Source organism: Ostrea edulis, chromosome 9, assembly GCF_947568905.1.
Source record: "Ostrea edulis chromosome 9, xbOstEdul1.1, whole genome shotgun sequence".
Classification (NCBI taxonomy): domain Eukaryota; kingdom Metazoa; phylum Mollusca; class Bivalvia; order Ostreida; family Ostreidae; genus Ostrea; species Ostrea edulis.
In genome coordinates this window covers 46117746-46222745 of record NC_079172.1, presented here as the reverse complement: position 1 = coordinate 46222745, position 105000 = coordinate 46117746, and the positions used below count along the sequence as shown (strand labels likewise).

General features: G+C 35.5%; 2 protein-coding genes across 4 annotated transcripts in view; both read left to right on the top strand.

Moving 5' to 3' along the window:
* Nucleotides 1-3494: 3494 nt before the first annotated feature.
* On the top strand, nt 3495-65630 carry LOC125658293 (neuropeptides capa receptor-like). 3 transcript variants are annotated; one of them, XM_048889514.2, is made up of 2 exons: nt 3495-3562; nt 64156-65630. In XM_048889514.2, the coding sequence occupies exon 2, from the start codon at nt 64235-64237 to the stop codon at nt 65390-65392; it is 1158 nt and encodes a 385-aa protein (XP_048745471.1). In that variant the 5' UTR covers nt 3495-3562; nt 64156-64234; the 3' UTR covers nt 65393-65630. The 3 variants fall into 3 exon arrangements, with proteins under 3 accessions (XP_048745471.1, XP_048745470.1, XP_048745472.1); XM_048889513.2 differs by lacking the exon at nt 3495-3562 and adding an exon at nt 46632-46866; XM_048889515.2 differs by lacking the exon at nt 3495-3562 and adding an exon at nt 47200-47218.
* A 31875-nt stretch (nt 65631-97505) lies between these two features.
* The window catches only part of LOC125660115 (choline-phosphate cytidylyltransferase B-like), a 41780-nt gene continuing 34285 nt past the window's right edge, over nt 97506-105000 (top strand). The window contains exons 1-2 of the mRNA XM_056150760.1: nt 97506-97604; nt 97715-97782. Coding sequence (XP_056006735.1) covers nt 97734-97782 — 49 coding nt within the window. The 5' untranslated portion in view covers nt 97506-97604; nt 97715-97733. The remainder of the gene's footprint in view (nt 97605-97714; nt 97783-105000) is intronic.

Here is a 105000-nt window from a genome sequence, read left to right as displayed (position 1 = left end):
TTAACTATAAAACCACATCTTATGATTATGAAACCACATCATATAACTATCAAACCACAACATATAATTATAAAACCACAACATATAATTATGAAAACAGCATATAATTATGAAAACCCATCATGTAAAACTTATACGGTACCAATTTTGATGCACCAGATGCGCATTTCGACAAATAATGTCTTTTCAGTGATGCTCAACCGAAATGTTTGAAATCCGAAATAACTATGAAGTTTTAGAGCTAAATATAGCCAAAAACAGAGTGCAAAAAAGTGGAGCCAAATTCGTCCAAGGATAAGAGCTATGCATGAGGGAGATAATCCTTAATTTTGAAATGAATTTCTAAATTTTATAACAGCAATTAAATATACATCCGTATTTTCAAGCTAGTAACGAAGTGCTTAGCTACTGGGCTGTAGAGACTCTCGGGGACTAACAGTCCACCAGCAGAGGCCTCGACCCAGGGGTCATCATGTAAAACTTATACGGTACCAATTTTGATGCACCAGATGCGCATTTCATTAAATAACTGAACACAACACAGCTATGTCGTTCCATATGGACACCTGAAATACGCCTTTTATTATTCCCTCTGTCACACCAATATAGAATTCCAACATTATCTCTTCTGACAGATTTTAAAAAACTGGTTGCAGAGTTTTTAAATGTTTTAAGTATATTAACTGAGAAGTTGTAATGTAGATTTTCAAGCTACATGTACCTGAGTAAACTCGGAGTGACCCATTGTCGTCGTGCGTTAAGAATTGAACATTTCAAAGTCCTTGGGAATAGTGATACTACATGTAGAACTATGGTGACCGATAAGGCCTGTGGGCCTCTTGTTGTTTCATGTCTCAGAAGAAAACATAAGAGAATAAGGCGGAGGAAATGCCTATTGCCCCTGTCCAATACCTCATTAATGTAACATATAAAGCAGCTCTATTGAAAAAGGGATTCGGGCCTCAGGGAGAGAGTCTTTAGTAACCTATTGTAATCCGTGCTCGTCCCTTTCTGATAGCTTTATTATGAGGACGTAACCTGAACAAAGACTGTCATATTTACTTTATCATTCGGCCTTCCGGAAACTCTTGTAAGATACGAATATTGTGACAAATTTGTATAATGCTAGTACGTGAATTGTGAGTTATAATGTCCTTAAAAACCTTATATGGATACTTGTAGGAAAATGACTTTGAAATATAATGATTTTCGCTTAAATTGCCGACTTTGATATATGTGTACCTCTCTATAAATCTTAATACTGAGCAGATTGAACCATAAGCTGTTCTTTGTCTTAAAAGGAGAAAATGTAAAACATTTACACTTTCTTACGCGTTCTAAATTGGACAATTTTCCTGACTTATTTCTCCATACTGTTTGCAAATCCGAATTTTGCACTTCCGTCATTGATTGCTAGGAAACAATTGATTGGCGCTTGCCTTGTATACACAGTATAGCGATACGTAGGAGACACACAATCTTAATTTCACTGATTGTAGCTTTTCTTTGTGTTGCTGAACGTTGAAAAACTAAGATTTTCCTTTTAAAAGATTGGTTTCTTTAGCGTCATGATAATGAATGTTAATTTTATAGTGAAAATGAAATATGAAATTCTATACGTCTTTGTCTAAGTCTGCAATCTTCACGCTAATGCGGTTATTTCACGATAAAGTACAGGCTGTGAAGCCCCATATGAATTCATGATTCTTCTACTAGGCAAAGTGTAAAGAAAATAAAACATTTCACCATTTAATGGACCGTTAAAGCATCTCATATGGAGTATGATTTCACCATCGAAAAAATGATACAAGCTCTATATCATTTTAAATGAATCTTTTTCTGGGGTGAGTGGTGGGTTTTTTTTCCGGAATAATAAAACAAATATTTTGTTTGCAAATAAGAAATTTTTGATTTATTGATATATAATGGAAGTTACATACTCATTAGAATACCCAGACAGACGTTCTAAGGGATACTGCAGCATAGTACAACAGATAGTTGCGTCACATATGACCATAGTAAATTACGTCTTTTTTCCGGTGTTTAATTCTACCTAGTTACACATCAACTGTACAACACTCTAGTCAACAATCTTGTTATCATCTTCTGTAATTGATGTACATACGTTGTCTCCTATTTCTGTTTTCTTTGTTGATTTCTAATTATGATATGTTTTTTCATATCTATTTGTGTAATTTTCTAACAATTTGATTTCTTTATTGTTCATGTACTCTCCCATGGGAGGAAATAAAGAATGGAATGAATGAAAGAAACGTTGCAATTAAAAAAAAAAAAGTACCATACTTATTTCATCTAATATTCTGAAAGTCGAAGTCTTCTTGGCATGTTTTAGAAATTCATATATATGAATTTTCTGTGCATCTTTTTATTAGATATTCATTTCATGCATCAAATCACAGTGAAATTGGACCCGGAAAATTTCTTATTTGCAAACAAAACACCTTTATTAATCTGAGGGAAAATCCTATCATATAAAATAATTGAAAGTTTGTATCACTCTTTTGAAGGTGAAATCATACTCCAGATACTTTAACGAGCCATTAAATAAAATTGTGATTTAAAAGATAACAAGAGTACCGCCAACAGCACGATACGCCCGTGGAAAGCTAATATGGGGTGTTTTTCTTACAATGTACACCATGATTTGTAGAACTTGGCTTTAGATAGTATCAGCAATCATCAGGGTGTGACATACTTTCTTTGCATCGTTAAAAACAGACAAATGATTATACTCTCAAATAATTATACTTTTCACTTGGCATAAGGTGTATGTGTACCAAGTCTGATGGTTCTAGCCCCAACGGTTCGGTCTTGTATCCTATTACTATGACCTTTGACCTTGAGAAACAATAGACATCCTCCATTTGGCATCTTCTTTTCAAATATACCAAGTTGCAATATCCTGGAACTTATGGTTTGGTCTATATCCTGTCTACATGTTTTCTATTAAGTGATATTACGACCTTGACCTTGAAAAACAATACCTTCCGCTTATCATGGTGCATGATCATATGTACCAAGCTGCAAAGTCCTGGAACGTACGGTTCGTTCTGTACCCTGCCCACAAGGAGCGGACAGTAAAAATGGTACTACTCAGTAGGTCTATGGGACTTCATCGACAACTTCGAATTCCATGTAGGGTATATAAATGGGGGGGGGGGGGGGGGGATACAACTGGATTCATAATATCGAAGTTCTAAAAAAGATTGATTTGAAATCAAATAATGCCAGTTTGTGGGTTTGAATTCCCTAGCTTTTTTTTCATTTTCGCACGGCAATACCATTTAAAATCACCTAATTAATAATGATGATTCAGCACAGAGAAACAATGTTACCTTGCATGGCATCGGAAACACCAAGTTTGTATTCATTAAACCAATGCTTTAATTAGAGGAAAGGTGATCAAACATTTAGCTGAATATGCGCACTGCAGCGAACATCCACTCAAATCGAAACACAGATCGATTCACTGTTATAGGAGAAAGTTGCGGTGTTAGTAGCCGAGAAATTCCCATCTTATCGTGATCATTCAAGTAAAAAGGTAAGAAATTTCAGTTTTTTGTTTTCATTTTTCTTATTGTTAATTGTTCAGAGTGGAACATCATAGTTTGCTCATTTTGGGTTAAACGAAGATATCGATTTTGAATGTTGTTGGGTTTTTTTCAACAAAAAAAAGAAAGAAAAAAAAAAAAGCAAGACAAAATGCAATTACGACTTGACCAAATATACTTCCAAAAGCGTTTTCTCACATCACTTAATGATATTATGAATATTACATAATACCCACGATATTGGACTTGTAAGAGGGAATGTGCCACTAATTACCTTACTTTGAATATTCAATATCTTAATTAACGATCCGCGAATAATGGTAAGTTTTGCTACGTTTCTGTAGAGATGTGAAAAATTCATGATCAGTGGTGTCTGTAATTAGGCAAGAACTCATTTCGTTTAGTTCTGGAGTAATTCTCCGAAAACGTTACTACTGCAAATCCTACAACTTTGCAGGAACGTCGATGATTTAATATGAAACTGTACATGGGATTTTTAAATTAATTTATTTTAAGTGGTTGATTTTTATATTTTCATATCTTATATGGCGTCGTCCGTCTGTCCGTCCGGACCTTGTGGGCAGGATACAAACCGAATCGTAAGCTCCAAGTTATTGCAAGTTGGTACATTTGATCACCATAATGAGAACAAGATGCTTTTATTTTTCAAGGTTAAAGGTCACAGTATCACTTAATAGGAAAACCTTGTAGGCAGTATACAAACTGAACTGTTGGGGCTAGGACCGTCAAAGTTTGTACACATACACTTTATGCCAAGTGGAGGATGCCTATTGTTTCCAAAGGTCAAGGTCATAGTAGCAAGATACAGACCGATTTGTTTGGGCAAGGACCATCAAACTTGGTACACATACATCTTATGCCAGTGAAAATATTACATAGAGAGTACATGATTTGTCTTGTTTTTACGATGCAAAGAAAGTATGTCACACCCTGATGGTTGCTGATACTAATTGAAGGCAAGTTCTACAAATCATGGTGTAAGAAAAACACCCTATATTAGCTTTTCACGGGCGTATTATGTACCGTTGGCGGTACTCTTGTTCGTACAGTTTGAAGGTAGCGTTATTCCTGAACTACAATTAGCAATCCCAAAACGAACAGGTACAATTTTACATATATACGGTGTCCGTGCAGATAGGAAGTATTATTATGTTATTGTGTGAGGGAGGGATGGGGTCTTAATTCTTTAAATAGCTGGATTGTTCACGTACAATTGTACAATCTGATACACCGTATCTGTTTTTAAACAGCTAAAAATTTATCTGAATTGCATGTATTTCTTAAGCTGACTCCACTCTGAGAGAGATACTTGTAGAGAGAGAGAGAGAGAGTAATAAGTATGTTGTAAAGTTTGTATGTTTTATGGTACTAGTCAGTATGTCTGTGGGACTAAATCGAAAATTTCAATAGCAATAATTGTTTTTAAATATCACTAAGTCTTGTATTTCCCTATACTCTTAATTTTGAAAATTTGATTTTAAAAAGCTCCTATACCTTATGACGGGGAACAGTTTGCCTACCCCGTGAAACATTTTATGACTATGGTAATTACAAGCAGCCCCAAGGGCTACATGGCCCAGCTGTTCTTCATCAGATTTAAAAAAAGAAAAAAAAAAAAAAGAAAGATTTTTAACCCTCTTTATTCCAAAGAAAAAAATGGACCCTCTATTATGACCCCACCTAAATCAAACGGGATCATGAATTACCCAACTTGAATCCACACATCATAGGATTGCCCTCATTCGATGTATCGTGGAAAAAATTATTATGCATTCTAAATTGCAAAATATATATCTTGGGGCCCAAATTCTGATACAAATATTTAAATTTATAAGCTCCCAGATTTTAGCCCTACCGTAACCTCATGGTTCATTTTTTTCTTTCCGTATTGTAGCCTAAGTCTACCCTCAGGGCATGGTTTAAAGAAACTCAAATCTATACAACCCGGAGATGTTTACATATTCATAGCCTATCATTGGGTCAAATGCTGTCTGACGTGTTTCATGCCGATTGTTGGGCCGTTCTTGGCACACTGATTTTGACAACGGATAACTCCGTTTACCTGATCAAGATATAGGGCTCACGGCGGGTGTGACCGGTCGACAGGGGATGCTTATTCCTCATAGGCACCTGATCCCACCTCTGGTGTGTTCAGGGGTCCGTGTGTGCCCAACTATCTATTTTGTATTGTTTATAGGAGTTATGAGATTGATCACTGTTCGATATCTTCACCTTTCATGACTATATCTGACACTACTGGTCTTGAGAATAAGATTTATAAAAAAAAATGTATGTAAAACTTGGATCCCCTACTGACCACCCCCTCCCTTCATTCCATATTTTGATTTTGAATAAACTTGAATCTGAAATACATGTACTCGAGGATGTTTGCATACTAATATCATTAATCATGGAGAAGGTTTTGAAAGTTTCCCCCCATGTATTCCCATTTATTGAAAACTCACAACCCCCTTTACTTGTGATCTCACCCAACCCTTTGGGGTATTGATTTCATAAAAATGGAGTCTGCTCTACTGAAGATGTCTGCCTATAGCTTAGCTGTTCATTATAAGATTTTTTGTATTATAAACATAATCTTATGTAAAACTTTTATCCCATATTGTGACCTCAACCTATCCATTGAACTAACTTGAATCAGCACTGCCTGAGTATGCTTGCATAGGAATGTGACTTATCAAGGCTCTGTTGTTCTTGAGAAGATTTTAACAGGTTTTTTCTCCTAAATATCCCTATGGAATACTGATCTGATATTATGGATTCATCCTACTCCCCATTCGGCAGATTCCATTATCCTACAACGAACCCCTGGAATCGACCGAGATGATCCGAGTGCCTACTCCCGTGCATGGGTCGTGATTTGAACAATTTTAAATCTACATTCTGTAAGGAAGCTTAAGCTTTCACACAAGTTTTGTCTTTTATGACCCGGAGAAAAAAATTTCAATGAATTTTAACAAATTGCTAATTATCTCCCTTTGTAAGAGATGGATCTTGAATGAATAAACTTGAAAGCATGATTTGTGCTGAGTTTGGATCACCGAAAAGAGTTTCGGACAGACAAACAGACGACATACAACCGGCGGAAAAGCTCACTTGAGCGGACTGACAAACAGACGACATACAACCGGCGGAAAAGCTCACTTGAGCTTTCAGCTCAGGTGGGTTAAAAGTATTGAAAATGAATTTTTATGTTCTTGATGTTCATGGTTAGAGTGTAAGAGTTCTAGAAAAACATATCAATGAAGTGTTATGCCCCGCCACAATTAAAAGACACAGGTGCATAATGTGTTGCATCATTCTGTTGTATCTATCAGGCGTCTTCTATTTTGTTATATGCTTTCGACATTGAGCTAAACTTTAGTGTATAGTTTTATAACGATATGATTTCACACTGAATGGCCCAGTTTAGAGGATATATAGAGTTTGGACTTTAAAAATTGTCCTAGACTTCATGTACCTCTTTTTATTAGTATGCTTTCAGGTTACCATTGTTGGTTTACTGGTTATGCGCCATTTCTGACCAGAATATACCTGTCGTCATTGTTGGATTTGAAAACTGTAAGAACTTCCGGAATCACAAGACCATTTGTAACCAAATATCCTTAAGTTGAGGGGATTCAAGTCTTTTCAAAGGGGAGATAAGAGCTGCACATGTTTTAGAAACATTAAGTTGCATGTTCTCGTACACACAAAAATGTTGAACTAGAAAAAATAAAATTAATATGAAAGCTTCCTTAAGTATTACGAACTAAATTTGTTTAACATGAAAATGTATTTGAAAGTTTTTCTCTAGAACCACAAGGACACACTATGGCAAATTGATATGCAAAAAACCCCTCAGTTTTGAATAGCAAACATATGTATGAAGAAACAATCTTTTATGATCGCTTTCTCAAGAACCACAAGGGTAAGACATTTCAAATTAATATGAATGCATCATCCTCTTGTAGTGAAGATTCACGTTTGTTCACAGCAGGTCCCCTACATATATAATATTTAGGACAGCAATAGGAATCTAAAGTTTAAAATTGGAATATAATGCGGAAATATATATAAGAAAACGTATTCAAAAGAACGAGGGTACTAGTATATGGAGATTCACAAGCACATTCATGTTTTAATTTCTATGTTGATTTACATCTGATCGAGAATGTTTTACTCACATTGAGATGTCACCAGCTGTAAGTGAAGTGTCACAAATGCATAGCGCTCAATGCTGTAGCAGTGAGGGTTCTGTAAAAATTGTGCCAAAGTCAAGCCACTCGTGACCTTTGCCTCCAATGCAGGTGTTGATAGAGCGAAACTTATCCCATAGGGAGACACCCTCTGAACGACTGAGAGGAGTGAGATTTCCCCCGGTGAAAGTACTCTTCAGTCAAACAGCCCTCTGGGGAGTTCAAATAATAGTCAGGCTTTCGGTGAGAGAGTGTAGAATGATACTTACCCCCATGGCGAGACTTCCCCCCGAAAGTCTGCCTCTAAAGTAAAACCCCTTTCCCCGCTGTAAGTTCTGCTCTGAATAAAGACAGCCCTCTGCGATGATCATTTCAGTTCCATACTTGTTGTAGGTATAATTTATATCATAGAAGGGCATTGCAATATCCAATATATTTTTACCCTGTATCATGTACTTTATTTTGTACACACACATATACCAGTAGTTTTAATCACAGGCTATGTGATATGAAATGTAATATATTGTAGTAATCACATTTCTGTGTGGTATGTTGTTTGTGTATTATATTATGATATGCAAAAAATTTACATATTATTGTACCATCATGGTTCGCTATAATCATTGTAACATTGAAGGTATCACACCGGTAATTATTTTCACTATATATTACTATAGAGGGGAAAAATCATTAAAAAAATTGATGCCGAATAACGCAGTCGGACACGTTCTATGTTACCTATCTCGTCTGCCAACACCAGAAAAACAACACCCTACGCGGCATTTTTGAAAATAAATTACCTGCAAACAAGACTACCCTCAAATCCACGTGTTTTTTTTGTTACATGTGTGTAAACAGCCGGAGTGCACCTCAGGAAGTAGCCTCAGCTACCAACAGCAAATAGTTCCTTTGTATACACTTGGTTATTTCTACAAATTACACAAAATTTCCTAATCAGGGGTACAAAAATTAAGAGAAAAGAAGAAGAGGAAATGAGAAAAATCGCGCAAGGAAAAAAAAATATGGAACTACAATTGACTAAGTTCATTTTGAATGGACAATTACCGGTGTGATACCTGAAGTGTTTGTGGCTTTTATTAGGATTATCGTATACTGGTAAGTAGAAATACTCTGGCGACCAAAAACTTAAACGCTCTCGTTTTATGCACACGGTGTATTTGATCTCCACCAGATGCTGGTTGTTAATGAATTTTAAAAATGTCGAGAAACTATGTAATGCTTTCTTTTTCTCACACTGACCCCACAGTAATGAATATGACGCACTTTAATACATTTTACATTATGCGTTTTCAGACTCGATAAATCATTATATTCTTGGAAACCATCTAAATACTAGTAATCCTTTTTTTTTTTTTTTTTTTTTTTTTTTTTTTCCTTTTCAATATCTTTTATTTCTAGCTAACATACATTTGATATTTGGGGGTAATGTCTCCGCAGAGACCCCCGAATAATCCTCACCTAGGGTGCCAGGGGCTCCATGGATTGGATATATGTATATATATGTGTTAACTATACATGTATGCATATTTAAGAAACATATCTACATGATATCAAACAGTATAGTTGATAATATTGTTTTTCTTTTACAATTAAAAGATTTACATGCTAGATAGCAATATTTTTCAACTAAAAAAAAGCAAAGTATATTTAGATGTCAAAATTATATCAGTATGCAAAATCTAATCTACTTAATACATATAAAGCAATGATTGATCCATATTGTTGCAGGGGAGACACAATCACAAACAGTTCACCACTCCCCTAACAACAAGTACTGAGGAACAGGTCACCCTCAAGTACTGTTAGAATGCTATTGTTGGAAACTGAATATCAGATACATAGTACATACAGATTATTGCAATACATGTGTTATAATATAAAGCATTAAAGTAACAAAGAAAGTCTCTCAAATAATTTGTGATCTAGGAAATCGTACTTTGATTTTCTTAATGTTAAGTATGTTCTATAACAGTCTAATTTAACCTGTATCAAGAGATTATTCACACTTTCAGTTTTGTTTTCAAGTCTTAACATCATTTTACTTTTGTAAATTCTGAAAGCAATATATGAAATCACAAAGTTAAATGTATGCACTTTAGGATTATCTTCATGAAAAAAGCCGAGAACAATATGTTTCCATATCTGTCTTACATTTTGACATTCAAAAATTAAATGTGCATTGTTTTCAATGACATCAGCACAAAATGTACAGTTTCTATGAACATCTTTTTTCCATTTGCTAAGTAGATAATTGTTGCATAAAAGATTGTGCAAAAGTTTGTAGTTAAATTCAGCAACATTTTTATCAACAACTTTACATACATTATTTCTATAAATATTAGTCCAGTCTGACTTTTCCAACATAAAAGTCTTTTCCCACATACTTTCCATATATGATCTTTGAAACTTGTCATCAACAAAAATGTCGTAAAAGAATTTACACGTTTTCTTTTTCTATATGATATTCTGTCTTATGACTTATTTTATTAAAAACATTTCTTAGTATTTTATATTCACACAACCAGTTATGTTTGTTTGTAAGATTTGAAAAATCAGTAATATCCTTGAATCCAATTTCATTAAACAGATCATCTACTTTTAAAACACCACTTTTCATCCAATTTGTAAAACAAAGTGTCTCATTTTTATAAGTAAATCTTTTATTTTTCCAAATATTTTGGGAAAATTGTAATGTTGTCGAATTGCCCTTAGCTTCATTGAAATATGTAATAATTTCTCTATAAAAATAGGGTATGTATTTATGTTAACATTCCACTTTCACTCAAAAATGAGTCGTTTGTCTTTAATAGATAGTAAATATCATATTGATTCCTTTGACAGAAACTCTGGAAAAAGTCTTTTAATTTATGGTTACACGATATTATTTTTGGGATCCATGATGCTTTAAGCGCTTTGAATTTGGATTTTAAGTCAACTATGTGTATTCCTCCTTTTAGTTTATCTCCTATCAGGGTGTTTCTTTTAATCCTGTCTTTCTTATTCCAAATGAAATTAAATATTATTTTATTTATTTCTTTGATAAATTCATCACCAGGAATTGGTAATAAAGTTGCTGCATATACTAATTTTGATATTGCCAAAGAGTTTATTATGCAGCATTTTCCAAATATTGTAAGTTTTCTGGTTCTCCATGAATCTAATAATTTTTCTATATCTCTTTGATACCGTATCCAGTTTTTTTCAAAACACTCTTCTTTACTATGACCAATGTGGATACCTAATGCTTTAATTGAATTTTCATTTACTTTCAGATTAAGAATTTCTTTTTTTGTTCCTTTAAGCTTTCCTAATAATAAACATTCTGTTTTATCTTTATTTAGTTTTAATCCTGAATGTTTACAAAAAATATCAATTGTGTTTAACGCTATTTGTAATGATTTTTCATTCTTAATAGGAATCGTACAGTCGTCAGCATGCTGAACTATTTTTATTTCTTGTTTCATTTCTTTGATCTTAAACCATTTATATCTTTATTTGATCTAATATTACAGGCAAGGACTTCTGCTACAAAAATAAAAAGCAGGGCAGACAATGGACAACCTTGTCTGATTCCTCTATTCATTTTACACGTTTTAGAAATCCATCCATTATTTTTCACTCTAAAAATAGGGTCTTTGTACATTATTTTTATCCATTGCATAAAACTTGCACCAAAATTAAACTTCTCCAGTGTTTTAAACAAAAAATTCCACTCCACCGAGTCAAAAGCTTTCTCAAAATCACAGAATAACAAAATTTGTGGGTCATTTGAGTTTTCACAATATTCATATATATCAAGGATAGTCCTTGCACTAAATCCAATAAATCTGCCTTTAATATAAGCAGTTTGGTCTTCATTGATTAGATTATCAACTACTTTTTGTAGCCTTCTAGCTAACACGAATGCTAAAATTTTGTAATCTGAATTTGTTAAGCTAATCGGTCGATAATTTTTTATCTTATCTCTTTCTCCCTTTTTATGCAGTAATGATAAAAGTGAGAGCCTTTGTGTAAAGGGCATATTACCAGTTTCAAAAGTGTATTCAAGAGTTGCATAAAAAATGTCTTTAATTTCATTCCAAAAGGTTTTATAGAATTCATTAGGAATTCCATCCATTCCGGGTGATTTATTATCTTTAAGATTCATTACCGCTTCTTTACATTCTTGAAGAGTAAACATTTCATCGCAAAATAATCTTCCATTTTCATCTAATTTTTGTTCAATATTTACTTCATTTAAATAATTTTGTATTTCATTATCATCAATGTGCTTTGATTCATATAGTTTGTCATAAAATGAACATATTTCATTTAAAATATCATTATCATTATAAACACTTTTTGTTTGTTCTGTTACTTTTCTAATCACATTGTCTGATTGATGGTAATTTTCTAATCTGAGAAAATAGGACGTATTTCTTTCTCCCTCTTCTATCCATTTTACTCTAGATCTTATCTGTGCCCCCCTTGATTTTTTGTCATACAGATGAGTTAGTTGATTTTCAAGGGTCCTTTTTTCTTTCATATTAATTTCATTTGCAGGTTTATCTTCTATATCCTGTATTTGTTTTTCTAGATCCATGACAGACTTTTTGTAACTTTTTGACAGTGATTTTGAATATGAAATACGAATTTCTTGTTTAAGTTGTTCCCAAAGATCATGTACATTTATAGTATTCAAATTTGCTATTTTAACATTATATTTATGAATTAAATCATTAATAATCATTTTATATTTCTTATCGTTCAAAAGACTCGTATTAAGTTTCCAATAACCTTTACCTCTTTCATTTTCATTTACAGTAACAGAGAGTTTAATAGCTTTGTGATCACTTAACCTGATTCCATCAGAATGAGTTCCTGGCACTTGTTGTACACGTATTTTGTGAACTTTAGCTAACATGATTTGACTTAAAAAGATATAATCAATACGACTTATGGGTTTGTTGCTTGAATTACACCACGTAAATCCAGGTTTTAACCCCTGAATTTTTTTCCAAGTATCATTAAGATTGAATTTATTTAAAATTTCTATCAAAATGTTTGTGCTTTTATCTGCAGCCGTAGTTTTATTTTTCCTATCCGTTTTATCAAACACACAATTAAAATCGCCTCCTAGAATTATATTTTCTTCATGTAAGGCATATTTTGAAATATAAGCTTTTAGCTTTTTGAAAAAAGACACTCTTTCCGTTTCTGAATTTGGACTATAAATATTGACAATTGTGTATGCATTATTTTGAAAATTTATATTAAGTAGTAAAATTCTACCATCTTGAGTTTTGTGTACATTTTCTACATCAATATCTACATTGTTAAATAAAACTGAAACACCCCGTGCATGGGGTGAATTCGAAAAAGCATGAAAACATTTGCCGAACCAACGGCTGTTATACTTCGATTGATTCTTCTCAACAAAATGCGTTTCTTGAAAAAAAGCTATATGAACATTAGTGTCTCTTAGCCAATCGAAATTTTTTTGTCTTTTTTCATAGCTATTCATCCCTCTAGCATTGAGGGAAATAATGGATAAATCATTCATTACGCTAAAGTTCTAATCTGATTCTCCAGAATTGAGGATTTCATTTTGTGACCGATTTCTACGACTGTGTCGCATTTTGCTGGCATCGGGTGCATTTTTTGTTTTCTTGACCTTTTTGGAAAGCTTGGTAATGATATCACCTAGCGTGTTTTCACCAGGCCAATCAGATTTGTCAGTGTGCGTCGTACCAGTTTTGTTAAGCCCCGATCCCCAGAAATCGTCGTAGGTGGATTCCACGAACAAGGCTTTTGGGGGTGCACTTTTCAAAGCATCGTAAAATTCTTGAACTTGAGCTAGCTTAGCTTCCACGATTTCCTTCATGATGTTGTATTGAGAATCAATGAAATGTTGAGAAGCCAAAATGTTGTTACCGATTTGTTTGGCATCTAAGGCAGTGGGTGCAGCTTGGATAGCCGTCGCGCGTGGAATGTCACCTGAACGCACTGCCTTTACGTACTGATATGCATGCTCCGATGATTTGTGTTCAACACCGAATACTTTGATATCGTTAAGGTGAAAATTTGAAAGGATGTCATCTTTTCCACTAAATGGAATAATATTAGGATCCGCCTCTGTATAGAGCTCACACTTTTCATCTCCTGGATTATGCCCTGGTTTTTTACAGGCTTTGCAACACTGAACGCTATCACACTGATTTGTAAAGTGTTCATTGCTCCAACATTTTGTACATCTAGGAGAACGCTTGAGAGAGGGTTGGCCCTTATGAAATAACAAACACTGAATCCCGGCGCACACGCAGGATCGGGGTAGAAACTCCCCCTCTTTAAAGGGTTTAACATACACGAATCTATTTCCATTCAAGATCTCTGTCATTCTGAGGGTACTGGGATTTCTAATTTTTTCGTATTTTATTTCACTGCATAGAGAAACTTTGAACTGATCAAGCATGTTTCTTACGGCAGAGTCGTCGACGGACAAAGGAACGCCTTTGATTGTAATTTTAAGTACCTGCTCATTTGGATTGCCGGTACCTGTTGAAAACGGATTGTTTGCATATACCTGTACGTTCCTACTTCTAAGATCAAATCCTTCGGTGACCAGTTTAGATCTACTGCTCAAAGAATCCACATAGATCCGCCACAGGTCTCTGTCTAATTGAATGCATTTTACATCATCGATCTTTTTTGACAATTGTACTGTAATCTCAAAGTCAGAGATTTTATTATTTCTATCATTTTGTATTTCACTATTCTTCAAGAACACTGGTTTCAACATCTGAGCTGGCACTGCCATCGCCATAGTTTGTAATAACACAAATGTGAGTATCTACTCACTTGAGTCACTAGGTAGAAATCTGCTTCAAAAAGTTTTCTGCTACTAGAAAAATTGCAAAAAGTATAGTTACCTTTTACCTTTAGGAACACTCTAAGTCAAAATAATCCAGGTAAATATCTGATTTTGACAAAGAAAATGATCAAAAACACGGACAGGTAAATTTTCCGTCCATTCACTGCCCGTATCACGTGATCTCCCTAATACTAGTAATTCTTAATCTTACCTAATCGCTGTGTGTAGGACGTAGAAGCCTCATTTTAAAGCCAGATTTCCTACGCGGAACCTCATTTTCGAGGGAACTATCACTCAACGCAGGGCTTAACTTTGGGGGATAGATCTCACCGAAGAGGTCGATTTTGGTAGAGGGGAAAGACTGGTTCTAAAATGAGTTTTCCTCATGGGAACAAATTCACCCTAGAACTAAATTCTTAGGGGTCTAGATCTCACTCTCTAGTTAAATTATGCCGGGCAGGAGCTTGACTCGGAGGGGTGTGTGTGTTCTAGATCTCACTCTCTAGTTAGATTTTGTCCGTGTCCGCCAGTTACAATGTATATCCCTTTGAATGACCCGAAATTATTGTCTCATACGACTACATTTAGGAGTTATTCGTGCATGTATATATGAATTGGCAGGTTATATATTTTTATAATGTATGTGAAATTAAGTTCAAATGCGCATTCTCTGTACCTTGTTTAAGAGAAAAGTTAAACTTCGCTGAAACCATAGCTCCTAGGGCCAAAATTGACAATTTTATACAGCGTATAGTCAATGATCTGAATACAATAGAATTGCGAAGTCTTGTATAAGAATGCACAAAATAAATATTTTAAAGGAATTAGTACTGGTTAAAGTTTTTATTTTTTTATTTTGATGTTAAACATTATAACTCATTTATTGTTGACAGCCAAACTTTTGACCTGGATGCAAGAATGAAAGCAATATTGTAGCCTCTACTCTGTATTATGTAAACAAAGACTCGATTCTTTTTATGTTTACAAACAACCCAATGAAATTTTAATTTAGTACTTTAAAGCATCCTAATTTTACACAGTCACAAATGTAACTCTTAGACGGACATTAGCTGTCATTTTGTCACCCAAAATTGAATTGAAATCAATGAAAATTACTCTATATTACATATTTTTGTAATAACGCCCAGTATTTAATTATTTCAAACATTTATTAACTTCAAAGCAGGGATGTGAATCTGTAATTTTGATAATTAAATAATTATTGCCTTGCAAGACAATTATAATTCTTCCTTATATATTTCTTTACACTAAATGTGGTTATCTACTATAGTTCAGGCTGAACCAGACTACATGTAGGAGACACTATGTTAAAGCAATCCGCGGTAGATTTAGATTATTAGTTTTAATCATTCCTCATGTAATCCCAGCTAGATATATACTACTCAAATTATCAACGAACAAACAAAAGCATGTGATTAATGTATTCATAAAAATCAATTAATAAACACTGCTGTCATTTAGGGGGGATGATTAAATGTTAGTCTTTGCATGGGGGTGGTGTCGAATACTTTATCTGAGACATCGGAAGTATCTACATGTATTTAGCAATTAATTATTGGTAGATCGGGTGATAAACAAGAGGCCTGGGGCCTAAAATGTCACCTGGACATCCAATGCAAAGTATTAAGTCTTTCAAGTTGGTAAAAATGTCAATCTTGCTTAGTTGTGCAATTTATTATTTATGAGCAGTATTCCATTACCACCCAGGTACATGTACGGTGTTTATCTCAACTGATCGATACGTAAGAACATAGTGTGCATTTGAACAATTTTTTTAATAAAGACAGGCTGCTGACAAATAAGTTGATGTTACAAGGGTTTCAACAGTCTCGTTTTTAGTCAACATTTCGCAAATTCTGTGGTTGAACAAGGTACGACTGTGTGCATAAATAGGCCTAACAACTTCTTTGTTTTAAACATGTCGTCAATTAAGCCTGGTCTATGTTTTAAGAAAGCTGAATATATGCCAAGCATACTACATCAACTAAATCAGAGTTATTATGATAGTGGCATTATTACGTCATGAATAAGACCCCCCCCCCCAACTTTTTAAAAAGGGATTGATAACTGTAAAATTTCATCCAGATTATTGCTTAGGAAAAGATTTGCCCATCTGTCGAGCAAAATGAAATTAATATACATGTATATTGCGTATTATTAGAAAATGAAAAAATGTATTTGAATATGAATTTGCTCGACGCATGGACTGTATGTTATCAGAAAGGAAAACCACCGGAATTTAAGAATTTTATCGTGGATTTTTGCAATTTTATGCCCACTTCATGCTCGTATGTCGTATAACTTGAAGCAATTTCAGAACAAATTAAACGTAGTTGGGTTTGCCTATACATTTCTTATTTGAATGCCACATTTTGGGACTCCTACTGAAATCATCAATTTTCTGGGCCAGATGATTGTAGAAACTGTACCATCTTTAAACTGATCTTATTTGCAAAAATAACCCATCCTTATGTTGGAATGTTGTCTGTTATGGAGAGGGCTTATATAGGCAATACCTATTGTCCAATCCAATTATGTTTTCTACTTGTACATAATGAAATATTATCTAAATTAATCTGACGTTTCATACATGTGCCATTGTTAGATTGTTTTTACATACCGATTTCAACTACTGATTACTCCGTTTACCTGATCAAGATAAAGGGTTCATGGCGGGTATGGCCGATCACTGGGAAATGCTTACTCCTCCCGAGCACCTGACCCCACCACTGGTGTTTCCAAAAGTCTGTGTTTCCCTTACTGTGTATTATTTGTACTAGATTATTCACTGTTTGTTATCGTCACCTTTCTTTCTTTTTTTCTTTCTTTTTTTTTTTATAAAAGTGATAGCATGAATTAATGACACACAGACATCAAACATTGTCAGAATCACCTGTAAGGTTGTTGAAAAATGGAGAGAAAAGGTTGCTATCTTTTCACCCATAATGGTGAGGGTTTGAGACAATCTGTGGCGTTGTACATGTAGGTTCAAGTATTTATATTACTATTGCAAAGATGGTCAACTACACATTCAAGATACAATATTTCCATTTTAGGCCCAAACGTTTACTCAGTATATCATGGAATCTAAGATTTTGGCAGACAACTTTCTGGTCTTTCTGAATATGCAGAATATGAGTTTTAACATAAGTAAAGGGGATTTTTAAACATTAAGAAATTAATATTGTATGACAAATTTGGCCCCACCCTGTAGTCTGATCCCCTGTCCCAGAAGCCAAGAAATTAAATTTTGGCAGATGGGTCACTAATCTTCCTAAATATTTAATGTAAACAGAAGAAAATTATTAAACATCGGCATCAAGTTTTGGTCCGCCCTAGAGAATGAACCCCTGCCTTGGGGAAGGGGGATAGATTAATAATTTAGATAGAGTGCTTCCTGTTCTGCATAACTATGCATACAGTTTTCCTTTCAAATGTGCGACACTAGAGAAAATTTTGGAGAATTAGTCCAAATTTGTCGTGCTTCTTTGCCGCCCCCCCCCCCCCCCCCCTGCAAAACTCACTAAGTTACAATTGAATTCCTCTTATCCATTAGTAACGATTTTGCTAATCCTAAGCAACTTACCATTTCTTTAAAATTCCCAAATATCCAACCAATTAACTATACTTAGGATATCCGTAAACAGCTTATTAAGTCTAATCATATATGGGGAAAATGATGAATATGAATGTTGCAGACGATTCGTTAAATAGACAAAAAAGTTATACTTGATGACAGTAAAGCGTGCTTTCCAAGAAATACTCTTCTATGCAATTACTAAGATAAGACGCCGTTTTCTGATATGAAATACAAGGTATATGACCCCCGTGTGTTACTTGGAAGACAGTGAAGAAAACTAACAAAGGATCCACATAATGGCATATCATGTTCGCAAACCTAGGATATTCCGCATCATTATTACTCTATTGCAATCAAGCACCAAGAAAATTGCCTGTATTAAACTGAAAGCAAATACCTTGTTTTCCCGAGAGGCTAAAGTCTCTACAAAATCCAATAATTTTCCTTATAAAAATGGATTGTTTGTGATAATTTCTGTTATTATAGACTGAATGATATACATGTACATGGCGGCATTTGATTTGATGTGATTCACCGTCCTACTTCGGAATTTTCAAAATCTTATTGAAAATGCAAGACGGTATTATGAACTGCAACGCCTCATGCCGCAGGTGAAGTGCAGTGTGTTTTGCCTTTGATAACTCAAATTGTAATGATGATTATTTCCTCATGAATGTGTTGCAGATGTAAACAATGCGCGAATGAATTTTGATAAATATAGTACGTCTATCTAAACGACTGGTAATTCAACAGAAATGAAATTCGACTCTCAATATAACCTTCAATTTGAAAATACAGTAAGGTTGTGAACTGCAACGCTTCACGCCATTGTACTTTTCACGAAGCATGCCGGCACGAAGTGTTGCAGTTCATTCCTCCATGTAGATTCAGCTGGCGCTTCATGAAAAGTATGCCGACGCGGAGCGTCGCAGTTCATACCCTCAAAACACGCTTCATGAAAAGTATGCTGACGTGCAGCGTTACAGTACATACCCCCATATATTTTCAAAAATAAAATTTAATTCATGATGAGCCTTTGCGCGATTCTTAAATTCCGTGTTTTCTTGACGATGAAGCAATGCGAAAAAAATGAAGTTCACAGGAAGTCTATCTGTAAATTTTATCGCATGGATACATGTATTTACCATACTCTAATGATTACATGGTGGCTGATTGAATCATGGACCCACGTATCGTATACATTATCCTAGCTACCAAGCGATTGCCACAGCATGATAATCATACAAGTACTCTACTTCAGAATGGCCATTTTAGTTTTCTATGAATGATACACCAACTCAATTGATTTTTGTGTTAATTGTACGCAATAACATTTAATAGAAATCCATCACAAAAACTGATGATTCAACGTCATTTCAGTAATTATAAATATTCAGATATCGAGAAGAATACCAAAGAAATTTAATGCCTTGCAATCTACCTCATTAACAGCATAGTGCAAACAGAAACCAAGTCCATTTCAGTAATAACGAGAAGATTTACAGTAAATTAAGCATCATTATAGAAATAAATCTCTTTTGAGCCCAGTATCAATTTCCTGGGATGAAACATCGTTAATACTTGTTCATTTCCTAAAGCAGAAGAACTCTAATAAGCATGAAAGAGATGTATAACTAACTACTGCAAAACAAGTTAACTGACCCTCATTGATATGACACTTACGCACGTCCATCTGTCTGTCATACCCAAGCTAGAAATCTGGAACTGTGAAAAGAAAGGATTGTGATATTCAACTAATGTGATAGCGAGCGAAGTTCGCAAAACGACGCAACGAGCTCGCTCCAATGATTACACATTTGAGTCACGTGATTTACTCTTCATCAGCTGAAAATTATGAGGACCTGGAAAATTGTCGCCGTCACTGCCGATTACCATTCGGCAAACTTCGGCAGATTCCGGTACCCTACATCTAACCTCGGATGACATGAATTGATATGTAGCTACGCCTAACATTCGTAATGTAGTCGTCTATTTACTCTCCCGAAAAACTACCGCTTTAATTTAAGAAAGTAGTGATCAAAATGGCTTATTTTAAAAATTTATCGAGTTTGCCTTAGAAAACTGCCCCCTATTTCAACATAATTCTCAAAGAGAAACAGCTACAAACATTGAGAGTGTTATATATGTGAAACTGTTTTTCGCGGGAGTTGTCAGTAGTTCCTGTTGATCAGTGACGTTAAACATGTTGTTATACATCACAGTATACGTACTATGGCGGAAAGCAGCATACATCCGAGGTTAAATGGAATCGACCGAGGTGATCCGAGTGTGCCGAATACTTCATTAACATAATAGAATGAAATAAAATTGCTTGGAAAGTACCACAAAATAGTTCTTAAATTCCAGATAATTTCTCTCATACTTTCGTACGTTTTGTTGTTGATGAATGCTTGGTTTGAAAGAGAGAAAAAATCATAGCTAATATCATTATGACGTCATGATGCAGTAAATATTCCTAGTGTTAAAATGAATATGTGGATTACATGTTTAAAGTCTTGGTGCAAGATGTTAAGGGTCTTCGTTCGTCCCAACAGTCACACCGTAAAAACATATTAATTCTGTTAGCGTCATTCCATATAAACTTGTTACTATGATTAATGAATCTTTCACAGACAACACACTATTAATGGAAACCATACATTGAATTCCCGCTTTCAAGGCTAGTTGTATTCGGCGCGCCCGCACATCAATCGTGGTTAGTCTTTTCTAGTAGAATATTTGCTGTGGTAATACTAGTAAATACTCAAATGAGTTTGATCTGTTTCAGATTCAGATTCTTTATTTCTTTAAGGTATACAACTCATCGGTTATAAATACAAAGTATTTACAAATATATATAAATAAGACAGTAGAGGGTAAGTAGACATACATATACAATTTTAAGGATATAAAATCGATGCATTTCAACATACATATATCAATATACGTAAATAATATGTCGTTGCAGGTACATCATTCATAAATTACATTGTAGCCTGTTGTGCGAATTTTCCAAAATTATTGAGTTCTTTTGTATTATTTACGCTAAGAAGCTTTACTAATTTGAAGACACTGGATTCCTTGTAATAAAATGTTTGGTATATTAAATTCTTAAACCGTTATAAAAAGGACATTTTAAAATAAAGTGAAATTTGTCTTCTAACTCATTTAGATTACTATGTTTATGTTGAAATTCTATAACATGTACCTCTTGAAATATTTATATGCCTGCCCTTCTCAATGTTCAAAGAGTGTGAAGACGTTTTGTTATAGATTTATGACTTTATCGTTTGTTTTTGCGGAATATAGTTGTCTCGAATACCGGACCATCAAAAACCCTTATGAATTCCTTAGCAAGTTGCTTTTGCAAAACCAACAAAGTAATGAATACCTAGGTCACCTTGTATCTTTTAGCTATTACATTTAATAAACATGACATATTTTACCCTAAACTATTTATCTCTATCTGAGAAATCCCAATTTTAGGTTCGAGAATCCACACAGTGGTTTCCACTTGGACATTATTGCTTCAAATGCCAATTAAATCGAAACCGTGCATTGGATTCTGATACTTGAAATGGAAGGGTTGCATAAAAATTTCAGATAAACTGACCTGCCACTGCACTATATGAGAGTGCATTTAAATTATATTATGGCATGTTAAACGTTGCAATATTTGATCTTTTGCATCTGTTCTGTTTAATTATAGCTCCCCTTCCCAGAAGGGAGGGGGGGGGGGGGGGGGTATTGTTTTAGTATGAATTCTTCTTTCGCCTCTCATACAAAGTTTGTCCTGACCATATTTTTTTTAATTTTTAACATAGGCCTTTGATATTTGGTATGTGGGTATACCATGGTAAGACATGTGTCACGTGTCATTTATGATGACCTTTGACCTAGATCTTTTCTGTAAAGGTCAAATAATAGAATTGTTGGGCTCGGCCTTTGATATTTGGTATGTTGGTATATCATGATAAGACAGCGTGTCACGTGTCAATTTTGAGGATCTTTGACCTTGACCTTTTATGTAAAGGTCAAATGGAATTTTTGGGCTAGGCTTGCTGCGAAGCGAGCACTCTGACTACAAGGCAATCATGGACGATGTATATATTAAGGTGTTATTTAGATGCTCGTAATAAACTTTTTTGTGTATTCTTTCATTACAACGAATCCGAATTTTGAATCTGACGTAACCATTCTACATGGAAATTCAAAGCTAAATCCGTTTTCTACAAACGAATGGTTTCGCATGGCTGAAAAGTTGTTGTGACTATGTGACATAGCAGGGATTCCAATATGTTTGCTTATACCACAAATGTATATCTAAAAATGATTGAAATTGTACAATGCATAGCCATATTTTGATGTCATAATACCGACCAATGAAAGACCATAAAACGTTAGTTTGCACACTACAAAATCCTGTGTACAAGTGTGCTGAGTCTCGAAGACTACGAAAACGCCCCCAATTTCGTGCAAATAATATGGTATGGAAGTATGCACTCGATGGATTAATACGGATATCTCAAGACCTGCCGGGGTAGAACGATCTCTTTTATCTTATCGCTTGGACAGAAACAGCTGTGCCTTGTGCAGATCACCGAATATTAGTTGTTTGGTATAACCCATCCTTCTATTCTTTCTGTGGTTATTCCATTCAGGTCTGATGCTCTGCAAGTCATTTATAACCAAAGCAATATGAAGCCTCTCGACCTAAATTGTATTGCCAGACGCTCCGCTACGGAGATTCTAGACTTCGTTCGAAACTGGTACATGTCATTGAATAACGTTTACTGTGTAAAATGATATATTGAAATACCGAAGTCCTGACAAAAGATAATTGATCACTGATGTGCAGCATCAGATTCTTCTGAAGAGAGCACCGGTAATGGGTGATCACATGGCTGTCAGCTAAAGCAAGCAATTTTCATACGTTCTTTAATTAAGACTACGATTTGCATAACCTAATTGTGGTAAAATATAATTTGTGTATGCAGTTGCATAATCCATTTGTGGTAAAACAAAATTTGTTTAGTGAGTAATAAGGACATGGAACTTTGATTTTTTAACGTCTGTTTTGGCTTATTGTATTGGTACAAGTTTTCTCGTCAGTCCATCCATACGTCCGTCAGCCTGTTAACTTTTTCTCGTCTGTTCATCCATACGTCCGTCAGCCTGTTAACCTTTCCTTGTCTGTCCATCCATACGTCCGTCATTCTGTTAATTTTTTCGTGTCCGCGTAATAGCTTTAGCACTGGCAGGTCTAGAACTATCAAACTTGGGTCAGTTGATGTACGGCCGGGGTGGGTGTGGGTGGGGGTAATTCACTCTTTAAATTCAAAATTAAGTTACTTTACCGTAACTATCTGGAGATTCTATAGACTATTCCATTCTCAGTTGCTGTGTTGAAATTCATAATCATGTTTTTTTTATAGATAGTGTATTTTTGTTTATGTTGTTTTACGCCCAATGCGCGAATTCTTCACTTATGTAAAGACATCACTACAGGTATAGGGTAGTTTTAGATGAAGTTCCACAATTATCTCTCCATCGCACTTACGTTCGTAGCAATGAGGGTTCATTATCGTACCAACACCCTGCCTGACATCGGTCCATTTAATCCGAAAGACGGGTGACACACTTTTAATGCTGACGCTCAGTGAAAGAACGGTCACTACCTATATCAAACGCCTAAGACTGACGTGGTGCCAGAATCGAAAATCCCGATTACAAAACTCAACCAGTACGCCACATACTGCTATCACTTCCAGTGTACTTTGCATTTATAGATGTAAATAATATCGCTTGTTACATGCATCATAATGATGTTTTCCTGATGGAGACATGTAATATATCTTTACATTTCGAAAGGATGAATTGTTTATTAAGTGAATTAGGAACATAGTTAAGATGTATGATCCCCCTGGTTGCCGTCTATCCTGTCAGATTGATAAATAACAGCTGATCTCAATATAACTCAGTAAAACACTGAGGTAATGCTGGTCATTAATTGTCAATCGCATTACTTTGAATATAAAAGCTGAGAATGATAAAGATTTGAGTCTTTATGGCAGTAGAAATGAAGGTTAGAGTCGAGTCCCGCGCTCAATATCCAAAGGAAATGTCCCGACCTAATAGTGATTGTAAAACGTGAATTTCAATGACTTCATTTCAAATCAATGACAAAATTTTCAGGAAAGGGATAATGTCAAAACATTTAAAATGGTATGGTTGGCTGGTTGTATATTGTTTAAGGTAGTACATGTACTCTACATCGTCATAATGGCTGACTTCCTATAAAAACATGGATGACAAAATCGATATCAGCAATATTTGACTTTTCCTTTTGAGTACCTAGCCGAGTAGCTCAGTAGGTTAGAATATCGACTGCTGAACTTGTAGGTCGTAGGTTTGAGTCCAGCAGGGGTTTTAAATTTTTTTCAGATTACCTTCTACTAAAATTGTATTTTTTGACAAAATAAAGTAAATTAGAAAATTTTCAACTTCAAAATATTGTTATACATATCCTCCACTTTTCATCTACATCAAATTTCTCTGGTGTAGCATACCTCCTTAACGCTTTCACTCATGTGGAAACTGGCACTTATGGACTTTGCGGAGGGAGGGATCTTTATCGTGCCACACATGCTGCGACACGGGGCCTCGGTTTTTGCGGTCTCATCCGAAGGACCGCCCCATTTAGTCGGCTATTACGAAAAGCAAGGGGGTACTTAGGACCTATTTTAACCCGGATCCCTACGGGATTACAACGGTGTGTATACACATAGTATGCATGTTGTTTTAAATCTTTCAATCATATAGGGCACGGTGGCGAATCACATGATTCTGGCATGACACGATGAAGAAAGTCACACAAGCGGAAATTTAAACGAATAAGTAACGCTTTTATCAATAACGAATTGTCACATAACATGGTAGTTCTACCTGTACATGCGATAGAAGCAGAGAACATTGCCTCAATATTTTGTATCTCATCAAAGACTTTCTGGCTGCCAAAAAAACGATTACTTTTTAGGTTTACGAGGCACAGAGATATTTTAAAATGGTGTAGTGACGTTTAGTTTTATAAGACTTGGGGAAATTTAGACAACTGGGTTAAGATTTTCTCCTACGTATCTATATAGGTCAAAAGGCGGTATCTAGCAAACATACATGTACTATATGGTAAAACGTTCATATCACTGTACTTTTTCCAGCCATATTTAATTTTCTTACCTACACTATCTGGTACATTGTTCATCGAAAAATAAAACGCTTATGACGCACTTCCGTTTGTTAAAAATCCCACTAGACAATTACTCCTCTCAAAACTTGAAGGCTTCTTCGAGGATTCCAAGTGCAGCGCGAGTTAATTTTCCTCGGAAACAGGGGGGTTGTCCCCCCTGAATTCAGGAGGTGTACGGCACGTTGCGGCCCTCGCAGAGCGTAATTGTAATTTTACTGTCTGATTGTAATTAAGTGCGAGTTAAGGATTTAAAAAAATAAATAAAGTAGGCCTATCTAATTACTGACAAATGATATGACTCTACAATGATTTTAGTCATTGCTAAAGTATTTAGGTGTCCCTTGTGTGATTTTTTCCCAGGCAAGATAGAGCCATGATATTTGATTGTATTACTATAGTAGTTCTCGACATCTCCACTCCTATAAACGTGAGATCGTTAACTTGGACACGATTGGTAACGCGGGTGCGGTCATGCAGAACGACAGTTTGATAGCGGGTAAATTTTGGTGTTATTTTTGTGTCGAGGCTTTATCTAGTTTAAAATTTTACAATATATTAGTATAGTAGTGGCAATTTATGAACCTGACACTGTAATTAGAAGAAGTCATTCTCACAAACTTTGGTGTATATGTAATCTATTTAATCGACATGCTTCCAAATTCCGAACTTTCTTGTCATTAAATCAATTATTTTCTTAATGGTTCAAATAATTGCAAACATATTCTAATTGTACGAATCAAGGTAAATTAAACTTTACATACACCACCAAAACGTGCATTTATTAGCGTCTAGAAATAAACTGACAAAGTAGAAGCGATCGCCAACGCAACAAATTGCTTACAAAGCGATCGGAGAGTGCAAAAACTGCGATCGGATAATGCAAAATCCGCGATCGGAAAACTAAATACTCGTATAAGCGATTGGGTATATAGTCGACATAATATTGATTGTTTAATTAGATAGACATTTCAAGTGACCAAATCAAATATAAGGTGTGGAGGGGGGTTTGTTTCATGTTGTATTTGTTTAATTTTCATAATTTACTACCACCCGTAATTCAAAAATTACAACATGACATCGGGATACCCCAGAGTTAACTTGTACATCTGCGTCCTGTTTCAGGCCGATGTCATCATAACATAGAGATGCAAGCTTGTATGGAAGCGACTTGTAGTTACTAAATTGTTTTAATTGAAAATCGTACTAAAATACATAGATGTAATAACAAGAAACATATTGATTCACGCATCATAGAACGACCACAAATAATTTGTTATATTTCACTGACTGTATGAAATGTTAATTTTGCTGGAGTGCAAGTAACAATAATGTAGATTTCCCTCATATATTGCCATGTATAAAAATAATTCCTTATTGTGGCCATGATTTGAGGAAATTGGAATCTACACTACCTGATGATGCTTGCATATCATTATGACTAATAATGGCCCTGTTGGTCGTGAGAAGACGATTTCCCCCCTATATAATAATGTAAAACTTTGATCCCCTATTAAGACCCCATCCTACACCCCGTGTCCATGATTTGAACAGACCTGAATCTGCTGTACCAGTGGATGTTCTTCGTTTGGTACCGTACTTTTTCTGAAGTATCCTTTAGAAGACATACTCTGTATTTGAGTTTTCTAACAGATGCTCCAATGTACAATGATTTATCACAGATGTAGTACTTAGCACCCGCGGGCACGTAGCATCGTTTTTCAAAACAAAAGGGAGAGGGGCAGAAGTTGGAAGAAGTTGTTTTGTCCAAAATTCTTGACAAGTAAATAAAAATTGTCCAATCTATAAAATCCTAAATCGTAAGGGAAGGGGGAAGGGGAAATGTTGAGACTCTACGAAAGTACAACTAAGGTTAAGGGCTAACACCTTTCCTTTCATAAGTTCAGTTCATAACTTATAATAGCTGATTCATTCTCCTCATTCACCATTACTATAAAAAAATAGTGGGGTGCCAGTCACCCAATATATCTTTATTTTTATTTCCATATAAAAATAACATCGATCATTGTCAAAAAAGTGCCCCCTCCCTCGATTTTACTTGCCTGAACTATACTCCCTCAAAGCCTGATTAAAGACAAACGTAAACGGAGGTCTAGTGAACTAATAGTTATACTGTGATGAGTGAAAAAAGGCTCAAGATGATACATTTATTACACGACACAGCAGAATATCAACCCTGAACAAAATTATAACAATGACGAACAACGACCTCGTGTTTACAGGGATGTATTGACTTGTTATAATCTCACACGGCATGCGGACAAAACATTCATTAATGACATGGAGCACTACTGTAATCTTTATGTTGAAATTTGTTTTTTCACATGACCATGTAATTCAATTTTTTGATAAACATGTATAATTTTTGTGTGCATCAGGTTACTCAAATGTACACAAAATAATCACCAAGCACGTACCGGTAACAATTGTGTGTGTGTGGTGGTGGTGGTGTGGGGGGGGGGGGGGGGGACTTTCCCCGATAGTGTACTTTTCCCGTTATTACATACAAAGTTGGTAGTTGGTTATTTTTACGAGATTGATTTACAGGCCGACCCCCTTTATTTGGAGATTTGGCATTTGTTATACTCAATTGGCGTCCCATACAGAAAAGAATGACATATATCATTATATGTCTCTGACTGAAATAAACTAAATTTCAAACATAATACAGTCTTAGGTGTTTTACAGGGATACTAGTCAATGAAAATATCCGAGAACGAATCGACGTTCATACCGATACCTAATTGGCTTCCATACTTTCTCATCGAGGCAGGTGTGTTTATTATCACGAGACTATCACGTGATATTATGAATTTAGAACCAACAAAAATGATTGTAATAATCACAAAAGTGCAAGGATATCGGCTATATGCAGGCCTACCCTTTTTAGATTGAAAAACAAAGCTTACTTTACATTAACTGAATGGTCTGGGGGGCAATTTCTCCGATAAAAGGAAGGAAGTTAAAAATGCATCTAATGCAGCATATTTTTTAATTTTCGAGAGTATGCCAGAAATTATCTGATGCGGAAAGGAGTTTCTTTTTACGTCAGAAGTTGCTCCGAACACTTTTCCGATATATCAATGTATCAGGATTATAAATATATCAATCTCAAATAAGTATATCGTTGCACTTTTACACCTACTGCAGCTGGTCGCAATAATTATGTAAATTAGATTTTCTTAAAACACAGTGATAATCGGGATCAGGAGAACTCAGAAGATATACAATGTAGGGGCGATTTCAGAGTTACTATATAGTATGTATATCACCTTCGCGCAAACAATATATGAAAGATGAAAAGTGATTTGATATGAAAAAGAAATATTACATGATCATTATTTGACACGCAATTGACAAGAAATTTTTCCCCGTATAGGGCCTACAGCTTATCACTTGATAAAGGTAGTAAATAACGACAGATATTATGACATTTCTCCCGCGATACAACTATAAGAACCCAATCGGCAATCCTCGGATGATTTCTTTACGCTTAGGCTACACTTCATAGGTAATCGTAACTACTCGGTTATTTCCGTAACCACAAATAAACCTCGTATGTGGATCAATGCTATCATAGTCGGTTGCTATGTGCAAACAAATGCAACTATGACATCACAGTCATACGTTATAATACGAAACGTGCACTGTCAAATGAATTTAAGATATCGTACACATATCAATTTCCACTTATATGATTATGTATTAAAGTGAATGAGACGTTAATGATACCAAAATTAAATCTGTACATTGCTAGTCTAGGTCACCTTCACATTTGCCAATGCAGAATCGGGGTAGGTTGGAGCCATGATTGGGAATCAAAGTAAAGTAAACGTCTTCTCCGGTTGCCCCCCCCCCCTTTTTTTTTGAAAAACGATGAGCACGTGCCTGATTTAAGATATATTTATATCATCACATGCTTTCATCGTGATTTTATTTCCAGGTGTCTGTTGATGTCTCCTGATATTAATTATATCATAACTTGAACAGAAATGAATATGTCCAATTAATACTTCCTTCCCTAGCTTCAAAAATGTAGCCCTCTCCGATATTTTTTCATTCTGACAATTTGTGGAGAGGGCTACAATTCCAGAAGATCTTCGTAATGGTACAAAATATATTCATGGATAACTTGTAATAAACTCCGTTTATTTTGCGCCCCCCCCCCCCAACTTCCGGTGTAATGACGACAACTGCAAAAATGTAGGCCATTATACAGTCGAGTGTTATTAATTAGTTCGCAAAATGGTTGCCTTAGTACTTGCAATTGCACTATAGATTATTATATGTAATAAATAAATGTTTTACTTACTAACCACGACACATTCGTATAAAATTATAAATAGTCGCGTTCCGTAGAATAGTTCCCAAAATGGTTGATTTAGTATTTTCTATTCCAGTACAGCTTAGATTAAAACTTTATTTATTCATCAACCACAACACATTCAAATAAAACATCGGTATGGAAACTTGAAGATCATCATATTGCAAAAATGAAAACAAAAATGAATAATGCCCCTGTGATAAACAGTTATCGTGCGTCTCACGGCAAAGAGATGACGAAGCAAAGAGAAATCACCGTACAGATGCCAAACGCAGGTTAATCAAGTTTCCAAAACAAAACAAAAATACAGCACGTAACTACAAATACGTAGAAGAACCATTAAGAAGTTTCTGAAACGTGTGCGAGAAGAGGAAATTTAAAAAACTTAGATGGAACCTAGAAGAGAATAGAAAGCAGACCATGAAAGATGCAACAGACTGAACCGCGCAACAGACTGAACCGTGCAACAGACTGAACCCACGCAACAGACTAAACCCATACAGCAGACTGAACCGCACAACCGACTGAACCGCGCAACCGACTGAACCACGCAACAGACTGAGCCATGCAACAGACAGAACCGTGCAACAGACTGAGCCATGCAACAGACAGAACCGTGCAACATACTGAACCGCGCAACAAATTAAACCCATACAGCAGACTGAACCGCGCAACAGACTGAACCGTGCAACAGACTGAACCCGTGCAGCAGACTGAACCGTGAATAAGACGATTGAATGAATACTGATATAAACGTGTGTTGTTTCAAAGAAAACAACTGTATTTACAGTCTCTCAAATAAATCGCGAGAAGACAAAGACTACAGCAGACAGAGACCAATCAATGATCATCCATCATATTTAGTGTTTAAAAAATTGTTCTGGGAAATGATAATAAGGTACATGTATGTGTATGGAGGAAAGCAGACGAGAGATTGCGACTCGAGTGGCTTGGTTTGCGTGGTGACACGGGGACGACATGTAGAGTCTCCATTATGTTCTGGGGCTGCATTTCTTTTCATGGAGTGTGACCCTGGAAGCATGTCCATGGAAATTTGAACAGTGAAAAGTATATTGACGTTGTAGACGAGTGTGGTTGTTTGTCATTTTGCAAATCGTCGTTGGATTTTTCAAGAGTGTAATGTTCCGTGTCATGTCTTCTCCGTCAGCTCCAACAAATGGAAATGAAACAGTGATATAGAAACATTTCCCTGGTCCCCCACAGAACGCAAACCTTAATATGAAATGTGGTGAAAGCTTGAATGCAAAAGCGATCCTGACGACCTGAAACAAGTTATTCAAGACACTTGAAGTAGCCTCTCTTTGGTATACCATCAAAGCTTACAAGGACACACGGACTCAGACTATGTTGCGTTCTAGGGGATATATTACAAAGTGTTAACAAATTTTTATTGATAAAAAAGAAAACAATTATCATTATGTTGTTTTTTATTTTACAAATTTATTGACGTGAAGTCGGCCATTTTGCGAACTCATAAATGACATTCGACTGAACATGTAGGAAAACACACCAGGGGAATTGCTACTTTATAAACGGGATCACTTTATTTCAGATAGGTTATAACAAAAATATTTAACTTCAGTTTTTCTGCAATACGTAAATGGTACGAAGACCACAATTATACTGTCAATTCATCATTGTGGGTCTTCGTGATTAATTTCTGAAGATAAACGAGTGTCAAGGAGGCAAAAGAGAGTATGAAAACACCAAGGTAAAATACTGTAAAATGAAACAAAATGAAGGAAATTGAAATACGAACAGAAATATCAGATGGATTTAATGTCGACTTTGAGACCCTACATGAAAGCAGTGCACATTACAGAAACAAATACAGTATAGCCAACCAAGACACGAGTCCGTCTTGAAACTTATTAATCACAATAAAAAATTTCCACGGGAAAATTAAATTTATATAAGGGGGAAAACGAAAAGAAAAAAAAACAAGCATTCTGAGAGTGTTGCATGGCAATACATACTCACCTACCGGTTGCAAAAATTACTGTACCATAACAATATTCAAAGTTCGTTATGTATGTTATGGTTAAAGGGAAAATAGGGGAACCAGGATAGGAATGGTTGGAAATCAACTACTATTCGAGTATAGAGACTAGACCAGGAAAAAAGACAAATTCATAATTAGGTTTAGGTCTTTAACCAAGTCAATAAACTGTGACATGTAGGTGATCATGAATAATTCAGCTATATTGTTGTATTACTATGCTAGAAGTTTTAATGAATGTAGTACTCTTATCTATAGAGATAAGAAACTTGGATGTAAACTAACAATTCATGCTATTTTTCTAAGTCCAAGGACCATAACGTAATGAAAAATCAATGGACCGAGACGAAATTCGAACTTGATATGTAATTTGTTAGGTCAAAGCAATGTACCAAATATCAAATGAATATCTGCGAGCGCAACCAAAAAAAGTCCGGAAAACTAATAATTCATGCTATTTTTCTAAGCTCAAGGGTCATAACTTAATGAAAAATCAACGGACCGAGACGAAATTCGAACCTTGTTATGCCAAAACCAAATATAAAATAAATGTCTGCAAGAACAGAGAGAAAAAATCGCTAAAACGCATCAAAGATGCGTATGACCGAGTTGCAGTTTGGAAAATTATGCACGCTTGCATTCACGAAGTAAAAACATGCCAGTATTTTATATAGTTAATAAGTATAGAGCTTTGAATGGCCGCAATAGCTATTTAGTGTGATAATGACCTTGACCTTTGGATTTCAAAAGCAACATAAATCTTGAATGTCATCAGGATTTGAAGTCTGATCAACATGCACCAGCAAGTACATGTATAAAAGTTTGAGGCAAGCTCAAATCTACAGTATATACATGTAGTGAAAAAGAGACCTTGACCTTTGGACCTCAAAATGAATAGGAACCTTCCTCTTTTGGATGTGATCAAAATATGGAAATCTGGCACCTAGTAGTATGAAAGTTAGAGACCGGACAAGCTCAAATCTATGGCATTTAGTGACAGAGTGACCATGACCTTAAAAAAAATAAGAACCTTCCTCTTTTGGATTTGATCATGTTATGTAAGTTTCACAAAGATGCCCCTAGTAGTATGAAAGTTAGAGACCGGACAAGCTCAAATATATGACATTTAGTGACAAAGTGACCTTTGGACCTCAAAATAAATAGGAACATTCCTCTTTTAGATGTGATCATGTTATGTAAGTCTCACAAAGATGCACCAAAAAGTATGAAAGTTAGAGACCGGACAAGCTAATTGTGGGCGTCGACTGGACGCCCATCCTTCGCCAATTTAAAAGCCAAGATTTGCTACGCAACTCGGCTAAAAATGCGGAAAACTGGACTGACGGACGGAGCACAAATCTATATCAAACCGAAACCGCGCATGTAAGACCCTAACTGGTACTTCAAATATTCGGAAGGGAGTGATAAAATTTCAGATAAATTGGCCAGTATTTGCATTATATACGCGAATGGATTTAATTTATACATTGACGTACAGTATAAATTAGATCATTGTTAAACCACAGGCCTTCGGGCATGGATTATGCCCCCCCCCCCCTTATTGTTTTATTTTATCTGGGATCAACACATTTATTTTCTTTTTATGCTTAAGTTTTGTAAAAATACATTAAAGATTATCGAAATCTCTGTTACGTATTAGTTAAAATCTCGTTATCAGTGATATTTCTTCTTATAATCGCTGATTTCAAACGTGATTCATTGCATTTTTAGATGATATTTAATGTATATTTACCATGCGTAAGTTAAATAAGAGTGTAGAAGGTTAGGGGGGGGGGGGTTGCATGATCCAGCATGCCTCAAGTGCCTGTGTACAATGTATATCAAAACTACCCCTATTGTGACCTTACTATGTGCGACTTCTGGTGAAATATCGAGCCCGCAACGTACGGTTAAAAATAAGCGATAAATTGTGACGCGCTGGTGCGCCGAATACAACTAGTCCAATTTAGATTTTGTGTCAACACACAAACACCTAGGTATCACTTTTTCACATGGTCAGCTTACATTGATTCGCTGTTAGTCATTGCTTATGAAAAAAAAAATTAACTACTTAAAAAATTCCAGTTCAAGGTCAGTTCGAAAACTTTAGCTATCTTACATACTACTTTCATTAGATATGCCTCTGAAGTATGGGGTGGGTGTTCAGATCAAGATTCTGAAAAACTACAGTTAGCAGCAGTAAGATTAGTTACTGGACTTGCATCATTGGCATCACGGAAATCTCTATATTTCGAAACTGGGTTGGAACCACTTATTGTTAAAAGACTGCCAAAATTAAGATTAACTATGTACAAAATTTATCACAAGATGGTACCCGAGAATCTGAAAGAAATTTTATCAAATATTCGTTCACATGAATCAAATTACGTTACCAGACAATCGCAAAATTATGGCATTCCTAAATGCAGATTAAACATCTATAAATAGTCTTTTGTAGCGAGAGGGGTACGTGAATGGAATTCCTTACCCCTAGGAATAAAGCAATCTACGACACTAAGCTCGTTTTAAAATTGTTTACGCCTCCAAAAATCGCACCTTCCATCCTTTTTCTTTTCTTTCGGAGAGCGCTATTAGAACGTAATCCACACGAGACTATGACACAACTGTATTTAATATAGATTTATTTAGATGCAACACCATTGACAGTCCTTTGTGTACTTGTGGTAAAGTAGAAGGTGCTTACCATTTCTTTTTCTTATGTGAAAAATTCACCGCTCCATGAAATGACCTATTTAATGATATTTTTAGAATGGATAATTTGCATATAGTAGACACGTATGTTTTATTATGGGGAGATAACGCAATCAGTACCACAGAAAAATGAAAAATTTCAAGTTCAGTTATTTATAAAGAGATCTGGTCGTTTTTGAGTTGATGTAATTTTTCATAGCGATTACTTTGTACGTACTACATGCATATATTAATCAATTGTACATACACATCAACAGATATAATTTATTATATAATTGCTTTATGAAAGCAAATCATCTTTTGACCTTTGATACCTTTGAGTTTCATTTCTTGAACATTTTATTATGTGATCAATTGTCATATAGGAGAAGGCGTTCTAAATTTTAAGAACTTGTGCTCAATCCTTTTGTTATAACATCTAGCCCATACAAATCCCAACTTTGTAGTTAAATACAAATCATAGCATCTAAATAGTTTTTGTTGGTTAACATTAAAAAACCAGAAACCTCTCCAAGGGCATCGCCCGGGGAGAAGGTTTTCCGTGAATGAACGCCAAGAATCGATTCTAGGACCTTTCGGTTGCAAAGTGAGCACCCCTACCGTGACCGATATCGCACCTATTTAATAATAAATCTTTCATTTATGTAGTTCCGGTATAGATTAGTTGTAAATTAGACTGTTAACGAGCCTAGCTAGTTCTTTGATGACATCTTATATTCTTCATTTATTGTGTGTAAATTGTCAGTCTGTGAATAGCCTTGACAATGAATGTCGATATTTGGTGTGGAGAGATTAATAGTCCTGATATGACCAAATTCAGAAACTTTATTGCGGGAAGACTGCATTTTAATTGTTTCGTCTGGTAGCAGGAGTTGAAACAGCGACAAAAGACGGGAAACCTCAAGTGCTATATAACATAGTTACTTTATATTCTCAAAGGACCCCAAATCATTGATCGCGTCCGGGGATCGGTCTGGTAATAATGTAAGAATTGAAGAAGCCAGACATTGCCGGGAAAAGCTATGGAAGCCTCACTTTGACAGTATTCCTCCGACATCGCTTTTCTCTGTAAAACTGTCCTGGTACATGTATTACAAGTAGAAACGCATATCTTAAAAGTTAACCCCAGCATCTCACTGGCTACATCAAGCTTATTGGGGATTAATGGGTTGTTTAATGTTTCGTTTCTTGGAATGTTTATTTGGCCTATGAACAAATGAACAAATTGCTAAGGAACACTGAGGTGGACTTCTTGAGCATGATCACGCATCTTCAGAGAATGTGTGTAAATCATATACACTTAGGAACATGTAGTCTATAATATATCGCTAGATTCAAAGTCTTTGTTTGATTGCATGTTCTGTAACGTCCAATTCTGGAATTGATCACTCCTGTAGGGGTGCCACCAGCTTGAGTCCCAAGTGTTTGTATATTTTACATCCCGTCGAGAATTTTTCACTCATACTGAGACCAGCTGTACGTGAAGTACCACATTTAGACCTATATGCTAACCACTTACGGCCGCAGCAGTTGGGTGCATATGTTACCAAAATGCGGAACGTAAAACGGAGCGGAAACGAGAAATAATGTGTGCAATAATGTCACGAGGTCAGTATTTTAAGCTTATTATGAACAAGGTAAGCAAAAATTACAAAAAGAAGTCATCCTCAGAATCCACCATTTCATATACTTCATACTACTGCATGTGTATTGTAAAACCAATTTAAGTATTTTAAAAAGGTCCTCAGTGCCCCTTGCTTGTCGTAGTAGGCGACTAAATGGGGCGGTCTTTCGGATGAGACCGTATAAACCGAGATCCCGTGTCACAGCAGGTGTGGCACGATAAAGATCCCTCCCTGCTCAAAGGCCGTAAGCGCAGAGCACAAGCCTAAATTTTGCAGCCTTTCACCGGAACGACATTAAACAATATACAATCAACCAAAACCATTATAACTTATCATGAAAGATATTAAGCAAGCGCCTGTGTGTATCACCCTCTATCCCCGGGTTTGTCATTTTCTGACACCCCCTCCCCCAATCGTGACAGTAAGTTGTTTCACAAATAAAAATTAATACACCTACTGAAAAAGACTTATAAAGAATTATAATGTAACCTCTATAACATTCTGTTACTTTATTCTGGCTGCTACCTTAAGACAAGAATAAGATATTTTATAGCCTATCTAATGTATCGCAGGTTTTTACTCACCACCCCCCCCCCCCCAACTTGCTTTTAATTGAACTAGATATTTTTAAAGATATTTGAATTTGATTATAGTTCTACACATTTGGTCATTCTCTACCCAGAGTTCCGTGCGCTCATGTATGTGTAACACGCCCTCTGGTGAGAGAATGTACACTTGGTGTGATATGCATTTATGTATCACATCAAATTTTAAAGCAAACGAGTCCAATATCTACATTAGAGGTCAATGTATGTGACGTGAAAGATCGGAATTGTACCAATATCCTGCGGATACTGGAGACTGAAGACTGAAACTAAAGACTGAAACAAATCCAATGAAAACTAGGTGAAGTAAAATGAATTGACAGATTTATTTCATCACGTATATAAAATACCTATTAAAAAGGCTAATAAAATTTGTTGGAATGGAATTAAAAGGTCGTCTCATTATTAATCTAAATAATAAGGTGTAACTATGGTAGATACATGTAATGAGTAATGACCTTTATGTAACGTGTTAATTGTGGATCCAATTTGCAATTGGACTGTGGCCTGATTTATTTGTAAAACCCAACTTATTTGATTGCTGACAGCTCTATTTCGATATTTCATTATGTTGTAGGTGGTCAGATTGCATAATCATACCTATGTGATACATATGTTCTTGTATTTTTGTTTTCGACTTATTCTGACTCCCACTAGCTTATTCTGTTGTATAACTTCGTCATTTTCCAAATAAATGACATTTTTTAAAATTCACATCACTGTCCTGTTTCACTGCCTTTATCAAGTAACAAGCAAAGGCTACTTGGCAAGTCATATGAACTAAGGAATATAAAGATACAAGTATTTAGTTTAGAAATAAACTGCCAGAAGTCCTCGCCAATTTAGGATTGGAGTGCTCGATCACTAAGTCTCCATTAGTAAAAAAAAAAAAAATCAAACACAAAATGTCTAAGTTGTTGACTTAACAAGATCATGAATTATATTTGTTTTATACATATCTCGTTGGCTCGTTGTTGCAGCTGTATTTTGGACGAGTTTGGCATTGACTCCACTTTCGGTAGTCGTACTTGTACTTTAACTGCCCTTTCAAAGGATGAGGTTCTTCAGAACCATGCTTCAGTTTTGGGTACCGGTACGTTTGTTATCACAGTCGTTGGGTCGAATGAATATTACAGTTACAGTATCTATATTGGATTCCTAAACTACATAAAATAACTCTTACAAATAAAGATACATCGCTGGATCCAGTAAGTGCTCTACCAAGCCTCTATTTTTGCTCCTCACAAAAATATTAACAGCTGTGAAGGAGAAACTTCAAACTTACTGTGCGACTACATATGCCAGAAGTGGTGTAAATCAAATGTGGGTTCTAAAATAAATTCTAAAGAACTTTTAGCTAACTTTTCTCAGATCAACATCAAAACCTATAACTTTTCAACACTTTATACGACCATTCCTCACGATAAATTAAAGACTAGACTTTTTGAAATCATAGACAGTTGCTTTTTCAACAAAAATGGAAAACGGAAATATTCATATCTAGTGATCAGTCATCCTAAAAATTATTTTGTTAAACACCACTTTTATTCCACGCACAAGTACTCTGAAGTTGAAATGAAAAATATGCTACAGTCCTCATTGACAATATCTTCGTAGTCTTTGGTGATCAGGTCTTCCAACAATCTGTCGGAATTCCCATGGGCACACGAATTGTGCTCCTTTGTTAGCTGACCTGTTTTTAAATTCATATGAAGCAGAATTTATTCAGAAATTTCTACTTGAGAAGAAAACATCACTTCCTGTGGCCTTCAATTCGACATATAGATATATCGACGTTTTATCTATTAACAATAATAACTTTCATTCATATGTCGATTCGATATATCTCTGCGAGCTTGAAATATAAGACACCACATAGTCGTCCACTTCTGCTTCATACTTAGATGTTTTATTGAAAGTAGATATTAACGGCTAACTAACAACTCAATTTTATGACAGACGAGATGATTTCAGCTTCTCCATTGTCAACTTCCCACATGTATGTAGCAGTATTTCATTATCACCGTCATATGGAGTTTATATATCTCAACTGATTCGATACCCAAGAGCTTGTTCTGCATATGGTCAGTTTTTAAAACGAGGCAATCTACTTTCAAACAAGTTGATGGTGTGGGGGTTTCGGCGGTCTCGTTTGGGATCGGCATTTCGCAGATTCTGTGGTCGTTGTGGCGGGCTGGTTTGCCAATACAACCTATCATTGGGTCAAATGCTGTCTGACGTGTTTCATACCAATTGTTAGACCATTCATGGCACACTGATTTTGACTGAAGATTACTCCGTTTGCCTGATCGAGATATAGGGCTCACGTCGGGTGTGACCGGTCGACAGGGGATGCTTAGTCCTTCTAGGCACCTGATCCCACCTCTGATGTGTCCAGGGGTCCGTGTATGCCCAACAGTCTATTTTGTATTGCTTATGGGATTTGTGAGATAGATCACTGTTCGTTATCTTCACCTTTAAAGATTTTTGACACGAGAAGGGTGGAACATATAAACCCTGTGTGTTATTTCCGTTCTATACCCATAGGTGTCACCTCTGCCAATGCCGAATGGCGCAAAATTCTTTTACCGCTTGTAAACTAATTCCTAAAATTTTGATTTTTATCAAAATGAAGCATATTTCCCCTATTTTTTAGGTTTATGTTACTTATATTATTCATTATTTTGTTCCGTTTTCCGTTCCGCATTTTAGCAACACCGTTTGGTAGGATTATGATCCTTCCGCCACAAAATATAGTCCCTGCAAAACCCTTTCAAAATTTGAATTGACACATTTTTTTTTTTCAATTGGATGGGGTTCAGTAATAGATGTGTAATATGTTTGCACAAATGGGATCAATATTGAACCAGTAAATACTTAGTTGCAGCATCCTGTGCAGTTGTGCTCAAAAGCTCAGGAGCTAACTTCGTTAAAGCTGTATAATTACTTTAAAGCAGATTGAATAGTTTATAAAGTCATTAACTTTCCCTTAATTACATGCTTGAAAACATCTGCATGTAAAAGACAACAGTGAGTAGAATATTTAAAAAGTAAACATATAGTGGGGAAACATATTATACATTGTCTGTTGGGGTTGTTGTGAAAATATACTCTGGACAATGACAACATCCCTCGAAATGAAAAAAGCCATAACTTCCGTGATTGTTAACAAATCTCAATCAAAATAACAGATGCACAACTTCATTATTCATATAAGATATACAGAAATTTTAATTAAATCTGTTCATCTGAAAGATATACTCTGGACAAATCATGTCTTCGGACAGACGTATATGGTGATACCAGTATAACACCCTAAACATCGTTTGCGGGATGTATAATAATTATTTGAACGTTAGAATTGAAGTTCATTTATCTACGGAGCAATCAAGGTTGTATATACTTGAATTATTAAAGATGCTTTAAAGACGATATTAGGCATTTAATTTCTTTAATATCTATAAAATCATGTGCAATGTGATACGTTTTTGAATATTGCGAACCAAGTTGTAGTGTACCTTTCCGCCAAACGGTGAGGGGGGGGGGGTTGAAATCCCCATTGGGGCAAAAAATGACCATTTTTGTAGAAAAAGATCTTCAACCAAATGGGGGAGGAGGGGTTGTCACCCCAGTAACCCTTCTAGATCCGCCACTGTTAAATTTCAGTTCTGTATTTGCTTTTGTATATATGGTGTTTTGTGAATGTCATAAAAGTTAATCGTTAACCTTGTAAGCATGGCATGTACATTTCAAAAGATGGTTTTCTAATTGTGAAGTACATGAATCAAACTCTCGAACATTGTGTATTTCAAAAGAAACAAATTTCATTTTTGAGCGGCTTCACGCCGGCATAACACATGAAGCGCTAATGCATTAATTAGCATATCGTGAAATTTATACCAACGTGAAGCGTTGCAGTTCCTACCCACATATATTTCCAAAAATGAAATTTATATCTTATATGTTCTATTTTCAATTTGTCGAAATTCCCAGCCGTTTAGATAGACGTCTTTTTTGGCGATGAAAGCTACTTATTGGTAATGAAATATCTAAAATGTTAAGTGGCAGGGGACAGTTTCTTTGGTTCTGAAACATGTGGATAGTGGGTATACATCAAAGTCAGATTATGACAGACTAATGAAAAATCATATTTCCCTTTTATGTCAATACTTGTACTTCATATTGGTGTAGTTAATAAATCATTACCCTAAATTACATGTAATCTGTACATAATGGTGCTGGTGCACAAAACATGCTCTGAGCAGGTGCCCCTTTTTTGCTTTGATTTTCTTTCATTTGGGCTAATCCGCACCACCCCCACACCATCACAGTACCAAACATGGGGATTTAGACACTGTGCACAATCAAGAATCCTATATGCCCTTCTCAAAAATCTACCTTTCATATAGGGCCATCCACCTTCCCTCTCAGCTACAGACCTTCTGCTGGACCATGCATGTTTTCACCGGAATTTCTTCAGCAACTGACCACGTGTCTTAGTTTCGTATTTGCACCCACCTATATGCTAGGAATCAAGGTGACACCTACATGTTGTATATCAACATTTTTATTAAGCACTCAGCTACATTTGACATGTATCCTAAAATTATTGTATACATTTTTACACATGTAATATCACTTCAAATATGAGGTATTTCCATTTTTTAAAAAGTTGACCGGGCCTATAGTGCGAAACTGTCCTCTGCTACCTTAACAATAACCTTAATCTGCCAGAATGTACTACAGTGAAGGGCTGGCTGCATGGAGATGTAAAACGTTAAGGTTTTTAAATGGTTTGCGTTACGTCATATTTGCTACATTTAATGAAAACCTCTTGTGCTTTTATAACAGCCTTGATGGTTATCAAGAAGTTGCGGTCAAATTTGACGCTTACGTCAACAAGTTTTCTTGTTTTTCTACATGTATGTGATCATACTTTGCCGTCCTCGGAAATTGCACGTACAAAGGGGTTCCGAGTGAAAATATTCAGATGATGTGTTTTTAAAAACGAAACGAAAATAAAAATACGGCAAATAGCTACAACACTTTGCGTCAAAAGGATAATATTTAAAGGACCCATACTTTGAATAAAACCGATTTTATTTCAATAGCAACAAATTGTACGTAAAAGTGATATATTATCGCAACATATATATCTTTCGTACATTGTATCAACAAAAATTTCAAAAAGAGGGACCTGTTATTATTTCATTACGAGTTCCTCAAATAATTCAAAGAACTATAAGCAAATGAAGAATAACAGTAGACAAGAAACTGAGCATTTTGTCCTGCCTTAGCGAAATGCTCGAATCACACTAAAAAGCATCATTTTGGTTTCAGAACACAGCTGTTTTTGGAGACAGGACCCTCTCAATGTATTAATGTAATACAAATAATCATATTGTTGCTAATTGTATGCACTGTTCATCAAGAAATTAGTTTCCTTTATAAATTCGTTTCATTTGCAAACCATTTTACATCAAGGGAATGTAGTTTTCTGATTACAATGTTCTCTATGACTACTTTTTTTTTATAATTCCGATCGGACTTGGTTCAAATTTGAGAAATCGTAATATTTCTGAATTTTGACCATTTCATTTCAATTTCTTTCTAAAATATATTTACCGGATATATCTTTTTTCTTATTGACATTTTTGTTGAAGATTTTATCCGTAGATTTAAAAAAAAATATTAACAATTAACGTGTTCTTTTTTCATAAATATTATTTTATTTAAAAAATCGGAACGTCTATCTTAGTCGTTTTGACATATTTTCTTAGATATTCATATTACATGTATGCATCAAATCATAGCGAAATTTTTACTCTAAAGTATCTTATTTGCAAACAAAGTACCCTTTTTACCATTCCGAGATAAATCACAAAAAATCCATATAATATACTTGAGAGGTCATATCACTCTTTCGATGGTGAAATCATACTTCAGAAGAGGCGTTTTAACGAGCCATTTAATAAAAAAAAATAGTGTAATGAGCTACCTTAGGAGCTATTGCTTTGCCTCACTTGAGCTGAAAGAGCTTTCTGCTCAAGTGAGCTTTTCTGATCACATGTTATCCGGCGTCCGTCTGCCCGTAAAGTTTTCACATTTTCATCTTCTATAGAACCATGCACTGCGCCAATTTCAATCAGACTTAGAAGAAATCATCCTTGGGTAAAAAGGATTAAAGTTTGTTCAAATAAAGGGTTAATTTTCCTTGAAGGGGGTGATAAAGAAAACGCGAGAAATAGAATGGGGTCGTTTAAAAAGAACCACTTGCCAGAAAGAGTGGAAATTGGCATGAAGGTCTCCTGACAGAGAGAGAGAGAGAGAGAGAGAGAGAGAGAGAGAGAGAGAGAGAGAGAGACTCTGTTGAAATCCCCCGGGGTAGGTAAAGTGGGTCCTGTTGAAATCATATCCCCCTTGGGGGTAGAGTGGGTCAACAACATGGGATCAAATTTTATATGCAGATATATAGGAATCTTTAAAAATCTTTTTCTGAAGAACAACAGTCATGATTAGTAATATTAATATGCAAGCATTCTCAGGTAGTGCAGATTCAAATTTCTTTAAAATTGTGGCCCCGGACGTAGGTTCGAAGCCCTGCTTAGTAGGAGCTCAAAGTCTTACATTTTAAGTTGAATGGAATCAAGGTTTTTTGTTTACGTTGTTAACCCTATGGTTAGGGTGGATCATTGATTTAAAAGAAAGAAAACCCTCTCCGGATTTGCAAGATCATGTTAATCATATTAATATTGAGGCATACCCATGTTGTGTGAATTCAAAGTCGGATATGTCATGACCCTTTGGAGCTAGGTTGGGATTACAATGTGGGGTGAAAAAAATTATGGGTTGGAGTAAACATCGGGAAAAAAATCTTTTAAAATCTACAACAGCTGAACAAGAGCAGAGCAAAGTTGACTGGGTGAGCGATGTTGCCCATGAGTCTATTGTTATTTCAATAAAATATACATATGCAGTGATCATGATAGATGAATCTTATGATCATGAAAAAAATACAGGGTGGGTGGAAGTTCTGCCCACAAGCACCTGCTGTACAGAACAAAAAGAGTAAATATGGATGTGCTCAATGAAAATCAAGACACATAATGTATAAATCAATATACTGTACCATGTCCAGAACTATTGCTGAGAAATGTAACGTATTTGAATATTGAACGCAAATACGTAGGTGGTCACTGACAATACTTATATGTAACCATCCCTGTACGTAACCTGACAAGCAGTGTAAAGTTAAGTGAACAGTTTTTCTGGTCAAAGTTTGTCTATCATTAGAGATTTTAAAGATATCTTCCCATTAACAGACAGCTGACACTTTTTAAATTAATTTCTCAGGGCGACAATTGATGGAAACATCAATGTTTGATATGTAACGTTTGATATATGATCACGTGTTTAATTTATTATAAAGAAACACAGTACCAATAATTAATGTATTAAACATTCAAAATAATTATGTCAGTTACAGTTGTATACTTTATCAATTATTCAAAACTTATGCATGTAGTTGTGACAACATAAATCAAAACCATTACAATACTGTTAAGATTTTATTTCGTGAAAATGTTCTAGTAACAAACTGTACTGAAAACGTTCTGTGAACTGAAAAAAGCATTGAAACTTTGTCATACTTGTACAAACGCGAATGTTCAATAGCAAAAGAGCATTTTAAAATCCCTATATGATTATCCTTCCCTAAAGTTCCAGTCACTAGTCCAGAGGACACGAATTCCAGTCTGTTGGCAGTAGTCCTCACACTTCTCATAACCACACAGTCATGTCCTACATACTACTGATTATTTGTAATAATGCATTAAAGTTAAAAAGATGATTTTATTTATAAAAATATCACCACCCTTTTACCTATTTACATTGTACCTATGTCCTAGAGCCTGAACCCCTCATGCAGTGTTTGTACCTCTGTTCTAGAGCCTGAACCCCTCATGCAGTGTTTGTACCTCTGTCCTAGAGCCTGAACCCCTCATGCAGTGTTTGTACCTATGTCCTAGAGCCTGAACCCCTCATGCAGTGTTTGTACCTCTGTCCTAGAACCTGGACCCCTCATGCAGTGACTGGGAATTTCACAAATTTGGTAGAAGTCTACATGCTCTTCATAACCACAGTGTATTTCTTCACAATACATTGAAGTAAACACAGGGTTTTGACACAATCTGAGCAAACTGGTATATTTAGTATAAAGAGTGAAGGGAGCTAACAAAGCAGCTATTAAATTCTAGGTTGTTCTCTTCAAACTCTCAAAACTTCGGTATTAATCGTGATAATGAGGACCTATTCTAACCCGGTATCTCCACGGGATAGTAGAGATTGCGAATTTCACAATCATTACTATGAATTCAGTTTGGTTATTGGATATTCAGGAGTCAAGGGAAAGATTAAAAAAGAAATAACTAATTTTCACGATCGATTCTAAAGCACGGTCATGACAATAACGGTTTCAAAAAGTTACAAATTGACATACGGACATTTTTGTGTATATACGTCAATATGGTTCACTTCAACAATAGATTAGATACATGTACTACTAATTGTAGTTAGTTGATAACAATAGAAAATTTGACCGTTAAATCATGGGGCACAAAGAACGAAGACACCACGCAGCTGGTTTGAAATAGTCTTCTTTTAAAAGAGTTCGTCTCTTTATTAAATTTTGAAAAATCAGAAACATCAACATAGGTTAACAATGTATAATTTGTAGACCTTCACAGCAAAGTTTGACACAAGATGTACAATATATAATTTTTAAGTCATTCAACCAGTCAGAGTGAATGACGTAATCGATACCATTCTCTAATACGTTGTAGTGTTCGACAGTAAGATGATTTTATAAATTTCTGTGATAAAGCAAGAGTAAGAGCTGTGTTTCTCAATATGAACTAAATAACATGTGTATATATATATATATATATATATATATATATATATATGCAGTATATATATACATGTATATATACAGTGTCCGCAGAAATTCGCTATATCAGAGTTTTACTGTGTGTGTGTATATATATATATATATATATATATATATATATATATATATATATATATATATAGTTTCACAACGTCAGTAACGTATGAATTACAAATGTAGAAGACGGAAGGTAAATGTGTGGTCGGTGTACAGGGTATGTAACCGAACAAAAATTCATTATGCATTCACGCCTAGTCGAGCATAATCAATATCATTATATATATATATCTATATCTTGTAACTAAAACTATATCTTTTCTGTTGTGGTATCACCGACTGTGTAGTAAAAAAAAACCCTGATGAACACGTTTAGATGACTTGTGCTAGAAGAAAATTGCACAAAATCAGGAATTGTGCAGCTAAACCGTGCATAACGGGCACTGTGTGTTTGCGTGCCACGCCTCCCGGGACTTTTTATTTGCTATCACGTGAGATCTACACTATAACAACTACTCCACATAGCTTTAATCATCATATCTAAACGACCATAATGGCTCTCAAATGGGCAAAATTATTAATATGTTTCTCACATTAAACTTGATACTGCAATTGTTTTCACAAAAGATGAATTTGTTATGAAGTTATTTACCGTATTAATGGGTTTATACAGCGTTAGTAAAAACAATGTCATGTATTTTTCAGACATAGAGGGGTTTTTGTAAATTACACGTTGGCAAAAGTTATAAATTGTATATGGTACAGTGTGTCCTGTGATTAATACATAACTTGAGTAGATACATTATTTTTGTTGTCTGAAAGATATTTCTAATCAGCTTATTATATACGGGCTTTTCAGAGATGTCTTTTCCCCCCTGTGTATTAAAATAGCTAATTGACATCTTCCACAGATGTGTATTTATCCTCGAATCAAGCATGACATCTTTATATTGATAACCGATTGTTATCGATCTGAGCCTCACGCTCGTAAGGTCAAATAACAATGAAACTGGGTATTGCTTGTTGGCTTCGTCAGCTGCGTTGGTGTGAAGTGTAAGAGACAATCTTTGGATATTTACTGACACCCAGGATACTTACTGGACGAAAATTAGTGAGTGACATAATTTTTGCTTTATATTGGGGAAACTTCTTAAGCGTCCTTCTATGAAAGATTTTATGTATGTTTATTTCATTTTCATTTTTAATCTGAAAGCAAATTTTTGATCCCATTTCTTTTTCATGCTTGCCGTTGCAGTATGCTTTCGTGATCTCTTTACGAGTCTTTTTAAGGAGTTATGTAAAAAATAAAACATGTCTTTGATTCTTTTGTCTTTATTGTAGAATACCTTAAGATCTGTTTTGATTAATTTATCCATTCTTCCACATAGTATGGAGCTGATGTATTTCACGGGCACCTGATCACTTGAAACTGTACCCCAACTCTTCTGTACCATATCCCTCAAGTAATTTTGTCCATTTCTAATTTTTGATAGGTAGTTTCCTTCTCTCTTTATAAGCAAAACGAATATTTTCAAATTCCGTTTTCTGTTTTACACTCCAATAAAGTACATGTATATGAAACGTCGACAGTTACTAAAGAAATTATCTCATAGTATGGAAGCAGTACTATAGTTTGTAGATAATCTAGATCAGTTTTAACGGACTATAGAATATGAATATAAAGTTTGATGAGAAAACACATATTCTAAATTTATAAATTCCCAACATTGATTGAGGGAAAATGCAAAAGGGAATTTACCCGGTAAAGTGTTCCAGGGGTCTGTGGTGTATTTAACTTATCATATCTTTAAAAACAGCCCAGGTTCCGGCTGATTAGTTTGTATTCGTCATGTTGCGGAGTTAGATTCGTATCATACTCGAACATATCATGTATCCGTGACAGATGTTGCTAAATCTGCTTCAACATTGACTACTAGTATCTATTACACGTGAAATGATGAAACAATGGTTCTATGAAATTGTAGTCTTCAAATAAGGTAAAAATGTGACTGTAATTGAATTTCAATCGAATTGATTGTGCCTAAAAAGATCCTATTTAATCTAAAGTCAACAGACATTTGAAGGATTACATGGTATCCGGATTCTTTAATGCAATTTTTGGTTCAAATACTGTAAATTTATTCAAGGTTGCTCATTAATAAAACCTTTTCATTATTTTACCTACGTATACTCTGACGACATTAAATGTGCTACTTTTAACGTAGTTCCACCCTCTTATGACGTCATGAAATTTCGCAAAGTCAATGATTTAATAAGATTTATGCATGGTAGGAACATAAATTTTGTTGGAGTCTTTTTCAATAGTTATTGTAAAAAATCTTGTCAACTATAAAATATTTCAAAAGTCTACATGTAAGTTATTTATGGATAATCAATTTATATTTTTCAAAATATTGAATCCAAGGGCAATAACTCTGTTTTCGATGAATTATTTATCAAATCCATTATGTGATAAAATTTCCTTTATTTTTTACAAACATTTTATATATTTTTTAAAGAAACAGTTTCATGAAATTGTTATGAATACTATTATATCTTTTCAACAAGTTTTTGTGATATTTTGATAATGCTGCTTAAGGAAAATTGCAATTTTCTGACGTTGATACAGGTATATGTGTGCTAATTGATAAAAAAAATTATTAATACCGCAACATACTTATTTCATCATTTTTATTTGTTACCTGTTCCAAGATATATCAAGTGTACGATTGAACCTATGATTCTAGAAGGGTGGAATTACCTTAACATTCATTCTTCCAAGAAAACGAAAAGAGCGAGTAATTCCCATTACATGACGTAAGTCGTTGGAGGCACAGATGGTATTTATTGCGATAAATCATATCACCTAAGTTTTAAGGGAGATAGAGCTCATTGTAACGACCATGAAATTTGCGAAAAGCTTAATTTAAACGAAATTGTTGAAATCCCTCTTACATCAACTTTTTTATCAGTAGCCTGTTTCACTTTAGAAATTGATCATACGCAGAGCATGCTTTTGTGTACAAAATCAATTGAGAGACAATAATAAAATATTGTTACATTTTATTTATGTATATGGAGAGTGAGAGAGAGAGAGAGAGAGAGAGAGAGAGAGAGAGAGAGAGAGAGAGAGAGAGAGAGAGAGAGAGTGGGGGGAGCAGTTTGTATTTTTATTTATAGAGCTAGACTGTCTCTTACACTTTTAAGTTTTAAAGAATCTTGATTTCAACTATATATTCCTACGAACGTCTATAATTCAAAGAAGTTCAAGTTGGTTGAAATTTGAACTGCTGCTGATTTTAGAGGTTCGTACAAATACGACTAAGGATGTTGACACTTTATTGCCATAATCAGCCTATAGTCAATAATGTACATCAATGTTTTTAAGTTTTAGAAATATGAATTATAAACATAAATTACACCATTATCATGACTGCGGTCGTGGTACATGTAGCCTAAGTAAGTAAGGGAGTAAAACAAAACAATCATAAACAGAGCAAAAATCCTATATACACTGTACATGAATTCAAGGGTCACAAACGTTGACGTAAGCGTTATGGGCTTAACACATACAGAGATACAGGACTTGTTTTTTTGTTTGTTTTTGGGGTTTTTTTGGGTTTTTTTAATTCTTCAATTTTACTTCTAATGCCGAGCTCTTAGCGAAGGAATTGTATTGTAAGATCCAGGTGCGTGATGGTCGGGGTTAAAACCCACGTTACTGCACAACAAGCGAACGATTCATCTACGGAGCAACTACATGCGTCTCTCCAAATAATTATACTGATCCCTAATTATGGTTCAATTAAAGGGAGCTGTAATTCAATTTGGAGACATTCGACATTTCCCTAATTGATTTATACAGGTACAGTGTAGTTCACTGAGAAATCAATCAGAGCTGGTTCTCATCTCCTTATTCCTCTCAGCAATGAAATAAAGCACTCTGGAATGCAATTGACGAAATCATCGATTACAGCGCCAAATAAATATTAGGATTGAACTTATTGAAGTTAATCGGTTTATTGAAGCTGTATTCAAATATTATTATATTTTAAAAAGATGTATCATCAGGATAATTTCCGGGTATTACATGTAGCCATTTCTTTTTCTGTTATAGGCGAGATCATTACGCCACAACCACCTTGCAAAATATAGATATCAGTGCACACTTAATTAAAATTTCCGAGTTAATCACTTGTTTCCTTCTCCATACATCCGTCTTTAGGCGGGGTGTATTATGATACAGCGATGTACATCCGTCCTTCCGTCAATTTAGTTTTTTCCCCGTTTTTCTATTTTAATTTCTGTTAGGGATTTAGCTGCAACTTGCTGTGTAGCTTCTATGTGGATCACTCTAAACAGGAATTGTTTAGGGTCTCTAGAACGGGGGGGGGGGGGGGGGGGGGCAAATTAAGGTCCCATTCCCAAGGATAAAAACCAGGTATTTTCCCAAATGTTTGCTTTGAAATTCCCAAACAATGAAAATTAGTTAGGACTAACTTACTGAGTGTTTGTATTCGTATTACATATGGCAAGGATTTTAATTTTCCTCCACGTCCGAGAAATTTACAGATTATTGGGGTTGTGAGAAAATATTACAAAGTTGGCACATGGTCTTCCATCAAACACCTTACGATTTTCAAGCTAAAGACTTTACAAAGAAATTGAAGATGTGCGTATCGTAAGGAGATTGATTCCCAAACATTTGTTGAACTTTTTGTTAATTTATTTTGAAAACATTTTACACACAGATCTAATAGTTTGTCTATATACCTCCTGTCAAAGTTCTTAAGCTAGAACTTTTATCTTCTACAACTCGTGGTATCTTTGCCATGTTTACTAATCAATGTCAGAGAGGAAAAACACTACCTACGCTTGTGGTGGTCGTATTATGTACCGTTTTCGGTACTCTTGCTTATCTTTCCTACGCAGTGAAACATACACCACACCCAAATGCATATCAAAATATGGTGCTATGGAACCACCTGAAATGGTTTTTCTAGAATAAAATTTATTAGATATATTGTATCAAACTTCACTGTTTTCTTTGTTACATAGTATCGATCGAATAAAAGTTGATGATTCATTGCAAAGATGAAATAGCCTTATTAAAATATTTCCTTCTTGTAATGGCCATTGTGTCTTGTGTTCCACATTCATATTCATGTATCGCATTAATGAAGCTAATCAGCTGCTACACAACCAGATAAACCTTTGTAAGTTTAGGAGTATTCGATATAATGTATCTATTTGTTTTAAGACATTCATCCCACATAATGTTCAAGTCTAACTGCCCATAGAGTACAAGACTAACTGCCCAGAAAGTACAAGACTAACTGCCCATCGAGTACAAGTCTAACTGTCCATAGCGTACAAGACTAACTGCCCAGAGTATACAAGACTAACTGCCCATAGATTTCAAGGCTAACAACCCATAAAGTACAAGGCTAACTGCCCATAAAGTACAAGGCTAACTGCCCATAAAGTACAAGGCTAACTACCCAGAGAGTACAACGCTAACTGCCCATAAAGTACAAGACTAACTGCTTGCTCATAAGTAGAAGCTGCCCATAAAGTACACGCTGCCGATAGAGTACAAGGCTAACAGCCCATAAAGTACAAGGCAGAGTGTCCATAAGGAACAACGCTAACTACCCATATAGTACAAGGCTGAGTACCCATAAAGTACAAGGCTAACTGCCCAAAACGTACAACGCTAACTGCCCATATAGTACAACATTAACTTCCCATAAAGTACAAGGCTAACTTCCCATAAAGTACAAGGCTAACTGCTCACTTTGTCCACTTAATTCAGCATGTATATAATGCATATTGTTAAGGGATTGGATTTACTTTGATATTTTCGCAGCTTTTGATGCTTCCAGGTTGCATTTCACTGTCCGACGGGCGTGTATTGTACCGTTTGCGGTACCCTTGTATCTACCTTGTTATATGCATTTGCATTCATTTAATGTAACGATTTATTAATGTTGATAACATTGTGTTGACACCGATGAACAAAATAAGTTTATGAAAACAAATCAAAATTAGATTTTAGGTGCAAAAAGGTAAATTTTCACACTCTATAGTTCTATAAAAAGCACAGCGATCCCTTCTTTTTTGTATTACTATTTATAATTCTACATCAATGTAGAAATTTATGAAAATGCTTCCACAAGAATTGATATTAGTACAAAACTAAAGTTTGAACCATTGAGAATGGCCATAGGACTGAATGTAATAATATACATGTATACACATTCATATATAATATTAATCGAAAACTTTCTTTGATATTATGAAGCTTAGGCCAAATTTTCGTAATATTTGGTAGCAACTTTGCAGTACATAGTGTATTACAAAGTCTCCGCTCTTATGGAAGGATAGCTTTGGGGCTGCAAAAAACTCTTTGGGTGGATGAAATTATCATTTAATCTGGCAGTCACCATTTGAAGAATAAGACAACATGGTAACATTCGTTAAATAACAGGGCATTCAACTCATATGTATTATCTACCAGTGACAAACAATACCTATATACAGCTTACTCTGGATATATTGAAATTCAGGGGACCAATATTTTTCTTTCAATATAACCGAAGTTCAAAATAAGCGAAATCGGAAATGTCGACCATATCGGAGCAATCTCTCACCAGAGGGCGTTACGCTACGCTCCACAACACCTCTGTTATCGTCTGATTTACAAGAATTTTGTAAAACAGATCGTCTTTGAAAATAAAATAAATCTGCATCATTTTCATAAATAAAACATTTTATGAGTTAAAAACACATTGGTAGGTATCGAAATGCTCTATGGAACTATTTTGTCTTCTCAAATGTATTAATTTCACTTTCACTTCGAAACTATGGACCCTACATTAGAAAAACTAGCGAGATTATAATGATGAAAATCTGACATTACACAAAGAACAGGAACATGTCTTTCTGTTGGAGTCAAAGACGTCATTTTGTCCGTGCGAGATTATGTGGTTAGCCGAACTATTTATCAGACGATAACAGAGGTTGCGTAGCGTGCCCTCTGGTGAGAGAATGATATCGGAGGCTTCATCCGATAACGAAAGCAGAAATATGAATTTATTACATTACACAATTTACAACATTTAGATACATATGTAATTGATTGAATTTAGTCCACTGAAGAATTTTATTTTTAAAAAAAAAAATATGTGAGTTTTGTTAACTTTTTTTCTTATTGAGCTGACCAAGAATGAATATTTCAATTTCCGATATGTCTATAAAAATTTCGTCGTCTACTTTAGGTAGTGTCTGTTCGTAATCTTTTTTTTTTTATTATCATTAAATTTACACATACAATTTCGAGGTTGATTGTACGTCACATTTTCATTCGGAATTTCATTTTTGCTCTCGTCGCCGATATTTCCCTTGCAATATGTACATGTATATAATACCGGAAGTAAGTTCTTCCCTGAAAACGATTGCCGTGAAAACATTTGACACACATGTACATGTATATCTGACATCAGAATTTCAGAACCATTTTTAGAAAAAAAATAAAGTTCACTAACATAAGCAAGTGGCATCATGTTGTCTGTAAAGACATTGTCGTTGTCCGCGTCAGATATTATAGACTTTATTGGAGATTTTAATGTGAACTCAGTCTTGCAAAAACTATTTTAATGCACTGTGATAGTGGTAAGGTGTTTGAAATTACTGGGGTTAAGCAAAATTGTCATTTCAGATTTTGACTTCAAATTCTTATATCTATTGCAGTTATTAATTTGTATTTGGTGTATAAAGTTTTCCTTTTTTGTGGGGAGGTCAAATTTTACAAACGATCCTGTCATCAAGCTGTTAAAGAGTGATTATACCCCACTGTTATTTTATTCCTATAAAAACACGCAATGAAAAGTAATCCTCTAGAAACCAATTAAATGCCACCTACCTGTGTAATTATGAGGCCAACAACCTGGACAACTACCATCAAAGGTGGCTTCAATATAGCCGTTATAAAAACAATACATTATCTACTCAGCGGACCTATAATTGATTTCAAAATAAGGGATATTTCAATATAAGCGATTTCAATTTAACCGATATTTTGATGCAAAGAAAATAAGAGACTGAGACTGGGGATTTTGTTTTACTTCAAAATAAGCGATATTTCAAAATAAGTGGAGTAAGCTGTATATAAATTGTATGTCATCGTATATCTTGCATTATTGATAGACTATGAGTTATTTCTAATAGGATTGATAACGGGTTTGTTTCGTCACGGGGGGTTGTATGTTTGAGCCTCGCTTGTAACATAGCCGCGCAAAATCTAAGACGTAAAATAGGTAACAAGAAATCAACTTGATGAAAGCAAGAAACATCAACTTCCGGGGCATTAAAACTTCGACGAACTCACTTTTGATCTCAGTTTCACTTTTTGGCCGCGTTGTTAAGGAAGCATCTGACTCATGCGTCCCTGTAATAGGGTACCTACTTTGTGTAATCAACTCAAACTTTGTACAGTTGTCATCAACACATTGAAGATGTGCTTGTATTCTTTTGAAAGTATTCAGACATTTTTCGAAACATTTACCTGAATTTTTGTAATCAACTCCTCTTACAGCATTTATTTGACATTCTTCAGAAATTGTTCAGCTGTTATAGAAGCATTAAAAAAGCAATCGGACATTCTTCGAAAAATTTACTTGTAGTATGGCACCTGCTTTGTGAAACCAACTCCTCTATAACATATTTAAAGCAACCTGGTCATTTCTGGTCTTGAATCAATTTTTCACTATTTGTTCCTTCTATGAAAGTGAGAATTAGATTAAAAGTGAGCTTTTCTATGTGTTATGGCCTCGGATCCAGGCCACAGAAGATGAAAGGAACCATCTTATTGATAGATCGAACCACACTGGCGATAGGTGTTTTGAACATCTCTTTAGGACGAAGAGTTAATTGTGAAGTCTTTAATTTAGATATTTTAATTGCTATAGTAACAGAATTAGTAGAAACACTATTACGCAGGAGAACGATTTTATTGTATACATGTACATTTTGGGGATTTCACTTGACGGAACTCAGCTCCCCTTAATTATCACCTAAAGACCGTTTGATTCTTTTACTAGTTGTGTGAATCCGCAAAATAGTCAGAAATGCACAAAACGCTCAGATCCTTTTTGTATTTCATGAATGAATAATTAGATATAAAGTAATAAATGAAATAAATTGAAACCGAAACAAACACAGTACTAAAGTTTGTTAATACGCTCGGTTTACTTCTAAACATTATACAAATTGAAGGCTGACAGTAACAATACCGGTAACTTGAATCTCCAAGTCATTACGTATTACATGTACATTTATTTTGAATTTTAATAAAAATGCATTCACAACAAATCCGCAGATACAAAAACTTTAATTCCGCAGATTGAAAACCTGTATTAGAACATACACCGCGCTCTTGCGCAAAACGCAAATGTGCATCACGTGTCTTTCGGATACATACATGACCTTAAAAACGGAGGTCCCGTGTCGAGGCAGGCGTTGGCACGTTAAAGAAATGTTGTGGTACTTCACCGACAGCTCGTGGTCAATACGAGTGAAAAATACTAGACGGGACGTAAAACAAACAAATTGTAGTGGAAAGTATATCTCATGACTCTGGAGGAAAACTGTTTCAATGAATGAATACAGTGGCGGATTCAGGATTTGTGAAAAGGGGAGGGGCTCCAGGTTTTGAAGGCTTTTTAGGGTTATTCTAGCCATACTTTAGATAAATAGCAACAGCTAATTGATTTATTTGGTTTGTATGCATGAGTCAAATCTTATAATTTTGCTAATCTTCTACTTTTTTTTTGTTTTTGGTGGTGGTGGGGGAGGGGACTCTAAATTCGCCGCTGAGATAGAATATCTCCCATTCCGCATGACAGTTGAATTACAGACCTCCATTTCTTGGAAAAACATAATCATTATAGAAGTTTGACAAACACATTCCCATCATAATGGAAGTCCTGTGTAACCGGACCGCTGCATAGAATGTAGGGTAATGGATAATTATTTATACGCGATTATAACTTCGTCTTTTGTTGAATTGAGGTGCACGATATATCCTGTTGATAGTAGTTTCTAATGCTCGCGCAGTCCCAGATTGGAGGAGTGGTGTGGAAGTAAACAAGGTGGCAAGGTTTGATGTAATCAGGTTCATTTAAAATAGGATTGGCAATTACAGGGGAAAAACCCAGAGATGTTCGAATATATAAACAAGGGTACACCATTTATGTAGAATACCATTGTTAAGAAACATGTTTTGTCAGCGTTTCGATATTTGTGTATGTGTTTAGATGTTGACAAGTTTTCAAATTAATTAGATTGAAGTTCAAAAAATCCTAGACAATCATATATCTCTTTTTACATCTAATATTCAAAATCTAAATTTTGTAAGGTAGGCATGCGCAATGCATATAAGGTAAGCATGCGCAATGCATGATATTTTGACTGGTACATGTATTTGTTATACCTGTAATGTTGCTTCGAGACGAATGTTGTGTTTACTGGTGCTTCTTTTAAAATTCACCTAGCTCTACTAGGGTAAATATTTGGGAAGGTAGGAAGGCAAGATTGTTTACACTCCATTGTTACTGAAGGTAGACTCTTAACTTAGTTGGAAAAATCGTGATAGAAAGGCGTGAACAGTCTTTTAAGTGGAGGAATTTTATTTCAGTCAAACAACTTTTTACACACCCGTCCGTATTATGGTATACATGTAGGTTTCCCGTCCATCTGTTAGCCTTTTCGTGTCTGAGTCAACTCTTTTACACTGTAAGGCATAGGACTAAAATTTGATTAATTGATGTAATTAAGGAGGGGGTTGAATTCACTGTGTCCTCCTTCTGGAATTTTATGGCTAACATACCGATACTTTAATAGTTTCCGCACCACACTGTGAGGCCTAGGACCATCCAACTTGGTCAGTTGATGCATCGTGGGAGAAGAAACCTAAATTAGGTCATTGTAACCTCCTTCAAGAATTTTATGGTTAGACATATCCAAATCTTGACCGGATCTGTCTTTCACACTGAGAGCAACAAGGTCATCAAATTTGGCCAGTTGTTGCATCTTGGGGGGAAAGTGTGTCATGACCTAAAACAAGGTCACTGTGGCCTCATTTTTGGAATTTTATGGTCATACTTGTACATAAACAAACTGTGTCCGGATAAATCTTGTACACCATGAGACCTAGGACTAACAAACCTGGTCAGCGGATGCAGAGTGTCGTAACCCAAATGTAGGTCATTATGGCCTCCTTCTGGATCAACTCAAATCGTCTCCGCATCATATGAAGCATAGGACCATCAAACGTTGTCGGTTGATGCACCTTGGGGAGGTGTGTCTTGACCCAAATGCAATTCACTGTGGTGTGGCCTATTTGGCATTGCAATTGATAGTATCAACGTTTGTAAATTCAAGTATGTAAAGATACATAATGCATCATGTACGTGTAGATGCAGCGGTGTGCGTTTTAGTTGAGGTCTAACATGATGGTATTTTAAGATTTGATGCCAAAGTTTTCCGCTAAATCCATGGTACGAAGAAGTTCTATCCTTGTATTGTATTGATGGGAGAGGGGGGTGGTTCTATCCTTGTATTGTATTGATGGGAGAAGGGAGAAAGTTTTATCCTTGTATTGTATTGATAGGAGAAGGGGGGAGTTCCATCCTTGTATTGTATTGATGGGAGAAGGGGGTAAACAAAATTCTTTATTATTTTCTCCATCTCAAAATACTTTTTAAGTTCCTATTTTGACGGGACTACAATTGCTGATGTTGTAATTCTTAAATGTTTTGAAAATAACATATGATATTCCATGTAATAGTTTTAATTTTAACCTGTTCCGGTAGATATTATTCGGATGTAGTCGTCGCTTCTAATTCACTATATGAGAGGTCGTGTATGAGTAAAGTTAAAATCAATATATAATACTAGTAGTTCGTGCAACATCCTCAACATTTGATAGTGGATCCTACCACAATTTGGAAATTACCTATCAAATGTGTCAAGGCTTCCGCTTCGAAGACTGGGAAGCATTCAATAGCTATGTGACTAAGTAGTTCCATTATTTTCAAAATGATGGATGTTAAAACAGAACCTATTTAAATTATATATGCATACTGTGCTAACAAAATGTTCCTTTAAATACTGCCTTTTGTGGGTAATGAAAACGGTTTATTTCTAAAGCTCTTGTTCTCCGGTAAAGGGATATTTTGAAGGTATGATTAACAATATAATATACTGATTAAAGCTTTACGGTTAGTGATTTTGCCAAATAAATTTTTAATATGAGATATTGATATTGGATATATGATGGCCTTCCATGGATCTCAAAACAATGAACTGAAATTTTGTGTGGACGGCAATTACAAATAATATACCACGCTGGAATGAGAAGTCACACTTACAATTTTGGATGTCCAAATATTTACCACTTGAGTTGCTGATTGGCAATATTGATTGTTGGCACTGTCATCATGAAAGAAAAGAGTTTCTCTTAAAAAAAACAAAACAAAGTGCTGCGTCTGTCATTACCTGCTATGCTTCATCGGTGTCCTAAAGATTAAATCGTGTTTCTGCTATACCTCACATTCTCCTGAAAAGTCATCGTATGCTTACTTAACGGCATTGCTGTTTTAATAAAAGTAGAGAAACGAAGTTTTCTTTGGAATTTAGTCGTCATTAGATTTGATATTGTTTGGTTATCCAGTTTATTTTAGAATTCTTCAGGTGAGTGGCCATGTCTTCGTATACCAAAGGTACCAACAACCATTCACCTATTCAAAGTAATCTCCGCTTTCTCTGATTACCAATATTTCAATTTTCTTGTTGACACAAGACATACTATGGTTCTCCAAATGATGTTTTTCAAGTCACCGTTCTTTTTTTAATACTGGTTCGAAGTATTACTTCGTTCAAAACAGAGAGGGTTCACAGCGGTTGTGACCGGTCAACAGGGAATGCATACTCTCTACATATAGATATTCAATCCCATCTCTGATAGTTTTAGGGGTCCGATTTTGTATTGATTATAGGATGCATGAGATTGATCGTTGTTCGTCTTTTTCATTGACAAAGTGCAGGGTGTCCAATTATTGTAAAAGCTCACGCTTGAACACCTAGTCAATCATTATAAATAAATATGAAAGAAAGTTGGGGAAGAAAAACTATTTCATTGACATATTTGGTACTAATGTGGTCTTTATTTTCAAAATCAAGAATTACTAGGAGCTGACTAAAAGCGCAGACGTCTTTATTATTTCATCTTTGAAGGTTTTACAGAGGATACAGTGATAGTTAATTGGTGTGCGAGCGAGTGGTGATTCGATTTTTCCCATTTAATTGTGTGGATGCACCTAGGAATTCTACAAATCCAACCGCATGCAATTGATTTGTTGTTTCGTCACGGAATTCTATTTTCGTAAATGTACATCGATAAAACCATCTATTGCAATGACTTCGTATTATTTTCGCTTGGTGTACAATGTATGATGTTTGCAAATTCGACTCAGTCTCTACTGCGATAATGTTTGTATAAGATACAAGATGGTTCTGTTCTTTGGTTTGGTAATGCATGATTTATCATATACCTCATTCTTGTTTACCATAACTGTCCTTATATGCTAAATGTATCTATATGGTAAATGCGTTGACGAACATATGTTTCTAAATGTAATGATATTTAAATACAAAATGCACTTAACTTCGTGCCACAAGGCTGTGTTTATACCACAAGTTGGATAGTTTTATATGTATTACTGGCCAGGCCGCTTCAGATATTTTGTCCCATCCTGGATATTATGTAGAGGTGTTACGATGGTTAGTCATATATGAGTGAACTTTATTGGACTAACCAACATGTAGACCATTTCCGGTACACACTATGATTTCTTTATCAAGCAAAATCTATAAAAACCTGTGTAGGGTATAAAAACAAATACAGTATTGTTCCATATTTCGTAGTCAGTCCAAACTACAGTGAAACCTGTCTAATCCGACATGCATCATGAAACAATATTTTAATACATGTACACAGTAATGTTGCAATAAACTGTGCAAAAACAATAGGTCGGAATGTCCAGTGAAATGGAGTGCACAGGTGGCTGATTAGGCAGTTTTCACTGTACATGTATATGCTGTCAGTAAGACCGTGATATTTGCCTCGAAACGTATTACATGTATAACAAATAATATAAAGCCATGATTTATCTTGCATGTGCACTGTACACATATTACTGTAAATAGGTATACTTACACGACATTGTATTTTGTCCAGGAACTATAAGCATAACTTCTTTGAAGATCATTGGTCAATCACAACCTCTGAACCCTGTCCTATTGAAGGTATATATATATATATATATATATATAGTTACTGAGTTACTGAAAATAAAACTTGCCACTCTACCCACACACCTAAATTTAACTTGGTCACGTATAAAGATACATAGGTCAATTGCAGCATTTGAAATAAGTATCAAGCTCGTAAGTTTCACCACCGTAGAAAATATAATTAGTAGAAAGTGGACCTGCATGCCTACAATTAACAAAGTTGGTCACTCATTCGAACAATATAGGGTAATTACAGCAGCGATAGGGAGGTGATTTGATTTGTTTGTTAAGTCCCTTTGAGGCGTTACAAGCTGTATGTGAAGAACCATAAAATCAGACCCATGCTTAGCGCTCAGGGCCGTATGACTGCTCCAACACCTGCAGCGACACCTGCGGGGGTCCCCTCCGTTTTCGAGGTTATGTCTGAAAGAGTCGTGATTCCGCGACCGGTGAGCCAGATTGAATGTATCCTCAGACGGAAAATAATTTCAGGGAACTGTTAACGGAACCGTGATGTAATTTAGTCAGTTTTCAACCTGATTTTCAGGGGAGTTGACTTATAACCATAATTCCCTACAATGACAATAAACCCTACGTGATTTGAAAATATCTTTTATTGAGGTATTCAATACTGACATTTTACCTAGTATAAAATAATTCATTGACAAATGATTTTTTTTTTGCCACTGTCCTGTTTATCCTTCCTCTCGCCACGATTCCCGCGATTTTAGATTTGTCAATAAATAATATTGTCATACTCATGCTAGGGACTGGATTGGTACATTGAAGAGTGTCAATATATGTATATTTTGACGTGATTATTTTGTTTGTGACAATTTTCCAAAGGATATTCCGCTCTCCACAAACCCCTCTGACAGATTACACTGACTCGCAGTACGACACTTAGCGGATGTTCTGAATTTTTAACTTAAAATAATTTTTTATAATCTAGCCAGTCGGTTAATGGCTTTCGGAATACTGTTCGTAATTGTAACAAATTCCAATTAATCTTTTAACGTCGAAGTTTATTTCAAACAATGTAAATTATGTTTAACGTAATTCTTGCAATATACATAAGTGCCCCAAGGCCATAGGGGAGGTTTCTCGGTAATATATAATTTTTCATGACATCCCAGACACAATTCACGTACATCATATTCTGTTTCTATAAAAAAGGGATATATTTCTAGACTAGAGTTAGCATATTTTGATAGTTCCTGGTTGTAGCAAGAAAAACCTGTAAACTATATGTATTACAAAAGGTTGACGTATGTACATTACTAAGTAAGGGAGAAAAATCTTTGAATCAATCGGAAATTGAACCTGGGACCCTTGCATTACTAATTACGTAACTGAGCGAACTAGGTCAGCATATGAAGTATAGTAATATATAACATGTATTTCAGAAATCATGTAAGAACTCTTCATGTCGATAAGACGAAAAAATAGTTTTAGAAACCAATGACAGAATTGGCGCGTAGGACCTTAAGTTTGTTTTTGAGATCAGTCAATATTTGACTTGTTAAAGCATTCATAATAGACACACTTTTCATTTTGATTTGATTTATTTTATATTGTTTAACGTCCCGCTCGAGAATCTTTTCACTCATATGGAGACGTCACCAGTGCCGGTGAAGGGCTGCCAAAATTAGGCCTATGCTCGGCGTTTACGACCTTTGCGCAGGGGGGATTTTATTGTGCCACATCTGCTGTGACATGGGGCCTCGGGTTTTGCGGTCTCATCCGAAGGACTACCCCATTTCGTCGCCTCTTACGACAATCAAGGGGTACTGAAGACTTATTCTAACCCGAATCCTCATTTTGACACTGGCATTCAAAACGTCTGACATTTGCTTAAAAACTTTAAACGAAACTGAAAATATTACCCGGCGGTATTTAATGGAAACTGACCACCAATCAACAGACCCCGGTCCATTGTGGGGATTAATCACATTAACATCTGATATTCACACGTGTAGACATCCATATATCTTGTGACCGAGAGCTATCTTTTCATTGGTTCTACGGTCGAACCTTGGAGCCTATGAAAACTTTGGCCATAGTTTTGGTGGCGTAATTTTCCAAGGGATGGTGGGGAAGGGACCAAAATCTCTTGCCATGCGAAGATGCCCGAAGACCCAAATTGAGAATTTACATTTTTAAAATGTCAATAACTATCCAATCAGATATTCTTTATAAGAAAACTCCGTGCTCTAAGATTTTTATTGAAATGTCATTCTAATGATTAACTCGTCTCTTGTGCCAATGAAAGAAAAACCCTTCATCCTGAAAGTACTTCTTGTTTGATATCCCCATACATGGAGAGAAAACCCTCTGTATATAGGAGATGGGGAAATACATATACCCGATGTTTTCCGATAGAAGAAACATGGCGGACGTTGTGCTGCATTCATTATGTATTTATGGCTAAAGCTAACGGCATCCCTTCATGTCAAACTCCACTTTGATCTCCCTTACTACATGTATAATGCACGAACAGTAGGGGGCCGGCATCAGACAACCGGGTGGGACTTCAATTCACACTGAATTGAACTTTGGCACACTAGTATCCTTTTCGCATTAAAGATGTTGGAAGTAAGTAGGGTTGATTAATTGAATGTGTATTCTTTAATATGCGGGGAGGAAGGGGCTGGTCACATTTGCAAGCAAGATATCGAGGAAGTAAACTTACAAAGAAAGAAAAGACCCCAGTATTACATGTATATTGTTTTTAAATGATATTGAATAGAAATCAGTTTACTTCCCGTTGTGTATTTTTATGATGTCTTGAGAAAGAAGACCGAGAAATCAATAAAGGACAGAATCAATAATCACATAATTGTAACATTGGAACTGCGAGACATTTCATGGTTTAGTTGTTCGTGGGGGGTTGTTCTGCTCTGTTTGTAAGACTGTGCTATCGTTGGTAGATAGCTGTATTGGTTCTCTTTGTTCTTAAAGCAGCACGAGACCATTCCTAAGATTCACCTATTTCCACAAAGGATGCAGCTAGTTATGTAAAATGTCTAATTTGGAAAATACATGGTGCTAAACATGATCATCATAATCTGACAGTCGTTTAATCTTATGTATAATTTTGACAAACGTTTCTTGCTTACATTGATTTTTAAAACTAGATTGGTTGTAAATTACTGTCTTTAAACATTTTCCTTATCACCTATGCCACTAGACATCTTTAAAAATTGGATTACTGCCTATATTGTTGTAAAGTAATTTCTGTTTTTAGTTGTCTTACTAAAGTCAATTTATCGTTATTGATGACAGGGGGAAGTTGTAGATTGATTATATCTAATAGAGCCCTGTAAATGAGTGCCTCATAATATCTAAAATATCAGCTCATAATTCTATTATATTAGATTTTCGCATGTATAGCATCACACGAGACTGTCCAGAGATGAATTTAGAGCGCAATTTCTGTTCTAAGTGTTGTATTTTATAATTCAGTGATTGCTTCGACGCCATTCTTTAACTTCGTTTAAAGTCAAGGCTATGCGCATGAAGCCTTCAAAAGAGAAATTACCATTACAGTAATGGTGGACCTCGTCTGATCAAATCTTTATTGTGCAGGAAACGCATTTAAGTACGCGAGGCCAGTTAGCTGTGGGATGGTAATGGTCTCTAAAAACGAAACCATGTTTCTGAAAAACTATCCGTTTAAAACTGCATTGAATATCAAATACTTTGTAAACAATTGGACATTTGTAGCTCCTTTATGGCCAATTTGTACGCCATGTCTTCCTTCACAGAGCAGTTAATATAAATTCAAATCCCGCCGTTCCTTTGGGATTTCCCTTACATTCATTTTCAGTATGAATAATGCTTTTTCTTTTCATTCATTACATTCCACATGATTAATTTGGATATGTTGTGGGAAGCAGTGCCGTGACGACCTTTGATTATATTATTTGGATAATCAAAATCAAACACTCAAGTATTCTTTACTCAACTTTGCTTCGTTTGAAATATCATTATGGCGAAGTCAACATGATAGTGACCTTGATATTGAACACTATTTATTTTGCAGATAGAGGTATATGGACCGCAGAAAGATCTCTGTTCATAAAGAGCACCTGGTTACCGTGCGTGAGTCCTATTAAGAATTGATGTTGGGCGTTGTAAATTTTACCAGGCAGGGTGAACACCATGCATCTTACGTCAACATGAACGTGAATGTTTCGCAAAGTAGTGGGTACGAAAACCAGTCGGGGGAGTTACCGGATGCTAATCAGCAGGACACTGTGTTCATCATTCGTCGTTATGCACTTCCGCTGATATGTTTCCTAGGAATTCTTGGAAATTCTCTATCGGCAAAAGCATTCTTGGGACCAGGATTGAAGCATGCCTCTTGCAGTATGTACCTAGCCGTCCGATGTATTTCCGATAATGGCTTTATTTTGACACTATTTACCGCCTGGTTAGACTTTGTACACGTACGTTTATTCCACACTGAGGCAATCTGTCAAATGGTTGTATTCCTTTCATATCTTTGCAGCTTTATATCCGTTTGGTGTGTTGTCTTTGTGACCATCGAAAACTACGTCCGGATCTGCCATCACACCCATGTTAATCGTTTTTGTACTATCAAAGTCGCCCGTTATTCATTGCTTACATGTTTTCTTGTAGCGCTCCTTCTTTACAACTTTGCACTTTGGGGAACACAGGTACAACGTCATGGCAATCAAAATTACTGTCTCACAAAAGAAATGTTTATTCAGTTGGAGCAGATAATGACGTATATCGACACTGCATTGACTTTGGTCATTCCATTGCTCATAATTCTTATTTTGATGTTGATGATCATGATCAGTTCTGTCGATGCTCATAAGCGACAGATTCGGTTGAATTCGGCCGCTGCCCAAAACAACAACGTGGAATCCAGAAGACGAATTCTCCCCCATTCCAAAGTGACAAGATTATTATCGTCCGTTACAGTCATGTTCCTTATTTTACACACACCTTTGCACGTTATTAGAATCAAAGTGTTATTCGAACACGTGCTCCATGAGAATCGAAACTCTGTAAGCGATATGGATCGCACGCTTCAACATGTATTTGTCACCATGTACTATTTGAATTATTCCGTCAATTGTGTTATATATCTTGTCTGTGGAGAGAATTTTCGCAAGGTGTTTCTTGATTCTTTTTGTTGGTTTTGCAAAATTCGGAATACAGAATTCGAAGTGGAAGCGGAAAGGTTTTCGAACGTCGGGATGACATCGTCACTTATCCTGGACAAGGATGAGGAAACAACCATTCAGTGATGCCGTAACGAATAACAATACAAAAAGTCTCTGTGATATCGCTTTATATTGTTACTATTGCTCACGTGCTAGTGGTAACATATTTCTTTAAATGTTGTCACGTAGTACTTTTGTTGTTATTATAATGTTATCAAAATGTTATGTTGTGAAAATTCCATACACACTTGTGTTGATCTTCACTTCTATTGATTAAAAGCACTTTAAAGGTTTTGAGGTATGAATACAAAAATAAAATGAACTAAGTTGTTACTATAGGAAAAACAGGGTAATTGTACTTTTCTTGAATAATACGCGACTGGTCAAACTTGTGGATCATTAGGGGATTTGTTTCCTTTACGTCCCGTCGAGAAATTTTCATTCTTATTGAGACGTCACCAGTTGTAGGTGAAGTAACCAATGCTTAGCGCTCAGGGCCGTAGCAGTGAGGGTTCTAACGTCTCATGTCAAGCGTTTGGCGAAGGCACAATCACTGCTTACATGTATATTTATGTCATAGATTTGTCGCAGCCATGTCACAAGCGGAAACTCGCGGTTTCGACCTAAATGAAGTTAACGCTCTACCACTGAGCTACCGAGACCAGTTCATTACGGGGTAAAGGGTAATGTCAGAGGATAATGATAGGATGAATGAAATCTAATGGATTGTGACGTCATAAATTTCAGAGGATCTTAATAAGGATTCAGAAAATCAAATCTCAATCGGAAGACTGCTCGGCCTTTTCCGTCATATAGAGAAAAACATCGGATGTAGGTCCCAAAGTACACTGATTCTAATGGTGTCTAAGTGAATCACCTTCGGCATATTACCTACAACACTGGACAAAAACTAAAAACATATTTGTTGTAAGTTCTTTTCGTCTTTTATGATGAAATATCTCAAGGTGGTCAGTTTAATATGAGTACATACAGTGTTAGTTGAATAAAGCGTTTTATCGGAGAAATATAGCTACTTTACTTTTACACATGGTGTCACATTTTCATTCATATGTCGATTGTCCTCGACATCTGCTTCGTACTTGAATATTTTATCGAAAACAAGATTAGCCATGTCCCCCACCCCCGCAAAAAAGTTGAAGCAAAAAACTGGGACATAACTCCTGTAAAATTTGTCGAATCAAAATGATGGCGCGATATGATCAACTACAGATAGTGACTAACAATCCTACAAAATTTGAATAAAATCTGTTGAGCAGTTTCGGAGGAGTTGCGTCCACAAAGTGTTCCTATAGTGTAGCATGTAAAAATTCAACAAAGTCCCATAACTCCTGTAAAATTTGTCGAATCAAAATGACGTCACAATATGATCAACTACAGATGATAACTAACAACCCAACAATATTTAAATGAAATCCGTTGAGCCGTTTCTGAGGAGTTGCGTCCACAAAGTGTGTTCGTATAGTGTAGCATGTACAAATTCAACAAAGTCTCATAACTCCTGTAAAAATTGTCGAATCAAAATGGCGGCGTAATATGATCAACTACACATGGTGACTAACAATCCTACAAAATATTAACAAAATCCGTTTGGCGGTTTCTGAGGAGTTGCGTCCACAAAGTGAAGTGTGACGGACAGACATACGCAAGGACACCGGTATTTCTATGTCCCCTTCCGCGTTGCGGTGGGGGACAATAATCGTGGTTTATACTACACAAGACAAACAGAATGAAAAATAATTGAAATATGTCAGGGCCGTTCCGGGTTTATCATCCTCGCATACCAAGGTATCGATCTATGTTTTTACTACGTTTAAAGGGGCATGGACACGGTTGAGCTGAAAATTTTATTTTTCTATTTTTATTGTTTACAGTGCTTAACTAACGTATCTCTAATGGTCAACCAAAATTTGAATACCAGTTTTTGAGTTACAAGTGAGATACAGCACTAACAATTCTTTGTTATCGTAACAAGGCTCATGCCATGTTTTTGTGTACATATATATTGCTTGATAGAAAATAGCATGTTTAAAACAAAATGAGATGTGCTAAACACTAGAAACTATTAAATTATGTTCAGAATTATCTTGTAAATTGAAAAATCTGCTTTAAACGAACTTTTACAGGTATATCTAGCTTATATGTAAACAAAAACATGGCACGAGCCTTGTTTAAATAACAAAGGATTGTGATCGCTGTATCTCCCATGTACCTCAACAACTGACATTGAAATTTTTGCTGACCATTAGAAATAACTTAGTGAAGCATTTTAAACATTTAAAATGGAAAAATAAAAATTTTCCGCTCAAATTGGATCCATGCCCCTTTAACCTCTAAATTCGGCTAGTTGTATTCGGCGCGTCAATCGTAGTCAATGTTTTCCCGTGAAATTTGATGTGGTAATAAACACTCAAATGAGCTTGATTTTCTTTGCTTTTTAATTTTTTTAGCTTTATCGCATTTTTTTTTTTTTTTTTTTTTACAGAAATAGCTTACGCGAATGGTGAGCCCAATCAAAAAGTTCGAGGAATGTTTCAAGCACTAAGCTTTTTTCAAAGTCAACAAACTACTAATACTTTGCATCTTTTAGCTGTCGATATATATTTTGCCTGAAACTATTTATATTGTTATGCGAAATCACAATTTTAGGTGAAAAGATACATCACACAGTAGTTTCCACCTTTATGACAAATATTCATTTGCTACATAAATAGGGTCCCTCCTCAGTATCTTGTGTTAATCAGCCGTCAGACTTTTATCAATTGTTATGTACATAATTCATACTCAAATTAATTTAACTCTCGCCTGGGCTCACCTGGGTTCAACAAATTTTTTTCTTTTTTGCTTATATTTTGTAAATATCCATTAATTTTTTTAATTTCTGTTACTTATTAGTAAGGATCTCGTTATTAGTGAATGCTATTTTTTCTTACAATCGCTGAAAACTTGATTTTTACTAATACGTAACAGAGATGAAAAAATACATTTTTAGAAAATTCTTAAATGTAAATTTACAATTCATTAGTAAAAAAAAGTGTGTAGATTCCAGATCAGTAAAGGTTAGGGGTAGGGTGGTGTGTTGCACCGCATGATCCATGCCCCAAATGCATGTGTATATATTACATATAAACTACCCCTATTTTAACACCACCACGTGCGACTTCTGGTGAAATATCGAACCCGAAACGTACGATTAATGATAAGCGATAAATTTTCTTCAGAAAAATTGTGACGCGCGGGCGCGCCGAATACAACTAACCCTAAATCAATTCTACTGATTTTAGAATAAAGTACAAAAACAACGTCATAAAATAGTCAGTCAGCTCTAGCGTGGGACCTACAGTGTAATCAAAGTTCGTGTGCTATTTTACACGTAAGGCTAGTAGTACACTGTAAACAATTACTATATCTCGCCGGGTGTAACCAGTCAACAAGGGATGCTTAAACGTCCTAGGCACCTGAATCCACCTCTGATATATCCAGAGGTCCTTTTTTACCCCTCTCTTAATTATTATTCTTCATAGGAACTATGAGGTCAAAACGTTTTCTTTACGTAGATATGAAACTGGGGATTTCCGTGATAAGGCCGAGAACGTTGGGTGAGTTTTAGGATTTTAAACTGAGCAATTTCGTGGGGATCCGGGTTTGAATACATGTAGGTCTTCAGTATCCCCTTCCTAATCGTAAAAGGCGACTGAATGGGGCGGTCCTTCGGATGAAACCGCAAAAACCGAGGCCCTGTGTCACAGCAGGTGTGGCATGATAAAGATTCCTCCCTGCTCAAAGGTCGTAAGCGTCGAGCATAGGCCTTAATTTTGCAGCCCTTCACCGACAATGATGACGTCTCCACATGAGTGAGAAATTCTCAAGAGGGACGTTAAACAATATACAACCAACCAACCGGTCTGTTCCATATTTTCATTTTCACCTAATGTGATGATTACCATTATCTCGATTTAACAGATTTTAAGTCCATCATTTACCCCTCATTCGATTTGCCATTTGGTTTCCACCTACTATAAACGTCAATTTTTAAAGTAGAGTCGATTGGGCTGACCTAGAAGTTCGGTGAAATGTAAATATAGACCGAGACTTTGGTATGCGAGAAAGCAGGCTACTGACAAACAAGTTGATGGTGCAGGGGTTTCAAAAGTCTCGTTTAAAGTCAGCATTTCGCAAATTCTATGGTCGTTATAACGATCTAGTTTGCCAATACAACATATCATTGGGTCAAATGTTGTCTGACGTGTTTCATACCGATTGTTAGGCCGTTTTTTGCATACTGATTTTGACTACGGATAACGTCGTTAACCTGATCAAGATATAGGGCTCACGGCGGGTGTGACCGGTCGACAGGGGATGCCTATTCCTCCTAGGCTCTTGATCCCACCTCTGATACATTGTATATCCCGGGTCCCAATTATATTATGTATTGTTTGCAGCTGATAGGAGATATGAGATTGATCACTGTTTATTATCTTCGCCTTTCTTTAAACAGAAATTTGCCTTAAAGAGGTTTGCACCTTAGTTTTGTAGCATTGTCAATTTTATTACGAAGTCGAAAAGAAAAATGTGGGTCATAGTGCTCCTTATTGAGCTTCAGTGTATTAAACTTGACCGATTTGCACTTAGAAGTTACTCGAGATTCATTTGTTTAAATTTGATTTGTCTGTTGGTGTCAACATAAGCAACACAAATCAATCATTACATAAGATACATAACCATGTCTTGGAACAATACAGATATAAAAAGGTCCTCAGTGTCCCTTGCTTGTCGTAAGAGGCGACTAAATGGGGCGGTCCTTTGGATAAGACCGCAAAAACAGGTCCCGTGTCACAGCAGGTGTACATGTGGTACGATAAAGATCACTCCTTACTCAAAGGCGGTAAGAGCCGAGCATAGGTCTACATTTTATAAACCTTCACCGACAATGGTGACATCTCCATGCGAGTGAAAAGTTCTCGAGAGGGACGTTAAATATGAAATCAATCAATATCAATCTCCATCCATCGATATTTTGACGCAACGTCCACTGGTGAAGTGTACATATTTGGTGTGGGATTTTTTCTGAAATGGCACATTCATAAGCCAATTTCTTCTTTTTTATAATCTAGTCATTGTCATAAGCCAATTTCTTCTATTTCCAAATCTAGTCAGCCTTATGACCCTTGACTGAAGTTTAAAACAAATCAATCAATGGTAATCTTGGTTCAGTGTACCATGATTTAAACCTTAAAGTGCATCCCTCTTTAAGTTGCTGAGCAGAATTTGCCGGGATATTCTAGAAGGTACATGTAATGAACGAACCCTAGTGGATTTCCGAGATCCCATATATCCGCCTCTCGTTTAGAAGAAATGAATGACTGGGAATAGTCTTCATTGAATCAGGGGTGTGTGCTGCTGGGGTGTATCGGACACAAGAAAGCATTGTGATACTTGATGGTTTTTCTGGCATCAGATGCAAATGTCGAAGTTGGAACTTATAGGACGAATGCTTTTAATTTTGAAATTGGCAGTTGTGGCATTTTTAAGGATTGGATTCATATTGCCGCATTAAAAACCCGTTACCATTTCAGGAAGAAAACTCTAGAGAATTTGAAAATACCAATTCATTTCCATCTGATTAAATAGTTGACATGAGTCATTGAGGTTTTATTTTTGCATAATCTGTTTAAATTTCCTTATATTTTTACCGCTACTGATATGACTTCTATTACACTCTTTGTGACCTTCATCTTTTGGTGTCTTAGTCACAGAAGATAAAATCCGAACCAGACCTACATTCACTAGTGAGAGAACCCATTATAATTCATCTCTGTTTGCTGTAATAGATGTTATCATTTTAGTACCTGCAATACTGGGCAATAGAAAGCTTTCTAGAGACGACGCGTGTTAATTAGAAGTGAAGCCTATCACCAATAGTGCAAGGAGCAGAATGTTTTTTAAAATATGATGACAGAACATGCACATAAATGTGTATTGAAAAATTGTGTACTTTACTGTAACACCCTTTTAAATTGATCGGTGAAATGCAGGGTAACTCTATTTGAGATTCATTTTTTTAACATAGTAACGGACTCCACAAACACGGAATCTATGCGCAAAGATGGCTTTGTTGTGCTTCCACCCATTTAGAGTAACTGTATAAATCAAGGATGGGAGGAATGGGCTTTGGTCGTTGCTTATAGCAAAACTGACCGCGTCCTCCGTCAAATCACACGATTCAGTTTATTTTGTCAATGTTGAAGATTCCCATTTAACAATGAAACGATAAACATTGTCCAAATGTGTAGCATGATATTTGATTATTAATGATGTTGCAGAACAGTCTATCATCAAGTCATCCATATAGGGACATACATTCAAATCCCAAAAGTGAGTTTTAAATTCATAGATGATTGATTGAAACTATTAACCAGCACGCAACAGGGAATTATGTTCATAGTAGTGACTAATCAACTAATTCGTTATACTTAGCTTCCTGTGCATAGCAATCTAGTGCAAAGATATTTTGTATTATTATTATTTGATCAAAAGGTGAAGTTAACGAACAGTGATCAATCTCATAGTCCTACAAAGAATACGAAATCAAGATTAGGGTAAACACGGACCCCTGTAAACATCACAGGTCGGATCAGGTATCGGGGGGAGTAAATATCCCCTGTTGACTGGTGACACCTGCCTTGAATCATCTACATGTATCTTGATCACATAAACAGAGTAATCCGTAGTTAAAATCAGAATGAAAAGAACAGTTGGCGTGAAACACGTCAGACAGCATTCCAGCTAATGACGGTTGTATTTGCATATAAAATAGTTATAACGACCAAACCAGCGCGCAACAGAGACGAAGCAATACAAAGAATAATCAAGAACTCGCCAGCCATCCTTACAATCAGCTATCTTTGTTTCGTTAAATATGTTTTACGGACGTCGAGTACTTCGGTCAATTATTTCAGTACAATTTGTACTGAATGGATGTTCGATTAGTCATGTTGGGATTTGTTTATTCACTGGGTGGTGTGAATGCAAGAATTACAATATAATACTTGCATCTTTACTTATAAATGAATAAATGTTGTCAATAAACTCCGAAACCCTTGATCCAGAGTTACTGCTTGCACCTTTAATAATGTTTCATGTATGTATATGAGGTGAAGTCGGTAAACTAAAACGAGTTATGTCTCCCCTCTTCCAGGAGGAGACATTTTGTTTCTGTACTGTCACAAAATCTTGTGAACGATTCTCCTCCTATATGGTTTATCGGATAGACTTGAAACTTTGTACAATGCTTCATTGGCATTTGTAGATGTGCATATTGGTGGGATGGGAGGATCAAATTATTTTGCTAAACGTTATAGTGGATCTAAGAGGGGTGGAGGATGTTAAAATTATAGATTCTGAACGCCTCTCCTCTATAACTTGAAATTTTGTACAATACTTCAATGCCATTTTGCAGATGTGCATATTATAGGGACATCGTTGCTTGGCAATGCCTCACACAATGAATGGTAATGCTATGTATTACTGCAAGAACAGGAAGATGGACTCAAAATTCTAAGTTCAATAGCGGTATAACTCCCAGAAAAATTATCGAATCAGAATTTTTTGGGAATATGCCCATCTACACAGTGTGTCCGTCTTAACTACAAAGTTTCATGAAATTCTGTTGAGCGGTCTCGGAGGAGTTCCACTGACAAGAATAGGACAGACGGACTCGAAATTCTAAGTTCAAAAGGCGTATAACTCCCATAAAAATTATTAAATCAGAATTTCCTGGGAATACATGTATGCACATCTACACAGTGTGTCCTTATTAACTATAAAGTTTCAAGAAATTCTGTTGAGCAGTCTCAGAGAAGTTGTGTTGACAAGAAAAGGGACTGACGGTCGGGTCAAAAACATTATACCCTCCGCAACTTCGATGCATGGGGTATAAAAATCTACTTTTGTTTTACAGGCTCTGACGGATCTAATTTGGTGTGAATACGATTAGAAATCAATCCGTAAATGTATTGTAGTTATGTTTATCGATGTTTGATTTTGATCTAACAGAAGACAGACGTATTAATTTTTTTTTTTTTTTTTTTTATAAATACAATATGCCTTTTTGTTTCTTCGTGAATTTATTTGAATCAGCTGTATGGAAATTTTCATAAACTTCGAAACGTTTGCTCCTAAGTTACTGCTAGGACTTTTAATATCGTTTCATGTATTAGATGAAGTCCGTAAACTATGATTGGATTTTGCTTGATTAAGAGTTATCATGAAATTGATTAAAACTCTATTTTTGTTTTCAATCAACTTTCCTGAAATAGTTAAATATAGAGTAAAGTGAATCTAAGCCAGTGCGATGCACTATTATTTTATGTATATTGTGATTTCTGCGCTTGTGTGGGTGTTCATTTAGTAGCTAAAATGCTTTCTTTATACATGTAAGGTTACACACACAGATGAAAATGGCCATACTGATATGAGATAATAGTATCCTACTGATATTTTGTTCTCATTTGTATGTCCCGTTGAGAATATTCCACACATTGAAACGTTACCACCTGTAACGCAGCGCTCAGGGCCGCAGCAGTGAGGGTTCTTTATCATGCCAACACCTGTCGCGACACTGGACCTCCGTTTCTGAGGTCATATCCGAGAAACCCCATGATTCTAAATGCCGATCGTTTGCCGAAGGAGCAATAATTACCTATGATTATATCATAGGTTTGACGCGGTCATGTCATGAGCGCACTCACGGCCTCCCAATTACAAAGCGAGCACTCTACCACCGAGCAACCACGACCGGTTCCAACTGTTGTACATACATGTAGGTGCATTACAGTATCTTTGATGCTAACATGTATGTCGGATTTTACAGGATGTTTTCAAAAGAACTTGCTAACGACTTTGTATTAAGATATACCTAAACTATTTAGTATTAACTTCTATTTACATTGTTTATGAAAGGTGAAGATAACGAATTGTGATCTACCTCATACCTCCTATATCAATAAGGAATACAACATAGAGAGTTGAGCAAACACGGACCCGTGGGTGCCTAGGAGGAGTAAGCATCCACTGTTGACCTGTCACACCTGCCATAAGCCCAATAACTTCATCAGGTAAACGGAGTGACCCGTAGTAAAACCCAGTGTCTAAAGAACAGTCTAACAATTGGTATGAAAACAGTCAGACAGCATTGGACCCAATGAAAGGTTGTACTAGCAAACTAGATTGTTATAACGACCATAGAATTTGGGAAATGCTGACTTTAAACGAGACTGTTGAAACCCCTATGGCATCAACTCGTTTTTAAGTAGCTTGCCTCGATTTAAGAACTGGTCATACGTCGAACAAGCTCTTGCGTATCGAATCAGTTGAGAGACATACACACCATATGCAGGGGTGATAATGGAATATTGCTACATAAATACAATCTATAGGAAGTTGACGATGAAGAAACTGAAGTCATCCCGTTGTCATGTGATTGAATTGCTAGTTTGTCGTTGGTATCTACATGTATGTTCAATAAAACATCTAAGTATGAAGTAGATGTTGAAGACTGTGGTGTCCTTTATTTCCAGTTCACTGGGATATAGCTAATCGACATACGAATGAAAAGGATTATTGTTGATAGATAAAACGTCATCGATATAGCTAAATGTCGAGTTGAACACCATCTGCTGCTCAATGTCGATTAGCATTTCTTAAGTCTCTTTCCTGCAATATGTGAAAATATCAAAACATATCCTTGAAATAATTTAAGTTACAGTGTATAACTCGGTATCGTTGACAGTTTTTAGAAATAAGTAATTATTTTTACAGTGAATTTTCCTGCCTTGCTTGTTATCACCTCCATCTGTGTCTCTGTTCAACGCCACTCCCCACACTATTGATGCGTTTTTATCTATAAGGAATGTTTCAAATGACAGTTGAGAAGACAACTTGAATTTTTCAACCGATTGGGATCCTGAATAACTTCAAAATTCAATATGGGAAAACCTATTGGAGAATTGTAACTTTTGTACTTCAATTTCATTTTATGTTAGTTTTTTTAATTATCTAACGCCTTTCAAAACTCTGTTATTTTGAATGATTATTTTTATTTTGACATGAATTAAATACATGTACCACCGAACGTTAAATTTTTATTATTCGGTTTCTAAAATAAATTATATCTTTCGAGTTGTGTAACTTTAATTTGTGCAAAAAACCACGTGAGTTTAAAAAGTGTTGTAAGCTCTGTATCGGGCATACACGCCCTGCTAAATCTGGAATGTCAAAGAGCAGTTGTACTGGATTCGTGAGGTACAAGTAATTGTATGTGTTATATTTGAAATGGAAAATTATGGATTTATGAGTAACTTGCACGGACACTGGAAGATATGTTGGGTTAATTTTGGAAATGTTGCTCACGAATCTCTCGGATTTCCCTCACGGTAATAAAACATTGGTTCAAAGTATCTCCATATATCTGTGTAAGTTCTTTATGAATCCAGTACGATATAGGAATTCGTACCATTATCACATAGAAAAGTTTTCTTCACGGAAGGTTTTCAAATAAAGAAAGCCTCTGGAGGAACATTTATTACCCCATGGATTCTTCCTGAAATCGGTTTAGATTTTATGGTCTTATAAACAGAGAGGATATAGATTTTTATGTAAAGCTCTCCTTTTTAAGAACTGTTGCTGCATTATCGCTCTTTTTGATTTCAATTTATGCAGCAATTACTGCCGTCTTCATTTGAGTTTTATAAATATCCTTTCTTTGTCAATAGTGCATTCAACAGAAGTACTGTAATTTCATCTTATTCAATAGATTTCTCCGATTAATTCACTTGCATTTAATGAAAATCTAGAAAACTGCCATCAGCAGGCTTTGAAAATCATGCACAATGATTTGAAAAATTAGTCTTAAATGCATACATGTTTGAGCATCGAAACTCGCCTTTAAAATGTCAATTCTGACGTGCTGTGGATGACGACCAGAAGAACTACATGTTTCACACAACGTTATGACTCCTTGTTTGTGTTTTGCGTTTGAATGCGTTTTCTTTGGTTTGGAAGTTTATAGGAAAAAAATTCGAGAAGCAACATTTTGCATCACTGACAAATAGAAATTACGAATTCAAATTACAAATTAATTTTTCTGAATCAAATAAAGTGTAGAGAGCCAATTTCCCGAAGAAGGAACTAATTGTTAGCGACGAAGTATTCTAAATGCAAAGAGTTTTCCGTATTTGTTCCAGATTTTTTCCACGTAAATTTGTCTTCCAAAACAGTGTTTCAACGTGTAATTCAGTTTACTTTGTTTCAGTCTTGAGTATCGGCCTTGTGTTTCTAAATCGTACCATTATGGAATATTTCCTCATTTCGGCCTTGAGTTTTCAAATCATATCATTAATTGTTTCGGATTCTTGCACGTAAATTTTGTCTTCCTAAACAGTGATTTATTCATATCTAATTGAGTGGTAAATTTAATTCAACGTACGACTTATCGGGCTCACGGCGGATGTGACCGGTTGGCAGGGGATGCTCACTCCTCCTAGGCACCTGATCCCACCTCTGTTTTTAAAAGACAGAAAAAAAGTGAAAAGATTTAATAATGGTACGATTTAGAAAGACAATGTCGACACTCAAGGCCGAAACAAAGTAAACCGAGTTACACCTTGAAACACTTGTTTTGAAAGACAAATTTACGTGAAAGAATCTGAAACAATATACTAATGGTACAGTTTGAAAACTTAAGGTCGACACGGTCACCCGAGGTCGAAACGAATGAAGATAAGTTTTACGTTCAATTATGTTATATTAGGCATTAAATAAATTAGATTAAGGTGCGACGACCAACAAATACGAGTCAAACAAGAGACACATGCACGAAAACAATGGCAAACAAATGAAGTGTAAAGTGGGCGGGATGTAGTTGAAACAAACTATGAAACAAACAGGAAAATAGGTATACAAACGGATAAAGATGATGCATTGGATAAATAATGATAAAAATCAGTACTAAAATCCAACAACACCCGATACCTAGAAATGTCGGATCCACACAGTGGATACAAGGTCATTATCAAATAATTATGAAAAGCACTGATATGACCAAGGACACGAACAATTCCATAAGTCCTAAGGATGACCCGTTCCCTCCTCAGCACATACGAAAAAGTTGTACTAATAAACGTATAAATGAAGGGCCAGGCGAACACGGATCCCTTGGATGTGTATCATCCTTTAGATTTAATGAATTATTCATTTCGTTTGTCATATCGGTGCCCTATATCTTGATCAGGTAAACGGCGTTATCTGTAGTCAACAGCAATGTACCAAGAACGACTTAACAATCGGTATGAAACACGTCAGACAGCATTTGACCCAATATTAGGTCATAATGGCAAATTAGATCGTTCTAATGACCATAGAATTTGGGAAATGCTGACTTTAATTGAGACTGTTGAAATCCCTGCACCATCAACTTTTTTGTCATTAGCCTACCTCGATGTAAAAACTGATCATTCGCAGGAAAAGCTCTTGCGTATCGAATCAGTTGAGAGATATAAACACCATATGCAGGTGATAATTGAATATTGCTACATAAATATGGGAAGTTGACGGTCACAGACGGAGTTGAAGGCCACAGCAAGAGATTATTCCTTCTCGTGTAGAACTGTTTGAATAAATTCTGCTTCATAAGAATATTAAAACAGGTCAGCTAACAAAGGAACACAATTCGTACCCATGGAAATTCCAACAGACTGTTGAAAGACCTGATCTCCACAGACAACGAAGATGAGAAACTTTAGCATATTTCTTATTTCAAGTTCAGAATACGTGTGCGTGGAATCAGAGTGCTGTTTAACAAAGTAATCTTTTGGATGACTGATCACTAAATATTTATATTTCCGTTTTTGTTGAAGAAGCAACTGTACATGATGTCAAAAAGTCTAGTCTTTCATTTATCGCAAGGAATGATCGTGTAAAGTGTTGAAAAGTCGTATGTTTTGATGTTGATTTGAGAAAAGTTTTGCGATTTGAAATTTACTAGCCCGTGGGGATCCGGGTTAGAATAGGTCCTCGATACCCCATGCTTATTGTAAGAGGCGACTAAAAGGGACAGTCCTTCAATTGAGACCATAGTAGGTCAAACAGTTTCCCAGCTTTTTTCATTACGGATATAAATATTGACCTTCACAGGCTTCATCTTGGAGGAATACAAGTGCAGTTAACATTTCAGCTGGATTGGTATACCATGACCTCCTTTAGATGTACAAGTAGGTAAAACAGTTTTCCATTTTTTTCTCGGTATGTTCACAGGGAATGCTGGACAACTCGCCCTCAAGACAACTCGCCCCCTCTTAGGACAAATCGCCCTCTCTCAGGACAAGTCGCCCCCTTCTCTTGAGACAACTCGCCCCCAATATTATATATAAATATATTATCACATTTTATTTTTATTTTGTGTGTGTTATTTACACTGTTAACCCTATAAAGATACGTCTTTTTATTTCATACTTTAACACGAATGGTAAATTCTAATAGAATTATACACAGATTTGATTATTGCATTTCAGAAAAAGTTATATTTGTCATGAATCAATTGTCAAGGAAAATTGTATTTACTGATCTTCAGGTAATTGATTAAATGTCTCCAATACAGAGAAAATTTTGGGGTTGGGGGGTGGTTTGTTTGTTTGTTTTTTTGGTTGTTTTTTTTTTTATCGATATAGTATACATAAGTGTAAAGGTGAAGCATGAATACATGTATTCTGATACATGTAATTATCTTTTAATGCGTTTCTCAACTAATTCCCGTTGAAAAATAATAAAATTCCCATTTTAGAAATTTTATAACGGCTTTGCTTTACTGATTCTTTTTACGCGGGGTGATTCTTTTTACGCGGCGATTTCAAAGTGTAAAGAACTCTGATGATGAGTACCTCATAACGTTTGAAGTAAATTTATAACAGCTGGGAGAAATCAAACAATTAGATTTAACAAAAGACGCAGATTATTGATAATTATACTACGTCAGCTGTAGACCAAGCTAATACTCTCCCTATACCAAACGCTAACTTGTTTCCGCTGAAATTATATATTTTACATGTACATAAAAGTGATGATGAATTTACTGAACCCAAACACTGGATTTTCACTAAAATCTTTCGTCTTGCATAAAAAGACACAAAGTTCGGTGTTTATGTGAACACGTCTTGTTGTCTGTGATGTATACATATACCATCTATAAGAAATTCATTAATTTTTGCTAAAACATCTCTTGGATTTAGACCAAAAATAATAATTGTAAACATGTATGATATGAAAGAGCGAGATATCTCAAGAGAGGGGGCGAGTTGTCCCGAAGAGGGGGCGAGTTGTCCCCATGAAGGGGCGAGTTGTCCTGATACCTTCACAGGTATTGCCCTGACATTTTGTCACAACCTCTCAGAGAAATACATAATCAGTTCATATTTTAACTTAATTGGTGCACCATGACCTTGTTTAGGACTAAAAGTAGATAAAATGGTTTCCTGGACTTTTTTCATCATAGATACAGATATTGCATTGATATTTTGTCACAAGCTCCCTCTCAGAGAAATGCATAAGCTGTTCACATGTCAAAATGATTGGTGCACGAAGACCTACTTTAAGGCTTTTCTATTCAAAATATGTGTTGAATCAATAAAGAGAACACAATATGCTTCCAGGTTGAATTTCACTGTCCGACGGGTGTATGTTGTACCGTTTGCGGTACTCATGTTATTTAATATTTCTCCGATATGCCTCTTCTGAAAACGGCAGCAAAATGACGTCAATTGAATTGACGGAACAGCAGACAAGCGAAGTATCTACTATACGAATATCAGATCTGCTACCCTTAAATGAAAACGACGGACGCCACTCAATTTCAGATTTACCTGAAGTTCTTTGATTTTATGTAGGAACTTAATTACCATACCATTTTGTCAGAGTATTTAAGCATGAGTAGGGTATTCACAAGTTGGATCCCTAGATCATTATTGGAAAAATGATAAAAGCAAACGCATTTGATTGTCTAGGAATTTTCTTTTGACACCATGCAAGTAAAAGAGACACTTTCATCAGTAGGATTATCACAACCGATAAAACTTGGCTCTTCTATTTTGATACAGAAACAAAATAGCAATATTCTGCCTGGAAAAGAAAATTTCATCTTCTTGTAAAAACTAACGTTTCCAGGTCGTCCAGGTAAAAATGTTTATTTTTATTTTCCACACGGTCCCGCGTATCATTCAAAAGCAATATTTAATCATAACAAAATAGATTTATACCTTTAAAACATATAAAGCATGTATAATACTGTGCAATATAAAATCATGTTCTATAAATGCGGGATGTATCAAATTGATAACCAGGAAAATTCCATTGTCCTCAATCAACCCGACATTTCATTGTAAAGGTCATCTTTACGCCAGGCTATGAGGAGGAAGAAGTGATGAGGTGCAAACTTGTCAGACATAATTTTACATCAGGATAATGCCCCAGCACATTGAGACGAATCAACAAATCTAGAACTCTCTTTGATTTGAGAGAGTGGAACATGCACTGTACGAGTCTGATATGGCTTCTACTTCGTTGCATTAAAGTTTGAAAACAATGATGAATTAAAACACATAATTAGATATATAGTTTCTATACTGGACCAGAAATGATATAAAGATGTGTATAATGAGCGGTTAAGGGAACACAAGCTATTTTAGAGCACATTATTCCTGAGGCATTTGATGTACAGTGATTTATAGAACGTCAGCCTGCTCTCCCTCGAGGTTGTGTTATGTCTTTTAAAACATCCAATTCTAAAATCAATACAACATATTAAAATGAAAGTTTGATTACTATATAAAAATGTCCATTGCAATTGTGTCGTCAAATGGTTTCTTTTCTGTAGAACTTGTCCATGTAGGTTTTGAACAGCTCTCGTAGTTTTGCCCACGATCCTTCGTGGCTCGGTTTGGGTCCATATGTTGGTTTAACACGTGGGCCTATTTTAGGGTGTACATGTTGACCCAACGTTGAACCAACACGTGAATCGTTGTTGGACTTAATTGTTAACACGTGTTGGACTTGTATAGACCCAATGTTATATTATATTCATTGACCATCCATGTCAGGCCTAGCTTCTAAAAACTTCACATTCATTTCGCATTTACAAATACATGAAAACATCGCGCATACATAATGGTTATTGTTCGTGAATGTTTAGTAATTGAACTTAATATGTATTATGTCATTGCATAGATTATCATTTTGTTTATACTTTTCATATATGGTTATTTACAGTCAAGAAAGTTGATGCATTTTTAGTTTAGCACGATCTCCCTATTGGTTTTCTGCCTCTTCACATTTTTATGCCCATCCTACCCCGTCTGCAAACCGAAACCAATCCTTTGCATTGGAATGCAAATTTCCGTATCTGTTGCAGATGCACAAAGACAGTTCGTCCTAATGGTGGCTGGTTCACGTAATGTATTTTATTTTTAGAAATCTCTTATCCTGATTTTTATTGGATAAAATGAAAAGTGATTTGAATCAAATAGCACAATTAAGATATGTCTCTTTTCTGTAGATTACAATACTATTCTCGTGTTGATATTTTACATTTAGTCTAGCAACAACCTCTATGTGAAACACTGGTGTAGCTACACAGCAGTAAAGTCAAAATTTGGGCTACCGAGTGTTGGTTCACTTTTCCAAATACCGTAAATGTATATGTGGTATTTTTAGTGAAACACAAATTTAGCAACTTGTCCATGAATTATGGGTATATATATTTAGCGAAAGCTAATTCTAGCGACTTTAAAATTCCAAGAAATATAGCTATTACTTCCGATATGGAATAAATATTAGCGATATTCAATTTTAGAGATCTCAGCACTGTCCCCAGTAATGCCAAAATTAAATTCTCGCTAAAATTTCTACTTATTAGGTACGTAAAATACATTGAAAATCACATGGAAATGATACAAGCATGATTTTAATAGTCATGTTTTCTTTCTAATCACATGTATCAGAATAAGATACGTGATGATTCAATATTGTAGCTTTTATAAAACCGGTAACATTTTACAAAGTTAAGCCAATCACTTTATATTTCATTATATGCATCCCACATGATGCACGATACCAAAAATGGAAACGAAAAATATTTTCTATCCTCATTGGGATTTGAAACCACTACCTTCAGCTATCCAGTGTTGTCAATAATGGACTTATCCATATATTAACAAATGGTAGACGTCGGGCAACGTGTAGATAAAACCACCTCGAGGGATTTCGTGAACTGCTAGAGTGAAGAAAGCTCGTTTGCCTCCTTTCCCTAGCCAATTAATGTCTTTTGCTAGACTGTTTGTTATCATATGGCTTTACAGTCTTCTGATTGCAAATTTCTGATTTTCCCCACCAATCCTACTCGAAGACCTCACCTTTAAAGATTCATTTTCGAACAATTAGAATATGCTTTTTGAATCTTTATACATGTACATGTGCGGTATTTGAATGACTTAATTTCAATGGTTGGTCTAAGTAACGGATGGAAAATCGTAAAGGTACATAACCTTTTAAAATATAAGAAAAGATATTGTTAAGAGATGCATGCATTTTACCAAAGGTCAAAAAATTTAATTCTTTTCGCTTTAAACATGTGATATGATTTAAAACAGACCATTTCAATAAATTAATGAGGTGTGTTATATAAGTTGCCAATTTGAACAGAACAAGCACATGTACACGGCTGTAACCCTTTCATACATTCCAGTACATGTTGTAAAATACGTGTAAACATTAAAGGTTTTGATAAACATGAAGTACTACTACACCCCCCGACATACACATGAAGTACAACTACCCCCCCCCCCCGACATACACATGAAGTACAACTACGCCCCCCGACATACACATGAATCTCTTACGTGGTAGTCTCTTTTCGGTCAAATAAATTCAAATGGATGAAAATCAATATATTGATAATGAAAATGAAGCACTTACATTTTCAAAAGCAACTGTTTCTTTGTTGTTCTTGTAATGTGTCTTAGAATCAGAATTAATGGCACTTTGATTTGTGTAGATAGGGTTAATGACCATCCCGTCAGTAGTATCGAATATCGTTGTTACCACGGAAACTGAACAATCTCGCAGTGCGAAATGTATTGTACTAACTTATATATTTATTCCTCTTTTCAGAGAACTTGCATCGTAATACGAACACTTTGGGTGCACTTTGTAGTAAGAATACTAAGGAGGACTTTTTATTTGAATAAATGAAATATTTCTTATAATTAGTACATGTAGAGTTTTGTTCATTAATTTTTGTTCTCTTTCAAACTTTTTTAGAACCAATTTTATCTTAATTAACTATGTGAAAAGGTGAAGATAACGATCAGTAATCAATCTTATAACCCCTATAAAGAATTACAAAATAGAGTTGGGCAAACACGGACCCCTGGATATACCAAAGGTGGGATCGGGTGCCTAGGAGGAGTAAGCATCCCCTGTCGACCGGTCACACCCGCCATGAGCCCTATATCTTGATCAGGTAAACGGAGTAATCCGTAGTTAAAATCAGTATGTCAAGAACGACATAACAATTGGTATGAAACACGTCAGACAGCATATGACCCAATGGCATGTTGTATTAGACTATAACTAGATCGTTATAATGACCACAGAATTTACGAATCATTGATAATGCTATTGAAACCCCTATAACATCAACTTGTTTGTCAGTAGTATGCCTCGATTTAACAACTGATCATAGGCAGACTCTTGTTGAGAAACCTAAATGTCAAATGCAGGTGATAATAGAATATTATATTGCTATATAAATATGAGAAGTTGTGGACGGAGAAACTGAAATCATCTCGCTTTGGGGGAGGGGGTCATAAAGTTGAGTTTGCCGTTAACATCTATTTTGAATAAAATATCTAAGTACGAAGCAGATATGGAAGACTGTTGTGTCTTTCATTTCGAGTTCACTGGGATATATCGAATCAACATATGAATGAAAATGATTATTGTTAATAGATCAAACGTCGTCAATATATCTAAATGCCGAACTGAAGGCCACGGCAAGAGTTTTAGAATAAATTCTGCCTCATAAAAATATAAAAACAGGTCGGCTAACAAAGAAGCACAATTCATGTTCATGGGAATTCCAACAGACTGTTGGAAGACCTGATCACCAAAGATTACGAAAATATACCCAAACACGGTTGGGTCCATGCAGGCTTTACGAAGGGGAGTATTTTGATGAATATGATAATTAAAACTTGTTTGTTTTATATTGTATACAACATCAACATTAGCGGTATATTGGGGGAAAACTGTGTACCCAGTAAATCTTTGGATATATTCGGTGTATATAAAACCGTCAACAGCGGGCGTACGTTGGACCAACGTTACATACCTAACAAATTTGTTTATGGTATACACATATGTTATAAACGGGACAATGAAAGCCAACGTATTGAATTCAAACAACTATGTCAGCATTCTGGTAAATATGACATGTGCAGGGTTCTCCTTCGGCTACGATACAGTCACAATATGTGCGACACAGTAACAATATGTGCGACACAGTAACAATATGTGCGACATAGTAAAACCATTAACAACACCGTCAGATGCGCGCCGATCGTGAACGAAACTAGGCAACGAGAAAAAAATTTCATTGTTCGTTACATGTACATCAAAGTGGACTTGAATACGATTGTGTTTTGATATCGATGGACAGTGATTCATGTATAAGAGAGGTGACATTACGTAACTAAGCACGCCTCCCCCGATACTATACGCAGTAATTAAGTAGGTGTCAATGGAACAATACTAACCACATAATTTTGATAACTTGCGATAGCAACAATTTGTAATAGATCGTTGATACCCACTCGGTAATATACTTATCTGTTATACTTTCATGTAATTTTGTCGATTCTGATGGTCGAGAAGCATTTGGAAAAACATTCATTTGTTATCCTCTGAGAACAGAAACGACGCCCACCGGGGCGGTAATATATAGCAACGGGAAATAATACTTGACAACAGGTGATATTATCAAAATTATCACATGCGCACAGATTGCTTGACGACATAGCCCGTAAAACATCTAATAAATGTATGATACTCAGTATACATGTAATAAAACAAATAGGGCATAGTAACATTGAAAAAAAATCCCCTCGAAAACTATTACAAACCTCGGCTGTGCCTCCATTGACAATCATTTCTCAGGATGAAAATGTTCAATGTTACCCTCATGAGCTACACGCACTGGGATCCGTGGTTGCCAAACTATCTATTTTGTATTGCTTATAGGAATTATGAGATTGATCACTGTTCGTTATCTTCACCTTTCATTTAACCATCGAGCTTGTATCTCTGCTGGTGGACAGTCTGTCTCCGAAGATACTTGTCGCTCGATATATGTTCCTTCATGAATATAAACAATAACGAAACAATACTAGCGGACACGTCGCCCAGTATAAAAAGGTGTCACTCTGTGGAGTCTATAAGGAACAATACTAGCTGACACGTCGCCCAGTATAAAAAGGTGTCACTCTGTGGAGTCTATAAGGGGTACAGGCTCCAACAGATCGGTTGGTGTCCCTCGGATTTTCCTTCGAGATATCAAAGATTTGTCTTATGTACAATCTTCAATTTGTCAGCTTTGGTGCAGAAACGAAAATTCTTATCTTAAATAAAAAACTGTTATGTTTCTTGTTAAAAGAGATATTTTTGATGATTCCTTTTCAGATCCTATGTGATCGATCTCAAAATGTTTTGTAAAAACTTGTGACATACTGATCACTAGAAATTCATTTAGTAGTCATAATAGTCTACACCCAGTATTTCCTACAAATGTACTTCTACTATTGCATTCAAACATTTTAATTATAAACAAAATTTGCAGTCCCTAGACATAGACCATTTTATACTTAATCCACCTACGTTTTCTTGTTCTTCATCTTCTTTCAACTATAGTTCATTTAGTAGTAATCTCACCGGACACAGTTTCTATGCCAAAACATTTATTAATTTGACTTGTAAATCTTGTAATGTTGTCTACACTGTTGAGTGTAACCCATGTGGCTTAATTTATGTGGGGGGAAACTAAGGGTTTACTTAATAAAAGAATATCGGGACACAGAGTTCAAATAAATAATGGTGGTAACCAACTTCTTAAGAAGCATTTCAATTCACCGGACCACTCCATCTTGTCCATGAAGGTAAGGATTTTGGAAACAATTTACCATCACACAAACAATCCAACATTAAGTACCCCTTTTCGTAGACAACGAAAAGATCTAGGTCCTGCATTTCCATATAAATGCAATGATAATGTATATGATATGGGAAATGTGACTAGTCCATAAGGAAATAACGTGAATGTGATGCGACTCTTTTCCAAAACTCAAAGATGAAAACGCAGCCATGGGCATTGTTCATATAAAAGATGAAGTATAAATGATGTCACGTTTGATTCACTTTTACCTTACGTCAACATACCTACATGTATTAGGTCCACGTTATATTCGTACAAAACTTTACTCTGTTCCATTGAGAGTTTTACATACGTTATTTGAAAAAGCCACAGCTAGTCTATACTTGGATTTTTCAACACCTGAATATAGACTGAACTCTGTGATTATGGATGTTGCCAATCACAGGTTATTTAAACCACCACGGGTCATGGAAGATATTCCTTCCAAATCATGCCGACAGTTCCTTAAGCTAAAATTTACAAACAAAGGAATAGATGCCGTCAACATCAGCAACTTTCTTCGTCACAAAAGAGTTCAGTTGTGTATTCCAAATTATTTCAAGTTCAAGTCTACACCCAGTATTTCCTACAAATATACTTCTACTATTATATCCAAACTTTTTAAATTATAAACAAACTTTGCAGCCCAGCTGGACATGTCATTACTGGTGATGTTTGATATAGTTGAAAATGAGGACCTCAAATCACTTATTCTTAAAGGTCCTAAATACAAAGAACCTCGGTCTTTCAAATGGCGACAAAACTACATCTCTATTATGAACTCTGTCGAAGATTATGTCAGACGATGGGCTAAACATGAAAAATAACTTGAGACATTGTCAGAATGGATTAAGAGAACATGTATAAGAGGAATACCCTGGTATTAAAATCCCGCATTAGACATATTAAAACAAAAGTATGTACCATCTATCCTTCTGTGTTTCGTAAACATGAAGTGATAAAAGAATTAGATAGGTTACACGAGGAACATGTTTTCGTTCCAGCTGACAAGGCTTATATCAACATTGTCTTTGTTTGTAAGGCTCATTATTACAGCTGTATATTAAACGAACTTGGCATTAATTCCACATTTGGTAATCGTACATGTACTCCAACTGCTCTTTCAAAAGATGAAAGTCTTCAAAACCATGCTTCAATTTTACACACATTTCATATCCCAGTCAATGGGTCCGATGAATATGAGTTACCATACCTATACTGGATTCCTAAACTTCATATAAACCTTTATAAATAAAGATACATTGCTGGATCCATTAAGTGTTCTACCAAGCATCAACATGTATCTTTGCTCCTCCCGAAAATATTAACAGCTGTGCAGGAGAATCTTCAAACGTACTGTGCGACTACATATACCAGAAGTGGTATTTATCAAATGTGGATTTTTAAAAATTCCAAAGAACGTTTAATAAACTTGAAATCGCAAAACTTTTCTGAATAAACATCAAAACGTATGACTTTTCAACACTTTAGACGACCATTCCTCATAATAACTTAAACACTAGACTTTTTTACATCACAGACAGTTACCTCTTCAACAAAAATGGAAAACGGAGATATTCATATCTAGTGATTCGTCATCCAAACATTATTTTGTTAACCATCATTTTGATTCCACGCACAAATACTCTGAAGTTGAAATAAAAAATATGCTAGAGTTCCTCATTGACAAAATCTTCGTGGCCTTTGGTGATCAGGTCTTTCAACAATCTGTTGGAATTCCCATGTGCACGAATAGTGGTCTTTTGTCATCTGACCTTTTCTTATATTCATATGAAGCATAATTTATTTAAAAACTTCTACATGAGAAGAAAAAATATCTTGCTGTGGCGTTCCATTCGACATTTTGATGTATCAACGACGTTTTCTCTATTAACAACAACAACTTTCACTCATATGACGATTCGATATATCCCTATGAACTCGAAATAAAAGACACCACATAGACGTCCACTTCTGCTTCATACTCAGATATTTTATTGAAAGTAGATATTAACGGCAAACTAACAATTCAACTTTATGATAAAGCTGGATAATTTCATCTTCTTCATCGTCAACTTCCCTTATTTATGTAGTAATATTCCATTATCTCCTGCATATAGTGTTTATATTTCTCAACTGATTCGATACGCAAGAGCTTATTCTGCGTATGGTTAGTTTTTAAATCGATGAAGGCTACTGACAAACAAGTTGATGTTACAAAGGTTTCAAAAGTTTCGTTTAAAGTCAGTATTTCGCAAATTCTATATATGGTCGTTAAAATGATCTAGTTTACCAAGACAACCTATCATTACTTCAAATGCTGTCTGATGTGTTTCATGCCGATTGTTAGGCCGTTCTTGGCATACTTATTTTGATTACGGGTTACTTTGTCTCTCTGATAAAGACATAGAGCTCACAGTGTGTGTGACCGGTCGACAGGGAATGTTTACTCCTCCTAGGCACCTGATCCCACCTCTGGTATTTCCAGGGATTTGTGTTTGTCCAACTCTTTATTTTGTATTCCTTACAGGGGTTAGGAGATTGATCACTTTTCATTATCTTCACCTTTCATTGGACATAGACGAACCCTGTAATCATTTTCAGGGGTTTGGACCGCAACGTGCGTCGTGTTTCAAAGACCACAAACTTTTAAAAAGTTTATACGGTAGATTAGATTGGTTATTACAAACCCATGCAGATCTTCGAGAATGGTACCTGGTGTTTCCTACACGCTGGGGCTACGGTCATCGCCCACATTTTCAAAGGATATGACGGACAGCTTAATCTTGAACTATTTGGCTCACAAGGCTTGCCTCAAAGCATCAGTCATCATAAACGAGAGAAGATCTTGTCCATGCAAATTTGCAAATTCATCGAGTCTTACAATTTTCGGACATTTACATTAACTAATATGCCTTCAATGTTTGGTTTCACGGAACTGAAAAAGGGGACATTTTCGTCAATTTTTCAGTACGGAACAGAACTAGAATTACGTGGGTCCTTTTCTTCCTGCCCGATACTACAATCTAGATGATATGTCGACAGCCAATCCTGAAGCCTCCAAGTAGAAGACTGTTGAAACCTCTGTAACATTAACTTATTTGTCAGTAGCCTTCTTTTAAAAGTTGATCACAAGTAGAAATTGTTTCGCGTAACGAATCAGTTGAAAGACATAAACACCATATGCAAATGATGATGATATATATTGTATACAAACATGGGAAGTTGACGATGAAGAAGCTTAAGTCATCTTGTTTGTCATAAATTGTGTTGTTAGGTTGCCATTGGCATGTAATAAAATGTCCAAATAAATAGAAGATATTAAGCAGATGTGGAAAACTCTTTGGTGTCTTATTTTGAGTTAACTTGGATATATCGAATCGACATACAAATGGAAATGAGTATTGTTAATAGATAAAACGTCGTCGATATCTCTAAATGTCCAATTGAATTATTGTGTGAAAGGTGAAGATAACGAACAGTGATCAATCTCATAACTCCTATAAGCAACATAAAATAAATAGTTGGGCAAACACGGATCCCTGGACACACCAGAGGTGGGATCAGGTGCCTAGGAGGAGTAAGCATCCCCTGTCGACCTGTCACACCCGCCATGAGCCCTATATCTTGATCAGGTAAATCGAGTTATCCGTTGTCAAAATCAGTGTGTCAAGAACGGCCTAACAATCGGTACGAAACAGGTCAGACATGCAGCATTTGACCCAATGATAGGTTGTAATGGCGAACTAGATCGTTATAGTGACCATAGAATTTGTGTGCAATAATTCAATTGATGCACATACCAAAGTAATTTGTGCTCTCATCAATTGAATTGATGCGCGCATGAATTGAATTGATGAAAGCAATTTCATAATTGATTTGATGTGTGCATCAATTCAATCATTCAATTGATGCGCGCTTAAAATCAATTATTGCGCTCATCAGTTTGAATTATTTTATATTTACTTAACTGTTTTGTGTTCCTGTAAATCGGGCACTATATTATGTTTCACATTCCCGGTTAGGGTATTTAAAGAAATTTTAAAAGGAACAAATTGTATTCACTTGACAAGTTAGCCATGACCTGGTAGTTGTTTTTATAATTACACTGATATTGACTTATCCACGTTCAAACCGGAGTATATGTAGAGAGTCAATCTTATCTCTAAAAACAAAAACATCTAGCTAATGTAGAAGCATTGCAGTTGTTTTCCATTAAATTAGATGCCGTTTTAGCAGAGAACAAGACACCTTTGAGAAGAGAGTTCTAATGGAAATCCTCTATCGTAAAGGAGGCCAAGGACTTTAAATTTGAGTACCACAATGAGAGGTAATATTTCCTGACTGAAACTCGGTCTTTTGAGTGCATTGACAGCTTGATATTCACTGGGGAGAAATATCTTATGCCAAAGGCTTGATGGTAAAGTCTTGCATCTTAACCCAATGATGTATTATGTATGCGGCTGAGAGTCAATTATATTTTGATATACAGCTGAAGAGCCTATGACAATGAATTATTTGATATGTGTTTGAGAGTCAATGGTGTTTTGATAGACGTCTGAAGACCCAATGACAGTGAGTTATTCGATATGTGTTTGAGAGTCAATGATGGTTTTGATAGACGGCTGAAGACCCAATGACAATTTGATACGTGGCTGAGAGCCAAGTGTGTTTTGATATGCGGCTGAAGAACCAATGTCAATTTGATATGCGATTGAAAGCAAGTAATGTTTTTGATATACGGATGAAGAGCCTAACAATGTTTTTAAACGGAGCTGAAATTTGAAGATCAAACTCAATTTACTGTGATTTGGGTTCGCTACAACTACAGCATATTCAGATGTTCCGCATCGAAAAGCACATCGATACTGACAAATCGAAACGGTGAAGGCCGGTGATATTATGACAATATAAATATTTTTTTTACATTTCCCAAAAAATGATTAATAGAATATTTGCAAACATTTACACTCCAGACTTTTGGTTTTCTAATTTGGTTAACCATGCAGCTACCTACCATTTTGTTTTATTTATGATAAGTATAGGAAATACTTTGTGTTCGGCTGAACAAAGCGAAAGAAAATGGTTAGGGTATTTAGATAAAGTAATAATCAAATTGTATTCAGGCACCTGATCCCACCTCTGTTATATCCAGAGGTCCGTGTTTGCCCAACTCTAGACCTCTATTTTGTGTTGCTTATAGGAGTTATGAGATTGATCACTGTTCGTTATATTAACCTTTCATTCACTCGACAAGTTAGACATGGCCTGTTGTTAGTATCGTGCCCATGTTTTTCTAATCAAATAAGTTCCATTTACAGATTATTCTTTGATGCGGACTGAACTTGCTTACCAGGCTAATTGATCCTCAAAGATTTGTGATTTTGTACATGTCATGTTAAATGAATTTGGCTAACATTGTCTCTACTTACTACTAATCTGTTTGTTTTATTTATGATATGAATAGGAGACACTTTTGTTCAGCTGAGTGAAGCGAAAGAGAACACAAAGCATTGTACCAACTAGACAAAAATCAGTGCGATGACTAATTCAGGAATACCCTAATGATGAAAGGTGAAGATAAAGAACAGCTATCAATCTCATAACTCCCAAAATGAATACAAAATAGAGACCTGAGCAAACACGGATATCTAGACATACCAGAAGTGAGATAAGTTGTCTAGAAGGAGTAAGCATTCCCTGTCGAGCGGTCACACCCGCCACGAGCCCTGTCTTCTTGATCAAGTAAACGGAGTAATCTGTGATCAAAATCAGTTTGCTATGAACGGCTAGATAATTGATATTTAGCTCTAAAACTTCATAGTTATTTCGGATTTCAAACATTTCGGTTGAGCATCACTGAAGAGACATTATTTGTCGAAATGCGCATCTGGTGCATCAAAATTGGTACCGTATAAGTTTTACATGAAACACATCAGACAGCATTGGACCCAATGATATGCTGTATTGGCAAACTAGATCATTATAACCATCATAGAATTTCCGAAATGCTGACTTTGAACGAGACTGATAAAACCCCCTGTAACATCAACTTGTTTGTCAGTAGCCTGCTTCGATTTCAAAACTGACCATGCGCAGAACAAGCTCTTGTGTATCGAATCAGTTGAGAGAGACAAACACCATATGCAGGTGATAATGAATATTACTTCATAAATGTGGAAAGTTGACGATGGAGAAGCTGAAATCATCCCGTTTGTCACAAGGTTGAGTTGTTTGTTTGCCGTTGATATTAATTTTCAATAAAATATCTAAGTACGAAGCAGATGTGGAATAATCTTTGGTGTCTTTTATCACGAGGTAACAGGGATATATAGAATCGACATATGAATGAAAATGATTATTGTTAATAGATAAAACATTGTCGTGTACCGGTATCTAAATGTCGAATTGAAGGCTACAGCAAGAGATATTTCTTCTTATATAGGAGCTTTTGAATAAACTCTGGCCAGTTTTCAACGGAATTCACATTTTTTACAGAACCTACTTATCAGGTGACCAACTATGGATGTCCTCCAAGCCAAAGATCCTCAATGCACTCCAGAAGCATGTACCAACCAAGATGACATCTCAACGGTAAAGGCAATCCTGGTGCAACAGATAAGTCAGACGATCATTTTGGCAAAAACAGAGAGTCGTATAGGAAGACCAAGATGACCAAAAACACAAAGAATAGCAGCGCTAATGCCAAATACAGAAGTCTTGTGAAGCAGAGTGTGAACGGACCTTTAATTCCTATGCCAAGAATAAAGTGAGAGAGACAAGTGTAACAGGGACCTGTATACCTTGATTAAGGTGGGTCCTTAGTCCTGGATTTTTGGGGTTTAGGTAGCATTTTTTTTGCTTGGAATCAATAGATTAACATTCAGAGTAATGAGAAAAGGCAAATTAGTTAAGGATTTCCATATTTATTTTCATTTACAGATACTACTGAAGTAATGTACCCCTATGTAGATTTTTATGAAATTCATTGGAAACAGTTATCTGTTGTTATTTTAAAATAAAAACAAAACAAAAAATTTAAATTGCATTTATTTATCAGGAAACATGTCAATAACTAAAACACATGTCATTTTCAGTATGTTCATCAAGTTTTAGTATAATAAGTGCAAAATTATTGAATTAGCCTTATTCTCCAAAATGTTAAAAAACAAACAAATATGGACACAATTTCCTTATAGCATGGTTTACATATCATTTTTTCTGTTTATATTAGTAGATGTACATCCGTTATAGTTATTTATGAAAAAAAATCCATACCTGTCCTTAATAATTTCAAATCTATAGCTTCCAGAGTATGTATACCCCCATAAAAAACCTAAGTCTGGCACCATACAACTGAGCTATTCAAAACCACTCATGGATTAAAATTTTATGTAATTTCATGAAAAGACACAGATAATAATTCCTTATCACCTTGGTAAAATGTTTGTGAAAAATATAGGAAATCTATTGCATAATGGACTTGATAAATAATTTAATGAAAACAGAGTTATTGTCCTTGGATTCAATATTTTGAAACACATCATTGACTATTCAAATATAACTAAGACTTTAGAAATATTTTATGGCTAACAAGATTTTTTACAATAACTATTGAAAAAGACTCCAACAAAATTTATGTTCCAGTCATTAAATTATTGACTTTGCAAAATCTTATGACGTCACAGGAGTGTGGAACTACGTTAAGTACCCAAAGTGTCACAGCAGCGGTATCTCATCACTCAAGATCCATGAGAGTCCGAGAGATGACCCAAAGAAATAGGCGGAAATCCTGAACAACCAATTTAACCCTGTCTTCACCTTAGGAAATGGTTCAGCACTTCCTTACCTTGGTCCAAGTACAGTCACAGATCTCCCAACCTTCTTTGTCAGACAGATGTTACGAAGCTTCTATCCAGGCTCAACCCGAATCAGGGGAATGGTTCAAATGAACTTCCAATACCCGCTTACTCAAGGAAATGACCAGCGATATCACATCTTCACTTATATTTGTCGTCAAAGCCTCACTACACCAGGGCAAAACACCATCAGATTGGTACACAGCAATAGTTAACACCAATCAAGAGTAAACCACCCAATTATCGCCCAATGTCTTTAACTTTGGCATGCTACAAAGTCCTAGAACATGCCATACACAGCACCGTCATGCGGTTAATCGTCCAGCACAACATCCTGTCTGACATGCAGTATAGATTCTGCAAATCACCATCTTTCGAATCCCAAATTTTCTTCACCATTCAAGACCTGGGTAAAGGGAGAGTTGATAATACCCACATCGACGCCGTGCTCCGTGACTTCTCCAAGGCATTCAACAAAGTCCCATACCAGCGCCTAGCTGTAAAGCTACACCACTATGGAATCCATGGCCCTACTTTATCTTGAGTAGAAAAGCGAAGATACGAACAGTGATCAATCTCATAATTGAACAAAAGGGAATACAAAATAGAGGGTTGGACAAACACAGATTCTGGATATATCAGAGGTGAGATAGGGTGCCTAGGAGGAGTAAGCATTTCCTGTCGACCAGTCACACCCGCCGTGAGTCCTATATAGAGTCATTTCTAATCCAGCGAGTAGCCGATGAAGGGGAGATGTTCAATTTAGCACAAGTAATATCTGGAGTATTTCAGAGGACTATTCTGGGCACCCTTTTATTTCTTATGTATGAAAAAGTGAAGATAACAAAAAGTGATCAATTGCATAAATACCATAAAGAATAAAAAAGGAAGAGCAGAGCAAACACGGACTCCTGGAAATACCAGACGTGATATCGGGTGTCTAGGAGGGGTAAAGATTTCTTATTGACCGGTTACACCAGCCGTGAGTCCAGTATCTTGATCAGGTAAACAGTTACAGAGTACGTAGTCCGTAGTAACACTCAGTATGTGATGAGCGGCCTAACAATTGGTATAAGATACGTCAGAAAGCATTCAACTGAGCGACAATTATACGATGAATTATACGTACCATAACGACCAGAGAATTTGCCAAATGACTTTAAACGAGATTGTTGAAACTCCTGTAACATCAACTTATTTGTCACTAGCCTGCCTCGATTTAGAAATAGGTCATACACAGAACGTGCTCTTGCGTATCGAATCAGTTGAACAATGGAAGGAGTTGTCTACGATGTCAATTTTTTTAATTTGATGTGAGGAATGATGGAGTGTAGAAAAGCATGTACGTGCTGATGTTGTCGGTTTTAGAAAAGTTGTGATTTAAAAAATTTGCTAAATGTTATTTGGAATTTTTGAGAGAATCCACATTTGAGATTTACGCCATTTCTCGCATATGATGTGGTACGGTGCATCTAGAGGTTTTCCTCTACAGCAGTTGATATATTTGTTAGGAATAAAGATACGGGCTTGGTAGAACATTATAATGGATCCTGCAATGTATCTCTGTTTGCAAGGACTCTTGTAAAGTTTTGGAATCCAATATAAGTACAAAAACTCATATTAAATTAACCCGTTGACTGGGATATCAGATGCGTTTAAAGGTGAAACGTGATTTTGAAGACTATCACGTCAACAAGTTAAGGGTTTGGACTCCCATGTCGCTGGATGACAATGTGTTCCAGATTATTTATTTTATATCATTTGAAGATGTTTATGGGCAAAGGAAGTGATGGCCTCTAGTAGGGAACGTAAACCCTGGATTTTTTTTTTTAGAATCATGCGCTCACACAATTTCAGAAGCCGCTCGATCTGTATTATGAGCAAAGAAAGTTCTGACACAATATGTATCTACATTGTATAGGTCCTGCAATAAATCGCCTCGGCGCAAGGGAAAGATACTACAGCATTGAAATGTATACTACATATGTATTTTATAGTGAAGTAAAGTGTAGTCAGGTTTAATTGAAAAATGATGGGTCGGGGTGTCCTAAAACTTCCTAGCATCTTTAATGTTTGACCAAAATATTGAACATCATCAAATTGAAGGGTAGGCCTATTTCTTGCAAAGAATTGTAAATTATAAGAGCATCAGAATAATTGGTACACGTGTGCCTTCCCCCATCAAGATTCGGAAATGCATGTACATGCTTCCTACACTGGTTTCACACAAAATATCAGCAAATGATCCCGATCTTTCGATCGTTTGCGCCGAATTTCTGTTTACACAATCTTGGCTGTCTTATTCTAAATGACTCTACACATTGGGTCACATAATAACCTTAATTAATGTTTGTCTTTTCGGAGAATACAGAATGGACCTGGTTATGATTTATAATCTAGGCCGGATTTTATCTATATTACAAAGTACATGTACTATAATATAAAATTAGTTGAGCTTGAAACCAAGCTTTGCTTTTGATACCACTGGCTACATATATTTTCAGAAAATGTACCCAGATCTGTTGGCATTGGCAATTACTATACTGAGAGAGAGAGAGAGAGAGAGAGAGAGAGAGAGAGAGAGAGAGAGCTCTGTCGTTAAAATATTTGTGCCTTCAAAAATGAATTTGCGTTATAGGCCTATATAGTTCCGATTCATAATTCAATCAACATTATAATGGCCATTCAATCAAAATATTTAGTCCTGTTTCAATTTCAAATTATCAACTATGCTCTCAAAAAAAAAAAAAAAAAAAAAAAAAAAAGACAAAAAAGGCGATTTCATTCTTATAACCCAGGAGCTTCCAGGACCTCAAAAGGCGGCCACCAGACCCCTTGTCGCACTTAGCGTACACTTCATTTTCTTTCTGGCTACGCACCTGTACTAATGGAACCACAGGGGCTCGTCACGACATGTTTGTCTTATTAAAATTTGACATCGTCTACTCTATATTTACAGAAATATAGAATAGAGAGGGTCAATTCGTGACGAGCCCCTGTGATGGAACTTCAAAACTTCTCTAAATCGTCATCTACTCGGGATATAAAATTCCTTTATGAACGGTTCTCGATGTAGAATTTTCTGCGCGCGCAGTTACTTATTTACGTTTTTCTCATTAGGATCAAGGAGGTACGTGATATGTAGTAATATTAGTGTATTATGAACTCTCATGAGCATATAGTTACCGCGTGCCATTATTGAGAAATATCCTTTTTATCCTTTTCAAATATTATTTACAGAGTAGATTGATCAACTAAGATGGCATCATCATTAGAGATTGCCAAAGCTGGCTGGCTATGGAGACAGAGTACGTATTCATCATGATGTTAATACTACTGTGCTACAGTGATCGCCACTACACACACCACAAACACACACACACACACACACACACACACACACACACACACACACACACACACACACACACACAAACAGACGTTTGTATTAGTGTTTAAATGGATGTAAACGATATTTATTCACCAATGGGATTTGGTGCATTTTTTCTTGAATAGACTTCATATTAGCTATAGACAGCTGATAGAAGTGTAACAGGAAGGGAGACAATGCAACGGACCAGACCGGGATTCGAACCCGGGCCCCCAGAATCTCTAGTCAGGTGCTCTACCAATTCCTAAGCTAACTGGCCACCAGCGATCGAACCCCGCTACAGAAGCTATTCGATAATAGCGCATTTAAAAGAAGAAATTAAAACAATATCATATTGTATGTTCTTCACACAAACAAATAAATTGTTACAGGTTTGTCCCAATCCCTTTTATTGTTTTTTTAAAGGTTTTCAACAGGTCAGGAACGTTTCCCCTATAGCTAGGTCTTCTCGCTAAAGCTCAATTACTGGTATCCCTCTTTAGCAAGAGAATAAACATTACCTGGTAATGTTTATTCTCTCGCTAAAAAGGGATACCAGTAATCGTGTAACCATGAGCAGGTGTTTTGGTGTCCTTATTGAAAATAATGACAAATTCCGTGCAATGCTGAATAAATGCGACACACACCCAGTCTCTATAAAATTTAAACACAGTCAAGAAATTTCATATCAGTGTTGCTGCGTAAGAGGGAAGGAGTCTAAAATCTAATGCACATCGTGAGTGTTTTTGTTTCCATTAATATATTTGAAGAAGTATCAGACATTTTAGGACTTTTAGTGGCATGGTTGATTTTCATATTGTGGTTGCTTGCTAATAAAACTAACCCTAAACAAAGGGGGATTGTACCAAGCATGCCAAGGAGTTGAAACTGGTAACAAAATATGAATGGTTGCTATTTTTAGATGCAGAAAAAAGGTTTGTATTGTCTGTTGAACAAAGCAAACACATAATTCAGATCTGTCCCTGCTTCAGTTGCACATATATTTATTATGGCATCAAAACATGGACCCTAACGGCACACATCGTCTTAACCCTACCTATCTTCAATATTATGTTTCGTTATGCATTAGGCCTTGTATGTATTTTGGAGGTACCACAAGACTAGGATGAAACTGAGATAATCTAAAAGTTTGTAATCTCAGATCAAGGAGAGGTGATCTGCCATTTTTGATGATGGATTTCTGGTATTGTGACAAAATAATTTTTCTAGGCAAATGCGCAGCTCCAAATGGGACTTTTTCACATGCTTTAGTAAGGCCAATTTTTAAATTGAAATGATTTTTTTTTTGGACAAAGTATTAAAAAGTCTGTAACTCCAGTGGATATTTGATGATAAATGAAACGTGCATGATCCTGAAATATTGTGTCACTCAAAACTACAGTATTGATCATACTTTTTGATGTCTTAAATTTCCTAGCATTGTCAAATTTTTGGGGGGTTACCAAGGGTAGATAGTTTTATTATGATAATTCATTTACTGGATCCGAATCTCAAGCTTAAAATAACTAGGGTTGGGAATAAAAAATATGATGGGGTAATTCAGGAAAGCGGAACCATAGTTGTTTTGTTTTTTTTTAATTAGAATTTGATTAGAACTCGCGTTATGAACCAGCACTTTGTTCTGGTGTGTTGCACTTGCTCTTAATAACCCAATCATTATTTACCAGCACAAATTAAGGTAGCTCCATCCTCATGTGACTTATCAATATTAATGGTTAAAAGTGGAAAAACTTTATTAATTTCCACTCAATATAGTTTAATTCAATTAATAACCAAAGAAAATGAATATGTTGCCACCTTTTTAAAGATGATGTCAGACATACAAAAACAGAAGTATATATCAACATCAGAAAATCACACATTTTTGTTAAACAGAATAATAAGAATAGACAAAAACTTGTTGAAATGACAAAATTTATATATCAACAGTTTTAAAAAAAAACTGCTAATTCATAAATATGTATAGATTAATCATGGATATTAGGGAAACCAATGTATAAAAGACATCCAGTTGAGGAAATTCCAGCACAGGAGTTATTGTCCTTGACAACATTTTTAAAATCATAAATAACTGATTATCTATGGAAAACATAAACTTTTTCAGTATTAATATTTTACCAGATTTTATATTATATCCAGTGAATAATATTCCTCAAAAAGATATATTTCTATCATGCGCAAAGTTTAATTTATTAAGATTATGAAAAACTTATGACGTCACATGAGGATCGATCAACCTTAAGTATTTTCCCACTTAGCAGACACAAACTTTGTTTATATGAAGTAGATACCACTTGGTGGTCGTGAATAGAGCATTTATTTGCTTTGTGATGGGGAGGTCTTCAGTTTGAGTCCCACTCATACTTTGGCCACATCAAACCTACAGCATAAAACTAGGTAGTGAATGCTCCTTTGCCATCCCCTCCTCACTCAAAAAGTATTTAAAGAATGTTTTAGTTGAATTTATTCAGAAATGGAATTTGAAACTATTGTTATTAAGTGTACAAATGTAAGACCTTTTGTAAAACAGACCCCTGAGACCTGTATACTATTATAGACCCCTGTGGAGATTTATGTAGCCTATATAATAGGTCTTTTGTTAGTTGTTGATTGATTTTTAGACTGTTTTTGTGTCTTGTCCATCTGCAGTTTTCAGTTACAACATCCCAGCATTTCTGTTGGATGAGCATTCTTATCCATTGGTACATTTTTTTTAAATACTGCAGAGTGACATGAAAACAAAGAGCTTCAAAACGATAAAAACCAATTTTGTAATCAAGATAAGGCCAATTAAAATTGATTGATAGATTATCATCTCCGCTCGCCCCTCATAAAAAGGCCTGCCCCAATTTTTTTTATTTTCGCAAAAATTATGATTTCAAACAAACTTGCTTCCCAGTGACATGAGTGAATGATTAAAGTCACAGAATGTTGGTTTTGTATCTTCTACCAAGGATTTTTTTGAAGGTTAACTTGATTAACACTTTGTGTGATGCCTTTTGTCATTATTTTTTTTTCTCGGGAAATAAAAATTAAAAAATAAAATCCTCCCACCTGCCCCATATTTTTTTGCGACGCCAGATGATAATCTGCTGATTAAGTTGAGTTGGCCTAAGTGTTATCAATTGCAAACATCAAATTTTGATAAGAAAAAGATTTTGTCGGGAAATCAAGATGGCGCTCGATAAGTAGGAGGTTGTTTTTCGTGAGCACAAAGTTTGGAAATTTACGACTAAATAGTGAATATTATGGCAGTGTACTTCTAAGTAAGTGAGAAACAAACATTCTAACATCTAAAAGGAGTCTTTACATCGAGAAAAACTTGCAACTGTACTTTGAATACAGGATTATTCCAATTTCTGAGATTCGTGAGTACTATTTACGATTTACTACAGTGTAGTAGATCGCCTCAAAAAATTTTTGTTGAGCGTCTCCTTTGTCGAACTTTTAAATTCAGGTGCGTTATTATGGCAAATACCAGAAAAGGATCGGAGAAAAACAAAACATTGTCCGAAAAAAGTGATGATACTGCTGGATCAAGTGATCAAACGTAGGCAGCCATTAGGTCTGACTTACAGGAAATTAAAGAAAACTTACAAAAAACAGTGAAAACATGTGATCTTCAATCCATGGTAACAAATATTGTAACAGGTCTCCTTAAAAGTTATGAGAAAGAGGCAGAAAAACGTGAAACACAGTTAAAACAAAAAATAGACAGGCTTACAACGGACGTTGATAAATTAACGATGGAAAACGAAACCCTACGGGAAAAAATTTGTGAGGCAAATAAAAATAACAGGGATCTACAAAAAGAAATGAATGAAGTCCGTGATTTAGCGACATTTTCCACAGTGAAATCGAATTACAATGAACAGTACAGTCGAAAAAATAACATCAAAATGTATGGCATCCCAGAAACAAAAGGAGAAAACATCGTAAAATAAGTAAAATCTACATTGAAAAAGAAGGGGGGTGTGGAAGTTGACCATCGAGACATTGAGGCGGTGCACCGCATTCCAGGATCCAGACCAAACGCACCAAGACCAATCCTAATGAAGATGAGAAACAACGACAAAAAGGCGAACATAATGCGTTACAGATCTGCTGTGAAGGACTCGCCGGGTAATGTTCGTCTTGGGGACGACGTCACCGAGGAGAACAGAGAATTGATTGTTCGCCTTTTAAACCATGAGAGCATAACATCTGCTTGGTACTTTAATGGCTCTGTTTATGGTAACGTAAAGGGAAAGCGAGTGAAGTTCGATATACTCGATGACAGTGACTTCAAAGTGAAAAAAATCCGGGAATAAAAATTGCATCCACTATCGATTTAGACTTTAGTGTTGATTTATTGTACTTCCTGTGTCATAACAAAAAATGATTTTGGACATCTGCCATCCAAACAAAGTGACTCTCATGTCTAACAGCTTGATTTTTCAGTTAGATTTTGTTTTTATTGACAACTGATAATCTTAATTTAACTGTATTATACATATTATGTATTTCTACTTCTTTCTCTTTTCTATCTCTATCCCCATTTCTCTGTCAACAAACTTCAATATGGTTCCAGTGGGTATCACTTTAGTCTCAGTAAGTTTATTTATTTATTTTTTCCCTATTGTAATCTGAATGGTTAGAATTATTTCAGTAAATTGCCAAGGTTTAGGTGATATTGCGAAACACAAGGACGTATTTAACTACTTAAGAGCTTTAGAGTGTAATATTTATTGTTTGCAAGATACACATTTTTCACATGATACTGAAGATGAAATAAGGAACTTGTGGGGATACCAGTGCTTCTTCAGTTCATATTCTACAAACTCCAGGGGAATTGTAATTCTTATCAATAATAATTTTGACTTTAAACCTCTGATAGAAAAGGGTGACATTGATGGAAATTATTTTATACTTAAAGCATGTATAGAAGGTCATGAAGTATTAATGTGTACTATTTATGGTCCTAATAATGATACACCACTATTTTTTGAAAATATACAAAATCACATTGATGATATGCAATGCAGTAATATTATTTGGTGTGGTGATTTTAATCTGGTTCTAAACCCAGACTTGGATTATTATAACTACAAATATATTAATAATCCAAAGGCAAGAGATAAAGTTTTAGAAATTATGGAAAGTAATTCTTACATAGACCCATTTAGACAGCTACATGAAAATATTCATAGATACTCATGGAGAAGAAAAACTCCATTGAAACAAAGTATGTTAGATTTCTTTTTAATATCCGAGACTCTTTTGTCTGGGCTAGAAATGTGTACTATAGAACCTAGTTATAGGTCAGATCACTCAATGATATCCTTGAAGATATCTTTTAATGACTTTAAGAAAGGTAGAGGGTTATGGAAGTTTAATAACTCTTTACTCAATGATGAAATTATTTAGATTGTATCAAAGATATTATTATAAAGGTAAAGAAACAGTATGAAATCCCTGTATACAATTTTGATAACATACATGATATATCTGATGCAGACATTTCCTTCTCTATTAACGATCAACTTTTTTTTAGAAACATTACTTTTAGAAATAAGAGGTAAAACTATCTCTTATGCATCATATATCAAAAAGAAGAAAGAAAAGGAGAAAAAAGAATTAAAAGAAAATATCAAATTACTAGAAGAAAATGTTTGTGACAGCAATATCAATGAACTGTGTAGTAAAAAGCAAGAATTAGAAAACATTAGAAAAGATAAGTTGCATGGTATTTATGTAAGAAGTAGAGCTAGATGGATTGAAGAAGGAGAAAAACCATCACATTATTTTTGTACGTTAGAATCTAGAAATTTCACTAGCAAAATCATACCAAGATTAGAGTGTAATGATGGGGCAGTAATTTATAAACAATCAGAAATATTAAGGGAAACAAAAACATTCTATGAACAATTATACAAGAAAAGCAATTTAAACACAATAGACTTGCACAATGATCTTGGTATTGAAGATGTTCCAAAACTTTCAAATAAAGAATCTGAATCACTAGAAGGTAACATTACTATTGAGGAAGCCTCCAATACCCTTTACAAAATGAAATCAAACAAATCCCCAGGATCTGATGGTTTTTCTGCTGAATTCTTCAAAATGTTTTGGAAGTATATTGGTCTTTTTGTAGTTAGGTCTATTAATTATGGGTACAAAAATAACTGTCTTTCTATTACACAAAGACATGGTATTAATTGTTACCAAAAGGTGACAAGTCGAGACAATATTTGAAGAATTGGAGACCAATTACTTTGTTGAATACTGTGTATAAAATTGCATCGGGTTGTATTGCGAATAGAATAAAAAGATACTTAGACAAAATAATTAATCAAGATCAAACAGCTAGGTTTCATCCCCAACAGATATATTGGAGAAAATACAAGGCTTATTTATGATATAATGCACGGTACTGAAGAAGAAAATATACCTGGATTATTACTACTTATTGATTTTGAAAAAGCCTTTGATACTCTTTCATGGACATTTATACAAAAAGCGCTAAACTATTTTAATTTTGGCCCTTCAATTAGGAATTGGGTATCGATTTTTAATACAGACATTACATCTGCAATCAATCAAGGTGGTAATCTCTCTGATAGAATCATTATTCAGAGAGGTTGCAGACAAGGGGATCCATTATCACCATACATATTTTTGATATGTGCGGAAATATTAGCAATCCAAATTAGAATGAATAAGAATATCAAAGGCATTACTGTAAATAATGTAGAAAAAAAGATCTCACAATTAGCTGATGATACCTCACTTATCCTTGATGGCAGTGAAGAATCTCTCGCAGAAACTTTTAAAACTTTAGATTATTTTTCAGAAATATCTGGACTACATATCAATTATGAAAAAACTCATGTAATATGGTTAGGTTCCAAAAAATATAGTAATGAAACTTTGCTGCCAAATTACAGGCTTAGGTGGGGTACCACCAGATTTACTTTGTTAGGAATACATTTTGACATGGAATTAGATAAGATACCACAATTAAACTATGAACCAAAATTAGTGCAGATCAAATCTATAATCAAACAATGGGAGAAAACTTAAGGTTTTTAACTCCCATAGGGAAAATTACAGTTATTAAGACATTGGTTTTGCCATTATTAAACTATATTTTAAT

Excerpts from the sequence above, each read along its gene's own strand:
- LOC125658293 (XM_048889514.2), top strand. The coding sequence starts at position 64,235 with ATGTTGGGCGTTGTAAATTTTACCAGGCAGGGTGAACACCATGCATCT.